We start from the raw sequence: 144,179 nt of genomic DNA, 5'->3' as shown, positions 1-144,179 counted from the left end.
CAAGGTTTTCTGGTATTCTCCTGGTTTTGTTTTTAGGCAGAGTAAGCGTGATGTGGTGTTCTCAACTAACTGATTTGTTCGTGTGATGTTTAGGTTATCATGCTGAAAATCAGTACAGCACTTGGATAAGATGGTACTGTAGTCCAACATGAAATGCAGGAAGTGAACAAATTTTTCAGTCTTCATCTCCTGCATCACCCCCTTAGCCTTGGCTGCATCCTTGGACTTGACATCACTTCGTCCTGCCATGTTCTCCATATGAACAACAGTGGGAGTGTAATTTTTTTTCCACAGCCTTCAGACATCTCAGCCGGCTTGGAAGCCACCGTGTGCTGTTCAGGCCACTGAAATGTGCCAGTTTCTCATTTAGCAGTTCACTTATTTCTGTCAGTTCTGTTCGCTTCTTTGGGGAATAGTAGTACATTTTAAAGATGGTTTTCAGTGTATCTTCAGATTTCACCAGGTACTCACAGCCATTCACGCTATCCAGCACGACTAGCTCTAATTTGTGTGCCACATAGTGGATTGTTATGATGTGGGGTATCCTCTGTTTCAGACTCCCAGCTACTCCTGTTTTCTCACCCATCATCACTGCAGCACCATCAAAATTTGCACACACTCCTTTCTTTTTCCATGTGTCTTCTCTGATACCCATGGTGCTCACTGCTTCATCAATAGCCTCTAAAATACCTGCAGCATTTGCACTCTTGACTGGCTGACATTTGATCATGTATGTGGATATGTCACCATTATCTCTCACATACCTGACATGAACCAACTCCTGTTCTATTATACCAGTGTCTGTACTGCCATCTGCAAGAATGGATAAGAACCTGCCTTCTTGAATTTCCTTTTCGATCTGCTCTCTTGAAGTTTTTGCTATTGCTCCAATAAACTCTCTGCAAGCATGGTCATTGAGGTAAGTGGAACCAAGATCTAGGCCATTTGCTTTTTGAAGTTTGCAAAGACTACTAAATTTTGCCAATGGTAGTTCACTCTTTGCAACATAGTACACTGTTCTAACCAGTTTTTTCAGGACTTCTTGTTGTGCTTGGTTTATTTTTAGTATGTTTTTTGCAATTGGTGTTTGTTCTGGGAAAGATGCTGCAGACTGAGCACCAATGCAGTTCTTGTGATGCAGAGATTTCTCATGGGTTCTGATGGGGTCTTTCCTAAAATTACTGGTCCCAGTAACAATGGCGCTTGTCGAGTCAGAAATCGAGGGAAACTCACGACACACCCGGCAGAACATTGTTATTTAACTTGTCATATTCCAGCCACAGAAATTCTTTTGTCCATGAAACCAAAAAGCTGCACTTTCTTTTTGCCTCATAGTCTGATTTGTCATAACTTTTCCGCTTTGTGGTAGGCTTTTCTTTGGCTGTCCCTTTTTCACCCTGGCCTGTCTTGTTTGGCTCAGCAGAACTAAAATACCGTCGTAAATCCATCTATTTTTACACACGCACACACATAACGGTCAGAGATTTTTTAAATTCTCTGCACAATCAACCTCTATCACATGTTTAAGCTTGCTGCGGGAGATTTCACTTGTCACGTTTGAATAGTATGCTAATGAGTGATTAGACGATGTCAGAGGAATTGGTGCGCAATTAATCCTTCACTGACCAATCAGTACTGCCGCTCTCTATACACAGTTTGCGCGATCGCAAAGTGAAAGTGACAGTAAAAAACAAGCGCAAATTCAAACGCAATTTCAATATTTCAATTTTTCACATTTCACAGTGGCTCATCAATGCCCGAAAATGACATAATTACCCAGCTACATTTGCGAAAGAATGCAAAAGCATGGACATATATTTTTCCTTCCTATGATAGCCTAATGGGCAATACTGAGATAGATTTTGGTAGCCCGACTGGAAGACACAATAGCCCCGGGACGTCGGCTAGCGATTTTGCGAGCCCTGCATTGTGTCGCATATGTATACTTTGCCATGTGAACTTTCAATGTGCTGTTCTTGCAGTGTATGTTTTTTTTTTTAAACTTTGTACACAAGCCCTGTGTGTTTAAACATTAAAGTTGTTTAAATGCTTCTAAAAGTTCCATGTTGAAAGTGAAAATCCCGCTTTTTTTATGAAAATTAAGAAAGATTAGCTTTTTTTCTTTTTATTATTGACCGGAAAGCCTCACACACAGTAAAGAATTTTTTGTCATTTATTCCATCAATACATTTATGATAGCAAACCTTACTTTATCAGTGTTGTGCTAGTTGAAATTGGTAACACTTTATAATTGTTTGCTGTGACGGTGACAGCCAAGTTAGTTTTCTTTCTTTTCAGTTTTCTGTCTTTATTAAATATATGTATATATATATAATATAAAATACACATACATTTATTTACTTAAAGAGCTTCAGTAAAAAGCCAAAGTTCCCTGAGGACAAACAAAGTACTATATGTCTATTGATCTAGCTAGTTTATAGGTTAATTTTGAAGCATTCATCTGAACTTATTTATGAATTAAACTGTAGAAATACACTACAGAACTTTGAGCTCCACAATCTAGACAGTAAAGTAGTAAGTACATAGCGAATGGAACGTTTTTTTTCAGTTCATTCTTATCAAATGGTAAAATAAAGCAACAGTAAAAAGCTATACAAGTGATAAAATAAAGCATGTGGTGAGGATTGTAGTCCCTGCTTCAATCAATGTTGTTAATGCTGTTGCTCGAAGTTGCTGGCTGCTGTTCATGACTTTTACAAAAAGTGAAACCAGGCTGTCAGCGGCTCATTCTACAATACTACAACACTAGTATAAATAATCATGGTTAAGTTATGAATATTTAATCTTGGTGGAAATAGAAACAAAACTCCAGACTGATGTTGCTGCTACATGAGGAGAAATTCCCATGAGTTCAGTCCTTTTATATGATAAATTATTGTAGTAGAATAGTACAGTAGTCACATTCTTTGTCTACCAGCATTGTGTATACAGTCTGTGCACAGATAACATTTTCCAGGCTAGTGTCCTATTTTACATTAAGAACATGAAAGTATCTGTGCAAGGTCAGTTTTGTGGTGATATTGTAGAGCCAATTCTTCTTCTTTAGCAGCACATTCTAAGCTTGTGGAAAAATCACTAAACTGTAGGGTGACAAGCCAAGAATGACAAAGTTTAATAGGAAATCAAAGTAGAGTAGAAAGCAGTACTTGAAATTGTATGTTGAGAAGGTGGACCTGTAAGAGTCCTGAATGTCAAAGCAACAGTATCAATTATGAGAGGAAATGTTTCACATCTTGTGAGCAAGCAAACCTTACTTTTGCATCTGATAAAATGAGGGGCACATGGAGAGATTAGCTTAGAGGAAGTGAGGCACAAAACCATGTAGTCAGCTTATAGGTGAAGAGAACAGGCTTGAAGTGTGTCCTAGCCTCAGTGCGAAACCTAAGGATTTAGTGCAAGTGTAGCGAGGGACTTTATAAATTATAGGAGTACAAAAATTCTGGGTGAATGGGAAAGAAGATTATTACCACCATGAATGTAGAATGACCTTCTAATCGATTGATTGTGATTGGGGTCAAGCTTGTTTCAGCCATGAATAAGCTTTATTTCTATACATTGTATGTGTTTTATCTGGTAGCACTAAGTTTAGAACATTTAAAGTTAATATAACTTTCTTTACACTAGTATATAGTTTTATTATGGCAGTGTTCAGCTAATAGTTCAGAGAATTCACCACTCTCTAATGCACAATGCGCCACTTCAGTATATTTTTGATTATATAGAATATATGTGTGCATTCAGATTTATTTGAACTGAACAAAAATTATTGAAAATCTTTGGGTTTTGCTCAGTAATATAAAGTTCTGACTCTTGTAATAGCACTAAGTCCCTTAATTTGACATGCTTTGCACAATATTATAATTGTTACATTTGAAATGGTAAATAAGAAAATTAACACATTTTTTCAGAGAAATGAGAGTATGCACATTTTTATTGTTGTTCCTTTCTTAAATTAATGGAATTGTGTATTTGTAATGTCTGCTTTTCAGTAGCCTTAAAAGTGAACAAGGTTAATTTTTTAAAATATATCTAGGCTTTTGCACTGTGATTGGAATTGTTTCAGATTGTAAAGGCTTTGTTTTTGTTTATGGTGTAAACATTTTTTGTTTTAAAGAGCATTGCAGTTTTACAATTGTGTGTATTTTAACAAACACTGTACTCGCTAGGCTTTCATATTTGCGGTTTTATTTACTTCAGAATGGCACATTGTCATGCAATAGGAGTAAAAAATTTCACCTTTTTTTTTTTTAAATAAAAAAATAAAATAAATAAAAAAAAATAATGCATTAGAGATCTTCCCAGGTTATGTCATGGTGTTGTCTAACAATTTGGAAATGTTCAATTTTGTTGTTGTTAATATTATTTCACAGTTCTCGTACTGCAATTTCTTTGTATTTGGCTTCATCTGCCTCTTCTTCCTTGGACAGCTCCAGCACAAAGCTGGGAAAGCTGCCCATGGCAGCTTCACGGACATGGCTGGTGGCTGCGTCCTTCAGTGCTGTAGCTTTTGAGCACTGAAGAGCTCCCAGAAGGCAGAGCCGTTTCCAAGGAAACCACTCCACTAGAATTTCAAGTGACCGGGCAAAGCCGGAGCCATTTTCCAGGCAGCCTGCTGATAAAGTTACTAGGAGGCGTTTCTGTAATGTCTGTGTTGCAGTCTAGGTTGCCAGTCAGGCATTGCTTTGGCAATTATTAATCACAAGTTTCTCAAAACATGTCATAAAAGTGCTTTATTATTCACATTTGCCAGTTGATACCTTCTTCAGTTTTAAAAAGGTGAACTGAATCATCTCATGCCTGTCTTTTTTTCATTTATGATCAGTAAATGGGTGACGTCAGTCTTTTTGCACGCTGCGTGAAGCTGTATCACAAGTGTCGACTAGAGGACTGCTTGAAAATGGAAAGACATTGTTGTGGAGAGTGTTAAATAAAATAGTCCTGAATTTTTCTATAAGGTTAATTTAAGCTCTGGTTATCATTTGAAACATTTAAATTTAACTGCTTACTGTGTCATTGTTACATTTTACAGTGCAGAAACCATTGTTCCTACAAGGATTTGATTACACCCTTCCAGGCATGCATCAGCATGGCATTTTACGTTTGTTCATGTTTTTAGTTTAACGTTTTCGTGTTCTCTTTCTACAGAGAGGTACAGTTATAAGTACTGTTATCCCAGAATGCCAATTTTGTAATTCAGCTTTAGCACCTATCCATGAGTAATGCTCAAAACAGTGCTCATTAAATATGCAATAATAAATGAACCATGTTCGAGGCAATTGGTAAATTGCTTTATTAACCCTGTATTAAAAAAACAAAAAAAAACACCTATGCTTTAAATCGGGTGTATTTTAGTTCATAAACACTGTCACAGGGTTATTTCCTTTTTACTCCATTTATTCATTCATTTTAGATTTACAGCATGTACCATCCTTCTTTGTCAAATTTTGTGAAACTTAGTAGTTAACAATTGCAGGTGTACTGTGATATGAGCTTTAACAATATATCAAAAATAATGTAAAAACATCCCAAGACTGAGTGTTTCACTTTATTGGATCACATAGAAGTAAAAAAATCAACTGTATTATATGCTGTGACATTAGTATTACTAGTGCTATATATTTATAGTAAAATAATCTTTTGGTGTATTGGTGATATTAGGTGAATTAATCCTTTTGTACAGTTAACCTTGAACTCTGAGATGGCCTAGCAAGTCAGAAATAAGCCTGTCTTTGGGATGGAAATGTGCTTTCACTTCAGAGCAATGTATTGAATTTCTGTTTGTAATTCTGTTTTTTGTCTGTGTGTTACAGTTTTGTGACACAAATCCCAAGTTCCTGTTTATTTTTGTAGTTCATTTGAGCGTATGTCTTTCTTAATCTAAGAACACGTGTACAGCAGATAAACCTGACTACTCTAGGTACAGGTGATACTTGCAGGCTGGAAGAATGGTTGGCAGTGGTTTTATTTTGACTGCTGTCATTATATTTTACAACATTTAATACAAAAGCCACGATTACTACAGTCATTGTAAATTAGCTGCACAATCGTTGCAAAGGGTAGTTCTTGGGGCAGTGGAGGGTGACTTTTCCAAGACTGAACTGAATTTTGAAGGGCAGTAGGGCAGTGAGTCAGTGTATGAACGAGAAATATACTTGTGTGTTAATCTGTAGCCATGGGTTCTCCAGTGGCATCACTGATGGTTGTTTTAAAAAATCAGTTTTTTCTTTTTCAAAAAAATGTCATTTTATTATTTTACAGCTAGGTGATTGTGGTTAGAATGGTGGTTTCCTTATTGGAAAATGTCTTGCTCATTGTATCAGTCTATACATATGTAGATCATTTTAGAGCTATAACAACTAATGATTGTCTTTGTTGATAAAGAAGAAGTTTGCTAGTTCTGTCATCTGTCCGGTCCCTACATGAAGACATTTAAACAAATAAATATAATGTAAGAGTCGTGTGCGGTACAGATTGTTGTAAGTTTAGCTCAGCAGGAGTGGGGAGGAGATCTCTGTTTAGTAGTTTTCCCAGCTTCCTTCTGTCTGTCTGTCTGTCTCTTTCCTCTCTCTATTATTGAATTAGTGGTTTAAATTTTAGCAGTTGTCCATCGTGCTCTAAATATTTACAATCTGTAACAGGTTTCTCAATGTTGCTAAAAGTGTTTTGCGCCCCACTACCTAGACTCCTATGACTACATTACCCCCTGCATTGATCTGTTTACACTGGATTTCAGTCAGGTGTCAAATTTTCTAGACAGTTCTGAGTTACAAAGCTAATTGTTTAACCACAGCGGCTGTCTACACTGCTTAATCTATATAAATTTGGTTGGCATTTTACCATTTGCCAACCTGGGCTTTGAAGCAGTAATTTAGTTTTTTTTTTGTTTTTTTTTTTCTCTCTGTAGAACTCTATCCTGAAGAATGTTTTGTAAGGTTCCTCGAATTAAGGCCTTCTTCACCTTGGTGTTTTTAATTATTATTCATTGATGTACAAGTTTCCACACTTCTTGTTGTTCAGAAAGGTTGTACTATTGATGCTGCACTGTGTGAATGTTTTTGTGAATCTGACTTAATCAGCTATATTTAAAAGCTGTGCCTGTAATGCATCTTTTTATTCAGTTGTCGATGTATAATGTAAATGTGCCTAATCTTTTTTTCTTAAAGGAAATCCCATCCCTTTATTTCTTGCCATGTTTGTGGTACTGGTGGAATAAAATCTCTTGTTTTCATGGAGAGCTGAAAAATTTCAAGTTATGCATTTCACATAATTGTCATGCCTGTTATCAGGTGGCATGCTGAAAATGTGTAAAATCCATACCTTTATTCCTAATCTATTTCTGAATAAGTACTTCCAGAAAACCAGACTAGAATGAGAAAAGCAGGATAGAGCTTTTGAATTGAGGGTCTGCATCTCCACCTCAGTCACTGGTATTGAGTTCTGTTTTCAAAGTTGGGGTTTTTCCACGTGTGTTAGTATTATGACTACTAATCTTCATATGATTGTTTTACTTACTAAGCAATAACCAATGAACCAACAAACTTACTCCTTTGTCATTCTCTCAGAAAAACTAGAATCTATTTGGTCCGATAATACACCATTGAACTTAAGGTGGAGACCGTCCCTGGTTGGGCTGCTAGTACATTGCTAGGCTCAATCACTAATTTTGCATACTCGCAATATCAGGCAATACTAAAATGTTTTGTGTGTTTGGATTATGTGGAAGGTGTTTGTTCTCATTTTAAACTATTATTTTAAATAGTAAGAAAAATATGTATTCCAGTCTTTTAAAGTTTGACAGTTTTTTTTTTGTTTTTTTTTTTTTAAACCCTGATTTGTCAAAATGTGTTTTGGTCAAGCCAGTGTACCAAATCCACTACCTAAATCTACCCATTTACTATTTAATAAAATGTTAAGATCTGTGTGTGTATACATTTCTAGTCCTTCCGTGCAATTTAATTAGTTAGTTTGGCTTTGTTGATGCGATGGAAAAAAAGAGTGTGTGTGTGTGTGTGTGTGTGTGTGTGTGTGTCTGAGATACACAAGGTGGATTAAAGGCGCTGAAGGTACACATGGGCCAAATGATATCAGAAATGTGAAATGTATTTGAATACATGTTTTCAATAGGGAAAATGGCTATTGCTTTGCATAAAAAAGTAAGCCTGGTAATTATTTCTCTTTTTTCTTTTAGGCACTTGTACAGTATGCAGGTAGTCGCAACACACAGGAACATGGTGCTGCTTTGTTGGAAGTCTATCGGATATCCATCGAGAGATTTGCAGTTGCAAGACCATATCTTACCACGGACTGTGAGAATGTGTTGTTGGTGGTCAAAAGGCTAGCCCTGTAAGTTATTTGAAATATTCACCTTTACTTATTTAGCACTTAGGGATGCTCCAATTGATCAGCCGTCAAGTGGAATAGGTAGTCCTTTTGTTTTTTTGTTTTTTTTTGTGAAAATCTATCAGTGATTTAAAAAAAAAAAAAAAAAAAAAAAGCTGGTCACCAAAACCATATTTTCAGCCCCTTCTTTTCTGTTTTAGATAGATACTTTTTTTAATCCCCAAGGGGAAATTCACATACTCGAGCAGCAGCTGATTAAAAACAATATTAATTAAAAAGTGATAAAAACACAGTGCATGGTGGAGAGTGCGAGGCAGGTATAACAGTCAATAACATTGTATAATGTTACCGTTCAACGCCCCCAAAGGTGGAACTGAAGAGTTGCATAGTGTGGGTGAGGAACGATCTCCTCAGTCTGTCAGTGGAGCAGGGCATGTTCTCAGTCTGTTCAGTGGATGCAGTGGATTCTCCATGATTGACAGGAGCCTTCTCAGTGCCCATCGCTCCACCACAGATGTCAAACTGTCCAGTTCCTTGCCTACAATAGAGCCTGCCTTCCCCACTAGTTTGTCCAGGTGTGAGGCATCCCTCTGACTGCTAAACCCGGGTAGCTCCACTTTAGCATCTGGGATGCTAGTTGTTAGCCATGTTTCACAAAAACACAACAAACTGCATTCTCTGTAGTTCCTGACATTTTTCACCAGCGCAGCCAGTTCATTGATCTTATTTGGTATTGAGTTCACATTTCCCAGGTCACAGAAGGCACCGAAGGCTTGTATCACCACTTCCTCGCTAGCTGCTTAGCCTTTAGCTTAGCACTGGCTCTGCTGCCATGATACTGCCTTCTTGCCTCGTCAGGTAAATAGGGAACCACACCGGCACGGACCTTCGTTCTCAGTGCTTGAAGTTGACTACCTGAATAGACAAGTCTCGGCGTGTAAAAATCCATGTCCAAGTAGTAAAGTGTCCAGGAAATGAGTCCACATAAAAGAAATGTATTTATTTTATACAATTTATATTTATAAAATTATATATATAATATGTATTTAACATTTTATATATATATATATATATATATATATATATATATATATATATATATATATATATATATATATATATATAAATAATATATAAATAATATATAAATAATATATAAATAATATATAATATATTTAAACTTTATTTGCAGTGCTTCCTTATGCAAGGTAATACAGTAGTTGAGCCAGCTCAGATCTTTGTTTTGCAACAAACTTACAGCAGTGAGTGTTTTGTATGTGAATGAGAGGTGACTGGTATATTAGCCTTTTCGTTAAAGAAAGAGGAATAATAAACTGAACATAGTGATCAAAGTTGTCCTGTGCACATTGACAAATGGCAAAAAAAGCTAATTTATGGAATTCAGACCATTATTTTGTCCTTTAAATTAAAATGGGCACTGCTGGAGTTTGGATAGCGAGCTTGTTTAAAATGCAGCTGCTCACACTTTTAAGTGGTAAAAGAAAAGAAAAAAGAAAAATTTGAAATTGCTGCTTAGTAAACAAGCAAGTTTTGTTAAGGAACGAGTACTACATAATTAAAATGCTAATCCATATTTTAGAATTACACCTGAAGAATTATGAATGTCAAACTAATACACTGAAAAAAGCACACCTCTATAAATTTAGTAAATGTGTACATTTTTACAGTAAAAACCAGTAGTGCAATTGATTTAAAATGGTTAGAACCTATAAGTGCATGTACGTTTACATTTATGTAGTGTTTAAATGCCTGTAGCAATTGTGTGAGAATATATGTATGTAACATCTCAATAAATTATAATTGAAATGTTAATTTATTTCAGTAATTCAATTCAAAAAGTGAAACTCGTATATTATATAGATTCATTACACACAGAGTGATATATTTCAAGTGTTTCTTTTCATTTTGCTGATTATTTTTTTTTTTTATAATTAAGCCTTGTTTCAGATAGGTACACTAAAGAAAAAAATAAAACAATATGACAATTTGTAGTTATGAGAAGCCTCTTATTTTCTTCTGTGCCATATGTATTGTGGATAAATATTTTTGTACATATTTTCTTAGTTAAAATGTCCTTAAAATACAAACCTTATTTTAGTATTTTATGGTCACTGAACAATAAGCCTACAGAATTAAATTTTTTAAATAAAACATGAGCAGTTAACACCTATGATCTATAGTGAAATTCTAAAAAATACACTTTAATGTAGGACATAAGGCTTCGATTAGTCTGGTTATTCAGGAGCTTAGTGTAAAAACCTTTTTAAGTGAATGAAGGGAAAAAAAATCGTAATAGGTATCGGAATCAAGATCAAGTAATATGAAAATCGGTGATTGGTATTGGCCTACAAAAAGTTGGAGCATCCTTAGTAGCACTGTATAAATCTTGGAATGCTTAGGTAATGCTATTATTATGTGGATAGAAGTAATATGTAAAATCAGCTTATTCTCTGGAAGTAATGTACTTAATTCATCATTGTTTCATTAAAATATATACCTCTAACTTAAGATAATTATTTTCAGCAGAAAATTAAGTTTTAGTGAGACAGGATGCCAGAAAGCTTCTTTTAAATAGGGAAAGGGCAGATATCGAATTCCTAAATTAGTTTCTAATTTTGAAGTATATCTGATTTTCTGTTATAGGAGCTGTTTTGAGCTGCTACTTTCACTACCTGACACTGAACTTACACGTGAATGTTGGCTGTGCCTTCATCAGTCACTACAGGCAAGAGTTTTATTTTCCATTAGATTAACTTTATATTTTTTGTTTAAAGGTCTAAAAATTTCATATTTCCTCAAAATTGTGTTTGAGGAGGTCTTCATGATTTCCTGTTGAAACTATATTCACACTTATTAAATTCGGTGAATAGTCTTGTATTATGTATTTTTTAGTAAAGCTAAATATGAGAAATGGACGTAATATAAATGTGAGTAGTATAGCATTATCAAATTGGGTTGTAGTTGGGTGTGTTTGTGTGTGTGTGTATATATATATATGTATGCTTACATGTATACTATTTTGTTGGTTCTATCTGTCATTTACTGTTGTTAGTTGTATAAATAAGTATAACTGTTGTGGTTTGTAAATCAAAGAGTCGTTAAATAAATGTTGTGTAAATGACCTGAAGAGGTCATGATTAAGGCATTTTGAGGTTCATTTTCTTATGGGGGCAAGTTCCCTGGCACGTTCCCCTCCTCTTAGACATTCTTATTTGAATGACTATTAATAACTCTTATAAGTGAAAAGTTATAAACAGTAAGTTTATTACTGCTGGTCAGCCAAGAACATTATCAGATTTCAATTCAGTGTCTGCTTGACCGAGTTTAAATCATTTCTATAGTTCCTTAGCACTAAACTATGAAGTCTGAGTCCATATTGAGTTTATGGATTTCTTGCACTTACACAAACTCTTGTGCACCTCCACCTTTGGCAGGAATATTCATAAATTGTTTTGGGGCACACCTAATTGACTCCCTTTTTAATGAAGACAACTGTATAAACTTGCCCTTCCTCCTAGTGCTGGGCGGTATGACCAAAATTCTATATCAAGGTATTTTTCAAAATTATACCGGTTTCACGGTATTGGATGGTATTTTGTTCCCACTGCAATTACTGGCTGACAATAACCTATTCCACTGTCATGTGAATTGTACATTGTACAAAAAACATTTTAAATGTCCACACAAATATTAATACAGGTTTGCATGGTCCCATAAAGTGATACTTTTCAAGGGGATGGCACTAATGAAGAGAAGGAATCACATTGCATGACAGATGCAGTCAAAATATACAGCCTTTTTATTGAACAATATTTGCAAACAACTTAAAGTAAAATTTTGACAACATATTTTCAACCATCCAAAGAGGCATTTAGATTAAAATATCCAGAGGTGCTTGTCAAAAGTTGTATTGCACTGAACAATGTCTTAGAAAAGAAATAAATAGTAAATATTTTTTGTAAACCAACTACACTTTGTTAATGTTAACAATCTCTGTCCACTGACATGTTAGTGACTTTTTAAACAACTTTACCATCATTAAACTGTATAATATTTAAACTAATAAATAATAACAATAAATAATAGTGCAACTTCCAATAATAATGCTATTACTTCCAAGACTTGAAGCCCAGGGGCATTACACAGTATTCACCAAATAAAAATAAAACAAGTGCAACTTGGTGATGACATCTTTACCAACTGACCCATCATTAAGGCAAACTACACTAATATGGACCTTGCTTCAAGCTAAGCTATATACTTAAATAATAAAACTGCAACTTGCATTTATAATGCTATTTGTGGTATAGCCCTATGGAATCGTATTAGGGCCACGGTGAAGAAAACAAAAATACTGACACAGTGAAATAAAAAAAAAAGAAAAACTATATGTCAAGATTAAAATCGACATTTCTACTTTGTTCTCATAGTTTATTTTGTCATTAAAGTAGAATGTCGTAAACTAAACTTCATCCTAATAATGTTTAATTCACTAGATTTTCTCAAACCCCATCATAAGTTATGTAGCACATTAAATGCTTTTAAGTGTTCCCCAACCCAGTTGTTTATCGCTACTGTCTTCTTAAACTGCCTGACTGATCACTGCACAGAATACATTCACTTCATGGTATTCCTGCTCTCTGAAAATGTAGAACGCTAAGATAATTTTTCATGATGAAATGCATTAAAGCAGGTATTAAACATGCACGGTATGCTCGCCACAACTGTCTGATAGAACATCTGCAACATCATATTGCAGATGTTGAAGGACCCAGCCTTCTAAGGAAGTATAGCCGGCTCTGTTCTTTCTTACACAGAGCATCAGTATTGGCAGTCCAGTCTAATTTATCATCCAGCTGCACTCCCAGGTATTTATAGGTCTGCACCCTCTGCACACAGTCATCTCTGATGATCACGGGGTTCATGAGGGGTCTGGGCCACCTAAAATCCACCACCAGCTCCTTGGTTTTGCTGGTGTTCAGGTGCAGGTGGTTTGAGTCGCACCATTTAACAAAGTCCTTGATTAGGTTCCTATACTCCTCCTCCTGTCCACTCCTGATGCAGCCCACGATAGCAGTGTTGTCCGCGAACTTTTGCACGTAGCAGGACAGAGAGTTGTATTGGATGTCTGATGTACAGTGCATCCGGAAAGTATTCACAGCGCATCACTTTTTCCACATTTTGTTACGTTACAGCCTTATTCCAAAATGGATTAAATTCATTTTTTTCCTCAGAATTCTACACACAACTCTGCCTAATGACAATGTGAAAAAAGTTTACTTGAGATTTTTGCAAATTTTATTAAAAATAAAAAAATTGAGAAAGCACATGTACATAAGTATTCACAGCCTTTGCCATGAAGCTCAAAATTAAGCTCAGGTGCATCCTGTTTCCCCTGATCATCCTTCAGATGTTTCTGCAGCTTAATTGGAGTCCACCTGTGGTAAATTCAGTTGCTTGGACAAGATTTGGAAAGGCACACACCTGTCTATATAAGGTCCCACAGTTGACAGTTCATGTCAGAGCACAAACCAAGCATGAAGTCAAAGGAATTGTCTGTAGACCTCTGAGACAGGATTGTCTTAAGGCACAAATCTGGGGAAGGTTACAGAAACATTTCTGCTGCTTTGAAGGTCCCAATGAGCACAGTGGCCTCCATCATCCGTAAGTGGAAGAAGTTCGAAACCACCAGGACTCTTCCTAGAGCTGGCCGGCCATCTAAACTGATCGATCGGGGGAGAAGGGCCTTAGTCAGGGAGGTGACCAAGAACCCGATGGTCACTCTGTCAGAGCTCCAGAGGCCCTCAGTGGTGAGAGGAGAACCTTCCAGAAGGACAACCATCTCTGCAGCAATTCACCAATCAGGCCTGTATGGTAGAGTGGCCAGACGGAAGCCACTCCTTAGTAAAAGGCACATGGCAGCCCGCCTGGAGTTTGCCAAAAGGCACCTGAAGGACTCTCAGACCATGTGAGAGAAAATTCTCTGGTCTGACGAGACAAACATTGAACTCATTGGTGTGAATGCCAGGCGTCACGTTTGGAGGAAACCAGGCACCACTCATCACCAGGCCAATACCATCCCTACAGTGAAGCATGGTGGTGACAGCATCATGCTGTGGGGATGTTTTTCAGCAGCAGGGACTGGGAGACTAGTCAGGATAAAGGGAAAGATGACTGCAGCAATGTACAGGGACATCCTGGATGAAAACCTGCTCTAGAGCTCTCTTGACCTCGGACTGGGGCAACTGTTCATCTTTCATCAGGACAACGACCCTAAGCACACAGTCAGGCTATCAAAGGAGTGGCTTCAGGACAACTCTGTGAATGTCCTTGAGTGGCCCAGCCAGAGCCCAGACTTGAATCCGATTGAGCATCTCTGGAGAGATCTTAAAATGGCTGTGCACCGACGCTTCCCATCCAACCTGTTGGAGCTTGAGAGGTGCTGCAAAGAGGAATGGGCGAAACTGGCCAAGGATAGGTGTGCCACGCTTGTGGCATCATATTCAAAAAGATTTGAGGCTGTAATTGCTGCCAAAGGTGCATCGACAAAGTATTGAGCAAAGGCTGTGAATACTTGTGATTTCTCAGTTTTTTATTTTTAATAAATTTGCAAAAACCACAAGTAAACTTTTTTCACGTTGTCATTATGGGGTGTTGTGTGTAGAATTCCGAGGGGAAAAAATGAATTTAATCCATTTTGGAATAAGGCTGTAACATAATAAAATGTGGAAAAAGTGATGTGCTGTGAATACTTTCAGGATGCACTGTATATAGGCTGAACAGGACCGGAGAAAGTACAGACCCCTGTGGTGCTCCTGTGTTGCTGACCACAATGTCAGACCTGCAGTTCCCAAGACGCATATACTGAGGTCTGTCTAAGTTAGTCCACGATCCATGCTACCAGGTATGAATCTACTCCCATCTCTATCAGCTTGTCCCTAAGGAGCAGAGGTTGGATGGTGTTGAAGGCGCTGGAGAAGTCCAGAAACATAATTCTTGCTGCACCACTGCCTCTGTCCAAGTGGGAGAGGGATTGGATTAGCATGTAGATGATGGCATCCTCCGCTCCCACCTTCTCCTTTTATGCAAACTGCAGAGGGTCAAGGGCGTGACGGACCTGTGGCCTCAGGTGGTGAAGCAGCAGTCACTCCATGGTTTTCATCACATGCGACGTCAGAGCGACAGGCCGGAAGTCCTTCAGCTCACTAGGATGTTTTACCTTTGAGACTGGGGTGATGCAAGATGTTTTCCAAAGCCTCTGGACTCTCTCCTGTTCCAGGCTCAGGTTGAAGATGCACTGTAGAGGACTCCCCAGCTCCAACGCACAGGCCTTCAGCTGTCATGGCGATACTCCATCTGGACCTGCTGCTTTGATGGCACAAAGTCTCCTCTGCTCTCTGCTTACCTGGGCTGCTGTGATTGTGGGTTGGGGTAGACTCTCTCCTATGCTGGTATCAGCAGAAGGATGGGTGGAGGGTGCAGTACTCCGAGGTGAGAGTGGGTTAGCGTGGTCAAACCTGTTAAAAAATTTGTTCATCTGGTTTGCTCTCTCCACGTCTCTCTTGATGGTACTGTAGAATAGAAGACAACAAACCTGAGTGTAAAATACTAAATACAAGTAAAGTACTAGAACAAATTCCTGAACAAATAATGTAATTTGTGATATAACAATCTCAAATTATCTTGAGCATCTGGACAGAGAGGTAAACTGAAAGGTCAGAATATTAGGGTAACTTAAATGCCTTCCTGAACAATTGTGTTTTAAGTAGTTACTTTAAAATAACGAATTGAGTCATCTGGTCCAATTAATTTAAAGAAGTCATTCCAATGTTTCTGTTGCACAATAGGGGCAGGTTAGTGTGTGGCACAACAAGATTGCCAGAGTCAGTGGACCTTAGTGGGTGAACAGGGGCGTAGTGATGGAGAAGGTCAACGATGTAGCCTGGTGCGCGGCCTGAGTTGTAAGACACAGAAAACCAGTGAAGGCGATGCAGGATGCATGTTATATGCTCACTGTTGAGGGCCTGTCTAAGTGCTCTTGCAGCAGAATTTTGAATCGGCTGGAGTTGTGATGGAAGATTGGAAGGGGCTCCTGCCACTAAGGAGTTTCAATAGGTATGCACTGTCTAATGGTATTAGTGTATCTTAAAACTATTTATTTTTTGTGACCATTCTCTCATCTGACCAACTCGCACTGGTTTGCAAAGACTGGAAAGTGAATATTTTTTCCACATGGGCTTTTTTTGAGTTGTGAGCTGAAGATTTATAACATTCCTAAGTGACCTTGGAATGCTGTAGTAAATATTGTAATGGAAGATTTTTTACATGGCCAAGACAGTAATTAAAATAATTTTCACTTGGGTTGATCTATATAAGAATAAAGCAGCAGTAAATATTTCTGAACAGTTTTACCAGTCTTCCTTTTTTTTATATATAATATATATATAAACATCTCCTGAAATTGTCATTCTTTTGCAGTAGTGTTAAGCATTGAATTATGCCAAGTTATAATGACGGTAAATAACACATGATAAATAATACAAGCATTTGAATCTGTTTGATTTTTCTTCTCATAATCCTAGAAAGCACATGCAACATTAACAGAGTATGGCAACAATGACTTGCTGGCACTATTGGAAATTACGGGTGCAGGTGGCTCTTGGAACAATTCTATTCTTGTAAGAATTTTGGCCCAGATGCCTTACGAGCAAGAGGAAGGTAAGAGGGTGTTTGGTTTTTTCATCCTCCTCTCCAATCAATAATCAAAGCACACATTTTATCCTTGCATTCAGACTGAACAATATTCTTTAATGTCTGTGTATATATTTTTTGTAAATTGGTGCTTTTAAAGCTATCCTTTTGTGTGTGCGTATGTATAAATGTATTTTTAAGTCATTTTAATCAATTTAAATTCTGATATCCAGCTCTTAATGATGAACTTTGGGTTTCTAGGAATATACTAAAGTGTAAAGCCAATATTGCAGTTTAATGAGAAAAATGAATGAACACTAGATGGCAAAATTTTATTATACTGGTACGACTATAAAGTACTATTATTATACTTTGAAATGTTCAAATTTACTTGGGTAATTCAATTTGTCTGCCTTACAAGGTGCAAATAATTATTGAAGAAAATTACAATTTAGTATTTAAAGATATGTATTTTATCACAATTTAGAATGTTTATTTCTCTTTTGTTTCTTAGGACTACAAATTATTAAATTTAATTCCTACTTTGGAGCAACTAGTATGTAATGTTTAAGAACCCCAAGTCATTACCTGCTACATCTGAAGTATAATTCTCAACATAATGCACGTTTATTGAAAATCTTAATCTGAAGTGAATTTACTGTACACCTTAATATAAAGATATTTGGTATGAAATAGTAAATGCATTTAAACCAGATGGACTGAATATTTTTTATTACATTATCTCAGTAAATGTACATTTTTAATTTTTATTCTGCTGTATTTTTAAAATAATGGAGGATTTCACATTTTTCAGAATCCTAGTTATCATTCCAGTTTTTAATTTTTTATATGTATTCTGGCAGGTTTCTTTCAATACTGCTAATTTAATGGGTTTATTTGATGCACAGTCAACAAGTTGTTTTTAAGACAGGCCACCATATGCCACAGCTGTCATAGCAAGTGATTATTACACATCTTGTATGTAATTTCATAACATCTGTTTAGTGCTAAACATACAAGTTGATCACTTGTCAGATAGACAGAAACTGATTTGTCCAAAATGGAATTTGGGTTTTTATACAAATTCATTCAGTAAGTAAAATATAACAAACCAATATACACATGAATTCCAAAAAAGGATGAAAAATTATGACTTCGCTAAAGATGAAGAGTATTCACAGTGAACATTATAAAGGCATGTTGCTGTAGGTAAAAAGGATCCTCAGTAGTGTTTCTTGCCACTTCTGCTGAAAAGTGTTTTGGCTGAAAGACCTCAATGCTTGTGTGTCAGAGATGATCTGCAGCATTGTTCAAAATGGCAGTCGGTTTTGTCTTCATTCTCTTCTTTGCTACTACCTCCAAGAGAGGCCCACCAAAGTAATAATTATGGGACCCACTGAAATTATGTTACTAACACCACAACAAAGAAAATCACACTGGCCATCCCAGAGTTGTAAAACATGTAAAGGATCTCACTACCAACATTAAAGGAATGCAGTCTCTGGGGGGGAAAATAGTCTGCCCTGCCTTCTCTCTTACATAGTTCCTTTGTGTTAAGAGACCTGTCCAGCCTGTCATTGATGTGGACCTCCAAGTACTTGTAGTAGTGCAGTATCTCCACATCCACCCCCTGCATAGAGGCCCTTTGGTGTGACGAAAGCCAATAAGCTAGTGTTCTACCCCACAAATCAACATACCCTGTTAGCGCAAAACATCTAAAAATTGAAACCGGTGACATGACCTGGTGTTTATTTTGAGTCCGAGGTATACAGGGTGAAGAGTAGAGGAAACTGCTGCTCACATCCACATCAGGGAGGCGATCCTTGAGCCTCCCATCTACAGTCTATCTGACAAATAGTCTGTTATTCAGGAGAACAAAGGCTCATCGCACCTGTACAGAGCTTACCTCACAGCAGGGATGGCTGGATGGTATTAAAAGAACTGGAGAAATCAAATAACCGTGCTGGCAGTTGTGTACAGCTTTTGTATCCTTAAGTCATATTCTTGAAATGTAAAATGTATGTTTGTTAATTTAGTAACCATTTATCTTACTATAGAGTTGCAGAATATTTTTTTTTTTTTTTTGCAAAAAGGTTTGTAAAGATCCACACTACTGTAAGAATGTAATTTTTTTTTCACTCTCAGGGTTTTCAGGTTTCAAAAACATACAGTACATTTCTTTTGTTAACAGCAGTCACTGATCTTTTGTTTGGTTAATCCATATTTTTATCTCAATTTATGTCGTCTTTAGCAAATGCATGGATTTCTCAAGAAGGTCCTTCATTTCTGGAGCTGAGAGTTAAACACCTGATTAAGATAGGCACCATACCTCAGGCCGTTCTGCTGGCTAAACTCTGTTCAGAAAGTGACTTTATTACACAGAAGAGCATGTTTCGCCAGACTTACATCTCCCTTCTCTGCAGCATGCTGCCCAGTGAAGAAGCTATCAGTGAGGTCAGTTATGTTACAACAGATCTGTGAGCATTATTAATAATGAGATCTTGATCTGTGTAGACAAGTATAAAGTTGACCTGACTCGTGCATAGTTATCATTCTTGTCTTTACAGATACTATAAAATATGAATGTTTCATATTGTCATTGGTTTTAAGTTGCTTTAAAGACGAGGCTTAATTCAAACAAAATGTGTGAACCTTTTTCCTTCCTGATTTTTCTTCTGTTTTTGCTCATTTGTATGTTAAAATAATTTGTTTGCCCCGTGATATCTTGAAAGAGAGCCAGTATTGATCTCTTATGTTTTCAGGAGGATAATTCTAGGGGGTAATGCAAGTGGGTTGCAAAATAAAAATACATACCCACTTTTCATACATTTTCTGTGCTTCCTGTAAAATAAATTATGATGTGGTTCTTTAAATGTAAAATGTTTTGAAAGAGTTGTTATTCCTTTATATAACCCGTCTATAATATAAAAGGTCTATTATATTTTAACAAAACAGGTAGAATTACTGTGGTAACAACCTTTCACAAAACAAGTTCAGGTCAAGTTTCCTAAAAATTGATAAAAACAGTGTATCTATAATAATAAAAGGCAAAGTCCTGACTGACTGACTGACTGACTGACTCACTCACTCACTCACTCACTCACTCACTCACTCACTCACTCACTCACTCACTCACTCACTCATCACTAATTCTCCAACTTCCCGTGTAGGTGGAAGGCTGAAATTTGGCAGGCCCATTCCTTACAGCTTACTTACAAAAGTTAGGCAGGTTTCATTTCGAAATTCAAAGCGTAATGGTCATAACTGGAACATATTTTTTGTCCATACACTGTAATGGAGGAGGCGGAGTCACGTATCGCGTCATCACGCCTCCTACGTAATCACGTGAACTAAAAACAAGGAAGAGATTTACAGCACGAGACACACGCGGGAACGAAGGTAAATGACGTTAATTTTTGACTGTCTTTTAATACTGTGTAAGCATACATATTAACACATGTGCAATTAAACGTGTGCATTTACGGGGTGATTTCTCAGGCTTAAAAGCTCACCTTTTATCAAACGCGGGAACAAAGGTAACTGACGTTGTTCACTGTCTTTTAATACTGTGTAACCATACATATTAACACATGTGCAATTAAACGTGTGCATTTACGGGGTGATTTCTCAGGCTTAAAAGCTCGCCTTTTACTAAAAAGGTAAATGCAAAACTATTTTCAATCAGTTTATTGAAACGCTCCCGTTAAGGATTGCAATAACATATTCGCGAGATAAAAGAACGAAGTAGGGGGAAATGGAGGAAGAGCCGGAAACAGCGAAGAGCAAAAAATTAATTAAACAATTGAGAACGGAGCGAGTGAAGCATACAAGCATGTTCATAAGGGAAACAAAGCACGGTGTAAAACGTAAGTTTAAATTAAGTTTATAGAAACGCTCCCGCTGCGGATTGCAATAACATATTCGCGAGATAAAACTTTAATGAGAAGACACGAGGTATAAACGAACCACACGCCATGGCGCAACGTTAGGGGCAACAGTTTCAACCATTCTATGATCTGCTTCTTGCAACTGAAAGACGGCACATGGCGGATGTTAGCCGACTTGCTGACCGCAACGTTAGGGGCTTCAACTATGGCGATTACGCCACATCTCAGTGCCAACACTTTGCAGATTCTACTTAAAAGACACGCCCTCCTCACTGGACAGTTAAAAAGACCAATCAAACTAACGATGACATCAAGTATTACCCAATCAAAAGTAGGAAAGGAGGCATCTTCATAAAATGCGTGTGGGATGATTTGCATGACACGCTGCTTTAAAAAAAAAATGATAAAAAAAAATACGGGATAAATCCCGTCCAGTATTGATTCAAAACGGGACTCGCAATTTCATTCTCAAACGCGGCACGATTCCGTATTTTAAAGGACGGGTGGCAACCCTACAGTGCCAGGTAAGCACCCATACAATCAGATTGTGATTCAGACTAGGAATGCAATGAATGTAATTTCCCTGATCTACATACAAGGCGAAAGTCTTGCAACATTCAAAGATGAGTACTTATTAAGTACACCATGGCACATAAAAGAGCTTATGAAGCCTTGAACCGAAAAAACCAAGATCTCAGAGATCGTAAAAAAAAAAAGGAGGTAATGTCGTTTTACTCGCTGTACATTTTACTCAAACATTACCAGTTATTCCACGAGGGAGACCAGCAGATGAACTCAACGCGTGTTTAAAATCCATGCTTCTCCCACGCTCGGTTATATGTTGCGTGTTCTCGGGTAGGTACACCAAAAAATGTATACATTTAAGCATGTAATGGGCAAACAAAAAATGAGGTATACCCGAAGGCACTGCAGTAGTACTCAATGTAACTTTACTTCTTAAATGTTAATGTTTTACTGTTTAATAATTTATACGCTTCTTATATGTTGTTCAAATTCTTTTATCAAAATACCAGTGACAGCGCAATGCACGATAACATGGAGTGAATACACCATACGCATCTGCCCACGGCCGCCCTGGTGTGCGCAGATAGGAGTTGATTCTAAAATAAAATAAACATAAAAAGAGTAATACAATCATCACCCATAAAGCGGATAGCAGACGTGACGTATTATATGTGTACCAGATTTCAAGTCAATAGGTGAAACGGTTTGCAAGCTACAGCTGATTTAAAATCCTGGACAGACCAACGAAAAGCCACGGTAGCAAATTATAGAAGAAGATTTTACTGTTTAATAATTTATATTTATATGAAATGTGCTTCTTATATATTACTTCATATTCTCATATGATAATGATGTTAATGTTGTTTATATTGATTTGTATGTTATTGTAAGTGCATCTATGTGTGTGTATGTATGTATGTATGTGTGTATATATATATAATATATCTGTATATGTGTGTATATGTGTGTGTATATGTGTATATGTATATATATATGACAGCAACACTCATAACAATGACAACACAATTACATTGACAATCATGTTACTTTATTTTTAAAATGTTTCCTTTACTTTTTCATAACCTCTTTAACACACTACTTCTCCGCTGCGAAGCGCGGGTATTTTGCTAGTTTATTGAATATAACGGAGACAACAAAATATGAACAAAAAAAGTATATTTAGCATATAATTAAGATTTTTGGCTAAAACTGGCTTGGTGGGGAAGGGGTTAGCTTAGAATGTGACTGGATAGATGTTGTCTTTTACTAGTTTGATAGGCATCAATCTTGCCTTTTTTGATTAAAGATTACACTTGAATCACTAGCAGTAAACAGTCCATTTACTAAGAAGGTCCTTAGTTTAGCTTTCTGCTGGAGGAGCTCAGACCTAACTTTTATTTGACCATTTGCCATCCAGGGTGCAGAGTATAACAAACATTAACAAAAGAAATCTCTTATTTCTGAACTGTGAGTATTTGTAAACATTATCAATGGCCAATAAGATTCTTTCTTTATTAAAGTTACATTCTTAGGCCACTTCTCAGAGAATTCTAGCTTAGACAAGAAGGTTAACTATGTTCTCTCTTTTTATTCTTCTGTTAAACATTTCATTTTAGCTCTTTACTACTTCTGTTTTGAAATATCATGCTTTACACATTTCTTCATGATGTGTCGGTGGCATTTCTCCTAAACCAAGCCCTAGGCCATAGTTGTTTTTTTTTTTTCTTCCACAAAGTCAAAGTAGAGTATTAATATAGAGGAGAGATCTTCAGCGATGGTGACAATCACATGTAATACCGCAGATGCAATCGCACAGTTTGTAGTGGACCATAATTTAACAGACCCATGAAGATTCTTAAATCCAAGATCAAGAAAATATTCTTTTTTTACTCAACTGTTTCATCATGGCTATTAAAGAATAGAGAATTTCTTTATCAATAATAATTTACTACTACCCATTATCAAATTTTGCAAGTACGATGTGATTATCTCCGGTCACCCTCCGTTTATCTTGGAGCTCGATTTATTATGCACTATACGCTGATCTTGTGACTGGCGTCTTAACCATCTGTTGTTACCAGATGTGAAGTTAACAGAATTCATCTCCAATCAAGTCAGTTATTTTTTTAGAGACTAAGGCTTCCTCGAAGGTTTCCATAGGAACACTTTGGGAAATTTTAGGCATTTTCAAGTGGACACATTATTTCATATCTCTTGTAAAAAATTGGAGACCCTATATAGAGCTGTAAATTGGCACAAGTTATTGAATTTACACCACCCTGGTCAGCAAGGGAAATTAAGTCCTGCTATGCTTCATTATATGCCCTGCTTTGTGCCTCAGTGAAATTCTAACTTTTGTCAATATATCGGTCATCCACTAATCACTCAGAATATGCAACCATTGCAGGATGCACTTCAAGGCAGAGGAGCTTTTATTTGTTGCTCCTCTATGTGTTAACTACTGTACCTATTCCAAAGATAAAATACTGAGTAGGGTTGAGAAGGTTGAAAAACACTTGGAATTAAGATAGAGAACTGTATGTAGATATTTTCATGTTATGAAAGTTGACAATTCAAATGTAACTTTCCAGCAACACAATTTTTCCCTTGGTTTTTAAATTAGAAGTTTCTTTAAAAGAAACCTGCCCAATTTTCCACGCCTCCCTCCCATTTCTGTTCTGGAGGCAGTACTGGTCAGTCTTGAAGACTCGGACAGTATCTCAAAATTATATTAAAAAAATAATCCCAAAGAATCTTCAGTGATCATCGACTATGGTGAGAATAGGGCCATTCTAATTAAAATCTGATGTAATTAATTTAAAAAGTAGAGGAAGTTGGCCAAACATGGCTAGAGTGTATTCTGTAGTTGTGCATTGTACAGTAAAATACCCAAACATTTCACATTCCTGCATACTTGTCTTTCTGGCCTATAGTAAAACCTCTTGACAAACTGTTCCTCCACAAAAATGCAAAATCCTTCTGTATAGTATTTATTATTATATCTTTATCAGTTTTTTTTTTTTGTTTGTTTTGTAGTAATTTTAATTTCTTTAAATGTTTTTATATGCTAATACTTGCTGACAGCATTATTTAATTGTGCTGTTTCTACTGCTGTCTGATAATTTATCTTGTATTCTGACCCTAGATATCGAGTATAGATTGTAAAGAGGTACTGGATATTATTTGCAACCTGGAGGCAGAAGGTCAAGAGAATACTGCGTTTGTACTTTGCACCACTTATCTCACTCAACAGTTACAGAAAGAAAGCATTTACTTTTCATGGTAAGTCTTTCTAGTCTATTGATGCACAAAATATGCTTTTTTTTTTTTTTTGTTTTAAAGAGGGGAAAAAAAACCCAAAGGCCCGTTACTTTAAAATATTGTAATAGTTCTTTGAATTGAGAATATTTTAGCGTTGGTGCTGGGACTTGCAAGGGAATGCAAACAGTGTTTATTAAATCATATCAAGTGGATAACTTTGGTTTGGATACACATTGAACTGTGTTCTCCTTACTGTTCAACATTTGATAAACTTAAATTGTGAGGTGATGGAAAGAACAAATTACTGAATGTTTGTTTGTTTTTTTGAATCATTTTCTTATATCCAGTTAGTATAGAACAGTGTTTCACAAAATGCTTTTGACAGCGGACTTCTTGATCAAAGTCAAAGGTATGATAAAAATCCAAGGTGCAAAGAAGAATTGTCACACAGACTCAAATAGTGAATTAGTAGGCCTGAGCAGGGCTGTTTATTTGGAAAGCACCTTCTTAATTTAAAAGCCTCTACCACTTCTGCTGTTACCCCCTATGAAGGTGTCCTAAGAAAGACAACAGAAATCCAGCACCAATAGAACTCCTATCAGACTTGCATCGCTCCTCAGTCTTTCATTGTTAGAAGCTATTTCTTGTACTGTAACTCCTTTTTGTTAGTGTTTACCTGCAGGTCTTGTCTTCACTTGCTGTCTGCCTTTAGCTCTGGGTTGCATACACTGTCCTTATTTTGATTTTTTGCCTACTAGGTATTCAATCCTGTCTACCTGGAAGGAACTTCTGCATTACAAGACTAACATTCAGATATTACTGGGTTTAGGTTTCAAAGTTATAGATATTCATTAATAATCCAAAATGAACTCTTGAAGATTGTGTGATGACACACAAATTTAGAAAATTACATTAGAAACAACATATGTCAGCATCCACATGGAATTAAGGTATTGCTGTTGCCAGTGGTGGGCTCTTAAGGTGGAGTTCCATGTAGTGAAATAGTGAGGTTGGACAGGGGTAGAAATTTTAAGTTTAAAGCTGCATCAAAGGGAAGAAAGAGTCCAATCTCTACAACTATATTAGATCATAGCTGAAGCAGTGGTGTAGAGTTAATATGCCAGAAAGTCATACACAGTCTCCATAGTCTCTGTCTCAACAAAAAATGTTCTAAGAAACATTACTAAGTCAGCCTACAGACCACCATTGGTCCTTGGACCACTGTTTCAGAACAGCTTGTTTGGAAACATGATTTAGAAGGCTAATACAATTGTAGAATGTACAAGTGCTGTCTCGTAGTAAGGAGATCTTGGGTTTGTATCCTGGGTCCTATGTGGAGAGCGCTCTGAGTAGTGAGAAAAGTGCTATATAAATGTAAAGATTATTACTCTTAACCTGGGATCCCAGCTGTTGGTGAAACATAGAATAAGTTACCAAATAATGTGGTAGACAGTAGTACTTTGGGGGCTTTGAAAACTCAACTTAATGATATTTTGGAGAAATTTAGTGAATGGAATTGATGATCCTGTCAGGCTCGATGACCTGTTTTCATCAAAATGATCCTTCTTTCCACACTTGCTTGTATTTAAAAGTAAATGCTTCAGTTTGTGCACTTTTTTTTACTTGACTGTTAACCGCGGTCCAGTCCTAACCTCATGGTTGTTTTTTCATTTGGAGCATGTAAAAGTTTACTTTTACTATGCATATACTTTGTTAATTTCTTATTACAGGGAGCTAACTCTTTTCTGGAGCAAGCTGCAAAGAAGAATAGATTCTTCCTTGGATTCGTTTTTGGAACGCTGTCGTCAGTTTGGTTCCATAGCCAAGACTGCATATCACTTGCTTTTCTTAGTCAAAGTAATCCAGTCTGAGGTTTGTCCTACTTTATTTTCATATGTACGATATATTTTGTTTAACAGTAATAAACTCTTTAAAAATGTTGACTGCTCAGTAGTAAGAATTGCATATAACAATTTTTTTTTAACTTTCAGTGGCAAAGTGTGCATTAAATACACACTATGCAATTTTCAATCAACTAAAATATACTAAACTCAAGAGAATGTTTTGAAGATGTAAGTTATAAAAATATTCTGTTGTCTCACATGCTACTTCATCTGAATATTGTATTGTCTTTCAAATTCTAGGCTGAAGAATTGGGATTAGCAGTATCGATTGAGCTTTGCGTCAGAGCTTTCCAAATCCCTTCCCAGGATGATGCAGAGACTAGAAGCTCTCTTTGTAAAATTGTAGCTTGTCTACTGTCTGAAGATTTGGAAGTTAGTAGGGTTTGCCAGCTAACACAGTTCCTGCTTGGTCCTACACAAGAGGCTTATGACTTACTGCAAGAACTATACCTGAAGCCAGACCAAAAATATGATGAGGAAAATTGCATAATACCCAACTCATTACGTTGCGAGTTACTTCTGGCTCTTAAAGCCCTTTGGCCATTTGACCCTGAATTCTGGGACTGGAAAACTCTGAAGCGGCATTGTCAAAAGCTTCTGGGCGTGGATCCATCAGATGAATCGGAGCCTGAAGAACCAAGTGAAACAGAGCACCATCTGCTCTCTGGTGCAAATACACATGTTGATATAAGCCATTCAGGGGAGAGCTTTCTTTCAGATCAGCAGCAGCAGTTGGATTATTATGAAGAGGAAAGAGTAGAAAAGCAGCAGCAGAAGAAAGATGACTTGACACTGAAGAAGAAGAAACCAGTTGGGACCTCTGAACGCTACCAGAGATGGCTACAGTACAAATTTTTGTGTGTTATTTGCAGTAGAGAAGTTATTGAAGCACGAATATTGCATCATTCCAAGATGCACATGGTGGATGGTATTTTTACATGCCCAGTTTGTCTTCAGAAGTTTGAGGGCAAGCAGGCATTCATGCCACACCTTGCAGAACACATTCGTATGCCATCCAGAAAAAATCACCGGCCTCAGAAGAAAAAGAAGAAAAAGAAGATTGTAAAGAAGCTGGATGATGATGACGATGATGACGATCTGGATTTAGAAGTTGGTAATCTAGAGCCAGGGGATGTAAGACTGGATCCTAACGCACCAGAGAACGGCCAGAATACACTTGGCTTAGATCCTGTACTGCAGACACTTACACCCAGAAAGCTAGACGAGAGTGACCACATTACGTTCAGTTATATTGACGCCAATTTTGAACTGAGGGACAGAGACATTTATCCTTGCCCTGCCACGGACTGTGTTCGCATCTTTAAGCACTTCAAATATTTAAGCATACACATAAAGTCAGAACATTCGGAAACTGATGAGAACATAAAACATTATATGGAAATGAAGGACCGTAGGCAGAAGTGTACATTTTGCCGCAGGCATTTCCTTACACCTTTTCACCACAGACAACATCGGCGCGTGCATTATGGACCTCAGCCATACATGTGTGTGGCAGTTGACTGTAGTGCACGCTTCAGTAGCACAAATGAACTTGTCTCCCATAAACAGTCACATGGCTATCAGCTAAGTTATCAGTGTGAGCTGAAAGGCTGCAGTCTTAAATTTAGTGATCTTGGCCAACTTTACCACCATGAAGCCCAGCACTTTAGAGATGCTGCCTATAACTGCATGCAGCCTGGCTGTAAGAAATTCTATTTTTCCAAAAAGGAGTTTGCAAAGCACTTGTCCACTCATGGCATCAGTTTTACAGATGAAGATTTAGTTGCTGCCAGTAAAAACAAGCCTGCTCTTTTTGGACTAGTTGGTGATTTCCCAGAGGTTGGTGCCGAAGGTAAGTCGGTGGAAATCTCAGCTCCTCAACCTGAATCTGTTAATGGACCAAAATCGATTCTTGAGGAGCTTATAAATGGCATCAAAAAGGAATCCACTGAAATCTCACAGTTGGCTAACAGCCCTGCTTCACAGACTTCCTCAACTGGTAGTAACCTTACAGGAACACTTACAAGTGTGGCAGTTTGCTTTGATGGCAAAACATTTACATGTGGCTTTGAGGGTTGTGGTTTAACATTCGCAGTAGCAAAAGACATTCAAAAGCATTTAAAACTTGCCCATCCTTTGCAGTTCCGAAAGAAAGGGGAGAGTTCAAAGAATTTGTGCAGGGGAAAGATTGCAGCTAGGAGAGTCCAACACATCAAGCCACCAGTTATTAAGCAGCAGAGCCTTGGTGGTCAGTCAAGTTCTTTGCCATCTAATGCATCAGGCCAAGTGACTTCATTCTCCCCTCAGATAAACTCTGTTGATCCCCTGGCTCCCCATCCAAGTACCAGTAATGAGGAATCCTTAATGGAAATACTTATTGCTCTTAGCCGACTTAGCTTGAACACCTCAAATGCTGCTTCCACATCTGTTCTGACATCTCATCCTTTCTCAGGGTCTAATGTACACGTTTCTTCACCTTTCCTTGCTGGTGCTAGTTCCCCTGCCAAAGTAATAGACAGCAAAACACTTTTTAAATCTCATCGTAGCAACAAACCCCAGCAGCTAAGGGTCCCAGCAGTGGACGGAGGCTTAGTGTCACCCTCTTCTTTTCTCTCTCAGTTGCCTGAAGAAGAGCACAAACAACTGTCCCAGTTCTTGGTGCAACCAAACACCAAGCCATACTTCTGTGAACTCAAAGACTGTAAGTTTAGGAGTGTGACTCGGTCCGCCCTCTTGGTGCATTATTTGAAGAAACACAACTTTCCTAAGGAGAAAGTGGTAGGAATGAAAATGTTTCATAGTAAATTCAGGCCTTTCAAATGCCATCTCTGCCCCAGGTGTTTCACCAGGAAGTCTCAACTGAGAGTGCACCTGATGGACAAGCACGATTTAAGCAAGTCGCTGGTTGCACAGATGAGTTGTTCAGAGAAAAGGAGGGCACGGGAAGAAGCTAACATGGTCAGAAAGCCGTCTGGTTGTCTTGACCTTCAGGGGAATGTTACAGAAAAGACTGAGCAGCAACCGCCTGCAGGTGTTCAAAGTCAGGGTTCTGTCTGTCCGCAGAAGTGTTCCAATCATAATCGGTGGCCATGGATAACGAAAAGCGAGTGGGATAATAGTATTCAGGGAGAGGAAGAGGAGGAAGACGAGGATGAGGAAGACGACGAAGATGATGGAGAGGCTGAGGAGGATGAAGACGAGACTGATGGTACTGGAAAACCATCTATTTCTGAAGACAATGGCGAAGAATCTCACGAAGGCAGGGGAAGTCGGCGCCTGGTTGCCAAAGGCAATCTGTGTTACATTTTGACAAAGTACCACAAACCCTTTCATTGCGTACACAAAGACTGTAGTTCTGCCTTTACGAACCAGAATGGACTTGTCAGACACCTCCAGTCAGTGCATCGCTATAACCGAAATCAGCTCTCCTTGGAGGAGGACCTTCAGCAAATTGAAGGAAACAAAAAGGATTTGGCAAAACACAAAGGCAGACCCTGCAAGCATAAGGCATGTGATAAACGTTTTCATACTGATGAATCATTGTCAGCAGAAAATCTGCAGCTGCAGAACCTGGACCAAGATTTACCAGCCCTTAAAGCCCCTGGACTGCAGACCCCTGCCTCTGAGGAACCAATACCTCAGTTTAGTTGCAGCTACACTAACTGCTCTGCCAGTTATCATCTTTACAGTAGTTTAGTTCGCCATATTCGTCTCTTTCACAAAGGCCAGTTCACCAAGCCGAATGACCCTCGTAGCCATCATCGGTGTACTTTTGATGGTTGTGCACGTGTCTTCTCCAATGCGGATAATTTGAAACAGCACATATTTTTCCGACACTGGGAACATTATGATTCCTTTGTATTTGGACTGAAGAATAAGAAGGAGTCAGATGAGAATAATGATGTTCAGAACTTTAAGAAAAAGCCTCCCGAAATTGGTGTCCCAGAAACTAGGACCCCTAAAGGTGAGAGACACTCTGATCGGTCAGTGACACAAACGCGCAAGGTCCGGACTTCCTCACTAGTCATGACATCTAGAAAAATCATACGAAGACGGAAGGAAACCTTAATGTTTAGGACTCCTGAGGAAGCTTTGCAGATGTGCCAGGACAGGTGTTTTTCAGTGGCTTTTCCGTGTATGGTACAAGACTGTGAGTCAGTTGTTACACTGGAGAGCAGCCTTATTCGACACTATAAGCGCTGCCATGATATGGTGCCTAGCTACATTGCAGGGAAATATAAAGATCTTGTCAATAATGCAGAAAAGCTAGAGGAGATAATTCAGACGAAATCGGCTGCGTCTGCTGTTTCCTCTAATGAAGTGTGTACATCAGCACTTGCTGATGGGAAAGATGAGCAGAAAACCCTAGAAATAAGTCCTTTAGGCACAGAATTGCAAATCTGTTTGTCACCCATTAAACCCAAGCCTGACGAAGAGGTGGATCACTTGGATTTTGAAGGGGATGTCCCCAGCAATAAACTTCTCATGGATGCTGATGCCTTGCTCTATGGGGAGGTGGTAAAAAATGGCTGCATGAGTGAACAAGTGAAAAGGAGTGTTCATGAGCCTGATAAGAAATCTAAACCTGACCCGCTCAGCTCAACCCCTACCACACTGTTTTACAAAAAAGATGAAGGCTTTGTGGATTACACCAACACGGGAACAGTTTCTTTCTCCACACCCTCTAGACCTCCATTAAAGAGAAAGAATGAGCAGGAAGACCCACATTTTAGCCCTTCAATAGGAAACCAGCAATGCCATCTTAGTAATAATCGTGGTTCCCAGCCAAAAACCTTTGATTTGAAAGCCTACAAGCCTATGGGCTTTGAGTCCTCATTCCTCAAGTTCATTCAAGAAAGTAATGACAAAGACGATGACTGTGAGGAGACTAGTCAGTGGGATCCATGCCTTTCAGATGCCCAGCTAGTTACGAAACGAAAAGATGCTTACCGCCGCGCCTGTGCTGTCAAAGAGAACAACCAGACAGGCATGGGCCTCGTGCGTGGTAAAACTGCATCTCTAGTGCATGGCAAATTGACAGATTTTCAGCCCATGCTTTCTGCTGAGGAGTCTGCTACAGTGCAGAACCTGAAGTCTATCCTGGACAAAGCACTGACAGACTGTGGAGACCTAGCTCTCAAACAGCTTCATTATTTAAAACCCGTGGTGGTTCTTGAGCGGCCTAAATTCCCCAAATCCTTACTAGATCTGTTACCAACAAAAAAAACCAATGAGTTTTGTGTGGGCAGTTCATGAAGTCAAAAGTATTTGTGTGGTAGGGAATTCTATTTTCTGGACTGGGGGTGGGTGGGGGAGGAGGAGGGCGGACTCGATTTTTGAGGAAGACGGGGATCAGGTTCCAGAAAACAACTGTTTATAAATAAAGACTTGATTCCAGTATTTTTTTTAATAAAACTATGAAAAAATTGCCAAACTGTAAACAAATACCTTAAATAAATAGCAGGTATTGGTTTCTAAAACCTATATTGCTGTGATTTGTAGAAAGTAAAATTTCAGTTTGGTTTTGTAAACCATGGTTTTTTTTTCCTTTTTTTTTTTTTTTTTTGTATTTATATATACAGTATATACATACACAGTATTTATATACAGTATATATCTGTATATATGTGGCTTCAATAAACATCTGATAAATGGTGCTAAATTAAGAAAACCGTAAGATGGAGTCTAGGGCTTCCTTAGGATTTTTTCTTTTGCATGATTGTATTGTGTGCATAAGGCCGTAACAAAATGAGGGAGAATGGTTGTCATCAAGGCCTGAACTCTTAACGATTGGTTCCTGTATTATAATGTATTCTACTCTGAATTTATATTGGCTTTTTTCAGTTAAATACCAAATAAATAACAATTCTGATTTTCCAAATTACTTACAGAGGCAAGAAAATGTTATTGGATTAATTTTCTTAGCAATAAGTGAAATGTCTTGTACGTAATATACACGATTATTAGTTTATCAAGGTCCTTCCTCCCGTGAAAAGAATACTTCACCTCAAATGTTATGTACTACATGTAGTTTGTAGTGAAGGCATCGCAAAATGTTTAATCTCATGTTACATTCAGTTCGGAGAGGATGTTTCTGATACAATAGAAGTCCATTTTGACCAACATTGGACAACAGCAAAATATATCAAAACGGAGAAGAGGAAAAAAGCTCTTGTTACTCAGATCTCATAATCCACATGTGAAGTCATCAGGTCGCTTGCTAGCATTGCCCCATTCATATTTATTTTTATTAAAATATTGCTAAGTCACTTTGGGGGCGGGTAGGTTGGGGGAATGGGGAGAAATCTTGTGAACTAAAATGGAACATGCTGCGATGTTATTAAGCCTTTGAATTGTAGACCTGCCTTCCATCATTACGTTTATACCTACACAGCTGGAGTACCACGGGACTGAAACTGCGTGGCTGAGTTGACCCCCCGCATGTTGAAGCATCTGCAGAAATCCGATGTGGATTCTCTTTCTGATGATGTCTTCACTTGCGTTTCTTTAATTTTTAATCCTTTGTTATGCTTGTCTCTGTGAATTTTTGTACTGTTGATGTCATGTGAAACCCAGTGTTAGCCACTGGGCTGGACTCGTGACTAATGAAGAATGAGGTGCTTCAGTTGAAGTACTTACAACTACTTATTCCAGAAGTGGTTTATTGAGCAATATGTTAATAAAAATGCTGTGTGTGGTGCATTGTGAGTATATAACTGGATACATTCATGTCTGGTTTATGCGGCATATATATTTTATTTATTTATATGGATTGTGTTCGCTGTTGTCCACTGTTGATTACCATTGACTTATGTTGTATCAAACTTTTTTTTTTCCTGTATGAAAAGATGAGGTTAAATTTTTTTTCTTGGCCATCACTACAAACTACATGAGGGTAAGTAACACATTCTTTTAATGTGGAGTATTCCTTTAATAAGGAGTGATCAGAAATTTTGCTACCTGGCCTATTAAGAGAAACCATTAAAACTGTGCACACATTTTTCTGAATAAACCCCTTGAACATTAACCCAGTTCTTATAATATTCATGAGGCTTTTCTGCCACGCATTTAAAACATTCTGTCTTGCTTGCTTCAGCGGTTTTCTGTATTTGACGTGACTTCTTCTTTGGCACAGCATGTACCACAGGCTTAGCTCATCACATTGGGGAATGCATGGTGGTCCAAGCATTCAGACGCGTTTCACAGTGCAGCCTTTGTAATATGAGCAGGCACATTTTGGTGGAGCACAAGAGCATGGCGGGGAGATTTCGTGTCTGCTTTTTCCTGGTTGTTTAAAGTGGCAGAGCAAATCAAGGTGATACTGACTGGTTTTGCCTTTAAGATAAGTCAAGATGTGGAATAGATTCTTGTCATTTAAAAAAACAAAGGCACACGTGATCTTGCGGTCACTGGCTTGAACCTTGAATTTTGTGGTGCTGGATCATCTCCATTGTTTTAATAAGTGTTTGGGACATATTGATAATATTTCAAGCTTCATCTCTGGCTGTGAAATGCTATTGCAAGATCTCCTTTTCTAAACTCGGTAGATTGAGATTCTGCCTGACATGGTGAATGTGGTGTTGCTTCATTTCAGGTGTTAATATTCTGGACACCCAATATGCACAAAATTGGTGCTGAAGAATGAATTCAACTGACCCATAAATTATCCCTGTGGCATCTTCTGTTTTGGGCACCATCACTCTTTTGGTTCTTCATGCATATCAAGTTTAAAGTCTGGGTGGACTTTGGCTCATTGTTCAGGGATGTGCTGCCGTGGGATGGAAATTCTGCAGTACATCTGTTCACTGTGGTGTATGGTGGGGGCTGATCCTGGTACATGATGACTAGGCCAGAGTGAATCCCTGGTTGCATCTTTCTTGTTAGATTTTTCAGGGGCAACCTGATACTTTTATTTTTGTGGATTTTGGTTTCTGTATTGATGTGATTCTGAACCAACAAACATACACTGTATACCACATAAAAGCTAGAAATGTACAGTTCACACTTCATAGTAACACAGGAGCTAATCTGCTGCCACTTGTGAAATCAGCAGCGGTGAACACGCTTTTCATGTTCAGGCTGAACATCCTTTGATCCCCACTATTAAAGCTGTTACTAATGTGGTTAGGCGTTTTGTAGACCCATAGTAATGAGTAGCTCTTATCAATGGCTGCTTGTCCCTTTTCGAGGGCGATTTTTGCAATTTTTACATTTGTGATTATTCTGACAACTCTTTGGCCAACTTGTTTAGCTCATTCTCTCCCAAATTACAAACCTTCTTTTGTAATTCACGATCCGCTTATATTTGCTATTGGATCTATTATTCATAGCACACAGCAGTTTGGAAATGTTTGTTTTTAAATATGGCAATAGACTGGCCAGTTTACTGTAATGTCTCCTGGAGGTAAGATTCTGGGTTGCGTTTTATTGCAATTGTGCACTTCTGCTGGATGTTTAAAGGAATATTTTTTTCTGTCTTGTTAGTTACCTCGTGTGCAGTTAGGATGAGGAAAAATTGTTTGTCTTGTGTTTTATGGATAATGGAGATAACCAAATTCCCTATTTAATAAGTGTGAGTGAGGGCCAGCATCAAACACCCATGCGTAATTCACATGTTGGGTACCCAGTCACGTGCTTGCAATGTTCCAGGCATGTATTTCTACTAAAGTATTGTTAGCAATTTCTGGAAAATTCCTCTTTGAATGAATGTGGATCTAAAATGAGTGCGAGATTTTGAACTCAAGACCCACCACTGCCATTCATTGGTTGGGAGTCCTGCCTAATCACAGCTCACTGATTGGTGAACGTCCACTTTTTGTGGCATCACCACTGCAGTGATGTTGATCTGACACTTGTGTACTACAAGAGATTAAAAGTTAAGGAAAAGGCGCGTGAAAACATTTTCAGGTGAAGAAAAGTCCTCGTCTGTGCTTATCAGAGGCGCTTTAGCAAACAGATAATAGATTCACAAACAGCCAATGGGAAAAGAACGCAGAAGTAGAAAATTTGTGCACAAGTGAATTTTCCAGAAGTGGTTAATAGAACAATGTTGGCTAAAACATTCGTCCATCAATCCATCCATTATCCAACCCACTATATCCTAACTGCAGGGTCACGGGGGTTAGCTGGAGCCAATCCCAGCCAACACAGGACGCAAGGCAGGAAACAAACCCCGGGCAGGGCGCCAGCCCACCGCTGGGCACACACACTAGGGACAATTTAGGATCGCCAATGCACCTAACCTGCATGTCTTTGGACTGTGGGAGGAAACCCACACAGATACGGGGAGAACATGCAAACTCCACGCAGGGAGGACCCGGGAAGCGAACCCAGGTCTCCTAACAGGTTCAAATGGATGCCTGACAGGTGGATTCTGTGACACGGGTAGCTGCAGATTTTTCATTGATGTTTTGATATTTGCTGCTGTCCCTATTGATGCCTACTACTGTACATCTGCAATTCATCTCCATTAATTAATGGATTTTCTCAGTCATACAACACATGGGAAGCACTAAAATGGCAATTTTTGGTTGAGGGAGTATTCCTTTAAAGCGCCTTTCACCAAAGCTTGGAACACAATTTATCCATCTTGGGGAAACCAAACAATACCACTGCAGTGCTGGTGTTCCTGTCGTGCTAAAAGGTGTGATTTCTAATATGAGAAGTACAAAGAGCTCACACACACTCGCTTTGTCTCCTATATAGTTCGAGGTTTGTTCACAGGGAGCAAACCATTTTTTGATGCATCAGTGCCGTAAGTTCATCCACCGGGTAAACGAACCACACGCGCAGCCGCCTCCTGGAGGCTTTTAATCAAAGTTTTACTGCTCTCCTTAGCCGAGATGTCTTTACAGTGCCCGCTGTGTGCTCATAAGGCATTCTGACTTGGTGATCATGACACACGCTTCTAAGATTTAATTTTGTGCTGCTAGTTTCTGAAGACTGGATTGAGGTAAAGTGAGGAGTTGTGGGTGGTGAGGAGGAGCATTGCTGGTGGAATTTGCTTGTTTATCTGTGGCTGCTTGTTTGCAACAGAGGGGATTTTTAAAAAGAAAAATTAGAGGAGACTGTCTTTCACCATAGTGTGTGGTTCCCCCACCCCAGACAAGTGTAGCTCTTTTCAGTTTTCTTGATGCCCTTATTTGTTGAATGAGTAATGAGGGCACACAAATGGAGCCTGCAGAGGGGGTAACCAATGCTGCCCAACTAGTCGTTGCTACAAGTTGTGATGTTTCACCTTCCCAGTTCCTTGTGTTTTCTTGTTTTTTTGATCCGACTTTCTTGAGACGAGTGAGGCTGCTGTCGATCTGTTACTTTGATTACTTTTTTTGTTTTTCTTTAGGAAGACAAACTGCATATTTTGTAGTCGTGAAGAGCTGACGAAATGCGTTAAATGTTTAACTGCAAAATGGCTGACTGGGTTATATTTTTCACCGTTAATATCACAAGAATTTGGAAAGCGTTGTTTTCTCTGATGGGGTGTTCTTATGTAATTTCTGACTTGGAGACTTGTATTTACTGTCAGTCTGATGGCACATACAGTAAATGCTGCATTATTCTGTTATCAGCACCCCCTAGTGTACAGTATTTAAAAACAACATCAAAGAAATGGTGGCAACATTTCAGAGAAAGAAACTGGTCAAACAGTGATTTCAATTAAAGACCAAAATTGGAGTTGCAATGCTGCAAACAAAATACAAATTTAATCATAGTATTGCGCTTTAAAATCGGCATTGAAGGAATCTTCATATGTTCACGAGCTGTGCTACCTGTCTAAGATGGGGCAAAATCGAAGTAAATATCAGCGTTAACGTTTGCAGTGCACTATGCAATGCATATGTCTCTTATGCAAATTGGTAATGGATTCATAAAAGCAGTGATGTTTGCGCCATCTGTTGGAATGTAAAAGTGCAACGCATATGTCAGTGTCATGCCATTTGATATGGGATTCCTAAAATCAGTGGTAATGTTTGTGATGCGATTTCTCTTGTATGCCATTTGGTTTGGGATTCCTAAAATCAGTGATGTTTGTGATACGTCATCTGTTGGAATGTAAAAGTGCAATGCATATGTTTGTTTTGCCATTTGGTATGGGATTCCTAAAATAATAATAATGTCATTACATTTATATAGCGCTTTTCTCAGTACACAAAGCGCTATCCACACAGGTAGGAACTGCGAAGCGAACCCACAATCTTCCAGTCTCCTTACTGCAAAGCAGCAGCAGTAGTAATGTTTGTGATGCGCCATCTGTTAGAATGTAAAAGTGCAATACATATGTCTGTTATATGCCATTTTGGTATGGGATTCCTAAAATCGGTGGTAATGTTTGTGATGCACCATCTGTTAGAATGTAAAAGTGCAACACATATTTCTCTTATGCCATTTGGTATGGGGTTTATAAAAGCAGTGATGTTTGTGGTGCACCATCTGTTGGAATGTAAAAGTGCAATGCATATGTCTCTTACATGACATTTGGTATGGGATTCATAAAAGCAGTGATGTGCCATGTGTTGTAAAGACCAAGACATAGCAACTGGACAGACACACGGACAAACACTTGTCCTTTTATGAAGGTGGATAGGGTCACACGCATTGTAATCAGTGAGTAGAATTTCAATGCCTGTAAAAACGTATTCCAGATGTTTTCCACTCTATTATCCAACATTGACTTACCATGGATTTAATTTGGTGTTTCCGACACCGAAAAAGACTCTGAAGTCAATGTAAAAACAGATCTCTGCAAAGTGGTAGAAATTAATTACAAATATAAAGTGCTAAATAGTTGAATGCATAAGTGTTCAACCCATTCAAGTCAGCATTGAGTAGATGCACTAATGGCAGGCATGAGAGCCTTGAGCTCAGTTTTGGTCTCCTGTGACCATAGACCCTTCTTCCAGCTGCCTGTGTCCTCTCGAGCCTGAGACGTGTTGCCTGTGTGTTGTTTATCTTTGCCGTTCTCTTATGAAGCTGTGTGTGGTGAATACCCCCCGTCACAGCTGTTGTCTTTCCAGCCTCAGCCACTAATGCCTTTAGAGTACTCGGGAGTTCTCGTGATGGCCTCCTTCACTGGTGTTCTTGCAGGGTTTGTGGATGGCCTGCTTTAGCAGATTTACAGCTCTGCTATACTCTTTCCATTACTTCATAACTGACTATAGCTGGCTATTCAGTAACTTGGGGGTTTCTTTTTTTGGTCTCCTTACTCGTGCTTTTCAATCTCCTTTTTCTGGATTTTCTTGGAGTGTCCTCGTGTCTTCATTGTGCAGGTTAGCCCTCCATACTGACTCTTCACAAGTTTGCCCTTCACATACACTCAAGTGAAACTCCAGACAGGTGCTCTCCCTTCAAACTAATTCTGTGACTTCTAAAACCAGTGGGCTGCCCCAGAGATGATTTAGAGGAGCTGTGTTAAAGGGGGTGAAGTCTTGGGTGATCAGTTGTTTTGTGTTTTATAGTTGTAGTCATTCAGCCCCCTTTCCAGAGATCTGTTTTCATGCTGACATTAAGGTGTCTCTTTTTCTGCTGATCAGTGTCAAAAAAGCCAAATGAAACCCTCTGTGATTCAATTTTGTGTAACAAGAAAATGAAGATGCCTTGTATATCCAGCATGGGGGCGCTCACTCCCTGGAATTGTGTTCTTCACTGATGCAGAACAGAGTGATGCCATTCACATCCCTTTAAGTAACCATGGTGGAAATAATCAGGCGCAAGCAATATGGTACAAAAAGAGTTTCACTTGCTTTAAAATGTCATTTCTGCCACGAATAATACAATGTATGATTTATGTTTACATAATCTATGCAGGCCACTGGAACTTATGGGTGTCAGTCAGTCAGCCAGCAGTGTAGGGATGCTGACAGCTATACGAACCTCCAGCCAGGCCGGGGAGCAGCACTTGGTCAGCTTCTGCCTTTGTGATGGAGCCTCGTCATTTTAAACACTCGTATATTTACACACGTGACAGGTTAGGGGTCACAACTTCAGAGCCAAATAACACCTTGCCCTGTTCTCATGGCTTCTACAGGCCGTAGCCACTGGTCACTCTGGCCATATAGTGATTCATCAAATGTCACCATTTTAAAATGGCCTGGCTGCATGGTCTTTCACAGGTTTCTGTCCATCTTCCTGGCCAGTCTATCCCTGTCAGCTGGGGCTTCAATAAAGGAATAATCTTTTATAAAATATTCACGTAATAATTATATATAACAATAATTTATGAAAGCTCACAGTGGCACACTTAGAACCTCTGCCTACATGTCCAAGGGGGTGAATAGACGCGTTGGCGTTTAATTGCAGTACTTCAAGAGAAGTTCATGGTGGCACTGGCGCAATGATCAGCGAGTGTAACTACCTTACTTTGAAACCTGTGGAATCCTAAGTCCCAGAGCACGAGGGACCCATATAATAATGGTGGTGGTGGTGTCTATGCTACTGTTTAAATTCAGGCAGGTTTAGTGATTTGCTGAGGGTCTTGTTGCAAGTCGGAGGTGAGACCTGAACTTTGGTGGTACTTCAGCCTCACAGCCTGAGACGGCCATTGATCGGACTTATTTTTCCAGCACATCCCACAGAGGTTTGATTGCATTGACATCTGAGATATATAGTGGCCAGGTCAACACCTTGGGCGCTTTATGTTCCTCAAACCATTTCTGAACAATGTTTGCAGTGTGACAAGGCATGTTATTCTGCTGAAAGAGTCTACTGCTAGCAGGGACTACTGTTGGCACGAAGGGGGTCTACACGGTCTGCAGCAATGTTTAGGCAGGTGCTACTTGTCAAAGTGAATGCCAAGACCCAAGGCTTTGCAGCAAAAAATTGGCCAGAGCGTCACACTGCCTCTGCCCTGTTTTCAGAGTGTATCCTGCTGCCATCTCTTCCCCAGGTAACCACACACACACCCGGCTAACCACTCGCTTGATCTAAAAGTAAATGTGAATCACCACACAAGGCCACCTTCTTCCACTACTCCAGGATCCACTTCTGTTGCTCATGTGCCCATTGGAGGGGCTTTTGCTGATGGATGGAGGGGGTCAGCATGGGCACTCTGACCAGTATGTGGTAACGCAGTCCCACACGCAGTAAGCTGCAAAGCATTGTGTGTTCCAACACCTTCCTGTCACAGCCTGCAGGAAACCAGAGTAAAGAAATCTGGAGACCATTTCGGGGCCGTCACTTTATGAGGAGAAAAATCTAACCTGAAGAAAATGCTGACGTGCGTGGAGTGTACAAGAAAAGAAGAGCTTTAAAATCAAACCAGTTTCGGGTTAGTATTTATTGAAAATTGAGATAGAATTTTGAAATGGAGTCACATTTATAAAAGAAATTGCTCATCCATGTGCTACAGCAGGTGTGTCTAGACCTTTTTGTGCCTGGTCCGTGTGTAATAACTTGGCCCGCCGTGTTGTCTGGAAAGCTCAGTGGCCATTTTCATTGGGCATTACTGGTCACTTTGTCACTGGTGTGGTATTCATGAGTCCCCGACTCCCAAAGCTATACTGATGTCTTCCACTGTGATGAAACCGACTGGCCTGTCCACTAACACTAGCACACACACACACACACACACACACCCTTATCTATAACTAAATAACTTTCTAGCATTTTCTTGCATGTCACACATTGTCTCGCTTTCCCTGCATTCTGAACTTTGTATTTCTTTCATTTTAGTGTGACATACAATTTGCATTTTCCATGTTGAGTACTTTTGAGAGGTTACATGATTAAGGTTTAAGTCCAAGTAGTGCACGGGCTGTTCTTGGCTGACCAGATCTTGAGAGCTTCTTTTGGCACTAGATGGTCAAGCCAAAAATGCTGACAATGCAGTACATCGTCTTGTTCTCCCATCTTACAGTGCAGCTGCCTGGAAAGAAGGATGAAAACCAGAATGAACTGTGGAAGAGATTGGCACAGAATGTACTACTTACTGCCTGTTTGTAACAGTAAATATGTAACTAAACATGAGAGCCAAGTGTGGGCAGCATGGCAGTTCAGCCCTGAGCTAATTGCAGACCACCAGTGTGCTCCTCATATCTGAAAGGCTGGCAGCGTGGGGGTAGACTCCAGATAGCAACTAAGCACAGAATTTGAACCCAGGACACCAACACCAACCAGCTGCTTTCTCAGTGGTCAAATACAGCATGACCTGTCCATCCACTGTTGTGGTGGGCTGGAGCTTATCACCAGTTCAGTTATTCTTTTATATAAAGTGAACTGAATGCTCGAAATGTGTATAATTAGCACTAATTTGAAACTTCAATTTAAATTAATTATTTAATATATTTCAAGGAATGTGCCCCATTGCACTTTATGTAAAATGTACACTGGTTACTTCTTTAACAGTAGCAGTAACATGCAGCACTTCACCACTCTCCAGCGCCATTGGTAGATATGAAAGGCACTACAGATGGGTACACAGACAGACAGAAAAAGGCATTATATGATATAGTGCCTTTCATCAACTAATTAATACTGTATATAGATTATGAGATACACTACTATGATAAAGAGAAGGTGTAAGGCACTGTATAACTATAAGAACACTAAATAGATATGAAAGGCATTATATACTGATAGACAGAAAAGACACTACATGATTGTGAGAGAAATGATAGGCACAGAGTAACTGTTAGTTATGTATATAGACCAAGCTATTGTATAAGTGATAGAAAAGGCACTATATGATAGAGATATGAATAGAAGTGAAAGGCACTATGTAACTGGTAGACATATGAATATTTAAATGATAGAAAATGCACTACATGATAAGTATGATAGATGTAAAACAGAAAAAGTATTATATGATAGTGAAGAGACATGTGATGGGCACTATGTAATCAGTAGATAGGTAGCCAAATATGAAAGGAATTTTATAACCAATAGAAAAGGCACTATGTGATAAAGCAATGTGAAAGGCACAGTATAACTGGTAGATATAGAATGCCTTTCTTATCCATCTGTATATCTAACTAATGAAAAATACACTATATGATGGAGAGAGATATGAAAGGCACTGGTTAACTGACAATTGAGAATATAGACACGTATGGAAGGCATTACTGTATATAACAGAAAATGCATTATGTGACAGATGTGTAAAAGGCACCGTATAACTGGTAGATGAATATACCCCATACCCCTGATGCGGAAGGATGACAATTGTATTTAGAGCAAGCTGTTACCTAGTCCAATTAAACATCATGTAATAATACATAAGCAGCTACTAGTACAATTCTACTGAAATAACAATAGTAATTATTGGGTAAAACAATAAAATATACAAAACAACTTCAATGTTGTTCAAAAAATGTTATTTTTTCTTCCCTGTGTTAAACTCTAACGGTTCCCTTTACTGCTAACAAGTGACTGAAGCGGTGGTCAGTGGTCGGGGCTGCACTGCTATTATGGTGGGGGGCAGTCTAAAGCACCGCTACCTTATGAACATGTCTCTAAGTTGCTCAGTAAGTAGACGTGCTACTATATTTGTGTTTGCTTTTGTCTGTGGTCGTGTCACGGCTGCAGTATTCGACTTGAAAAGTGCTGTATGAAAACATAATTGGGATTTTAACGCAATTCACTACTAAAAATTTTGTTTATAACTATCGCACTATGTTTAAACCAATGTGGAGCAATTAGAACAATGAATAAAGCTGCTCTGGCAAAATTTAGAGAGGTGAGGAAGGCTTGTTCTATCTATCTATCTATCTCTTCGACTGCGTTTGCTGTGGCTGACTGACGCTGCTGCAGGAGGAGGAGGAGGAGCGGAGTGCGCGCGTCTCAAAGTGCGCCTCAGTGGCACAAGTGCGGCGCTCGCTTACCGTCAACAGTGTTGTCCCAGAAACAGGAGCTCGCGGTGTGCAGGCCCGCTCCGTTCTTCTGTAAGATGACACAAGTCACTGGAATGATAAAAAATAGGGGGGAAGTCATTAGAACGATTTAAAAACCACTAGAACTTCCACCGACCGCGTCAATACAAACCGAAGTTACACATACGCTGTGGTTTTTGAGCTCAAGTCACCCTGCACTCCTCCCTCCCCCAGGCGTTTCTTCTGTCACTGTTGTTGGTTACCAGTCTGTGGGCGTTTTACTTAAGGGAATGAGGGGACACTGTGTATCGGAGAATAAAAAGTAAAGAAAGGAGCTGTTCTACGCGTGATTAACTATTTGTTAAAGTATTATGTTAACCGTCTCAACAAGTGGACCCCTTTGGGCAGGCCTTTTTCCACAGCGGCCCCCTTAAACTAACTTTATTCTGATCTCTTGCTGACGGTACCCCGAATGTGTTCATTTACTTAGTTGTTCCAGAATTGACCACCTACCTATGTATTTGAAGGGTTTCCCAAGTTTAGTGAGCTGGTTCAAGCACGTTTCCACCACACTCGAAGTCCACTGGTTGACCCGGTTGTGCTGGTAGGGACTGGTCCCGATGGTGTTTTCCACAGCCTAAGGACGGGATGATAAGAATGTAAATCTGAATAAATGACGGACGAACTGTCCGGTTGTTAATTCCGCTCCAATGAACCGCGGACATCTGCTGGCAATACTTAACAAACTTACATCTTTTATGATAGTGGTCACATCATCCACAACGAATGCAACCTAGCATTAAGATTAAATAAAAAGTGATTATTATTATTACTATAATTTATTTAGTTTTCGTTCACGTTAACTCGGAAATTTGTATTTTTTAGTTGATTTTTAAGTGACCGGTTACCTCTTCGGCACCTTGTAACTCGTCCATGTAGCCGCCACAATGAAAAGCAGCCGCCACAATGAAAAGCATCCAAAAATCGCGCAAGCGCAGTGGGAACCTTAGCAACGGCTGACAACAAACGCTCCTTGCGGATAAGTCCGGCTCGTAAACTTGTCAAAATAAAAGCCACTCCAAAGCTTTTTTTATCCATCCATCCATCCATCCATTTTCCAACCCGCTGAATCCGAACACAGGGTCACAGGGGTCTGCTAGAGCCAATCCCAGCCAACACAGGGCACAAGGCAGGAACTAATTCCGGGCAGGGTGCCAACCCACCGCAGATTATTCAAAAACCAGAAATTCATGTAAATATTAATTTTCATTTAACAGACTTTAATTGTAAATCCATGTTTTTTCCATACCAGTTCAGGGTTGTGGGAGCCACATCACATTAACAGCAGGTGAAAGGCTGGAAATAACTTGATAGGGTGCCATTCATCACAGGGCACACTAGCGCCAGCCACACCAGTTCTGTTTGGCCATTTAATCAAATTTGAGCATCTTTAGGGTGCAGGATGAAAACTAGGACATATACGAACACAAACAGAGGGAGAACAGACACACTATGCACTGATGGCGGATGGACCCAGTATATGAACCCAGTCTCCTGTTGTCCAAATCAAGGGCTTGGGATACCAGTGGCTATGCTAGCAACACTGACATTAAGGCTGGAATTAGCCGTGTTTGGGTGCGGGCAGAAGAGCAAGGCAGTGACCCGATCCCATTCAAAGCCAATCTGTTAGAGCTGACCACTGTGGCGATCGGTTTTTAAACTTGCTAGTTGAACAGACAGACCTCAAAGGTAATGGAGTGTAGTCCACCATTACAATAATAAACTTACATATGGATTTTGAATACACCGGCATTAATGTCATTGGGGAGTATCAACTGAGGTTGTAATGGATGGCAAAGATAAGGTGTCATTCCAAATAAAATGGAATGGGGAAAAAGCACTTGGAGGTGGTGTAATGTGGAAGTCCTAAATGAAAGAAGTGTTTATTATTGGCAGGGGAGAAAAGAGAATGGAAAATGCAAAGAAGAAGGCATGCAAGAATGAGATGAAATGTTGAACAAAAAGCCTGAGAGCCAGACTTCTATGGTTCTTCAACATCCCAAGAAGAAAGTGTACAAGAAAAGCACAATTTACTTTCTCATCAGCAAAAAGTCAAACAAACTGAGGCTGAACTTATAAATAGTTGGGGTATCGGTGATCAGTCAATCGATCGATTAATAGATAGTACTGTAGCAACCTCATCGATCGATTAATAGATAGTACTGTAGCAACCTCAGGGTCTGGACCTGAAAGGGACATGGCCCTAAGGTACCTGTGGACTGCCCATGGGAGAGAATTAAACATTCAAAGCTACAGCTAAATAGAAATATTTCTTAACTTATAAATGTAAAAATCATATTGCTGTGCTTTTCTGAATGCAGAATAAGAGAACAGAGAAGAACGAGCAACTAATTAAATGAGATCAGTTATTATCACTGACTGGGAATCTGGTTGTAACAAAAACCTGCAGGCCCAGTGGTGACTGGGAACCATTGCTTAAGGCAATTCAGCAATTACTCATAAAATAGGTGTGCACATCGAAACAATTACAGTAATTGGTTTTGACAACTAAAACACTGCTTAAATCTTCTACAACTCTGTGATGGCCGGTGTGATTGTCTACGCTGTGGTGTGCTGGGCTGGTAACATCGCATCAACAGAGGCCTGCCAAATAAACCAGCTCATTAAAATGGCAGGCTCAGTTATGGGGCACACTCTGGATACCATGGAGGTCTTAGCAAAGAAGCGAAATAAAACAAAACTGAGTGCCATCATGAAATATGCTGCACATTCTCTCTCTGACACACCGACACTGAGGACTTTCGGCCAACCAATTATTCAGCAGAAGTGGATCATGAGATGCAACCGGAGGTCCTTTATACCAACAGCAATAAGTCTGCATAATGCAGCACTGGGACTGTGACGGCCAAGTTCAAAGTTTTCTTTCTTTCTAATTTTCTTCTTTGTTCGGACCAAAGTATGTGGGTATATTTATTTACTTACTTATTTATCTACCTATTTATGGATTTATTTATATAAAGAGCTTCTGTACAAAGTTAAATTTCCCCCAGGGGACAAATACAATTCTATCTAGCTATCTATCTGTGAATATAGTGCAATTCCTGTCTCTCTCTCTCTCTATATTCAAATTTATGTACATACATCTGTTTAAAAATCACTGTTTTAACCTTCTATTGTATTACAGCTTTTTTACTGTGAAAACAAATGGTTAATGTAGTGTATTTGCATGTGCTTTTTAAGGTTGAAAATTACTAAAAAGAAAGAAAACCCCTGAGAGTAGAATAAGAGTTGTCACAGTAGGACACTATAAAGGCACAAGTCTGAATGAGTCCCACCTCTTGATGCTGATTGGTCATTTGATTACATTCTGATTCGCCTGATTCATGTGTGGCCTTGAATCGAAGTGCAGTCCACCTGGAGTAGCCGCTAAGCGAACTGCAACACGCCATGTCATTGTTTAACCCACTTAATCCAGACCTGGGTCATAGGGGGCTGAAGTCTATCCCAGCTAGCAAAGGGTTCAAGGCAGGAACAAAGTCACTGGGTGAACAAACACACACACTAGGGTCAGTTTAGTGTCGCCAGTTCACCTAACTTGCATGTCTTTGGCCAGTGGGAGGAAACCCCACACAGACATGAGAAGAACATGCAAACTACACACAGGGAAGACCCAGGACGTGTAACCTGCTGTCCTAACTGTGAGACAGCAGTGCCATCACATGACCCTTGCAATATGTCTGCTTTTCTTTTACTTGTGACATACATTGTATGGACCTGAACTGAAATGCAACATGCCTTTGTATTGCATTTTAAACTATCACAAACTATTTGTATCATAGTGAAAAGCAATCAGTAATTTGGTTGATATGGTTTCAATTCAATTGGCTCCAGCAGACCCCCGTGACCCTGTGTTCGGATTCAGCAGGTTGGAAAATGGATGGATGGATGGATGGTTTCAATTATTACACAACAAACCCATGCTAAAATGAAATGCACTTGTGGATAAGCATTACAGAGCAATGGTGTTAACACATCGGACTTCATGTAATTTGGCACGAGTAATCATCTATAGCTTACATTCTTACTTTTTGTTAATTACATGTATTAAACTTAGTAGGCGCAGACCCCCGTGACCCTGTAGTTAGGATATAGTGGGTTGGATAATGGATGGATGGACTTAGTAGGCTACTTGTGTGTCAGCTGTTTCCATTTGAATATCTGAGCACTTTAAGACTTGGAGATCCTGTATGCTTCATTAATAAGTTGTATGATTTAGTATTAGATTTTGAAAATCCAGGCAGTGCTCAGTGGCATCTTTGATTATTAAAACTATATTTAAATCAGCTGTAGTGTGCAGTCAAATTAGACTTATCTGTACAATGCCTGACAGCAAACCTCAGTGAGTAATAGTTTAGTGTTTTAAATAGAGGCAAATGGCTGCCCCTTTTTTTTAACACATAGTGTCACATTTTGCTGCCCCTTCCCATGGGGGAACACAGGGAAAGGATGAGAAGCAGCGGGTACCTCAAAGTGTATTCTGTGCTCTTTTTCAGGAGAGGCCTGGCTATAGCTGAAGGAGGATATGGCCGTGAAGATCCATGAAGGTAAAAGGGGCTCTATCACACATCTGCACGTTCACAATGAGAGTAAATGAATCCACTTCCACTCACGTTTCTTCAGGAGACTTCCAGCCAACAAGATAGGAAGAACTCTGCCACTGCAGCCTAGAGGGACAAAGACACAGCAGGTGTTAGCCCAAGGAGAGTTAACAAAAGTATTTTTGGTTGTGTGGACTAAGTGAGAGTTTATTCAAGGAGGAGTCATCTTCATTAACTGTTTCTGAAAATATTTGTGAATTGATTTTGGTCAATAAATGCATTCTTTGTAATGGCTTACAGAACAGGGCTGTCATAACAGCATTATAGACCCTCGGGCAAAGCAGTGAGTGCACTGGGGCCCCTACATACACAACCACTCATAGGAATAAAAATCTCAATGGTCGATAAAATTAAACATATATTTATTGTATTGGTGCTTCCAACAAAATCAGAGTTTAAAACATAAAAAAACATGCTGTACAGCAAAGATTAATCAGCTCAAATGTTTGAACAATATAACATGAGCTTTGAAAAAATACAAAAATTTCAACATATAAATGATACTCAATTGGTAACTCATACAGACGGAGATGGCACAGTATGAAATTACTATAAACTATTTATTATTAATCAAGTGTTCAACACAACACAAACATTTGCAGAATTTCTTTGCAGGGAATTGAACTGAAGTGACGTTAACATATATGCTTTTATGTGATATCGTGCATGAGATCTGTACACATACAGGCACGTGAGGTTGTACAGGTGACCGTGATACTAAATCAGAAATCAGAATAACAAATATTTATAGTTTAATATAGTATAGTATTTATTGACAAGTATCAACATACATAGATTAGCATGGGGCCCCCCCGGTCAACTGCCCAGCGTGCCCATGCGTTAAGATGGCCCTGTTACTGAACATCGCTCCCCTGATCACAATTCCTTCATTTAGGGGTGTATTGCAATGCACTGGCACTCTGTCCACTGCTGCTAGGATAGGCTCCAGCTGCCCATGACCCCGAACTGAGCTAACTGCATTTGAGAATGATGACAATGATCAAAATGACAATGACATGCCCAAGGGAGTGTGCTGTGTGATTGGACTGCTTTTCAGATTTTGACCAAATAAAACTTCACAATTGAACATAAACATGGTGACATTGGAGGACTGACTCAGACTAGTGAAGTGATTAAAATTCCTAACAGGTATTTGCGGAGGCCACATATCAGGCATGTAACCACGAATAAACATTCCTCAGAGGGCTCATTTTGTCCAATTTGTCACAAATGAGTGATTGTGTCTGCAAATCCAATCCCTCTTATTTCCATTTTGTGTTTTAATTGTCCATCCAGTAGTCTCTGACTCCTCAGTCCTTACTGTAATGCTGCATTCCATTTGAAGTGGGAAATTTACTGGAACACTGTCAACTCGGGTGTGACATCATTCCCACCTCCAACTTCTGAGGTAAATAGAAAACAGCAAACATTTGGAAAACCCATATGGATTTGTCCAGGAAAACCTTTGTTGTGCTTGATCCATCAGAATAAACAATTGGCAACAGCACATTACATAGTATTTTGTGTATCCAAACACCACAGAAACATGTCCACAGATTGAACTTGGACAGTAGCGTGTGTACGACTGATTTAATGAGACACAAATAGGCTGAAGTGCTAATAAACAGTATAATACTACAGCTTTCACTAAAGTTTGCAGTGTATGTCGCTATTTTGAATTGACATCATAATCTGAAGTAGGACAAACTTGGACTTGACAGACCAAGCCAGAGTTTCTGAGTTGGAAATCCAACATAAGGGAGCAGTCCAGTTGATAATTCTGACTAGGAACTCGGAAATTCCGACTTCCCACTTCAAATGGAACACAGCATTACTGGAATGTGGTCATATCAGGTGTGATGTCATTCCCAGCCCTGACTTCTAAGGTAAATGGAACGTAGCTTATGGATTCTGAGTTCATCCAACTCTCCTTGTGTAGGCTGCATATAAACTGCATAGCAGTGGTTCCCAAACTCGGTCATGGGGTCCCTCTGCAGCTGCAGGTTTTTGGTCCAACCAGATTCTCAGTAAGTGATAATTGATAACGATTGATTTCATTTAATTAGCTAGTCTTATTACTTTCTCATATACGAAGTATAGGGAAAGTATTCTAATTGTCCAAAAATTTGATATCAAGATTTTGATGAATCTCCACGTTTTAGACCTTCCTGACTTTCTCGTATATGAAGTATAGGGAAAGTATTGGAATCCTCCAAAAATTTCATTTTGAGATCTTGACGGATCTCTATGTTTTAGACCTCCCTGAGTCCGAAAATACAATTTTTGGAATTATGTCTGTGTGTCTGTCTGTGTGTGTGTTTATGTAAACACAATAACTTGAGTACCCTTTCACTTAGCTCAACCAAATTTTGCATACAAGTATTAGGTACCAAACATAGATTTCAAGTGGTTTTAAAGTGGTACTTTACCTTTTATTCATGCAGCTGCACAGTCCAATTTATTCAACTTTACTTTTATAATAATTGTTCAATATATTATTTAATTTGATTTGTTGTTGATAATTCTTTAATGTACATAATATAAAAATATAATCATTGTCTTGTGGTTTACTCCTCAAATATCGATCCCCATATCAAAGTATACATTAAAGTCTAGGGGAGACCACTCCTGATTTTATCTCTTCTTTTATTCTGCGTTCAGAAAAGCACAGTTGTATGATTTTTACATTATAAGACATTTAGAATTATTTCTATTTTTTGCTATAGCTTTAAATGCATAACTCTTTTTTTGTTGTTTTCCTATTTCTCCCTCTTTCTATGTAGTCATTCAGTCCTAATAATGACAATTAAATACACGCAAAAGCACTCACCTGGGCGAACAGCACTAAATGATGAAAGACTGCAACTACATCAGTGTCAGTTCCACTAAAATTAGTCAATAATAGAAAGACAAAATGGAAATCAGGATGAAAATAAAAAGTAAAAATAAAAAATCCACATATAACTGCTTACTTTTTATTAAAATGTATTAACATTATGTTTCTAAATTCTTCATTGACCCCAAAACACAGAAACTGGCAAATTAAAGCTCACTTAATTAGGCTAGGAGTCCAATTAAAACAATAGGAACAAAAACCTGTAGCCCCATGGGGTGCCCAGGACTGACTTTGGGAACCACTGCTGTATAGGTTTCATCAGATAGATAGATAGATAGATAGATAGATAGATAGATAGATAGATAGATAGATAGATAGATAGATAGATAGATAGATAGATACTTTATTAATCCCAAGGGGAAATTCACATACTCCAGCAGCAGCATACGGATACAAAAAACAATTTAAAGAGTAATAAAAATGCAGGTAAAAACAGACAATAACTTTGAATAATGTTAACGTTTACCCCCACCCCCCCCAACCCCACCCCCCCAGGGGGAAATGAAGAGACGCATAGTTTGGGGTAGGAACGATCTCCTCAGTCTGTCAGTGGAGCAGGATAGTGACAGCAGTCTGTCGCTGAAGCTGGTCCTCTGTCTGGAGATGACACTGTTTAGTGGATGCAGTGGATTCTCCATGATTGTCAGGAGTCTGCTCAGCGCCCGTCGCTCTGCCACGGATGTCAAACTGTCCAGCTCCATGCCTACAATACAGCCTGCTTTCCTCACCAGTTTGTCCAGGCGTGAGGCGTCCTTCTTCATAATGCTGCCTCCCCGATACACCACCGCGTAGAAGAGGTCGCTCGCCACAACCGTCTGATAGAACATCTGCAGCATCTTATTGCAGATGTTGAAGGATGCATATTTATGGGTGACAGAATGGGAATGTACCATCAGGCAACGCTGGAGATCCCTCTCTAAGATTTTCAGTGAAAAAGTAGGCCTACCTATGCCAGGACGAATAACAGAAGGAAAGGTCCTGGATGGATGAAAAATATGGTAATAATGCGGAGGAGGGGGGTTGAAATTTTGCCCAAAATACCGTACTGTATCCCCCAAAACCACAACCCACCGAAGCCTTTTTACTGTGAATGCCGATCAAAAAAATATATAACCCAGCTGGACGTGAAAGCCGCGAACCTGGCAACGCTGGATCCGAAAGTGCTGTCGAGATGCTATTTTCCCGCGGAGCGCTCCACGTTGTCTGTCCGTCCTACGGAGTAGGAACTGAAGTGAGCGGGCTGCTTGGAAGTGCCGGAGAATAAACGCAGTGACACAGTGGTAGTCTACCGGCAGTGCCGTGAGCTATCGTTTTGAGGAACTGGTGTTCAGTTCTTGCTTTAACTTGGCATTACACAAATAATATAACTTCTAAAAGAAAATTATTTATTTAAGACATACTGGAAGACAAGTCGATGTTTATTTTTCCCTTGTGCCTTGCCACATGTTGAAATTTGCTGCTTACTTTTAATGACCACAAGTACTGGCAAGCTTTTGTGAAATATTCCCCCGAAAATGTTGTCAGCAGTAGCCGAACTTTCTGTTGAAAGTAAGATATTTTACTCGGTGCTAGTATTTTCTTGGACTGTATATCTATGGGAGGCCTACCTCGCGTACAGACAGGTAAGGTGAATTTCAATTTAACAAAGCACCACTTGAACTTCCTTTAGCTGCTGCTTCGCTGATGTGGGTTTTTTTGGCGTTTGGTTTTAGTCGTTAAGCCTTAGAAAATGATTAAGAGAAACTTTTGAAGCGCTGTCGAAGGAAGGAATGATACGTTTAATACAGCAGAATATCACAGGAAGGGCGTTGGGGTGTATTTGATTTTCGGTAAGTTTTCAATAAAATGTGAAAGCAACTACCAAACCAATTTTGGTTTTGAAGTAGCGTGATTCGTGACGGGCTGGTGAGGCCCGATCTTAAAACACCGCTGGCGATGGATGGAAGGCATGTGAAGTCATGCCAGTGCACACTCGCTCACCTCCTGCAAGTTTAGAAACATAATTTATCTTCTTCTTACAGGGAATTGTGAAGTGCTAGTAAACCTGAGAAAATCCACGTGAGTAACGAGAAAACGTGCAGGGCGTGGGACCGAAGCCATTGAAATTGTGAGGTAGTGGCAGGGAAACAATATTTGACCCCAAATTCTACTTGACCCCTGGTTCTCCCACCAAAGTTCTCAAGTCCAAAGTTATATGCGACAACTGACGATTCCGGCAAGTATGTAAGAGATGTATTTAACAAAAGATCTTCCTGGAGTACCGCATGCAAGACGTTATTCTTGCACTATAATCACAGATAAGCTAACAATTCTTTGTTCCGACAAAGCTTTTATAGAAATGAATGTTCAAGAGCATCCTTAGCACATAACTCATAGCATGCAAATTACAGGCAAGACTATTTACTTGAAAAGCTAATAGAGAATAGTCAAAAATAAACTTAAATAATGGAATACTGTATATTCTTGTTGCTGAAGCTCAAGGTAAGAGGTGTCTGCGCACTTTAAAGCAGACAGACAAAATCCAGTATAAAGCGCCATTGTTAGGTTGTTAACCTTGAGACATCCTTTCATGGACAGGTTGATCACAGCTGCATCTCTTAGGGCAATGCTTGCTTATTTAACACTGTTAGAAAAACCTTCAGAGCCCGAGTGTCCAAGATGCTAAAGGATTTTTAAAAGATTTTCTCCAACAATAGCAGTGCTGATCTCCGTGCCGTTCATTAGTTCACAGACAGGCTTAGCCTAATTCAGGGTTACAGGGGACAGCTGAAGCGATAGTTGTACAGGACAGCTCTTCTAAACACAGACAGCTACATATTGTATTGACCCTGTGGGAAAATCAAAGTGCTATGGGAGCCAAACAATTTCTTTTATACATACTGTATCTAGTTATTAATATGGTAAATGTGTAGTGTCTGGTACAGTAATGCTACCTAACAGATTTAGTATTCTGTATTCAAATTGTGGAGTTGGATCGGTTGATCTGGATGGAGAGTGCATGTTTTTTCAAAACCTTATAAAAATCTAAAATTAACCTGCCGTTTTATGTACTGGTGCTTTGTCTCTCCCTTACACTTGGTTTTGTTGGGACCGGCTGTGGCTCACTTCACATCACAGTAAGTTCCCAGGCAATGACTGAATTTGGTTATTATGAAAATGAATGGAGTCATTAGACAAATACATACACACCAAAGAAACTTAATTGCTGGAAAGTCTGTTTAGTTTTCACCAGTGTACTTGGATATTATTTACCTGTGCAGTTTTTTAAATAAATTTTTAAAATATAATAGCTCATTTGAAGATGTACTTTGAAATAACACTGAATAGAAACACCCTGTATTAGCCATGCATGAATTTATCAGTATATTTCTGTTCACATTCATCACCATACTGTGATATTCTCAAATCTTCTAAATCCAATTCAGGATCACGAGAGGCTGGAGCTTATCTGGACAGCTACGGTCCATTACATGGCCTGCCCAAGTGTACAGCAGGCAGTGTGGTGTAGTGGGTAAGGCTTTGAACTTCAAATCCTGAGCTTGTGGGTTCAAATCCCACTACTGCCACTGTGTGACCACAAGCAAGTCACTTGCTCCAATTGGAAAACTGAAAGAAATGTAACCAATTGTATCATAAATGTTGTAAGTCGCCTTGGATAAGGGCGTCGGCCAAATAAGTAAATAATGTAAACATTCAAACTGGAATCAGTTTTGAGTTACTAAGGAGTCTAAACTGCCCGTCCAGTGCACACCAAGGAAAAGTGCAAATTCCACATGGTGAATATAGCATGGGGATCAAACTCATGATGCTGGTTGTGTGAAGAAGCAGTTTTTCCTGTGCAGCCCTTCAGATTCCAAACATCATAATAAAAGAAATGTGACAAACGGGGGGAGACCATTCAGGTGAACAAGCTTGTTTGTTTAGCTGATAGCTGACCTGCCTCACTATCTCATCCAGATTTTTCTTGAAGGTTGTCAAGGTTTCTGCTTCAACTCTTCCAGATTCCTACAACTCCTTCAATAAAGAAGTGCTTCCTGGGTTCACTCCTAATTCACTTTCCTTTAATTTCCACTGATGTCCTCAAGTACGTGATTCATTTTTAAGTTGGGAGAATTCCACTGGATCTGTTTTATCAGTGTCTTTGAAAATTTTGAAGGCCTGAATTAGGTCCCCATGCAGCCTCCTCTGCTTGAGACCAAGTGGGAATAACTCTTGACATTGTCTCAGTAGGAAATGTCCTTTAAGGAATATTTCACCCATAAATCATAATATATATTTTAATGTTACACCATGTACTTTGTTACAACGACCAAGAAATATTTTTTATCTCATATGTTTAATGCAGAATTGAGAAAAAAAGATTTACATATTCAAAGCCATTAGTGACTGATGCTGTACAATGGCAAATGAAAAATGTCTATGGAAGGAAAAAAATGTGTTGCATAATGCACATGTCAGTTATTCAGTCGTATACACAGAACTTGCAAAATGCATGCTCTTTTTTTCAGAAATATTGTTAAATAGTTGTTTCCCTAGTAATCGGCAAACATCATAAACATGAAACTAAAGCCTCTTCAGAGGATTGAAGAGCTGCTCCTGCCTCTGATTCATTAGTCAAGAGTCCTGTCTTCAGTATAAAAATGTCAGTCTCATGAGGCTTTCACTTCATGTTTTTGATGTGCGCTAATTGTTCCAGAACATTTTTTATTTGAATTATTTTATTTTATTTTATTTTATTATTATTATTATTAATATTTTATTTGTCACTTGGCCTTAAACAATACTTTTCTTTCTGTACAATGCACACCAAAGGGTGTCGGGCACTAAAACACTGTGTGCTGAAAGTCAAAGGAATTGTCTGCATAACTTTAAAAAATATGACAGGAATTCAGTCTAGATTATAATTCTTTACACTGCTTCAGAAATATAGAGAGGTTCAGGTATCTGACAATATTGACAAGGTTCTTGCTATTTCTTTAGAGAAAAATCTATCAATCCACCGTTCAAGTACCAACAGAGCTGGGCAAGATAATGGATGCTGAAACTTTTGAGAAGTCGCGACTTTACCAGCTGGACAAAAGTTCCTTTGGTTTTTGGTCGGGTCTGTATTCAGAGGTGGAAGGAACAGTGAGTAGTGCCCTTTTTTTAACTTGTAGTAAAGAAGCTTTTGTTAACCATCTTATCACATATTCATTCACTCATTTTCTTTCTAGATAAGTGTAATGAACAATTCATACATTTTAGTAATTTATTTGTTTAGGATTCATATTCATATTTGGTTTGTTTTAGCACTGTTAACTTCAACCAATTTTGTGTTATCGTACATTTTATGAAAACAACACTAATAATGTCCAGAAAGACAGACTGGAATAGTGAGTAGTGCAGTCTGGGTATGTGGTCTTCAAGAGAAATCTTAATCAGCTTCATTCCAATCCCCTAATGAACATGTACATTTAATGTATTTATTAAATGTACAGCTTGTGAGATCAGTGCACTACCGTAGGTTTATTTACTTTTAAGTTACATTCACCAGTTATTTTTTTTTTATATTTATTTTGTGACTTAGTTCAGAAAGCTGTGATAATGTGCTTATTTTGTAGTTTAGTTACCAACTAACTATTTAAAATTATGAAAATGCTGATCATTGAATTGATCTGCAAAATACCACATGTATTGCAGCATAGTGTGTCTGGAGGATCATAATGCCAAAATTAGTACAGGGTAAAATAGGGCCTTATGGAATCCGTTTTATTTTTCACAAATTCCTTTTTTTTTTCTTTCTTTTTTATAAATGTAAGTTGCAACAGCTACAACAAAATAAACAATAATGAAATGGCACTTTACATTCCTTTTTAATGAAACGGCACACTGGCACAACCGAACCTTATTTTGCAATTCCATTCATCAGATAGGAGCCCAGATCCTCCATGATGCTGTATGCTGAGACTGCAATAGGACAGCGAGTGCCGTTCAGAATTGTAAGAGCTGTTACTAGTTTGATGCATCCTTCTGAGATGAAGGTTAACTTCACTTTAAGGTCTCGGATATTTGTTACAGCCTGAGCTAATGTGTTCTCAGCCTGGAAGAACTTTTTGTAGAGGTGAATATGTTCAGCGCGGTACCCTACTGATTTGAAACAGCTATTCCACCTGGTGTTCCCTGCCTCGGGGGTTTCTGGCAGATTTCTTTAAGAAGGCAGACTTTTCTCCACATCACTAGTGGTGCAGCCTCACTAAAGTATTTACTGTGCTGACCTGGGTCTGTCCTACCAAACTGATGACATGACACAGTACACTGTTAGGCAGAACCCCTTTTAAAAATTCCTGGTATGCTTGCTTTCAGACAGTATGATGCATTGTCTGTAACCACTGCTAAAATGTCATTAAGATTCAGTTGGTTGTTTTGAAGGGATTGAAGTGCTGCCTGTGAAAAGGTGGACAAGTTGCCGCTCTCCATAAAGAGAACATCTGCCAAAAAAGTACTGGTCTTCAGTACCTGTAACTGTATTTATGTAAATTATTTCTGATGATTCTCAAACCTTAAATGTTTACAGATTGAAAATGTGCATCATTGCATCTGTATCTTCATCTACTGCATATACTAAAATAATTACAAAACAAAAGCGAACTAATCTGCAAAATGCTAAATTTGGGAATTAAACAGGAAAAAAAGAAAGCGAGACCTGCTTTTAATGGCTCATTGCATCTGAGGAGAAGCCTGCAGCTCTTCTGCCCAGGTTTAAAGGTGCTGTGTTTATAACGGAAGAGTCAAAGGTGGATCTTGCATGCCTCGTCACCGCGAGACAAAACATTTATTAAATCCAGAAACATCGCTGTTAATTTTTAAAACGTTACTATGGTATGCTGGCAAAACTTGCAGAAAAGTTGTTGTCCAGATTCGTAAAAGTCGCCGGGATATTTGTGCCCTCAATTTTACAGTTAAGGTCATGTTTTTTCGACATAGTTACAGTATCTGATGCTGCTCACTTCGGTATTTCTGTCTCGTGCAGCCAGCTGATTCACATGCCATTAACGAGAAAACAGACAGGAAACACGCAGACTTACAGATAGAGGCACAAATGAGTTTCTACAATAATTGCGTTTGCTTGAAAAACAACAAACTAAAAAACAGTATCTGAATGATAGAACTACAGATTATTCTATCCGTTTTTAAATCTAAAATCCATTTTATGCGTTAATTCTGTGATTGCGGCTGTGTTTTCTGCATCGTGGAAATCACAGGGCCCTAGTAAAACAGCCATGCTTTTACAATTGAATGTCAGCTTTTCCTTCATATAACAGTTTTTTTTTCCACATACATGCAAATGCTATTGGAATACACCTACAGTTCTTTTTTTGTTGTTGTTGTGTTAACAGCCTCTTTTGAAATCTGAACTGGCATGACTCAGCTTTTGTAAATTATCGATTGTGGCCAATCAGGGCCACGCATGGGAAGAGCAGCATACAGTATGTGAATGGTTTGTTTAACAAGTTTAACCATAATTGTATTTGGCCTTTTTAGTTTCATAATCTCAGTGTGAATCTGTACCTCCTCACTGAAATGTTAAGCTTGTTTGTTTATTAATCTACACAGTTTCATTATACAATTAATCATTCTAAGGCACTACTGTAATTCATTCTAGATTAGCTCAAGATCAGTTGTGTTCAATCCTGGTTGGTCAGTTTTGTTTAGATTTCTGTGTCAAATAAAAATTCTGCTATTTCATGTTCCTATACTTTTTTTTTTGTAGGCCATTCACTTTTTATAAAAAAAAAGTGAGCACTGCTAGTCCAGATGATTGTGGTTATTGCTACTGTCTCCAAAGTAAACATGAAAAGATTTTTTTTTAGTTAATTCAAATCAGCTATTTGTTTCATGTCACATTTAACTCCATTGTACAGAATTGTTCAAATAAGAACCAGAGTTGCACATTAGTGTTTCAGCATATACAATACTTTCTGTATTTTCAATTTTTATTTGACTGTATTACATTTATTTTGTATTGTGATTTTTACAGCTTATTCTAGTCCTTGGAGGTATTCCTTTTCTGTGGAAAATCTCAGGCATTTTGATAGGTAATGCAAACTTTGGACCGGAATATGAGGTAAGGACACCAAACTATGAAGAAGCAGTAGGGGTAGTGGAGGGGGCTGAAGCAGAAGATATTGTGTATGAGTATATGGAAATTTAAACTGAGAATACCAAATACAGAAATGCAAAAATATTTAAAATCTAAGACAAACCATGTAATGGAAATATATTTTAAACAATGTTTGAAACAAATGTGTTGCCTTTAAATGTTAATTTGTTTTGAAAACCTTTGTTTAAATGTCATTTATGCCTTGGCCCAGAATCCCCCAAACCCCCAACCCATATTGTACACTAAAAGACATGATTTTATTTATTTCATAGTTTTGTAGTAAGGAGTCTATTGGACATTTAAAATAGTCACTGTTTTATCTGTTTTCCTTTGTGATGCTTTACAAGAGAAGCCAGTTTTTATATTTTTGCAAAACTGTTGGTTTTAGACTTTGATAAGTCTTTACTGATTATGATCTGTAGCATATCATATGCAATACTTTTTAAATTTGTAAAATTAATGTTACAAAAATTATTACCTCATTGGTGTGTGTGTCTGCATTTTTTTCTGTACTTGACCATGGTCATTCATTGATCTATCCTTATCGTCAAACTCTGCATATTGTTTCTTGATCCTTGACATTGTTTTCTTTCCAGATTACACAATCTCTAGTGTTTTTGCTGCTTGCCACTGTCTTCAGTGCCTTGACTGGTTTGCCCTGGAGCATTTACAGTACATTTGTTATTGAGGAGAAGCATGGTTTCAACCAGCAGGTAAAATGAATTGAATAATACATGATGTTCCAATCAAAATGATAACATTGGCACTACCATAGGTAGTCTTAAATCACTTTTAAATATCTATTTATTACAATGTTTTCTGGAGAAAATATTAATTGTACTGAGTGAAATTATGCATTTCAGCACAGGCTTTCTTTATTATTTCACCATTTTAAGTCTACTGCATACATTTTAAAAACATCTGTAGAAGTAGCATATACAGGCAGGTCCATAAGTATTTGGACTATGACACAATGGATCAAATCAATGGATTTAAAATAAAGCAACCATTGTGTGAAGTGTAGACTTTAAGGTGTTTATCAAAAATATTGTATGGGCCATTTCGGAATGACAGACATTTTTCTGCATAGCCGTACCCCACTTTCCAGGGGCTCAAAAGTATTTAGACATTTGACTGACAAGCTGTTCCAAAGCTAGGTGTGAGCATGTCCCTCATTATTTCGTTCCCTATTAATCAGGGAATCAATACCAGACCTTTACAAGTGTGGAGCATGCATTTGGAAGTTCACTGTGAACTCTCAATATGAGGTCCAAAGAGCTGTCCGTGCAAGTAAAAACAGGCTATCATTAGATTGAGAAAACAAAACAAACCTTTTAGCGAGATAGCAGAAACACCAGTAGAGTGGTCAAATCAACCATTTGGCACATTTTTAAAAAGGAGAAAGACACTGGTGAACTCGGCAACAAAACGTCTGGAAAACCACAGAAGACAAGTGTTCTGGGTGATTGCAGAGTTCTGTCCTTGGTGAAAAAGAACCCCTTCACAACATTTAGCCAAACCAAGAACACCCTCTGTGAGGTAGACCTATCATTGCCAAAGTCTACAATCAAGAGAAGACTTCATGAAAGTAAAGACAGAGGGTTTACCACAAGTTGCAAACACTGGTAAAGCTCAGGCATAGGAAGGACACATTAGACTTTTGTCAGAAAACATTTTTTAAAACCCTGTCCAATTCTGGAGCAGTTTTCTTCAGACAAAGGAAACTAAGATCAGTATATACAAGAATGTTGGAAAAAGAAGAGCATGGACAAGAGAAAAAAATGTCTCTTGATCCGACGAATACCACATCATTTGTGAAATGTGGTGGAGGCAGTGTTATGCTATGATCAAGCATGGCTACGAATGGAAGTCAGTCACTGGTGTTTATTAATAATATGACTACTGGCAGAAGCAGCAGGATAAATAAAACTATACTGTCTGCTGCAAAACTTGATAGGACGACACTTCACAGTTCAGATGGGCAATGAGTCAGTTTCACTTGCTGAAGACAAAACTGATGTCAGAATGTCCAATGAACAAGCAGCAACTGAAAACCGCTGCAGTAAAGGCCTGGCAAAGTATCACTTGGGTGCAAAACCAGCACTTGGAGATGGCTTTGGGTTCCAGACTTCAGGCAGTCATTGGCTTTAAATGTTTTTCAACCAAATATTGAAAAATGATCATTGCATTTATGATTGTTAGTTTGTTCACATACTTTTGAGCCCATGAAAATAGGGTGACAATGTATTAAAATCTCTTTTCTAAACTGCTCATACAATATTTTTGTTAAACCCCTTGAATTAAAAATGAAAGTCTATACTTCAGTCTCATCTTTATTGCTTTGTTTCAAAGCTATTGTGGTGGTGTACAAGGCCAAAATTATGACAATGGTGTCCAAATACTTATGGACCTGACAATAGCTCATTTTACTTTGTGTGACTTTTCTTATCACCTTTCTAGCAACTGTTTTCTCACTCATATTTTTGCAATGGCAAGATACTTTTCTTAAGTACTGTAGATCCCAGAAACTATTCACTTGTAACACTAACCAGAACAGGTAAGAGACACTTCATCACCGCTGTTTTTTTTTTTAAAAAAGAAAAAAAGGAATTTGCGTATATGATAGTATTCTGCCTTTACTCAGAATGGGCTGCTGGTTAATTCATAATACCAGGCAGATTGTGTACTCGGGGAATTTTCAGAAGGTTTTCATCACAATCTGAACTAATCAAAGCCTCTTTGTTTCACAGTTAGGGCTGAATATCTTGGGCCACTGACAAAACTAAAACACTCTGTGTATTCTGTGGGTTAGAGGTGTTGATCCCATCTACATGTACCTTTGCATTTTCCTGGACCCATGAACACCTATCTTGAACTGAGCCTTTGTCAGGATTCTAAATGCAAATAAAACATGTCCAGTTTCAGCCCTCACCCCCACCAGTAATGTATTTACTGCTTGTATACATAGCATTTCCAAGACTGACACTACAGGTATCTGTTTCCAATTGCAAATGTTCACTTATTCTTTTAACTGAAGTAGCACTATTTTGTTATGAGTTTTTTTTTATTTATTTACTACCCTCCTGGTGAACAACAACAACAACATTTAATTGTATGGCACGTTTTCATAGAAATTATGTAGCTTATAGTGCTTTACAAGATAAAGAAAAAAATATAAAAATTTGGCAATGCTAATTAACAAAGAATAAAGTAAGGTCCTATGGCCAGGGTTGGACAGAAAAAAAAAAAAAAAAACACCAGATGGCTGGAGATAAAAAAAAAACAATCTGCAGGGGTAACAAAGGCGGTGAGACTGCCCAGACCCCACTAGGCATTCTACCCAACATTAATGATCTCAATCAGTCCTCATGGCTTTCAGGCTTCACATGGAAGAATTAGATGATGATGGTCATGTGGATATCTGGCCTTCAATCCATCAATGTAGGGACTGCACAGTGCTTTGATCGAGTGGTAGTGATGATCTCAGAAAGAGAGCAGCAGAGAAAGGAGGGGTTAGTACTGATTTTGGAGACTTAAAAAATGATAATTAAATCCATATACAGAATATCAGCATTACACTAAAATGAAGCTATGAGAAAGCCATGTTAAAGTAATGGGTTTTTAGCCATTTTTTTTAAAGTGCTCCACCATATTAGCCTGGCAAATTTCTGTCGGTAAGCTATGCCAGATTTTAGGTGCATAACAGCAGAAGGCCGTCTCACCACTTCTTATAAGTTTAGCTCTTGGAATTCTAAGCAGTCACTCATTTGAAGATCTAAGGTTACGATTTGGAGTGTAAGGTGAAAGCATTCCGAAATACAGGATAGAGTGAGATTATTTAAGGCTTTGTAAACCATAAGCAGTATTTTAAAGTCAATTCTAAATGACATGGGTAACCAATGTAGTGACATCAAAACTGGACAGATGTGCTCGGATTTTCCTTTTTTTCTAGTTAAGATTTTGGCAGCTGCATTCTGCACTCGTTGCAGTCGATTGATGTCTTTTTTGGGTAGTCTTGAGAGAAGTGCGTTGCAGTAATCTAGTCGACTAAAAACAAAAACTCATTTTTTAGCATCTTGCAATGTTATAAGGTGTCTAATTTTTGCTATATTAAGTGAAAAAATGCTGTCCTAGTATTCTGATTTAATGTTATTTAAAATTTAGGTCAAAGTCAATAATTACCCCTACATTCTTCACCTCTGTCTTAACTTTCAAGCCTAATGAATCAAGTTTATTTCTAATACCTTCATTATATCCATTTTTGCTAATTACTAAGATTTCTGTTTTCTCCTTATTTATTTATCCATCCATTCATTATCCAACCCGCTACAGTACACCCCCAAAATTTGTGGGGGTTACTTTCCTAGAGCACCCGCGAATTTTGAATGTGGTTAAAAAAAATGCCTATTTTAATAGTTTAAACCCTAAATATGCCCCCAAAACACTTTAATTTCAAACTCCGCTTAATACATTACCTAAAAAAAAGAATGTAAAGGTAAACCCATATACTGCATAGTACTGTACTGCTATGTCTCCTGCAGTGCTAGAATGTAAAATACCGATGTTACCGCTACATGTACTGTAATTCATGCAAGCGCGTTTTCATTGCCAGAAGCTTTAGAAAGGTGCAGGGCCTTTCGGCGGCATCTTGGGGCTTTAACTCTTAAACTGACGCATACTTGGGGTTTAATGCATTCCCTGGACGCCAAATACTGTTGCTGCACTTCAAGTAAACGTCACAATTCACAAAGAAAAAGATAAATTTTAATGGAACACTTTTTTCATGCAAAGATCATCACAATTACTGCAACACTGATCATTTTACACACTGCTAATAAACTGTAAAAACTTAAAAAAAAAAAAAAAAAAAAAAAAAAAAAAAAAAACCTACTGGAACAAGGTGTAACTGACGTGAGCTAACTGCGCTTGAACTGGCTGCATGCAAGCACACTGAGGTAAGCGCTGATGCTGGCAGGCTTTAGTGCAGTGGCTCAATCCCAGAGACAGTGAGGCTGCAGGGTGTCACGCTTGGGTCACAGAATTGCACAGAATCGCAGGAGATTGTAAAGACAGGGACTTCATTCAAACACTTCAAACAAACATGTCTCTTTTAGAAGTAAAACGAGCTCAGTATACTGTCAGTTTTTTGATTAAAAGAATAGGCAAACATCATAGGGGAGCATAACGAGAGTGGGACCCGCAACAGAAGCAGAGGATGCCTGGGTGGAGGAGAGAGAAACAAAGCAATCGGCCAAAAAGGACACATGCTGTTCAGGTTTTTAAGTATGCGTAGCGCGAGAAGCATATCACGCGACACAGCAGCCGCAAGTAAGCCCAGCAAGTAAGGGAGCAATGTGAAGGTAGTCTATCAGCGTTTTTAAGAGGGTTTTTTGAAGAACACTCAGCTGGGGATGCATCATAGTCAATTACCGGCAAGGAAAAATGAATAACGTTGAAGCGGTCTGGTGCCACTAAGATTCACACCATCAAGAAGACGCCGATTTATTTATTTTTATGGTGGAGATTCCAGGGACACACCCAACCTTGGCTGGACCCGCACGCATTCACAAGCAGAGACAAAAACAAAACAAACCGGTAATCAAACAGCAAATTAAGAATGTAATTGAAATAAATGAAAACAACAATACTACCCCAGTTCCCCTTACGGTGATTACACATTAAATACAACAAAACACAAACACACTCAGTAAATCATGAAAAACAACAACGGATGAAATGTAATGATGAAAACAGATAATCCAGAGATCCGCATGTTGAATGGGAATGTAAAGATAGTCCTACTGCTAGTTCCTGAAATGGTGAAGACGGGTGGACGGGTTCAGGAGCGTTCCTTTCTTTGCAGGATGGCCATGAATCCACTTACAGTCCTCATGTACACAGGCAGACAATTCAGACGCACAAAACGATCCAGGACAAAACAAATAAGTACAGGTAACCCAACAGAAGGCAGGAAGACAGGAACACAAATTACAAAACTTTTTTTTTTTTTTGCTTTTGGTCACCGGCCCCCTTTTAAAAGCTGCGCTGAGTTAGTTTCAAATTCTATTGGCTATTTTCACCATCCCAAGACGCGTTTTCCAATACAGTTGCTTCCTGGTGTCTGTACAGTGCAGTATTGCCACGATAAAAGCCATAAAAATTGCGGAGGATATTTGCAGTTTCCGCTAACAATTATTAGATAGGTTCTAAGGAAAAATCCGCGAATGGCTGAGGCCACAAACTCTGAACTGCTGTACAGGGGTCTACTGTATATCTTAACACAGGGTCACGGGGGTCAGCTGGAGCCAATCCCAGTCAACACAGGGTGCAAGGCAAGAAGCAAACCCCAGGCAGGGTGCCAGCCCAATGCAGTTCTTCTTTAGTTTGAGGAAATTACTACTCATCCATTCAGAAACACAAATAAGACATTGTGTCGGTGAACCAAGAGAGTCGGGATCATCAGGTGCTATTGATAAATACAGTTGATAATTGATAACTGAAAGTATACGGGGTTGGCTGTACAGCAAATAGATTATTATTTGAATTTGATGATAATCTTAAATACCTCAAAACTAAGTATTAAGTGGCTTAGAGAATGTTGTTATAATCTTAAATAACATTTTTTTGCAGCTTTATATAATGAGCCCATGACTGACTGGAATCCTTTTTTGTTAAGCTCTACCTTAGAGATGTTTCTGACAGAATTGACTTTTATAATTTATCATAATCAAAGTGAAAAAAGAGGTAAACATATTAACATAGATGTATGTAAGATAGTCCTCACAGGTGGCGCGATGGTAGTGCTGCTGCTTTGCAGTAAGGAGACTGTGGAAGATTGTGGGTTCGCTTCCCGGTTCCTCCCTGTGTGGATAGCGCTTTGAGTACTGAGAAAAGCGCTATATAAATGTAATGAATTATTACAGTACCCTTGAAAAATGTTCTGATTTTAAACTTTATCAAGTGAATAAAAACTAGAGGCATCAAGTAATTCATGCAACTTACAGACCATGCAAAGGAAGGACTTGTATTAGGCAAGTCAGTATTCTGACGTTATCTTTATTTCTTTGCAAATTTTTCAGCTGTAAGCCATATAACCTTGAATGCTTATTGGATGTCATCATTTACAGGTGATATGTAATCATTTAATGTGAGAACATGTGGCTTAAAGTGATTAACTCCTTATATTAAGGTGTGAATTATTATTAGGGAACTTCAATACTTAAGGTGAAATGGACTGAAAAAGTGATTTAACAGACGCTGAAAAATAAAATATTGCAAAATGCCTTTAAGACAGAAGCAACATTCTGGAAATTGCTAAACAAATTAAGCATGGCTACTGGCCAGTTAAATATTTTGCTGTGAATAATCAGCAGGATTTAAAAAAAAAAAAAAACATGCGGAGAAGAAAAGGTGTAAAATAACTGAGACTTCAGAAGAATAAAACATGAAGCTACCAGGAACCCATTTGTGTCCAGTGCCACTCTATCCCAGAACTGCAACTTACCTGGAGTATCCAGAAGTACTGAGTGTCATGTGATCAGAGACACGGTGAAAGTAAAGAAGGCTGAAACACAACCACCACTAAATAAGATTCTAAAGTTGAAGTGTCAAGCCTGGGCCGATAAATACCTGAAGACTTATTTTTCAAAAGTTCTTTGGACAGAGAAAATGAGAGTGACTTTTGATGGACCATACGGTTGGCCACTTGGCTGGATCACTAATGTACACAGGGCACCAGTTTGAGTCAGGTGCCACTGGTATAGGGGGAGGGTACTGGTATGGGCTGTTATTATTAAGAATGAGCTAGTTTGACATTTTTAGGTTGAAGATCGATTGAAAATAACCCGCCAAACTTATTGCCTGTTTCTGGAAGGTACTTTCTTTTTGCAGTGGTACAGGCAGAAATCTACAGCATTAAAGAAGGCCTTGATCTTTATAATACACAGTTCTCCATCACATGCATCCTAGTACTCCACTGCTTTGCTAGCCAGCAAAGGACTCAAAAGATTACCAAATAATGACTCGACCCCTTTCCTCACTTAGCTTAAATCCTGTTGAGAACTTGTGGGCCCTTCTCAAACATGAGATTTACATTGAGAAAAGACAATTAATCTCTTAGAACAGCATTTGGGAGGTTGTGGCTGCAACTTCAGCAAAAGATTGCTATGAACAGATCAATAAGCTGACACACTATGTGGATGCCCCCCATCATGGCAGTTATTGAAAAGAAGGGAGACTATATTGGTCACTGAATATTTTTGATAGGCCAAAAATTTTATTTGATAATTATGTAATTTTGTGTTGCTTATTTGTTACGCTAACTGTAAAACCTGAAAATAAATCAGTGGGGGAATAGGGAATAAATGATTTCTAATTTATTTGCCTAATAACTGAGCACATGTATTTTCTCCTAAGAAAACTTTTCCTTTCACTTTTCCTTTGTTAATCATTCAGGTTTTATGTAAAGTAACATTTTGGATTAACTGAAAGCATTATGTTTGTCCAACAATAAAATGAATTGTGAGGAATACCATTTGCCTAATAATTGTGAACTTAACACCGTAATCTCCATAGGATTACTATGCTACATGAATAGATGTTCGATTAAATACTATGTTTTTTTTTTAAAAGTGTGAAGTATCATAACTGATACTGTGTGTCATTTCAGAGCTGCACTCCTAAATTTGTTTTTTTTTCTTAGACCCTGGGATTCTTTCTGAAGGATGCCATTAAGAAATTTATGGTTACACAGTGTATCCTCCTTCCAGTCACTTCTCTGCTGCTGTATATTATCAAGATTGGTGGAGACTATTTCTTTATTTATGCCTGGCTATTTACTCTTGCTGTGTCATTGGTAAGTGTATGATGATAGAAATTATTCACATTGTTATGGTTAAGTTGGTGTCCCATTGCACAACTTCTAGTTTGGGATGTTGTTGTCAAATTTGATGACTGCATCTGGTGATTTTGTGGAATGCGAGTCTGTGTTGAAATCATCAGAGAGTCCCATTCTCGACATTTCCTATCAAGGTGATGCAATGCGACAACTGTAGTTGTTTAGTTTGACATCCCCTCTGGACTAGAAGTTAATAATATCTTGCTGGCTTAAATGTGCACTGTACTAAACTCTGTTCTCAAAATTGTGCTATTAAAACTAATTGTACTTGTGTATAATTCTGTGTATAGACTTATTTATTTATTTGTATTTTGTATGTTTGCCTATTTCTGACAGTGTTACCAGATCTTCATCCAGATCCTTGCAATAATTGGAGCAAGTAATACAATTTGAAAGTATTGTACTTTCACTTATTACATCTAACAGTCATGTGTTTAAAAAGTCTAACTTGATTACAGTACCTTTAGATGCACAGTCTCTTAAACACTTACTAAAATTGCTGCTCTATATCTTGTTGTGCTGTGAGGGTGCATTTGCATATTCCTCTAAGGCAACATGTAACATCTAATGTTGGGGGTTTTTTTTAACATGAGATATCCTTTCAGGTCTAACATTTCCGTCTGATTTTGGTCTAGACTTTGGATTTGTCATTCTAAAACGGTTAATTATTTTTTTAATCCATACTGTTGGAGACTTGCTGATATGTTACATTTCAATGTATTCTTATTAAGCACACTTACTTATGAACCCAGTGCACACTATACTGTATGTAGAGATGTACTGTGGAGGATGAAACACTCACAAACACAGTGTTGAACATGAACAGAGGAATATCCTGTAATATGTACAATATTATATGTGTGTGTGTAGGGTGGTTTTTAAATCCAGATTATAAACGTACTATATCAACTAAATCTGAAAGGCAATTCCATAGTTGCATATGACAATTTCATTCAAATAGAAGACATTTGGAAAAGGCAGGCGAAGTATCACTTCAGAGTTTGAACAAAAAAGGAAAACCCAAAAGATAAATTATAAGAGATTACTGTGATTAATTTAAAATTAACAGAAGGGGGGCAGTTTGGAAAAACCTAATTCGTTCCTGCTTAAGTAATGCTTTGCTAAAATAATTAGCTTAAAGCCTTAATTTAAATTCTGAAACCCATGAGGCTTCTGTATTGATTGTTCGAGTTTCGTGCCCTAAAGCTGGCATTGCCTCCCATACTAGTTTTGTTTATCCTCTGAATGTTAACCTTAAGTTTGCAATGTATGTAATATAGGCACTAATAAATTATGTAAGGTAAGTGGGGGAACTTGATGTTTAGGGTCTTTTTCTTGCTGTATTGTTTACCTGACAAACAGGTGTAGCAGTATTTTTCTGTGGAATTCTTTTGTTTAAAGCATGTTTCCTTCAATATTGACAAATAACCCAGGCCTTGGGTAGTCCCTGGACGATATTGCCACCGAGCTTGACATATGTATTGTTGGACTGTATAACCCATCTATAGGCATAAATGACCACCTGCTTATGTTCATTAGCAGATAAAAAGAGGATAAGCAGGAAATTCAAATGAAGGGTACGTTGTGCATTTAAAGCAAATGATTAGACAAGGGAATGTAATTAGAAAGCATCTGTATTCATCAAATAATAAACACTAATCAAAAATTGAACTAAAAGAAAAAAATATAGATTGTAACAAAATAGTCAAAAATACAAACATTTAAGCCAAAGTAAATAACTAAAACAGAATCAATGTGGCCTATACAGTGGTGTGAAAAACTATTTGCCCCCTTCCTGATTTCTTATTCTTTTGCATGTTTGTCACACAAAATGTTTCTGATCATCAAACACATTTAACCATTAGTCAAATATAACACAAGTAAACACAAAATGCAGTTTGTAAATGGTGGTTTTTATTATTTAGGGAGAAAAAAAAATCCAAACCTACATGGCCCTGTGTGAAAAAGTAATTGCCCCCTGACCTAATAACTGGTTGGGCCACCCTTAGCAGCAATAACTGCAATCAAGCGTTTGCGATAACTTGCAATGAGTCTTTTACAGCGCTCTGGAGGAATTTTTGGCTCACTCATCTTTGCAAAATTGTTGTAATACAGCTTTATTTGAGGGTTTTCTAGCATGAACCGCCTTTTTAAGTCATGCCATAGCATCTCAATTGGATTCAGGTCAGGACTTTGACTAGGCCACTCCAAAGTCTTCATTTTGTTTTTCTTCAGCCATTCAGAGGGGGATTTGCTGGTGTGTTTTGGGTCATTGTCCTGTTGCAGCACCCAAGATCGCTTCAGCTTGAGTTGACGAACAGATGGCCGTACATTCTCCTTCAGGATTTTTTGGTATACAGTAGAATTCATGGTTCCATCTATCAAATCAAGCCTTCCAGGTCCTGAAGCAGCAAAACAACCCAGACCATCACACTACTACCACCATATTTTACTGTTTGGTATGATGTTCTTTTTCTGAAAATGCTGTGTTCCTTTTATGCCAGATGTAACGGGACATTTGCCTTCCAAAAAGGTCAACTTTTGTCTCATCAGTCCACAAGGTATTTTCCCCAAAAGTCTTGGCAATCATAGAGATGTTTCTTAGCAAAATTGAGACGAGCCCTAATGTTCTTTTTGCTTAACAGTGGTTTGCGTCTTGGACATCTGCCATGCAGGCCGTTTTTGCCCAGTCTCTTTCTTATGGTGGAGTCGTGAACACTGACCTTATTGAGGCAAGTGAGGCCTGCAGTTCTTTAGACGTTGTCCTGGGGTCTTTTGTGACCTCTCGGATGAGTCGTCTCTGCGCTCTTGGGGTAATTTTGGTCGGCCGGCCACTCCTGGGAAGGTTCACCACTGTTCCATGTTTTTGCCATTTGTGGATAATGGCTCTCACTGTGGTTCGCTGGAGTCCCAAAGCTTTAGAAATGGCTTTATAACCTTTACCAGACTGATAGATCTCAATTACTTCTGTTCTCATTTGTTCCTGAATTTCTTTGGATCTTGGCATGATGTCTAGCTTTTGAGGTGCTTTTGGCCTACTTCTCTGTGTCAGGCAGCTCCTATTTAAGTGATTTCTGGATTGAAACAGGTGTGGCAGTAATCAGGCCTGGGGGTGGCTACGGAAATTGAACTCAGGTGTGATACACCACAGTTAGGTTATTTTTTAACAAGGGGGCAATTACTTTTTCACACAGGGCCATGTAGGTTTGGATTTTTTTTCTCCCTAAATAATAAAAACCATCATTTAAAAACTGCATTTTGTGTTTACTTGTGTTATATTTGACTAATGGTTAAATGTGTTTGATGATCAGAAACATTTTGTGTGACAAACATGCAAAAGAATAAGAAATCAGGAAGGGGGCAAATAGTTTTTCACACCACTGTATATGTTGACTATTAGGTTGCAAATATAATTATCCAGGGAAAACAAAAATAAAAACAAAATGGTGTAAACAAAGGTATAAAGATGAAATATGTAAGCAAATACAGATTTACATTTTAATTACTTACTTTGGAGTATACGGTTGTATTTTTGACTTTTGTTTCAGTCTATATATATATTTTTTTTAATTTATTGTAATTTAAACAATGATTCATTCTGAATAAAAGTATGATTTCATCTAAGTTTGATTTTGTACCATAAATGTGCCTGTTGTTGCCACTTGCCCTGTGACTTTTGTTTACAGTAGTTACAGTGGTTAAAAAGCAATGAGCTAAACTTAAAAATATATATATATATTTTGCACTACATATCTCTGCAAAATGCTACAGTTTGAAATTTAAATTCTTATCTTCCCATTAGCTTTTCCTGATGAGTGTCATGTTGGCAGAGAAGTTCAGATCTGGTTTCTGTAATTCATTTATGGTTAATGGTTGCAAAACTGTTCTTCCATGAATAGTAATGTTATGGGTGCATAGGTGTTAAAGCTTCTTCAATGTAAACTGAATAAAATCTTAAACTGAATTGATCATTCTGTGTAATATCATTGTCAAATGTTACATTGCTGAGGAATTAACTATTTAGACAGTTGTTTTGCCACAATTTACTGTGTGTTTCATTTGGATTGCTTCAGTTAACAATGAAATCTGGTTATCTTTAATGTAAGCCAGGTGTTGCCTTAAACAATATTTACAGGGATGCTTAAATTATTAGAATGAGCTGATGTCTCCTTTGCAAAGACAACAGGAATGTAGGCATTTCACTTATTATTGACACTTTTTTTTGGTGTATTGTAACTTGGAGTGATTTGAAGAATTTATATTCTGTAGTAATACTTTCATTGTAGTCTCTTACAATGGGAATGAATGACTTATTTACTGACACCTTGATACATTGCAGACTTTCTACCTCTCTACTTTTTTTTATAGAGTCATCGCCATTGTGAGTTGTATTGAATTGTGTAATCTTGGCCTTTGCCTGCATATCATATTTTTTTTTTTTGCTTCTGTTTTTGTCATCTAGGTGCTGGTAACCATTTATGCAGATTTTATTGCTCCACTATTTGATAAATTTACTCCATTACCAGAGAGTGAACTAAAAGAAGATATTGAATCAATGGCAAAGGATATTAGTTTTCCCCTTACTAAAATATATGTTGTAGAAGGTAAGTTTCATTCATTTTAAATTTGACCGGTTTTTGTCATTTCATAGTACAATACATACTTTTTTAACATATTAATTTTACAAATGTTTACAGGTAGAATCTTGCTTACTGTGCATTTATTTGCACAGGACAGAAAAAAATATGTATTAGATATTTTATAGGGTAGATTTGTCTTTTCCCCTTTGGTTTTTGTTTTTTTTGTATTTAAACAATAACATAACTGATCAATTTCAGCTGAAATCTCAGGACCCCGAGTTTTCCTTTTCACTTGCCTTATTTGAGATTTCCATCCTGCTGTTAGTATAAGGTCATGACTCGCCATAAACAGACATTCAGGGTTCACTGATGTAAAAACTCACCCTCCTTTATTTTCAAATGTATATTTCTTGCATATGTCTATTCGTGGCAAAAGTTTTTAGAATGACACAAATATTAATTTTCACAAAGTTTGCTGCCTCAGTTTTTATAATGGCAAATTGCATAAACTCCAGAATGTTATGAGGAGCGATCAGATAAATTGCAATTAAGTCCCTCTTTGCCATGAAAATGAACTTAATCCCAAAAATCCCATTTACACTGCTGTTGTGAAGAAGACTTAAGGGCACCTGAGAAAGTCCAGCAAGCGCCAGGACCGTCTCCTAAAGTTGGTTCAGCTGCGGGACCGGGACACCAGCAGTGCAGAGCTTGCTCAGGAATGGCAGCAAGCAGGTGGGAGTGCATCTGCACGCACAGTGAGGGAGGTGAAGACTTTTGGAGGATGGCCTGGTGGGTGTCAAGAAGGGTAGCAAAGAAGCCAAGAAAAAACATCAGGGACAGACTGATATTCTGGGATTGGACTGCTGGGGGAAAGTAATCTCTGGTGAATCCCATTTGCAATTGTTTGGGGCATCCAGAAAAAAGATTGAAAAGGTGCGCGGTACCATCAGTCTTGTGTCATGCCAACAGTAAAGTATCTGGAGACCATTCATGTGGGGGGGTGCTTCTCAGCCAAGGGAGTGGGCTCACACACAATTTTGCCTAAGAACACAGCCATGAATAAAGAATGGGACCAAAACATTCTCTTTGCATAAACTTAATGTAAATGTCAAAAAAAGCCTTTGAAAATTGTGAAATGCTTGTAATTCTACTTCAGTCGACCATAGAAACATCTGACAAAACAGATCTAAAAACCCTGAAGCAGAAAACTTTGTAAAACCAATACTTGTGACATTCCCAAAACTGTTGGCCATGACTCTACAGGATAGCTATACCCTTATTTTGATTTTTGCTTTTTTTGAATCATTTTCTGTCAGGATCAAAACGCTCATCACATAGCAATGCCTATTTTTATGGCTTCTTTAAAAACAAAAGGATAGTTCTTTTTGATACACTGCTTGAGGACTATTCTCCAATCAACAAAACAACAGAATCAGAATCTGAACCAGACGCTGCTTCTAAGAGTGGTGGAGAAAATGAAAATGAAGACAAATCCAAATCCAAGGTATTTGGTGCCTAGAACATGATTAATTCGTGTTGGATCTAGACAAAGTCTCAAGACTAAATAATTGATTCATAGATGTATTTATATGCAAGCATTGTGCAGTGGTGAAACTGCAATACCTTGTATTTTACTTTAATGTATGAATATGCTATAATTTTATTTTGATTTCCATCCATCCATGGATTTGCATTTTAAATAAGTGAAATATAAATGTATTTAATCCCAATCAATATACATGTACAGTGCTTTCCAGATAAGGCATGCATACGTGGAGAATGACTGACTTGTGTTGACTTTGTCATTTTAGGTGTGTGTTGGTGCATCTCTCGTGTTTTTACATACTGACTGATTCCAGCCACTGTTAGTTCTTGTGTTTATTTGACTTTTTTGCAAAATAGCATACTGAAAGTTAAATCTAAATATTTTTAGTTTAATCAAATAGAACTGTTTAAATGTATACACCAATGTTACTCTTTCAGAACAGGAAACAAGGCTGTAACAATACTGAAGTTCTGGCAATTTTGGGGCATGAACTGGGGCACTGGAAATTGGGTCACACAGTGAAGAACATTGTCATTAGTCAGGTAAAAAAAATACAACATGCTGCAGCTTTATTTTTTATACTGGAAAATCTACATTTGCAATTATGCAGCATCGTTTTCAAGTTCTAATCCTCATTACCTTTTTAGTGTTTTATTTTTTGTTTCATGTTGTACTTATATAACTTAAATCAACCCAAAGTTATAAGAATATATTTGATGTTTTTCATACCTTAAGCTGTTACTGATGCTTTGAGGCTCACTGTTTTTGAGCATAGGCAGTTTCCACTTGTGCATTTACTGACTTTGCTGAACTTGTGCACTGGCTATGGTGAAGCCATTAGTAAATGCCTGGATACAGATGTTAGGAGGTGTTTCTTTGTGCAGAAAACCATAGGATATAATTTGACATAAGTATTGCCGTACAAAGTACTAGTTTTACAGACTAATTAAACCAAGTGATTAGGGATTAACAAAAAATGTTGGACAAAATGGTCTGACTTATCAAAAAAAGTGTGTTCTTTTTCTATTTATCTCTGTCACAAAATATATAGTGCCTTGCAAAAGCATGTAATCCCCTTGAAAGTCTTCACCATACTCTATATTTCAAAAGATACTTAAACATATTCCTCCAGCATTTATTGACAGCCCAAGTGTCCTAATAGTTTACTTTTAAAGTCAATATTGACAATTTGGCAAAAGTATATTTCTAAAAAATAAAAGCTGCAAAAACAGTACTTGCAGTAAATATTCAAACACCACACATCAGTATTTAATAGGGCCTCCTTTTGCTGCAGTGACAGCTTTAAGTCTTTTAGGGCAAGTCTGAACCAGCTTTACACACTGCGCAGAAATCATTTTAATCCATTCTTCCTGGCAGATTTTCTGCAAATCATTCAGTTTGGTTGGTTGGTTGGCACCTCTGGACTGCATTTTTTAAAGAGTGCCAGATTCTCAGTGGGATTATGGTCAGCACTTTGCCTAGACTATTCTAGGATGTGTTTTCCATTTTTTGAGCCACTCCAGTGTTTTCTTGGCTTGTGCCTGAGCTCATTGTCTTGTTGGTAAGCCTTGTCCCAAACCTCAGTTGTCATAGTCAACAGATTCTTTTCCAGTATTTCACTGTATTTAATTCAATCAATTTCTCCATCACTCTTAACAAGATTCTCAGTCCATGGAGATCAAAAGCATCTCCCAAACCCCACCCCCCCCACACACACAGTGTTTTGTTGCCACCAATATACTTCACTGTGAAGATGGTGTTTGTTGAAGCATGGGCAGTGTTGGATTGGCACCATACATAGTGCTTTGATTTTAGCGGTCTTGGTTTTATCTGACCGCTAAACCTTTTCTCACATCCTAGCTGTGTCCCTGTCCTGCATTATGGTGAACACCAGCCTTAACTTTTGTATGGATATTCCTGAGTCGTGAAACTTTAAGCATTTGGAGCTTGAAGGGTTTAAATATTTATACAACCAGTGTTTTTCCAGTTTTTATTTTTTAGAAATATACATTTGATAAATTAATTACTTTGGCTTTAAAAATAAGCCGTTAAAACACTTAAGTTGCCAAAAAACAAAAACCTTATTGAAGGAGGAGTATGTGTATCCAGAGAATGGTAATGACTATCAAGGGCATTAAATACTTTTGCAAAGCACAGTACAGGTGCTGGTCATAAAATTAGAATATCATGACAAAATTGATTTATTTCAGTAATTTCATTCAAAAAGTGAAACTTGTATATTCGATTCATTCATTACACACAGACTGATGTATTTCAAATGTTTATTTCTTTTAATGTTGATGATTATAACTGACAACTAATGAAAGTCCCAAATTCAGTATCTCGGAAAATTAGAATATCAATTAAGACCAATGCAAAAAAAGGATTTTTAGAAATGTTGGCCAACTGAAAGGTATGAACATGAAAAGTATGAGCATGTACAGCACTCAATATTTAGTTGGGGCTCCTTTGGCCTGGATTACTGCAGCAATGCGGCGTGGCATGGAGTCGATCAGTCTGTGGCACTGCTCAGGTGTTATGAGAGCCCATGTTGCTCTGATAGTGGCCTTCAGCTCTTCTGAATTGTTGGGTCTGGCGTATTGCATCTTCCTCTTCACAATACCCCATAGATTTTCTATGGGGTTAAGGTCAGGCGAGTTTGCTGGCCAATCAAGAACAGGGATACCATGGTCCTTAAACCAGGTACTGGTAGCTTTGGCACTGTGTGCAGGTGCCAAGTCCTGTTGGAAAATGAAATCTGCATCTCCATAATGTTCGTCAGCAGCAGGAAGCATGAAGTGCTCTAAAACGTCTTGGTAGACGTCTGCATTGAACTTGGACCTCAGAAAACACAATGAACCAACACCAGCAGATGACATGGCACCCCAAACTATCACTGACTGTGGAAACTTTACACTGGACCTCACGCAACGTGGATTCTGTGCCTCTCCTCTCTTCCTCCAGACTCTGGAACCTTGATTTCCAAAGGAAATGCAAAATTTACTTTCATCAGAGAACATAACTTTGGACCACTCAACAGCAGCCCAAAGGCGAGACGCTTCTGACGCTGTCTCTTGTTCAAGAGTGGCTTGACACAAGGAATGCGACAGCTGAAACCCATGTCTTGCATACGTCTGTGCGTGGTGGTTCTTGAAGCCCTGACTCCAGCTGCAGTCCACTCTTTGTGAATCTCATTTTTGAATGGGTTTTGTTTCACAATCCTCTCCAGGGTGCGGTTATCCCTATTGCTTGTACACTTTTTTCTACCACATCTTGTCCTTCCCTTCGCCTCTCTATTAATGTGCTTGGACACAGAGCTCTGTGAACAGCCAGCCTCTTTAGCAATGACCTTTTGTGTCTTGCCCTCCTTGTGCAAGGTGTCAATGGTCGTCTTTTGGACAACTGTCAAGTCAGCAGTCTTCCCCATGATTGTGTAGCCTACAAAACTAGACTGAGAGACCATTTAAAGGCTTTTGCAGGTGTTTTGAGTTAATTAGCTGATTAGAGTGTGGCACCAGGTGTCTTCAATATTGAACCTTTTCACAATATTCTAATTTTCCGAGATACTGAATTTGGGACTTTCATTAGTTGTCAGTTATAATCATCAACATTAAAAGACATAAACATTTGAAATACATCAGTCTGTGTGTAATGAATGAATCTAATATACAAGTTTCACTTTTTGAATGGAATTACTGAAATAAATCAACTTTGTCATGATATTCTAATTTTATGACCAGCACCTGTATATAATCTTTGTTTTATTATGATTCACTAGACAAAGAGCCCGTTTTCGACAACGTAAGATGAAACGGGCACGAGTGGAATAGTAATAAGTAAAAGCACCACAAACCTGATATAGGTGTATTGAATGAATGCGTAATTGAATCAGAATGCGTAATTAGGCCTCGAGCTGTAGTCGAAATCGCCTTTCAGGCCTCTAGAGCTTTAATCGAAGTCGCCTTTCTCTTTGAATTTTTGCGGCCGTAAATCCGCCACCTGCCGCGATGTTGGTCCCGTAAGGTTTTTCGGGCAGCTGTGCAGAAGGCGACTGCACATTCCGCTTCGGACAGATGTGAGTGAGTGAGGAGGCTGGCAAATTGTGTATTAAGATGTTTTCACTGTTATTGCACTGTACATTTTCTCTAACTGCATTGTCCAATTCAAGTTTCCTTCTGTTTTAACTGTTGTTTGTTTCACCTTTTAGATGAATTCCTTTCTGTGCTTCTTTTTGTTTGCTGTTCTTATTGGTCGAAAAGAACTCTTCAGTGCCTTTGGCTTTTATGACAGCCAGCCCACTCTTATTGGCTTGATGATCATCTTCCAGTTTATTTTCTCTCCATATAATGAGGTATGTATTGTTGACACCATCCCTGTAATTGTCATTGTTTGCAATTTACCCATTACCTGATGAATTAAAATTAAATACATCTCGAAAGATCTATTAAAATGTTCATTTGTTCAATTGATTTTACAGTCCTGGCCAAAAGTTTTGAGAATGACACAAGTCTTGGTTTTCACAAACTTTGCTGCTTCAGTGTTTTTAGATCTTTTTGTCAGATGTTTCTATGGTAGACAGAAGTAGAATTACAAGCATTTCATAAGTTTGAAAATCTTTTATTGACAATGACATTACGTTTATACAAAGAGTCCACATTTGCAGTGTCAGCCCTTCTTTCTTTTTCAAGACTTTGCAATTTGCCCTGGTGTGCTGTTAATAAACTTCTAGGCCAAATCCTGATTGATGGCCCCCCATTCTTGCATAATCAATGCTTGTAGTTTGTCAGAATTTGTGGGTTTTTGTTTGTCCACCCACCCCTTGAACATTGACCACAAGTTCTCAATGGCATTAAGGTCTGGGAAGTTTCCTGGCCATGGACCCCAAATTTTGATGTTTTATTCCCCAAGCCACTTAGTTCTCACTTTTGCCTTATGGCCCAGTGCTCCATCATGCTGGAAAAGGCATTGTTGGTCACCAAACTGTTCATGGATGGTTGGGAGAAGTTGCTCTTGGAGGATGTTTTGGTCCCATTCGTTATCTTGATTGACAGCATGCCAGGGCGAATTGCAGAGGTCTTGAAAAAGAAAGGGGGGCCAACACAGCAAATACTGACTCTGCACATAAACTTAATGCAATTGTCAATAAAAGCCTTTGAAACTTATGAAATGCTTGTAATTCTACTCCGTCTACTATAGAAACATCTGACAAAAAGATCTAAAAACACTGAAGCAGCAAACTTTGTGAAAACCAACGCCTGGGTCATTCTCAAAACGTTTGGCCACGACTGTATGTCTGGTGTTTATCATGTATACTACTATTTATTTTTTACCATTAGAGTAAATATGTAAAGTGCTCACCTTAAACATTGTTGATGTTCAAAGACTCACATTGTTCATGGTTCAATTTAGCAGTATAGGTTGTGACATGAGAACTGCAGTTCTGCAGGGCACATTTTTTGGCGTAGTAGGTTAAGGGTTTGGAACTTCAAAGCCTGAGGCTGTGGGTTCAAATCCCGCTATTGGGTGACGGTGAGGAAGTAATTTCACTTGTGTGTGCTCCAAACCGAAGGGATCAAATGTAACCAGTACTATCTCAGATGCTGTAAGTTGCTGTGGATGAAGGTGTCCGCCAAATAATTAACAACACTTGCTCAGCTCTTTGCTGGACTAGTAAATAACCTTTTTTTTTTTTTTTCCTAATTTAAATAGTCCCAAAATAATTTTCTGTTCTTGTTTCTTTTTGTCATTTTCAGCTGCTGTCGTTTGGCCTGACTGTGCTAAGCAGAAGGTTTGAGTTCCAAGCTGATGCCTTTGCTCGCAGCTTAGGGAAGGCGTCCGAGTTGTATTCTGCCCTTATAAAGCTAAACAAAGACAACTTGGGTTTCCCAGTAGCAGACTGGCTCTTCTCCATGTGGCATTACTCCCACCCTCCTCTGCTGGAGCGACTGCGAGCTCTTAAAGGACTTAAAGAAGACTGATATTACAAGACAGCGTAACTGAAAAGGAGGGACCTCCATCTCCTCCTCTGGAGATACGCATTCCATTATCTTACTGATTTTTATCAGTGTAAATACAGTAAAAAAAAAAAAAAAACAATTCAGCAGTATGTTCACACGTAATAATTGACATTTAAAAAATGGGTAACACAACAGAAACATATCATCTAATGCATTCAGCATGAATTTAATTATAGCTCCTCACTTAAACTTGTATTAGGTCCCCTTGTATTGGACTTTGAATAAAGTGGCTGTAATTTGAATAATTTGACGCAGAGGACATGCTGTTTGATCTGTAAGGTGAATTTGATCTCGACTATTATTGGTGTAACTTGTGTTTTTAATGATTGGTTATTAATTTGTCCCAAAATGCAGCCTACATCTTTTTTTTTTTATACATTTTTAATAGACTGTTTCTTAAAGTTGCTTAATGTTATCAGTTTTATTTAATTTGAGGAAAAAAATAATTAAAAACAGGAACAAAATTAACTGGAATAAGATTATTTTTGTGCCTGTTTTGGCTGCTTGTTTTGTGTTGTGTGAATTTATTTTGACTTAATGTGAAGAGGGTGTGATAAAATACGTGTACAGTATATACAGAAGAGGCCTTTTCACCATGGCATGTATGTTTTTTGTTTGTTTTTTTTTGAAGTTGATGTATTTTTTGAGACAGTGTCAATTAAAGTGAGTGTATTGACAGAGATGGGTTTGTTTTCCCCACAGTTACAATTTTTTTCACAACCAAGGTTTCTGTAGCTCAAGACATTTTCTGTACACATATTCACTCTTTTGTAGTTAGTCTTTTAAAAAAATTTTTTTTTTTTTTTTTTTGCATTTTAATTGCTTAGACAGCCTGAGTATTTCTTGGTTTTCTTTGCAAGAAGCCAGAGCCAGGTCTAGAGACAAAGAATGGAAGTCAGGGTTCCACACAGACGTGGCATATACGGTGGAGTCAGAAAGTATTTGGACCCCCTGCAATTGCTGCACACATTGTTCTCTTGTTGATTTCATCTCTAGAATGGTCCGGTAGAAATCGTATACAGTACTTGATTTGCTTTCAAAGTTTAAACTTAGTATATCCTTTTGGTATTGGATGATACAAACCTTATGCTACAGACATTGCATCAATATTTAAACTTGAATATTGAATAAAAGTAGTACAGCCACTTGAAATTGTGTCAGGGTTCAAGATGATGTAGACCAGTCTGGAATATTAAAGCAACTTGCCTGCGGCTGCTGTAAAACCAGTAAGCTGTCTTACTAAAAGATTGACTGGCAAAGGCTGGGCACGTGGAGACAAAGTACAGGAAATGGGATTGTGCTATCTGAACATTCCCATTATGTTGCATGATGGTTAAACATTCAAGTAAGGAGTTCACTGTACACACAACAGACTACTACAACTGATGACACTAAACAGTGGGTGAGGGTGTCTAATGTTAAATCAGGTCCAGGCTGACAGCATGAACGCCTATGACAGAGAAGGAATTTATCAAAGAGCCTCGCTGTTTTATCTAGCTCTCAAACACAAGGGTAAGCACTCCTTGTACAATTGTGTTAATTAGCTGGAGCTGCAGTACTGGGGCCTTCATAAGGACAGACCACTGTTGCAGGACTTGAGTGGACATTGGTTAGTAGCAGACTGTGGCTTGTTTATTTAATAAGCTTTGTGCCCATCTAAATAGGCAGATTGAGACAGTATTCTTGTGCCCATCTAAATAGGCAGATTATGACATGGTGGTGTTCTGTCCATCTACAGTAAATAGCCAGATTATGAGACAGTGTTCTTTCACATACAATGTCTATTTTATTCTACTAAATTTTATCTGATGTGCCTTGTTTTACCTTTTTGTTACACATTTTTTTTCTATTTGTTCTCTTCCAGTGTGGTGCAGAGGTGTCACCCACTGCACCCTGGTCCCAATCCAGGTGGCTCATTGTGTGGTGGGTCCGGTAATGCACTTATCAGCGCCTGCTCCCATCCTCTCTCTTATGCTGACTCAATATTTCTGGGTTTCTGCCAGGAGAAAAGCTGAGAAAGTTGTTTCCAAAGGTTTATAGCAAGAGTAGGTAAATCTCCTGATTAAATACAGATTGGTTTATTGTACTTAAACAAGTCAGCAAAAGTGTCACCACCACTGAACCATCTGGGGCACAACAGCCGCTGCTTTGGTCAACCCTGGGACTTTTGAATTTATGGACTTCTCCAACCTTCCTCCATTCAAACTTGTAAGGACCTCGGGTAACAGAGTGACAAGAGAATGAGTGTGAGGGTGAGAGGCAGAGTGAGCACTCCAACCCATTTTGCAGTACTCTTGTCATTCAGTGGGGGTCTCCCAGCAGAGCCTGTTCTGACTGTACAATTAAAAGATTATTTAGTACTACTGAAGTATACAATGGGTTGGGTTCTGCTGTTATTTTGCCAGGGTTGTGTCTCTGTGTTGGTATAGTCAGCATAGCCATTTTTCTCCCTTGCCTTTCCCACTTCTGAACCAGGTCCATTTGTGGGCACGGCCGTTTGGAAACCTTCAATTGAAGACGGTAGTCTATATTTTAAAACATCTTGGGTAAATTTGTCTACATTTTATTATGTTGGAATACAACACTGATCTTTATTCTTGTAATGCCATCTTACTTTGTCACAAAATTTTAATCATTACTTTTAAACGTGGGGGTACGGTTATCACCGCTGTCTCACCTATGGCTCTGGTCATTGTTCCTGGCTAGTCACATCAATCGCCTAACCCAGGGGTAGGCAACGTCGGTCCTGGTGAGCTGCAGTATGTGCAGGTTTTTGTTCCAACCCAGTTCCTTAATGAGAACTCAATTATTGCTGATGAGGCACATATTGCTAAAGTGACATTTTGATGCTTCATTTTAGTGGTCTCGCTTGTTAACGTTCTCCAACCTTAATTGCTTATTTCAATCTTAAACTGCTGCATTCAGTGTTTTAATTGCTCCTTATTAGCAATAAGATGTAAAAGACAAAGCAGCCAGCAGTTCTCCAGCTAGCTTTTTTCCAATTACATCTGTGTGTGTTCATCATGCACTGTTTGATTTAATAAAACACTTAATAGAAAAATGTGACAGACTGAAAATGATCTGTTTTAGGCTTCATATCATTTGGATGATCTCCTTGGAAAGGAAAAAAATCTACGATATAAGAGCCTTACATTGCACAGACTAACAAGCCATAAAATTAAATAAGGTCTGAGATTGGCAATGATTGGTTTCTAATTAAGCAATTGGGTTGGAATGAAAACCTGTAGCCACTGCGGCTCACCAGGACCGACGTTGCCTACCCCTGGCCTAACCCTAACCCTCTCACGTATACAGGTCAGTCAGGTTCATTGGAGATGTAACTTGGATGATGGGTATGCTCTGTGATGGTCTGGAACCTTATTCTCAGTTGTTACTGGTCTTGAGATCAAGGTCATGTGTACAATAAAAATCTTAAGTGCATGTCTTCCACAGACTAATAACTAATGCAATACAAAAGTAAAAGACAATGACATCTCACACTGAATATTACACATGCACATATACAATATATTGTAGTGTTAAGCAATGCTTGTTAGCAGCATAAGTTTTTGTCCATTTCATTATTCTGTTAGGTTGCTTGCCTTGCCATCCACAGAAGGATGGCTCACTTATCCACACTACCTGGAGATCATGACTGTGCCAGGTGTACTTTTTTTTTTTTTTTATAGGCATCCTTTCAGCTGGTGCTGAAGCTACTCGTTTTCAAGTTTGCACGCCCGTTCATACTGCAGCCAGCTCAGCACTGATGTCCCCAGGATGACACGATAAGTCTACCTAAAACTCTTACCTAATGCTCAATACGAGTAACCTTACAACTCAGACAAAACCTTTCTGAATCTCATGGCAGGAGTGCCAGTAGCCCTGCCATTGACTACAATGGATTCAGAAAGTCTTCAGACCCCTTCACTATCTGTATATTTTATTGAAATCTTCATTTTTTCATGAAAAGTTCGATTTCAAACAGTCTTAGATAGGCAGCACATACAGTACCAATGGAAATGATTTCACTTTTTTATTTGTAATCATTTGCAAACCTTTCTGAAAACGGTTTTACTTTGCCATGGGTTATTGAGCGTAGATTGATGCGCAAAAATGGCATATTTATTCATTAAAATTAAATATACAAAACAAAAAAAATGTTAAAGTAAAGGGCTCTGAATACTCTATGAATCTACTATATGCAGGATGGCTAAGATATTTAAAAACACCAGCTGCCTTCCTATTTGCGCCCGTGATATTCGGAGTCCACTCTTCCCAGCCTCCGTCCAGTTTGCGCTGAGCGGTTTTATTCCCGGTTAGGCCGTAATTCACCGTACACCTGTTAAAGTATGAGAGGGAAAGAAACAACGAGACATCATGGACTTAATAACTTAAATAACTGCATTACAGTAGACTCGAAGGCGTCAAACATTAGAAAAAGCTCCGACTCTAACATCAACGCCACACGCACAATAACTCTCCTATCGGCGGCGTATCGCTTTTCCTTCCATAAAATGGCGGAATACCGACAACCTTTGCGGCCAAATTTATGGAAAGTGGCCGACTATAACGTTCGTTTGGTTTCATTGAAACGTAACAGGTGATATGACGGTCTTTTCAGTTCAATTGTCCAGCGCCACCACTTCATTATTTTAATAATGTTTTTAGAGGAGAATCATTTAGCTGTGTGTCACACTTTTAACAATACGCAATCATTTAAGCAGAACACATGTTGTCGGTGTAAAACACTTTCCTATTATCATTATCGTTATTATTTTTTTCCTCCAAGGATGGTAGAGTGTACAGCTTTACTGATTGATTTGAGGAAACGCAAAGCATAATTCTAAAAGAATTTATATACTTTCGTCCTGCACCGTAACCACTGTTCGTCGCCTTTTTCAACTCCGGGTTGGCTTATGACTGTTCAGCCAGTCCATATAAACAAGCAAGGGCAGGTTGACTTTTCGAGCTGAATTCAGTTGGCAGGAGGTAGTTGGGCATGGCAAGGCTGCTAAGTTCAAACTTGAGACGCGTCTTGGTCGCTCAGATCAGGATGGCATCTGACTCCAGCCAGGTAACTGAGCCGCAGTGTGTACCTCTGTCTGGACTCCCTCGTGAATTTTGATTGTTAGCCATGCTCTGTAAAAGACGACGACGGCAGCACCGGTTGTGACAGCTGATTTAACAGGGCCGCCTGCGGGAAGCTGCAAAGGAAAATATGCCTCTGTAATGTTTATGATTATTATTCATAAATTGTTAAGTGCGTAACATTTACATATACGAGAGCTGTCTATTAACACAAGTTGATAACGATGATGTAACAATTCCGCGATTAGAGGTAGACATGTTTTAATCTTTACAAACAGAAGTTGTCGCAGTGAATCGTCTGACTTCTCCACCCGATCCCATGGGCCGTGCCTCCTGTTGTATCATTTTATTTCAAAATACTAATAGGTGAGCCTTTCTGAAGTGACAGGCCACCCAAGTCAACAAGTGCCATTGCATTAGAAGCATCGTTTGCGTACTTTTTTTTAAATAAATGAAGCGCCTTGGGGGTAAAACATTCGCCATTTGCAGCCAGCGTCTTAACTGGCAGGACACACACATCTATTTCTAAAAGACTTTCATTTCCTTGCCCGCGTAATCTTATCGGGGATTGGCTCTAGGAGACTACCGCAAGGTAAGCGGGGGTGTCCGCTCCACAGCAGGGCGCATTTCGCCGCACATTTAACATGTCCGATACAGTTGATCATGAAGTTCGGCAACTGGTGCACTGCGACACACTCAGGGTCACACCAAGCCACAGAAACAGTAGTCCAGTCTCTAAAGTTCTGGAGGAAATGTTCAACTAAGCTGTCTTAGTTGACTTAGTTGACTTGGACTGCCTTCAGTTGTTTCGTGTACTTTTTGGTTTCATCTTTTCTGTGTCCTGCTGAAAGTTGCCTAATTAACTCAACATTATGTCAGGCTAGAGAAGTCATGGAATCTGTGCCAAAGAAGGCTGGGAAAGTACATCTTGGTCATGAAGAAATTTGCCTTACAGTATATATATTTTGTTTCAGCAAGAAGTTTTCAAAATTAGTAAAAATGAATTTTCTGGGATCGGCTTTGGCATCACACGATCCCTGCAGGGCCGTCCTAAAGTGTGGGCACTGGCTAGGGATCTCAGGAGCACAGGGGCCTATGATGTTTCCAATGCCAATGTATGTTTCTGTTTTGCTATCAAAACGGGGGCCCCAGCGCATTACTTTGCCCCGGGGGCCTGTGATGCCGTTAAGGTGACCCTGCAACCCTGTTCTGGATATGTGGGTTTAGAAAATGGTGGATAGATGGAAAGAACTACCGAGTTTGACATCTAAGAGAGTAGAGTAGTGTGTAGTCTAGCACCTTAGCCATTAGGAGGCCACACTGCACGGTGGTCCGCTCTTTTAAACAGAGCATTTTCAGCTGCCGTTCCTGATAAAACGTTTACTGTCCATATGTCCACCCCCATTGAAATTACAGGATCTTGCGATTACCCTTGACCGATTTCTTACTGTTAGTGAATAGCAAATACTGTATTTAAGTTTTGTTCTCTGTGACTATTTTTACGTCAAAGCTCTGATGTGCAGAAAATAGTTTTTGTGTACCCATCAGCAGAGCCCGGTTTCACGTTGAAATTGTGATGTACAAAACTGAGCCTTGACCGTCTCATAAATAAGCAGCAATGGCTGCTACACTCAAGTATGTTCATGGCAATCCAGTGACCAGTCAAGCAACATGACACCTTTTATTGGCTAACTAAAAGTGATTACAATATGCAAGCTTTCGAGGCAACTCGGGCCCCTTCTTCAGGCAAGTTAGCAATAAAAGGTGTCATTTTTGCTTGACTTGTACCATTTTAGCCATTATGAATGTAGTGACAACACCCTAGTACTACATAGCAATCCAGAAATTGGCCAAATGTCTTTTTCACTCTGCTTTTTAAAATTCAGCTTGGCGAACTGGGAAAGGGCGCAGGAAAAGGAGGAGGAGGTGGAGGATCAATCCGTGAAGCTGGAGGGGCTTTCGGGAAGAGAGAGGCTGGTGAAGAGGAGAGATATTTCAAGTAAGTCGTCTTACTTCTGGGTTTGGCCCGTCTGGTTTTTTTAATATATTTTGTTTTCATTGTGGCAGTCGTGACGTTTAACTGATTGGTGTGTTTTTAAAGATTTTTTTTTTTTTTTTTTTAATCTATCAGAATTTTCCACTTCATGGCTTCAGTCTTGGCTTGTCTTGGAATGCTGAGGGCAGGGCGACTCTCTTCTTTTTTGCCAGTGTTCTGATGTAATGAGCATTAATGGGCTCAGCATATTTATATATTGAAGTATAAAGTTCACCTGCTTTGTGTTGCTTTTGTTTGTTTTATGTGTTCTCTCCAGTAGTAAGCTCATTTGTGAACTTGGGCCTGGTGTATCCTAAGGTGTAAAGAAAACTCTTTTTCTAAAACTATTTCAATTAAAATGTCCTCGCATTCACTTAGTTAGATATTCACCATAACTGTTCTCAAGTCTTTGTAATAGTAAGAACATAACGGCAGTACCTTGTTATGGACACAGCTATTGTGAGTAAAGCACTTCTTGATGAAATGTCTTGTTTTAGTTTTGGCAAAATCTTAAACTTGATATTTGATAAAAGTATAAATAGCATAAAAATATTATTTTTACTGTGCCTGTGTGTCAGAATATATTTATCTTGATTCCAAAGCATTCATAGTTATTGTGGTTCCATTTCACTTTGAAACTGCATTGTTGTATTCTCGTGCACCCTCGTCTCATTTTAACCCCGGAGGTATAAACCTGTTCACCCAAACTCGTTCTTATGCCCATCTTTCCAACATGGCCATTTAGGTCTTTTTTTTTTTTTTTTTTCTTCCCACTTAATCTTCCAACGTAGTCTTGAATTATTTCTTTCTCCTTGCAGTGGGGTGTATGCCGATACAGTGTTCACGGTCCTGTCCCCCCAACTATCTGTTGTGCCATCACAAGCCTGTCATTAACTCCATTAAGGCCTCTTCTCCTTATTTATGACTAGCTGTGCCCTGCAGCCTCGCCCGCGTAGGAGTGAAACAGGACAGCAAGGCGGCTCCCTACCCCTGACGTCACGCTTCCTCCTCCCCTCAGCCCAGAGCCTCTGTCTTGCATTAGCGTGAATATATGGCTCCTGCAAACGAACTGTGATACTTACTGAGATGAGAGAAGTCGCAAAATCAACTGGAATGTTCAAGGAAATTCTAGAAAAAAAGCCTGATCTAAATCCGTTAAGTAGCTCTTTCGTTCGCTAGCTAAGTGGATGTAAGATACGCCCTGAGGCCTGCGCGTGAGTGAGGAGGGTCCCCCCCACCCCATCCCCTCGGTGTCTCTCTCAGATTCACGCAAATACAGTATCTCACAAAAGTGAGTACACCCCTCACATTGTTGTAAATCTTTTATTCTATCTTTTCATGGGACAACACTGAAGATATGACACTTTGATACAATGTAAAGTAGTCCGTGTACAGCTTGTATAACAGTGTAAATTTGCTGTCCCCTCAAAATAACTCAACACACAGCCATTAATGTCTAAACCACTGGCAACAAAAGTGAGTACAGTAATCCCTCCTCCATCGCGGGGGTTGCGTTCCAGAGCCACCCGCGAAATAAGAAAATCCGCAAAGTAGAAACCATATGTTCATGTGGTTATTTTAATATATTTTAAGCCCTTATAAACTCTCCCACACTATTATAAACATTTCACGCACAATTATACAGCATAAACCCTTTGTATTCTCTTAGATATTAGGTAAGATTCGTTGAAATTATGTATGTAAACACAGTAAAACCTAAATATTATTTTAAAGATATCGAGCGTCTCAGATATCACATATGTTACAGCCATTACGACAGACAGGCCACCAGCAATAAATACGTACAATGCAAGAAAAATTGTATACAGTAAAATGTGTGTACAGTGACACTAAATTATGTACATGTAATAAGTACTGTACGTAGATAATTAATTATGGTTACTCACCAACAATGACACGACGACTTGTCCGATAATGATGAGTTTAATTTTACTGCACAACAAAGGATAGCGTTACAGCTCTTCTAAAGGAGCCTCTTCAGGCGACTGTTTAGCACCGCCGTTGTTCTTCTTCCATCACTCTTCAATCCAAATCCCTAAAGCAGATTCCATCCAGACTACTGCCTTACAACGTCCACTTGCAACTCATTTTGCGCCCTGGTTAAAAGACATTGCGGCCGTAGATCTTATATGCTTTTCCTCCTTTTTAAATAAAAAGAATCGTGGACTCATTTATGCTGTAATGGTGTCCTGCAGCGGTGTAGCTGTTTCCTTCCTTCAACATATCCAAAACTTTTACCTTTTCTGCAATCATTTGCATCTTCTGTTGGCGCTTGTGCACGTTAATGCTGAATGAGTGAGATTAGTACTTCCTGGTTAATGCAGCACTCCGTCGCTGAGCCAATCAGCAGCACACAGGAACTTAACCGCATGCTCTGATTGGGTAGCTTCTCAGCCATCCGCCAGTAGCGTCCCTTGTTTCAATTCAAATGCGTCCCTTGTTTCAATTCAAATGGCCAAATCAACTGAGGAAGCACACGTACTGTAGACCGCAGACATCCGCGAAGCAGTGAAAAATCCGCGATATATATTCACATATGCTTATATTTAAAATCCGCGATGGAGTGAAGCCGCGAAAGACGAAGCGCGATATAGCGAGGGATCACTGTACACCCCTAAGTGAAAAGTGCCCAAAGTGTCAATATTTTGTGTGGCCACCATTAAGTCTCTTGAGCATGGAGTTCACATGAGCTTCACAGGTTGCCACTCACTACGTCACATTGTTCAGCAATGGTGCAATCCCACAGAGGAGCATCCATGTTCACTTGACTTTGGCTTCAACTAGACTAATGGCAGAGTGCTGTGCCCATTCCAATTACCCATAAGCCATCATGAACGTGTTGTATTGCATCAGCTTCTATGTGTTGCAGTTCCCATATCACTTTCAAATTGCCTTTACTTTTTGATTTCCCCTCATAATTTTGGGTAACAAACTCTTTGTTTATTCATCCTCTTCAGACAGAAAGAGCGGGAGCAGTTGCAGGCGCTGAGGAAGCACCATGAAGAGGAAATTGACCATCACAAAAAGGAGATTGAACGCTTACAAAAAGAAATCGATCGTCACAAGGGCAAGATAAAGAAGCTCAAAGATGACGACTAAAGGTTGCAATGGGCGGGAGACCAAATCTCATAACTGCATAAATTAGTTGTTACTGTATGCTTGTCTTCATTTCCTCACTCTTATTGTACATGCATAACTAAAAATAAATCTGGATATGCCTCATTTTCCATGAAATGTTGTCTGGGATTTATTTCAAGGTACTGTGTATACTTCCACAACTTTTAAAGCCTGAATGAAATGACACTTCTTGTACTTTGATTTGTTTCTCATCTTTTTTTTTTTTTTTAAATCTCTTGTAAACTTTATCCCACTCTGTGTACATGTAAAGCTATCAATAATATGGTTCTGTAAAAATGCAAAGGAAAACAATGCTACAAAATATTCTGCTGTGTCTGTTTTAAAAGTAAAGCCTGCATTTATTCTGCTTGCTTTTACAAAATCTCATGTGTTGTGTGCTGAATCTCAATGACGAACCACAAAGTTTCACGTAGTTTAATTAAATATACAACAATATGAGGGACATGTGTGCACCCTGGTTTACCTTTTCACTGTTTTCGTTTTTTCCTGATGCCTCATGAGCCACTCCCTCAGACGCCATAGCTATCCATGCTGCAAGTGTGTTTGTTTTTGGGGTGCTGCTCTGGGTGTCGGTCTAAAATGATGAGAGGGTAGGTTAGGGGCCTACCAATAGACAGATGGTGGCTCTGGGACAAATGACCAATTAATACCGATGTTGGGATTCTGTTATTTACGTATATGCATTTAGGTGACAAGCTTCTAAACATTTTCTAGATGCAAATTTTGAGGCTTTCGCAATTGCAGTTTTATAGAAGACTGTACAATCACTCTTTATAATTCCCTCCTCCATATCGGCTTGCACCAAATTCAATGGCACCCCACTCTTTTTTGCCTTGCTCTTTGCCATCTGGACACTTGTCCTCCCATCAGTAGAGTTCTCATTTCTCCCGACTCCACACTCCGTCTATCAGGTGGGCAGCTACAAATTTTTTTTTTTTTTTTTCTGGTCCCCTTTCTTCTCCTGCTCCTCTTGTTGAGTGTCACCCTCCTTTTTAAGCAGGACCCGGGAATGCTTACGGTGCCACAATGTTGTCACTTGGTAACACTTCCAGGTCCAAAGCCCTTTGAGCTACATTATTTGTATGAAAATGTGCTGTATAAATAAATGTTGTCATATGGAAACCAGGGAGGTCCTCCCCTGACAGTGGCTTCTAATGGCACTTGGGGACCCTGACAAGGCTGCATTTCCAGACTCCAATTCCCATGTAGGCTTGCAGGTGTGCAAACTGGGATGCCTTGAGAGGACTACTGCCACCTTTTGTGTGGAGGACGGAGCTGCGCCTAGCCTTCCACTGGCCCATCCATTATATGCCTCTGTCTGGACAAGAAGCCATTCCCTCAAACAGGCAGCCTAGAGCTCCCTCTAATGGGCCCTGGTGTTCCTGCATCAAAAAGCAGGTCTTGACCCCTAAAACATCCGATGCAAAGGGCAACTCTCGGCCTGCTCATTCTGTATAAAGTATGGAATGATCCCATCCTAGCATTTGGTTGCTGTTGTCCTCGTTGTGTCTGTAGTCTGTACAGAGAAAGTCAGTCATTTTCCAACCTGATATATCCTAACACAGGACCCGCTCACCATGATCCATTCACCTGGTCTGGGCCATTTTAAAACTGACCACTAATATAGTCGGCATATCATACAGGAGTAGCAGGAAAAGGGAGTCCCCATGAGAAAACACTTGGAGAATGTGCACAGTCTACTGATCGGAGTTAAACCAATAACCATCCATCCATCCATTATCCAACCCACTATATCCTAACTACAGGGTCACAGGGGTCTGCTGGAGCCAATCCCAGCCAACACAGGGCACAAGGCAGGAACAAATCCCGGGCAGGGCGCCAGCCAACTGCAGTACAGAGAAAGTGTTTGTCTCATTTGCCATTTCTGCTTTTATTTGTGGATATCCCTGCCTGATATTCCTCCAAGCCACCCATTACACCTGGGACTAATGTGCTTGTTTGTGCCTACGCTGTCCGTCTGTCTCTCCCTCTGTTCACCCATGTGCTCTTTGCAATGTATAAACTCAAAAAGACAACCCTTGGTAACCCTAGACCTCTATGTTTATGTTCAGTAAATTGCCGTACTTTTATATAAGTAGATGTAGGTGTGCTGAAACTGGAATTTCTCCACCACTAACCATTTCTGTGAAAAAACAGTTTTGAAAAAAAAAATTGTCACTTAAAAAGAAAAAAAAAGGTTCCATTTTATGGCGTAAGTAAATTTCATGTTCAGAATATCATTTGAAGGATATTTTGAGCTCAAAAGTGGCACTCTTTCTCATTCTCAACAACCCAAAATGAAATATGTGGTAGTGAGTGAGGATTTGCTTTCACTCTGTATTTTTTTCCACCTCTTCTTCTTCCTTCATAACAGCCAGGAGTTTATATTTAGAAGCTTAGAAAAATGCCTTTGTATCGTCCAGAAGAGAGAAGGTTACAGCTGAAATGGCATTCACAGAAATATTCCACTTTGGGTTGATCCATCCATTGTCTTGAGCAGGTAACAGGTAAGCAAACGGTAGAAGAAGACACGGCCTTCCTGGTGTGTGTCCTACAATTTCCTTGGGAATACAAAGGCAGAAAAAAAACTACAAGAAAATAATTAAAGAGCCGCCGCCGCCACCCTCCTCTTACCTAGCACTTTGGTGCCCCATATCTTTAAAAATCCATTCCCTACACCGAAGGCTGCCTTAGGGGTGTGCGGGGCCTAGGGCTGACCAACCCCACGTGGGCCGGTTACATCAAACGCTGTTACCGGTATGTGTGGACTGTATAAACTTGTGCGGGAATTTAATAAAAATAATGTTAACATACACTGGCTTTTTTCATTAAAATATTCAGCTATTTTTTTGCAAGATAACACACTGACTTTATCAAAATATAACTGGAAAAATATAACTTGACAAATCCGCTCGAACGGGACATGCGGACCTCAAAAGCGGGGCCCCCTTTGGCATAGGGCCTGGGGCGGTCTGTCATTTGGGTGAGAACACGAGGAGAGAGTTGTGAAAAATGGAGTGAGAGCATACTAGCAAGCATCTGTTTGTCATTCCACCATGAGACACTTTCTGGGGACCATAAGAGGAAAAAACATGCTTTTTGTGTATAATAGTTATAATAATTATATGTGTGGTTTATCTTTTTTCATGTCTAAATAATTAATTTTAAAACTTTATTACTTTTTTCTCATATAGTATAGGTTTCGCCCCCTACTCGCTTCGCTCGCCAACCTCCCTGGCCTGCGCTATATGCCAGCCACTTTGCAAGTCTGCTGCTTGTGTTGTGAAGAGGGGGGCTGAACGCACCCCAAGGAGACGCAGTCGCTTCTCCGAAACCCCCTCTTAAATGGTGATATAATGGGAAACAAATACAGTTTGTTTTTTATACCTCCTCTTTGCTCGATCAGCTGCTGGCTTGCTGCTGCTGCTGGGCCACGTGATCTGCATCTCGCTCAGCACTTTGAACATTTAAAAGCCTGTACAGCAGCTGTGCTACTCTTTGTCTTTTATTTCCGGCGCCTGGGCCTGGTTACATCTCTTGGCACAAAGTCTCGTCCCTTGGGATGTGAGTTCTTCATATTTTTTAGTTTATAATTTGAAAACTGAATAAGAATTATAATCTGAAAATCTAACAACATCACATTAAAGTTTGATAAATTCTGAAAAGAATGATACCAAACATATATATGTACGTTTTAAAATAAGCCCAATATAAAGCATGCCCAAAAGTGTGACATAAAACATCACATAAAATCGTTGCACTTGTAGGCTTTATATATATATACAGTGGTGTGAAAAACTATTTGCCCCCTTCCTGATTTCTTATTCTTTTGCATGTTTGTCACACAAAATGTTTCTGATCATCAAACACATTTAACCATTAGTCAAATATAACACAAGTAAACACAAAATGCAGTTTGTAAATGGTGGTTTTTATTATTTAGGGAGAAAAAAAAATCCAAACCTACATGGCCCTGTGTGAAAAAGTAATTGCCCCCTGAAACTAATAACTGGTTGGGCCACCCTTAGCAGCAATAACTGCAATCAAGCGTTTGCGATAACTTGCAATGAGTCTTGTACAGCGCTCTGGAGGAATTTTGGCCCACTCATCTTTGCAAAATTGTTGTAATTCAGCTTTATTTGAGGGTTTTCTATGCATGGACCGCCTTTTTAAGGTCATGCCATAGCATCTCAATTGGATTCAGGTCAGGACTTTGACTAGGCCACTCCAAAGTCTTCATTTTGTTTTTCTTCAGCCATTCAGAGGTGGATTTGCTGGTGTGTTTTGGGTCATTGTCCTGTTGCAGCACCCAAGATCGCTTCAGCTTGAGTTGACGAACAGATGGCCGGACATTCTCCTTCAGGATTTTTTGGTAGACAGTAGAATTCATGGTTCCATCTATCACAGCAAGCCTTCCAGGTCCTGAAGCAGCAAAACAACCCCAGACCATCACACTACCACCACCATATTTTACTGTTGGTATGATGTTCTTTTTCTGAAATGCTGTGTTCCTTTTACGCCAGATGTAACGGGACATTTGCCTTCCAAAAAGTTCAACTTTTGACTCATCAGTCCACAAGGTATTTTCCCAAAAGTCTTGGCAATCATTGAGATGTTTCTTAGCAAAATTGAGACGAGCCCTAATGTTCTTTTTGCTTAACAGTGGTTTGCGTCTTGGACATCTGCCATGCAGGCCGTTTATGCCCAGTCTCTTTCTTATGGTGGAGTCGTGAACACTGACCTTAATTGAGGCAAGTGAGGCCTGCAGTTCTTTAGACGTTGTCCTGGGGTCTTTTGTGACCTCTCGGATGAGTCGTCTCTGCGCTCTTGGGGTAATTTTGGTCGGCCGGCCACTCCTGGGAAGGTTCACCACTGTTCCATGTTTTTGCCATTTGTGGATAATGGCTCTGACTGTGGTTCGCTGGAGTCCCAAAGCTTTAGAAATGGCTTTATAACCTTTACCAGACTGATAGATCTCAATTACTTCTGTTCTCATTTGTTCCTGAATTTCTTTGGATCTTGGCATGATGTCTAGCTTTTGAGGTGCTTTTGGTCTACTTCTCTGTGTCAGGCAGCTCCTATTTAAGTGATTTCTTGATTGAAACAGGTGTGGCAATAATCAGGCCTGGGGGTGGCTACGGAAATTGAACTCAGGTGTGATACACCACAGTTAGGTTATTTTTTAACAAGGGGGCAATTACTTTTTCACACAGGGCCATGTAGGTTTGGATTTTTTTTCTCCCTAAATAATAAAAACCATCATTTAAAAACTGCATTTTGTGTTTACTTGTGTTATATTTGACTAATGGTTAAATGCGTTTGATGATCAGAAACATTTTGTGTGACAAACATGCAAAAGAATAAGAAATCAGGAAGGGGGCAAATAGTTTTTCACACCACTGTATATATGTGTGTGTGTGTGCGTGCGTGTGCGTGTGCGTGTATGTGTTGTAACATATGTATAATTTTAAACCTTTATCTCTCCAAAGCGAAATATGATAGCACAATTTCATTTGCCACATTTGGAGTCAGCACCCTCAAGTCCATGCAGAACACCTCCACGTTTTAATGAAAGCGATAACATTTTTTTTACAGACCACTGTATTCAGCCCGCAGTGACCGTTTGCTTCTGATTCCCTGGAACTCGAAGACTCTCTTTTGTGTATATCTTGTCTCTGGCCCCCCATTCTTGATGTGATGTTGGTCAAAGCTAATCGAGTTTGAATCCCTTAATGATGGGGGTTGGAAAGGTAATGGAGTTAAAAGAGCGAGCCTGGCTCGCGCTTCAGCGTAGCGCCTTGCTCCATTGCTGAAGCCTCTGGCAGCATTGCTGTCTTAAACTCGACACATGCACGGTTTCCGATTACTGGGACACACACAGGTTGGGGATGTGACAGAAAACATGCAAACTTCACAAAGACAGTACCCAGGCATGCCATTCTGACATCCATTGTTGCATTTACCGGGGTGGCATGGTGGCGCAGCAGTCCTGACGCCTCGCAGTAGGAGACTGGACTCACCCGGATGCTTTGGTTTCCACCCAGTACCATAGACAAGTAGGCTAAACTGACTCGAGAGTGTGTGTGTGTTCACCGTACGACGGACTGGTGTCCTGCCAAGGTGGTGTCCCTGCCTCCAGCTGCAGCTGCCCTGCGACTCAACCCTGGATAAACATGTTAGGAAAATGGATGGAGGTTCTATGATGTTCTGAAACCCGCATAAGCACAATTTATAGAGTTAGAGTGTAATAACAAAACGGGGCAGAATGTGGGTACAATTAAATAAAAACTAAATGCCCGCTTAAGCACAATTAGCTGTTGTTACAGTGTAATAACAAAACGGGATTGAATGTAATTACAATTAATAAGTACATGTTTATACAGTATACACGTACTGTACATACAAATATCCCATACTTACTTAATTGCGTGTGCACACCGAAAAAATAAAATAAGCACGTATTGCCTCTAGAATTCATGTATTATTTCGATTTTAAATAAACAACCATGAAAAAAATAAAGCGCTATAAAGTTATTTAAACAATTTCAACAATTATTCAAGGAAAACTGAAATAAGTGAAAAAAACATATTGACCCCGACGTGATTTGAACACGCAGCCTTCTGATCTGGAGTCAGACGCGCTACCGTTGCGCCACGAGGTCCTTCAATAAAACTTCCTATTTAGGTGGTAAAGGAATAGCTCATCTGTTTTTTTTTTTAAAGTTTTTTTCTTTCCTGACGTCGACGTTTACGTTAGTCATACGCAGACGTATGGCCGTCGCCCCGCCCCTGCCCCTGATTTTTAGCTGGCGATTCCCCGTATCTCGTTCTCTTTTTCGCATCATGGCGGACCGCTTCAATAAGGTGCGTGCTGGCGCTTCACAAAACTTTAAAAAAAAAGCCGGTATCACAGTTGGAATAGATAGATTATGAATTTACATAATGCAGACGAATACTCTTCTGTTAAACATGTTTTATTTTGCGTTCTTCAGTCCTTTCTTAGATATAAAGTTTTACATTTTCCCCTTGCTTCAATAACGTGAAGTGGCCTGGGCATTACGAGTAGGTTCTTTGCATTGTACACGTGTAGTTCCGAGTGTTTAGCAGTATATTATAAATGGTTTATCTGGAGCTAATGTGTTATGAGGAATAAAGCATATACGGTCCGTGTTGAAATGACCTGAGCGAGACCGATTAGTAAGACCGTGAGCATTTGAAAGTAGAGGGCTTGATGCAGGCCTCATCCGCAGATGGTAAACCCCGGTATATCAGCGAGTTCCATTTTTTAAGTAACACTTGTCAGCCGAGTGGACATCATGTATTGTTATTTGTTTACACTTATTGATTTGTTTTGATGCGACATATTTTGTAATAATTGTATTGTTATAATTACTGAAACCTTGACCAGTAAAGCAAATTTGAAAAGTGAAATCTTTCCATTAATGACAAGCGGAAAACGATGTATCTTGCTATATATTTAAGAAAAAGAAGTCATTGGCGATGTGTTTGACTAGAAATTCTGTTACATTAAGGGAGTTTAACGACTATCTTGAAAGTCATTTATCCAGGTGGCAAGAACTGTATTAAGAATACACACTAATGTTAAGAAGTCACTATGTCAAGTGGTATTTTATTAACTTCCATTGTACTACCGGCAGATAAACGTACGAGTTTTATAAATCTTTATACACACATGCACACGTTGCGTTTTATATTGGAGAGTAGTTCATGCTTTTTTTTTTTTTTTTTTTTTTTCCTCCCCTTCATTCATTTTAGGTTCTGCTCATAGACGGCAGGGGGCATCTCCTTGGACGTTTGGCCGCCCTTGTTGCCAAACAAGTTTTGCTTGGTAAGTTTGTCACTTTTTTTCTTTTAGAAGTTTGTTGTTGTATGACATGCCTGGCATTATATTCGGTATGAAGCAGTGATGGGCACTGTCTTTGGTTTCCCAGATCTGGGCAATTATCTAAAGATAGCATTTCAGCCTTGCCATGGCATAAGGCAACACCTTGCTATGAAAACAGGTGTCTGTTGTGTTTGCAAAATTACAGAATAAATGTTATAAATTGCAGTGACCTATCTGATGTGTTGGAATGCTAAATGACAATTCAGTTAGGCCAAAGGAGTTGTACTCCACCTCCTCTCTTCTTGAGATGTTCATGATGATGCTTTCAAGCTTGTTTCGAGTTTTACAACTTTGAGAAAAGAAAACATAACATGCACTACCATCTGAAACAAAGTAATTGTAAAATATAATTGAAATTGAATTATGTATGCTTCTAATGAAAGATACTCTCTTGCAGGTCACAAAGTAGTGGTAGTAAGATGCGAGGGAATAAATATTTCCGGAAACTTCTATCGTAACAAATGTAAGTAAACGTAGACCCCTTTTTTTTTTTTTAGGTCCTTTTCTATATTTTATCTGTGAATTAGGCTTCAGTAGTAAAATGTGGTTTTAGGATGGGCTTCACAATGGTGCACTGGTTAGGACTGACATGTCAGGGTGTATAAAGACCCCATGAAAATTCTGACTCTGTGAGGTAGTTTTCCTTACATATCATTGAGAATGTTGTAGGTTAACTGCCAACTCTGTTCTGTCCTGGTGCCAGTATAGTTGTGAAGGAGTGTGCCTTGTAAAGAATGGACTGGAGTGTACTCTCAAGGAACCAAAACAGAATCCTTCCCTGGAAAGTGAAATCAACAGGTTCATTAGATGTAATGTGAATTGCGTGCGTGCCAGTCAAAGCAGATTTGCTCGCTGAATGTAAAGAATGAATATGTGCATCAAGTATGTTCATAACTGAGTCATGAATTCAATGCATTGCTCCGTATGTGTCGTTTGCATAATTTTGGTAATTTTTCATTGCCAAGAAGAGATCAGGGAGTCTGGTACCATGAACCGGAGGAGAGAAAAACTTAGTTTCCAGTGTGAGTATATTCCATTATGGACTATAATGTGAATTTCCCCTTGGGATTAATAAAGGATCTATCCATCGTACTGTCCATGGCTAGTTCCAGCAGTACATACTGTGTTGGAAGAAAGGGCTCCTGCCCCTTGCAGCATTGAAATGCACAGATCTGACCATGGGTGAGTGATTCTTGAAGATATGTGAATGGTAGTTTTAGGTTTAATGTATAAAGTTTGAATGTGAAACATAAGAGTCTGCAGCTTTGTAGGTGGAAGATTATGTTGCCAGTGTCACTTCAAAGACTGCTGTCCTTAATTTTTATGTTCAATTATTCAAGATAATTCTGTAGGTTGCATCACTTGAACAAGCCTGTTCTTGCTGTTGGTGTTCCACATGTTCATAGCTGAGTGGATTTACGATGTGTAACATGCATAATATAAGCTTCTCCAAGCTGCCTGATTGAATGTTGCGTTGGTGTCAGAAATGAGTTTTCGTTGTAGGCAGAGCTGAGACACCCTTCCAGAAATGTTGAGGAACGCAGACATTCAGCAGGAGCTAAAACCACTGCTCCTCTGTAGTGAAAGGAGGTGGTTGAGGAGTATGATTAAAATGTCTCCTGCATGCCTGTCTGTGAAGGTGTTTCAGGTATGGCCAACAGGGAGGAGACCTCAGGACAGACCCAGGATATGCTGGAGACCTGTCTTGGCTGGCCTGGGAACACTTCAGTATCCAAACCAAGAGGTGGTGGGGGAAAAGGGATGTCTGGGCATTATTGCTTAGACTACTGACCCCAGGATCAGGACGAGTGGCAGAAAATGGATAAATGCATTTTAGTAGATTATTTTGGTGGCCTGCTTTTCCTGTTAGTGATTATATAATGTGTTATGGAAATAATATGGGTTGTGAACGCTTCTGTGTAATTTGAAAATGCAACCAGTTTTCTTGGAGGCATGACTATTGAAATACGTAATATGCCAGAATGATTTGCAGCTGTGAGCTCACCCATGATTACTAGAGTATTTCCCCATCTGCTGTTGGAGTACCTTGCATATGGAGGTTACTGTTACTTAAAGCAGTGCACATTGAGATGAATTTCACAAATTAAGTGCATATGTCAATTCAATTTAAAATGTTAGGTTACCAGTTAAATGATTATTTGTAATTCATAGGTTTAGTGAACATTATTTTAAAAAATTATAAGCACTGAAATGTTATTGTATGGAAGATTTCTGAGTATCACTTAATGTAAAAAAAAAAAAAAAATGTAGTTTGTATATAACTTAGAAAAGTGTGTAACTTGAGAAATTAGACAAAAAATGCTGCTTACTGCATACAACAGTGATGTTTATTGTTCAATATTTCAGTGAAGTACCTTGCCTTTCTCCGTAAAAGGATGAACACCAATCCATCTCGTGGACCATACCATTTCAGAGCTCCTAGCAAGATTTTCTGGAGGACAGTGAGAGGTCAGAGTTCCATTTCATCCATGCTTTAGCTGATATCACTGCTGAACTGTGATGAGTCTATCCCGAACCTGACATGGTTGATGAAACAAACAACGGATCTGGCTGCTGAGTTCAGACTTGTGATGAAATAGTCCATTCTAGGACCTCAGATTTATTTTTTGCATTTTCTTGAATGCCCAGTTAAGTAAAATAATGGCACAAAATCTAATGTAGTTTTATAATTGAGAACATTTATGTAGTCTTGTGCTTCAAGTAATTTAATAGCATTCAATTATGATTTGTATTGTGAATATCTTTAGCATTGCAGTTTAAAAATATGACTGCTTGTGAAAAGATGGAACCCTTTGGATCCGATGTTAAATACATTATGGTGTGTTTGCATCCCTTCTTCCCACAGGTATGCTTCCACACAAAACAAAGAGAGGGCAGGCTGCACTTGACAGACTAAAAGTCTTTGATGGGATCCCACCACCCTATGATAAGGTAAACAAGGGCAGATGTTATTCTTGTACTTTAGTTTTTATGTCGGTGATGCTGCTATTATACCTACATTGTTTGAATGCAAGTGAGAAAACATTAAATATCTGAGACATATTTTTTGTCCCTCTTTCCCTGCTTTGTTCTTGTGTTCGTTCTTAATTTACCCCTTTTTTTTTTTTTTTTTTGCTCGTCTATAGAGGAAGCGCATGGTTGTTCCAGCTGCTTTGAAGATTGTTCGCTTAAAACCTTCTCGTAAGGTATGGTGGCCGAACCTTTGCTATTTTAAAGAATTTTTTTCCTTTATTTGACTTGTCGATAAAACTAAAAATGTCAATGTTTGGTGCTGTGAATGTCAGTGATGATTTTTCTATAAAATTATTTGAGTTTTACTGCAATGAGAATACTTTTACATGCACTACCATCTGAGACAACAGCCCAGCAAAAGCCTACATTTTTACACATAGCATGAGTATGTGGAAGGGATGAAAATTCGTTTTTCTTGTTTAGAGTAGAATTGTAGCTACAAAAAAAAGACAGCTTTGTAGTTTGTGAAATGCCAGTTAACAAATGACATGCCATTTTTGCAACAGAATGCCAATAGTTTATATCATTTTTTTTCTCCACCCTCTCCCAGTTTGCCGTTCTTGGTCGCCTTGCCCATGAAGTTGGGTGGAAATACCAGGCCATCACAGCCACGCTTGAAGAGAAAAGAAAGCAGAAAAGCAACCTCTTTTATAAGAAAAAGAAGCGAGAAATGAAGTTAAAGAAAGTGGCCGAAAAGAATGTTGAGAGCAAAATTGCTAAATATACAGATGTTCTGAAACAATATGGTGTGCTCGTTTAAGATTTCGGTCTTCGGAGGCAAATAAATGTTAATAGCCAACTGTTCTGTGTGGTGTGCTTTTACTTCATTTATTCCCTGCACTGTTTTATCTGTTTGTAAAATGTGTGGTAAATACGTGCAAGAGGAATGTACACTAAAAAGGAAGGAAATGACAGCAGTTAAGAAAATGACCAGGTAGTTCAACTCCACTGTATGCCTTGTAGTGAAAAAGACACTTTTACTTCACTCCTTGTTCATGGAACATGAGAAAGTGCGCTGACACATTTATAACTGGGTTAGAAAGGTGCATTAAAGATTCAAGTATTAATGTGTATTTTTTACATTTTCCAACTTGTTAAACGGCAAGATCGAGGAATACAAGACCTTTGGCAAAGGAGAAAACACAGTCCATCAAGCTCGGATGTTTTAGCTAATAGTCGCCGTAGCACAGCTTAGCTATCTGAAGGATATAATACTAAAGCTTGTAAGCTTTGACATTTTGAGATTTATATATGCCTGTTGTAACTCGGTATTAATGCATAGCAGTCCTCCTAGTTACAGTCCCATCGCCCTGTCAATCGAAAAATCCGCTTTCCGTAAGACGCACTTCCTTTTCATTGAGTGTTCTGATTGGATTGTGCATTCAGCATACGAGTCGCTAATTGGCTCGTTTTTTTCGTTATCCGGCCCTTGTGGAGCTGTTGAGGAAACCCCGCCGCCAAGCGACCGGACACGCGCGTTTAGGGTCGTGTTGACCGGGAGGAAAGTCGCGTGCATGTGAATCCCGGCTGCGTGTATTCCATACCTGTGTGGAGGCCAGAAAGGGGTCTTAACACACGTACAAAACGCAGCTTAAACGAAGTAACCTCCTTCTGTCTGATCGACTTTTGTCTTGCGGCATTCCTACATTACACGACATAAAACACGCCCCTCCGTGGTTACGCGGAATAAATAAAAAAAACATTCTGGACATAAAGTGTGCGACGGGGCGACAGCAGAGTTGTAAAGAACCGGTGAGTGTCAGCTAGCTTACGGGTTGGAATTACTTAGGTGGTGGGGGACAAGTTTAGGCCTGGGGTTGTTAACTTCGACGAAATATCGCCATTACTGGTATTTTAAAATGGGAAGATGTGTCTGGCATGTGCAAGATTTGCTCCCCGCCTCCTTTGTCATTCTGTTAAGCAGATTTATTGCCGGCTGTCGGGTGTGGTGGTGCTGGAGTGTTTGATCAGCTGTGCGGCCTGCCTGTTCTCTCTTCGCTTCTGTCAGTGCACGAATCGTTAAAAGCGCAGGACCGGCTGGAAAGCTTTCATTTTAGAGCTCGTAATTCAGTCCTTGGTGGACCACCGAGGACTTTTCTCTGATCTGTACAATTCCAAGATGCACGATTTGCAACCCGTTAAACACGTTTGCATTCATTTGAGCGTCGGTTGCTGGTCTTATACAGTGCTTTTGACAGTTTGTTTTTCCCCTTGTTAAAATGTGACATTGGTGAAGCAGTTAATTTAAAAAAGGTGACTCCATTGTAATTTCGAAACTGTTTTTCGTTAATTATTTTTCTAAGCTTGCGTTTTGGCTTTCATATTTGAATTCCTGCACAGTCTCAACTTGAGGTTATGCTCGTGACAAGACAAATTTAGTTCATCCTTGGATTTAGGGAATTTCTGTCTGCTATCAAATGTTACACACATCATTTTTATTACAACGTGTGTGAAATAACTTTGCAAAGTTTTTATTCGGAATGGCTTGTGAGTTCCAAAGTAGCTATCCAAAGGTAAAGTGTCCGTTTTTTTATATCTAATCATGTTCCATTCTAAGGAAAGTCGCTTGGTTTTTGTTTGCTCATCTAGTAAAACAGTGGTTTGTATAGTGCTGTTATCATTATGTATCCCTGTAAGGCATATAACGCATGATGGTTTTAAACATCAAATTTGATGTAAAAATAAAATTCTTCCAGAAGTAGAAAAAATAATTCTGTATTGACAAAGTCAAGACAAATGACACCTTTTATTGGCTCACTAAAAAGATTACAATATGCAAGATTTCGAGGCAACTCAGGCCCTTCTTGATTACATCTTGCCTGAAAGGGCCTGAGTTGCCTCCAAAGCTTGCATATTGTAATCTTTTTAGTGAGCCAATAAAAGGTGTTATTTTGCTTAACTTCTCTCTGAATTGACAAAAAAGACATGCTAGTAAAAATGAAATTGTACCCTGAATGCAACACACATTTACTAATCCACATGTGACACATTATGGTATAGTCAAATGTTTTAGCTTTATTATTCCCATTTTATTAAGTCAGTCATAGGTCTATATAGTGCCATTGTTATGCACTTCATGGTACAAACACATAAGTTTTAAACCTAAAACCTCAAAAATAAATCTGCAGAAGTCCATCCATCGATCCATGTTCCAACCCACTGAATCCGAAGACAGGGTCACGGGGGTCTGCTGGAGCCAATCCCAGCCAACACAGGGCACAAGGCAGGAACCAATCCCGGGCAGGGTGCCAACCCACCGCAGGACACACACAAACACACCCACACACCAAGCACACACTAGGGCCAATTTAGAATCACCAGTCCACCTAACCTGCATGTCTTTGGACTGTGGGAGGAAACCGGAGCGCCCGGAAGAAACCCACGCAGACACGGGGAGAACATGCAAACTCCACGCAGGGAGGTCCCGGGAAGCGAACCCGGGTCCCCAGGTCATCTGCAGAAGTAGAACTAAGAATTTTGTATTGACATAAAAGACGTACTAGTAAAAGTTGAATGGTATTTTAGATACATCACAACTTACGGATCAAATCAAATTTATTTCACATTCAGTTATACGCAGTACAGCAGGTCTCCCCAGCTCCAGTCCTGGAGGGCTGCAGTGGCTGCAGGTTTTCATTCGAACCCTTTTCTTAATTAGTGACCTGTTGTTACTGCTAATTCACTTCTTTTGAATTCATTTTCATTGACTTGCTCTTGAAGACTCGGACCCAAAAATTGTTTCTTTTTCCTTAACAATAATGAGATACAAAATGAGCCATAAACATGACTAGCAAACTATGTCCATCATACAATATTTGAAAATAAAGAAAGATGAAGGGTCTCCGGAATACTGGTCTGCTCAGGCCCCCAAAACATTTTAATGCTGCTCTTAGAAAAGTAAAGGAGAAAATCAACAATTTTGAAAATATTTGCTATCACACAGTGAGAGCAGCAACAAGCCATGGAATTAAAGAACAGGTTTAATTAACGACAAGACTCACCGCCTGATGAAGCAACTGGTTGGAGTGAAATTAGTTGGAGTTTGAGGTCCTGACTTAAGTGGTCTTCTGTTGGCTCACTCACTTCACATTTCATTTCTGTTTAGGGAAAGAAATGAAGCAATTCTGGGTAAGAAATCTTCAAAAACAAGTCAATGAAAATGAATTCAAAAGAAGTGAATTAGCAGCAAAAACAGGTCACTAATTAAGAAAATGGTTCGAATGAAAACCTGCAGCCAGTATGGCCCTCCAGGACTGGAATTTGAGGTCAGTGCAGTACAGTACAGTATATTAGTGAAATGCTTAGTTGCTGAGCTCCAGTACTGTGCATCAGAAGAATATAAAATATATATACAGTATATATATACTATATATATATATGTGTGTGTGTGTAATTATTGTTTTTTCCGTAGCTGTCCCCATTTTTATATGTAGTCACTATTTTCAGTGAGAGTATGATATTAATGTTATAATGTTATATGATGAGTAAATAATATGGAAGAATTAACAGTAGACCGTCATGTAACTCTAGGATGTGGATGGACTGTGGAAAGAAGCCCCTGCTCAGTCTTACTGAAGTGGTTGTCAGGCAGTGATGGCGTCCCCTTGAAGAGGCCATGTTTGTCGGGATGGCTGGTGTCGCTGATGATTTTCTTTGGCCTGGTCTGACATCTCTCGGTATTGACTGGGGTGGCCAACTCGGATTCTGGTGGGCCGCAGTGGCTGCAGGTTTTGTTCCAACCCAGTTGCTTAATTAGAGACCAGTCCTCACAAATGACAGCTCATATTTAACTTCATGGCGTGTTAGCGTTATAACTCTACCATGTCAGTTCATTCTTAAATCATAGATTTTGTTTTTGCTCTGTAATGATACGTGCATCATTCAAGCGATTTGAAGCCTAAAACGGAGGAGTTGTTTACAGTTCTTCACTTTTTCTTCAGTTTACTTTTAAACCAAATAGTGAATGATGAATACACACGGGTGGAAATGGAGACAAGCTAGATGGAGAACTGCTGGTTCCTTTGTCATTTGCATTTCATTGATAATAAGGAGCAGATAAAACTGACTACAGCTGTCTGAGACTAAAGTAAGCAATTAAGGGTACAAAATCTCAACAAGCGAGACCACTAAAATGAAGCAGAAAAATGTCACTTGAGCAATAAGTGCTTCATCAGCAATGAATGATTTCTCATGAAGCAATTGGTTTGGAACAAACCCAGCAAAACGTTGCTCAGTCCTGATTTAAAGCGTCTGAGTCTTAAACAGCAAATAAATGAAATTATTAATAGGTAGCAAATCTAGTCACTAAGACAATAGTTAGGATTGAAGCCAGTAGCCACTGTGGCTCTCCTTGATTGGAGCTGACCACCCGGTATAGACGTCCTGAAAGTCTGAGAGTGTACACCCAGTGTGCTGACTGTATCACTGTTTCAAAACCAGGCAGTCGTACTTTTCAGGATATTTTCAATGGTGGATTTATAGAATTTTCTTTACTATCTGGCAGGGCAGCCTAAAATCCACCTGTAGCATATTATGGTATAGTCTGTGTTTTAGGTAAAAAGTGTTCCGCCCCCAGTTGGCAGCATGTAGCAGTAGGCCACATCTAAAGGTGATGAGAGTAAGCACACCTGTCAGGTGGTTGTTGCTGCATTGTGTTTAAATTAAGGAATTCTAATAAAATAAAACAATTGTTAGGATTACTTCTTCAAATTAATAGTATTAATACTTCTGAATTTTAAATGATGGTCAAGTAAATTCGGAGAGAACAAATATTTTGAAATTCTATTAAAGATTATTTTTGCTTTGCAAATAGCCTGTTGTCTATGGCAGAGGAGCGAAAGCTTTAGATTCGTCAAAAAGTTCGATCTCCGGTTTTTGACGGATCTCGATGTTTTAGGGTCCCTTGATACCGAAAACATGTGTGTGTGTCTGTCTGTCACAGTTTCTAGAGTTAAAATGGCTGGACCTGAAAATACCAAACTCGAAACTTAAGCCTGTTAAGTGACGATGTGCTGATTACTTTTATGAGCCAAATCATGCGAGAGAAAGAGACACTAGAGAAACCCTCAAATCCCATAATTCTGCAAGTAATTATGAATTCTTCTCATCGATTGCTGTCATAATGAGCTGTTTTATGATCAGAAAGATCAACATTGAGTGGTAAATAATTCCTGAAATGTGGGGTGCAAAGTCTACTGACGCTCATGGCCGAATTTATTTCTTTATAAAAAGCAGATTGTGCAATGTGGATAGGATTGTCATTTTTTTCCTTTGTTGTCTACAAGGATCTTTAGAATTGTTAGTCTACCAGCTGTGCCTGTGTATTTTTTCTTTCTTGAATTTTAAATAGAAAATGTCATGTTATTTTGTAAACCACAGCTAAATACAAACCCCAAACCCTGGAGTGTCTTTATGCTGTTAAACATGTACTAGTTCTGCTACCTATCGGTTTGAAATCTAAGTAATCAACATAGACCCATTTGCAATTCACCATTGCACCATGCAATGCCTATGTCGCTGTTATATGCCATTAGGTATGGGATTCATAAAAACAGTGTTAGTGTTTGTGGTATGCCAACTGTTGGAATGACAAATACAATGTCGGTTTGCAATCTAAGTAATCAACATAGACCCATTTGCAATTCACCATTGCACCATGCAATGCCTATGTCTCTGTTATATGCCATTAGGTATGGGATTCATAAAAACAGTGTTAGTGTTTGTGGTGTGCCAACTGTTGGAATGACAAATACAATGTCGGTTTGAAATCTAAGTAATCAACATAGACCCATTTGCAATTCACCATTGCACCATGCAATGCCTATGTCTCTGTTATATGCCATTAGGTATGGGATTCATAAAAACAGTGTTAGTGTTTGTGGTGTGCCAACTGTTGGAATGACAAATACAATGTCGGTTTGAAATCTAAGTAATCAACATAGACCCATTTGCAATTCACCATTGCACCATGCAATGCCTATGTCTCTGTTATATGCCATTAGGTATGGGATTCATAAAAACAGTGTTAGTGTTTGTGGTGTGCCAACTGTTGGAATGACAAATACAATGCATTTTATTGCTAAAAATGTCTGTGATGTGCCATCTTTTGGAATAAGAGAGACATGGCAACTGGATAGACACCCAGACAGACACTTCTCCTTTTACTAAGGTGGATATGAGCCCCTTTAAAAACCAGCACTCAGGGTTGTGAAAAAGTATTTGCCCTCTGTCTTTTCTGTATTATGGCATAGCCCAGGGGTAGGCAACGTTGGTCCTGGAGTGCCACAGTATGTGCAGGTTTTTGTTCCAACCCAGTTCCTTAACGAGAACTCAATTATTGCTGATGAAGCACATATTGCTTAAGTGACATTTTAATGCTTCATTTTAGTGGTCTCGCTTGTTAAGGTTCTCCAACCTTAATTGCTTATTTCAATCTTAAACTGCTGCATTCAGTGTTTTAATTGCTCCTTATTAGCAATAAGATGTAAAACAGGGGTAGGCAATGTCGGTCCTGGTGAGCCGCAGTGGCTACAGGTTTTCATTCCAACCCAATTGCTTAATTAGAAACCAATCATTGCCAATCTCAGACCTTATTTAATTTTATGGCTTGTTAGTCTGTGCAATGTAAGGCTCTTATATCGTAGATTTTTTTCCTTTCCAAGGATATCATCCAAATGATTTGAAGCCTAAAACAGATCATTTTCGGTCTGTCACATTTTTCTATTAAGTGTTTTATTAAATCAAACCGTGCATGATGAACACACACAGGTGTAATTGGAAAAAAGCTAGCTGGAGAACTGCTGGCTGCTTTGTCTTTTACATCTTATTGCTAATAAGGAGCAATTAAAACACTGAATGCAGCAGTTTAAGATTGAAATAAGCAATTAAGGTTGGAGAACCTTAACAAGCGAGACCACTAAAATGAAGCATTAAAATGTCACTTAAGCAATATGTGCTTCATCAGCAATAATTGAGTTCTCGTTAAGGAACTGGGTTGGAACAAAAACCTGCACATACTGTGGCACTCCAGGACCGACGTTGCCTACCCCTGGCATAGCCTGTGTGTGTGTTTTTGTGTGTTTGTGTGTGTGTATTCAGATTAGTCCTAGGTTGCAGAAGTATACAAAGAGGAGTCGAACAGAGAGCAGATGTGCATATGCAAATCAACATTAAATAGTCAAAGAAGAGGAATTTGGTAGGGCAGGCTTGGATATGAACAGTTATGCTTGAGTATTGATAAGCTCCAGTTAGTAAGTTGAAGCAGTTACATGAAGAAGACGGGACAGCATTACTTCTTAGGGCTTTGAGGAGCACCTTTACAACTACAAGAAATCTGTGGTTAATTTAAACTGCTGCTAAAGATGGCTGCAGCCAGTTATTATGTCTTAAGGATGGCTTTTTCACACCGGCTACTGGATAGTACAGTTGTGTGTTGCGTTTGTGGCAGTTAGTGTGTTTTTTAGTGCATTTGCTGACTGTCAGTGTGTTTGTGACAACCATTCCACTTTTTCTCCAAAATGTTGGCAAGAGAGTCAATGCCACAACCCTTTAATCAGTTTCTCACAAAATCCCACCCCTTTTCCCAAGTTGGCCTTTTATTATTTTTACACTGCTTGATGGGTTTTGATAAAGCGAATTGTCATATAGGGTGTAGTGCAGATGGATCAGGTGGGGTCTCTTGCCTGTATCACAAATGCTAAGCTGCGTATTGCTGTGTGTGATACTTCAGCAGGAGTGGATTGTTCACAGGTGACAGTTCAGAAACTGAAAACACTGTCCAGCTTCTGTCAGTGTCCAGTCAACTGATGCAATGCTATCTATTTTAGAGATGCATAATAATAATTAATTATATATATATATATATAGAGAGAGAGAGAGAGAGAGCGAGAGAGAGCTTTTCAAGGTACTGAAAGTGTTTTTCACAGTGAGCGGGGAACCACTTCAGCCACCACTAATGTGCAGCATCCACCTGGATGATGCAACGGCACTCATTTTGCGCCAGTACCCTCACCGCACATGAGCTATGAGGTGGTGAAGGGGTGAGAGATTGTTTGTCAATGAGAGACAGGGGAACCACTGGTGGGCAGTTTAGCCTGGACATTGGGATACACCCTACGCTTTGCAATGGTTGCCAAGGGATCTTTAATGACCACAGAGAGTCAGGACCTTGGTTTTTACGTCTCATCTGAATGACAGTGCCATTTTTACAGCACAGTGTCCCCATCACTGCACTGGGGCAGGGTAGGCACCCTCTGCTGGTCTCACCAGTACCTTTTCCAGCAGCAGCCTAAGCTTTTCCTCATTGCTGTCCCATCCAAGTACTGGCCGGACCTAAATATGATTAACTTCAGGAGGATGACTTCTTCTGAAGTGCTGGTGGCAAGGCTGCTGGCTCTTTAACAAGGGTAATATTTAAATTGAGTGGTTCACACTGCTGCACAATTTCTCCAGAATCCTGAAATTATATCCTGGCCTGGACCCTGTGTTTATGCAGTTTGCATGTTCTCCTTGTCATTGTGTGGTTGTTTTCTAGGTACTTTGGATTTAAACAATAAAGTGTAGTTTGATTAGCTTTAATGAGAAGATTACTACTACCACTCAACCGAGTAATCTCATTATTATATGACTAATTTTGTTTTGGGAAATTCCATTGGATTGCTGCATTATAATGTCTGATAAAGACTTCCTGTAAGACTCCACATTCGTTTAAATAGACTCGTGAGTGGAGCATTTAAACTAAGTGTCAGATTGTTTTTACATCAAGACGCAGAACAGATGCCTTAAGCAAAAATGTAGTTGGCTAAATGTAACTTGGTTTTGGAGCCTTTTGTGTGAAAGTATGGCAACGTTTACTGTACAGAAATACAAAAGCAGCGCATCTAAAAATGCATTACCACATGCTAAACAAACATGCCATTTGTGATGCTGAACTGCAGCAGTCTACTGCATCGTCAGCACTAAAAAAGAAAAAATGCACTGTAATGATCTGTGTCTCTAAACAATTTTCAGCCACAAAGACACGCAGGCTTGCTGGTGAGGTGGTTGCATGTTGTTCTTGATGGTACATCAGATATTATGGCAGCTGATTCACCCATCTCTGTGTACCAGACCCCTGTAGCATGTTTATTTTTTACATTGCTACGTGCAGTTTTTGACAGATTTATTCTGTACTTTCTAGCATACATAAAATCCCGTGGCTGTCGGAGTGTGTGTTCTCGGATGACAGACCATGCCTGTTTCTAACTCCTGGGCACATTAATATGCTCCTAAACATGGACAAAAATGGCTAAATTACTTGTCAGTAATGTGAAGAGACAGTTTATGAAATGTTTTCACTAAGCAGTAAAATAAGTTCATAGATGCATAATGCAGAAATAAAAAGTTTTTTGGGAAATGTATTTTTGCAGTTATGTTCTGTGTTGCTTAACTGTTTGCCCCTTTCAGTTGTAGATGGTGGTTATAATTAATCAAGGGGAGTCCTCTACCAGGTATGGAATACAATCAAAATTTGCATTCCTGGTAGGGACTTCCAATTCCTCCCACATCACAAAGAAATGCACTTTCATTCATAAAACATGATCTTGTTTTATGAATTAATGTGGATGTGTGTGTACCCTTTAATGGAATGGCTTCTCAACCAGATTAATTTATTGCTTGAAATGTTGATTGAATAGGTTTGAATTTTAAGTACATAATTGAATAATTAGCTACACACTTCCATGGTGAACGTCTTAGCTTTCAACTCTCTGCCCCAAAGTTTTGAAGAGGGAATTGTAAAATGCAGTTGTAATTGGTCCTATGTTTCATTCTCATAAGAGGGTTGCCTTTTGAGCACTCCATTAGGCCGATAGCGTGTGTTGTTAAGGCGCTGTTCACCTGTCACATTACATTTTTATGACCATATACTGTATACATTTTACAGCAACAGCGGAGATTTATTGACCGTGGAAAGTGTTTATGATTCTATTTTTAAAAACCTACTTCCTAGTTTGTATTTAATCCTTTGAATTACTTAAACTGCTGAATTTACTTACTGGAAAATGTTTTATACGTCTTACGTACAAAAATTGCAGTATATGTGTATGCATGACTGCATAAAATGTAAAATGATGTAAATAACACACTTTTAATACTGTTAAATAATTTACAACTGATGTCTTTTAATAGTTGATTGCTCATTGCTTAGTTTTATTGGCATTTGAGGTCACAAAGTGGTTTATTTCCAGTGCTGCCATGATTTTTACACGTGATCTTAATTGTGTCCTTGTTATTTTTCCTCTTTGTTTTTAATTATTATTTTACAACCCTTTGGAAATTAGGGGTTACGGAAGGTACTTTTAAAAAATGAAATGCAGGCAGTTTGATTTAATTAAGACTAAGGGGCTTTGCCCACTGCTCGCTTCACTTGCCAACCCCCCCTCCCAGCCTGCGCTACACACAAGCCACTTTGCGTCTCTGCCGCTCCCGTATGTGGATTTCACTTTCACCAAACAACACACCTTTTAATTCTCGTGGATACGCCTCTTCATTGGGAAGAAACACTACTTTTCCCTGATGGCATCATGAATTAGACGATCTACAAGTCTCCGACTTAAAGTTTAAATCCGAACAATATATTCAATCTCTTTTCGCTGTTCCGTTATTTCACCGAGTAATAATTTCCATTTGTTTGCGCTAATGCGATCTTAACTATCATTTTTTTGAGACATTTAAATTTTAGCAGTTTCATTATCTCTAACCGGCTCTGCATGTGTATCACGCCAACGTTTTTGAAATTCTTTACGACGTTCTACTTTGTCATCTACTCTTTGTCTTTTATTTCCGGCCCCGGGTGTGGTTAAATCTCTTGGCACAAAGTCTCGTCTCGCAGGACGTGAAAGTATCTCTCTGAGAAAGTCTCATCTCATCCCAGGATTTTTTTATTATAATAGAGAGATTTCATCCAATATGGTAAAAAAAAAAATGCAAACAATGTTTGAATTGCTTTCTTCAAATTCTTGTATCAAGCTTTGAAAGTCTGCAGACTGGAGAGTTTTACTATCGATGAGGGTGTTGACAATTATTAATTAATCAATAAGTTGTCTACATCCCTGGTATATATGGAGACACAGAGATAGTTTCATTTCAAAGCTAACTTGAGAATTAACTGGAGAGGGGCATTAACACCATGAACCTTATAGGAGTTTGAAAAAAAGAATTTGCCAATATTATATTGCAGGCAAGTGTTTGAGTAAAAGGGCAGAATTATTAATCGTGTGAAACAATTTAACTAAAAATCATAAAGCTTTCTAGCATTTTACAGGGCTGATAGCTGAGGCAAGTAACATTCTGTTTGACATAGCCTTTCCACAGAGTTGGGAGAACTGATTTCTCTCTCCATTCTGTGTAATTAGTGAGCATTTTACTGTAAGCAGTGTAGACATCTGGATTTTTGTTACTTACGTTTATATTAATTAATTTATTTTTTCCAAAGTGACATCCAAAAGATGTCAACATAATAAAAAGTTTGCCTGCTTAATTTTACTTCATTATTTGCTTAGTATGTTTTTCTGCGTTGTTTTTAAATAATATTTAATATGTCATACAGATGCAGGGGTAACTCATAATCAACTCTGTTGTGTTTTTCTTGTGGCTTCATTACAAAATGCAAAATTCAAAGCCATTAGAATCAAATTGAAAAATTCATCTTTAATCTTTTTTCCAAGATGACAGGATTTTGGCAGGTAACATTAAAATGGTTTACCATTACCGTCCCTTGTAGCACCTGTCTAGTTGGGGGCTCATATGGACATATGAGAATAATCTGTTTGAGTGATGGTAAGCGCACACTGTATAAATTTCATATGCAAAAAGTAGACAAAATAAACTTTAAATGGGAGTTGTTTTGCTTTTATTTAGCAAAAAAAATCTGCCAATGCGGCAAGCAAAAGTTACTTGACAAGATTTTGATAAGTCAATAAATATCACAATAAGGAAAGCAAGATTTAATAAAATGATATAAGTACTTTTCACTTGCTTAGGTTTCATTTTTTGCACTGCAGTCATTTGGCTTTTCCCTCTCCACTTTCTATTTTTTGCAGTTTATTTTTGTTTCTGAGTCATGACTGAGTGAAGAGTGCATAAAAAATGAATGAGAAGTAATGACCCCATCATCCCGCATAGAGGCACAAGCCAGGAGTTTGATTGCCAGTTGTTAAAGTATTTCAGGGCATTTTAAAAAGCATGCCTTTTGAAGAGAGCAGTGTAAAATAAATGATGAAATTTGGTTCCCATGTATTTCAAGGTGGGGGGTGAATAACCTGCAGATTTTTGTTTTATTGTACATTTTTATTTAGCTTTGTAAAATGTCTTTCAACGGTATTCTTCCTTTTATTCTTATAAGGTTCTGTGTTTGGTACAGTTTGATTGTAACAGCATTTAAAAATTTTCAAGATGGCTAGTAATCCAAAGAATGACAGTGCAGCAGTTGATCACAATAATTTAATGTCTAAATAATTAAACAAATGTTAAGACAGGTAGATAGAAACTTTATTAATTCTGAAGAATAGGACAAAATGTTGCAGCAGCAATCCTTGCAAGAAAAAATAAAAGAAACGTCAGAGTGTTCAACACCACACTGACAGTAACGGAACTCATTATATAGAAATAATGTCATATAGCACAGTCTTCAGCAGAGCACTTGGATTAGTCAGTGGATTAAGAAGCTCCTCTGTTCAGACCAGAGTGTCATTGTGCATCATGGCCAGTATTTTGTTAAGTGTCTTTCTCTGAACTACATTCTTCTATAGAGTTCAAACTGACTCCCAGGACAGAGTCAGCCTTCTTTATTAGTTTGTCCTATAGTTTGCTGGTATCTCCTGTAGTGATAATGTTGTCCAGAAACTGGCTGTGGTAGACTAGTTAAGCGTATGTGACAGAGGCCTGGCAAAAAAAAATCTACTACTACTGCTGCAAAAATAGGACAAGATTGAAAGAGAGGTCAATGTGGTTTTAAAATTCTACAGTATGTAAGGCAAAAATATTTTGTATTGTAAAACAGTAGGAATTCACCAGGGCTCAGACTGAAACGTGATGTACTGGGAAAATGATGCTAGTATTTTGAAGTAGGAGAACACCAAGCTAGTCGTTAGTAATAACACACCCACTTCTGAATAACCTGATCAACATGATGATGCCGCTGCAGGACTGTAAGAGTCTAAGAAGACAATGGAAGAGGTCCAGTCAAATAAACCGTTATCAACTACAGTTACCAAAAAGTAACAGGAACAACCTCAACAGAGGCTATAACAATAATATTCTGTGCTAAAGTAGTCAGTCGTTAAACGCAAAGGTTCATATGAACCCTAACACTTTGATAGCATGTATAATATATCTTAAAGCTCTGTTTTATGCTGTAGCATTTTTATTAATCTTGGAGATCTTTAAGTAGAGACCTGCATGTTGTGACTGTAGTGTGCACTCTTTACTATAGATATTAATAAGTTGTGTAAGGTTAAGGGGTGGGGGTACTGAACCATTTATTCTCTTTATATGTTAAAAGGATGATTTTCAAATTGGCTCCAGAGTTACCTAGAATATACATTATTGATTAAGACCAGGAGTAATGAATTCTGTTTTATTAGATTTTTGTCTTGTTTTGTTCCTGCTTTCTTTTTTTTTAACATTCTGATGTTTTTTTCTTTTATAATTTGACTATAAAGTTGTTTGTTCTATAAGGTTGACTTGACAGTATGCAATGTTATTTTCTTCAAAAAAACAAACACAACAACTGGAGTAAAATAATTATACTTTATACTTGTCTTAGTGACATGTTTTGAATTCACTGTGGGTTAGTATCCGCAGCCAAAAACATAAAGGATTGCCCAATACAGGGACTGGTGTATCCTACATATTAAACAAACCTGTACATGTTTTCTAAGCTGTTGCTTTGGTTCTTGAAGGTGGGAAAAGTAATAACTAAAAAGTCAACATAAAAGATAATTCTTTGAGAATTAGCCCAAGATAAAGTTCATACCCTTCAGAAAACAGATGTTGATACTGCTATTATCGCTGTTTTTCTCTTGTAAACACTGTTATGGAAAAGAATACCAAGATCATAAATCTTTTAGCCACCCATCCATCCATTTCTTGTATCTGCTATAATTGTCTTAGTTGGGAAGATAAAAATGTTTTGCAGTGTTTAAATTTTTTTGTTAGTTTTGAGAAAACCATACTTTAGGAATGTTTAGGAAGTGTTTCTAATTGATCTGTACGTTGCAAAGGGAATTTTACAATTGATTATTTTGCTTTATTAATTTTTTAATGTTAATGCTCCAAAAACTAATAATCTTACCATTCAGAAATATTCTTGCAAATATTCAGATGTTATTGGTTACTGTTTAACATTCTAAGTTTAAACTAATCAGGGTTTACCTCTGCATTTATTTACTTTTTGTGAACCCTAAAACAAAAATTGTTTTTTTAAATTAAGCGTAATTTTTGTTTTAGACTTTAACTGAAACATGGCGGAAGTCAATGGTAGTGCTGCTCAGGTGAAAGAGGAAGAGGAACCTATGGATACTTCAAACACAACTCATTCAGAGTATTACCAGATACTTACCATTGCAGGGCTACCCCAGAAAGTAGCAGAAAGGCTTGATGAGATTTTTCAGACAGGTATGTAAACATTTTGTTTCCTTAAACTTCAAAATGATAAAGGCTCTACAGAGATGTGGGTTGTTGTAAAGTGTTGTACTTAAATATTAAGATTTTTTTAAATAGTTTTTTAGTTTTAAAATATTTTTTTAGTCCTTAAAATATTTACACAAGCATATTGCATATTATATTTATTACTATGTTATCTGCTATTTATGGCATGTTGTTTAACCTAACTTGATATCTTGTTTTATGAGTGTTTAGAGCAAATAGTTAGTGTCTCCCTACATTAAGGTTGGAAAAGTGTGGTCCTTGGGGGCATCCGTAGCTACACTCTAAATCAGGGAGCAGTTGATCTCTTAAGAAGGAGCTCATTGCTTTGCTACTGCTCTGTTTCATATATTTGTTCATTTAGAGTGGATTAAAAGTTTCCTCTTTTATAATGTCATAGCTAATCTACCTGGGTTTGCCCAGAAGAGTGATGAAGTGTGTGTTAAATGCGTAAAACCAGATCTGACACTTCGACCTCCTCATCATGACAGAAAGACGGGGTTTTTTTTTTGTATTATTTAGCATGTAGTGCCTTTTTTTCTGAGAGATCAACATTGTGAAATTATTCTTTCAATTTAAGTGTAAGATTTAGAGAGATAGAATAAATTTTGCAGCAATGAACAGTTTGTAGATCAGTAATAATATTTATCTCAGTAGTTCAGTAATATTACTGAAATGTTACAGAGCATGTTGAATGCATCACAGTCATAATGTACAACTCAGTCGCTGAGAGACAAATGAAAGTCGAGTGGCACACAGCCCACCTCTTCCCTGAGGAGCACTCTTGGTGCATCCCCACAAGGGGTCCACTCCCTTTTTCTCCTACCATCTCAAAAGACTTGATTTCAAGTATGGATATCATCACAAATGGACATTTGCTTGTTTATAATTTGCCCTGGAGAAAATGGAATTGGACATTTTTTTCTCATAAAATGAGCATTTAGAAAAGAAGGAACAGATATTTGATTCAGTGAACCGTTAAAAGGGTTATTGAGCAGCAAAGGTAAAAATGTTGCTATTTTTCAACACACTTAAATATTAAAAAAAAATCTAAATAGTCATTGCAGTTGAGTTGGTTTGTTACGCAATCAGTTGTAATTTTTTGGAAGTAAAAATCACATTGATATCTTGTTAGAAATAACTGCAAAGCTTTGTTAAAATCACTGTGTTGCTTTTTGAGTAATGCTTGAATGGACAGAGAGCAATTAAATATACAAGAAGTGATCACAAATTAAACATAATTATCATTTTTTCACATTTTCTGTTTTGAATTTTTAGTAGCAAATGTAACTTTAAAGAAAAATAAAAATCATCCATCCATCCATCCATTATCCAACCCGCTATTTCCTAACTACAGGGTCACGGGGGTCTGCTGGAGCCAATCCCAGCCAACACAGGGCGCAAGGCAGGAAACAAACCCTGGGCAGGGCGCCAGCCCACCGCAGAATAAAAATGATTTGTTTGGTTAAATGACCTACTGATATCTGCATTAACCTACAATGTGTCTTAGAAAATAGTGTACTCTACATACTCATATAATGAATAAGTGGCACCTATTGCATAATTCAGAAGCAGTTTGTCTTTGATGTGTGCAGAAGCAGTGGCTTGTAGCATCTGATAATTCCACTTAGTATTTGTAGAGATTTGTCCTTTTTTAAATGTGTATGTACAGGGTATAGAAAATCTGTGACTTGTTACCCATGAACAATATTAATGTTTCATTTAAGTTTAAATTGCATTATATTAAAAACTAAAATGTCTCTGCTCAGCATTTTAATTGATAATATAATTTTTAATAAAGATAATTTAATGATTTTCAAGAATAAAATTTCAATTGTTATTTTTTTTTATAATACAGAGGAAAATACTAATGAAGAATTTAATCATTTATTGTTGATTATTGGCATTTTTAAATAATTGTGCTGTGTTTGGTGTGTGGTGCCTATGCCAGCTATGATGCCTGTTTAGATTCTTACAACATCTACTTATTATTTTAAAAATTACTTTAAGACCTCCTGTAATGCAGTAAAAAACAAAACCTGTTCATGTGATATGGATCTTAATTTTTTTTCTCAATGTGTATCGAAAGATAGATATCTAGTAAAGCAGTATTTCATTTTAATTTTGAATAATAATCGAGTGAAATTAATGTGAATTTTCTTTTTTCACATAAATTTACAGCTAGCTTTTTTGTTCAGCTTTAGTTTTCAATAATCCAAATGAAATACTTTTCAGTTATTTTTATGCCATAGGCTATATTTTCACTTTTTCCTGGGAGAGCAAAAAAAATATGAAAATGATCAGGGACGAGATGCCCCAGTTTACAGGGTAGTAGCCTCTGAGCTAGCAGCAGCTCCGGGCTTAGCATGGTGTGTAGAGTATAGGTGCGGCATTAAGGCTATTGTGATTGCTTTTCTCTGTTGAAGCCATGATGCCTCAGTGAAAGCATACTTGCATCAAATTCTGATTGTAGAACACTTCCTAAACAAGAAAGAGTATGGTTTCTGGATCACTTTAATGCTGCCTCAGACCTTAATAACTTTGGACAATTTATGTCTGTGTTTTTGCTCAAACAATGATTCAGCCATTATTTTTTCCTGTATCTTAACTATTGGTTTCATGGCTTTTATTGACCCTGTGCTTGCTCTTCATCTGAGTTATTTGGGAAAAATGATCAGAAAAAAGGAGACAGGTAAACATTAAATATCATATTTTTATTCCATAATGGACATCAAAGTAGTTCTTTACAGATATGGGACAGAAAGCAGTTTGTCTGATATGTCAGGTCAGCATTGCAGCGTTCTAGAAGAATAACATTAGCTTTACTTTTTCAAGCAAACATTTCAATCTGTTAGATTGGGAAAAGGAAATTGTGAATAGAACATGACATATTGTCAACATATTTTCACCAATCTGCCTTCCATTTGAGAACCTGTATAGAAGACAAGTTATGTGTTGACTCATAAAATTGTCAATTATGGCAGGTTTTATGCAAAAGGGGTGATTTTAAAGATGGTTAAGTGAACACTGCTAATATAGTAGTAGCAGTATTAGTAGTAGTATTGTCACATGTACTGAGTACAGTGAAGTTTTTGCTTGCATGTCCATCTAATATACCTGTAATGTACCCAAGCTAGTAAAACCCAAGTGGAGTGCATTCACTTCTCATGTCACTCCATCCACTAGGTGAGTGGAGGTCACAGTGGTGGAGTTGATCAATGAATCATCAATGAATCAAAAACAGACTTGTTCACTTATTTTGTAGTTGTTCTGGATGAGAACTGAGACATTTTGTGTTTGTATTTAGCATGTAGAATGTCACTCCTTATTAAGTAATATGTTGTTTTGTGTTTATTTTTAACATATAGATATGTGGCTCTTGACATGATTTTTTTTTGTGTGTTCATTAAGATGACTATTTTGCCCAGCCATTACCATGGAACCACTACCTGGTGGCTAGTGAAACAGGCTAGATATTATTACTGAGCTGTTTCAATTATATAGCATGATGCATTTTTGTTAAATTTGTTTTTAATTATTAAATGTAAAAATTCCTGGAGTTTGAAACAAAGTTTTTGTATATAAATATTTTTGATGCTTCACATTTTGATGTAATGCCTTTTTGTAATTAATTAATACACAAATGGCTTATTCATTCCATTAGTTTATTATAAGTTTTGCCAGCCACATTTTCTTTTTCTTTTTTTGATATCGTACCATTTTAGTTGGTTCCTTAACATTTTGGTTTTGGAGTTCCAGGTTCTTTCTTTCTTTCTTTCTTTCTTTCTTTCTTTCTTTCTTTCTTTCTTTCTTTCTTTCTTTCTTTCTTTCTTTCTTTCTTTCTTTCTGAGTCCTACTTAGCTCATAGCTAAGGAGAATCATGAGGTAAACAAACGTATGTATTGCTTGATTTGACTCCCATATAGGCTTTTGGTTTAGATGGCCAATGACTCATTGGATAAATATTGAAAACTTTGAAAACTAACAATAATTCATATTTACTAACCTTGAAAAAAATCACTATGAAGTGTTAGTCTTACAAACAAATTATGTTTAATATATTTTTATTTTAACACAGTTCAAGAATGACCTAATGCATACATTGGATTTGAAAAAACAAAAGAAAAATGGCTTATAATGGAACACTATATTGCACTAATCAGCAGCAAAAAAAAATAAAATTAAATGTAGCTATTTCAGTAAGTGTTACAAATTAAAAGTGGCATAAAAGCTATGCACAAAAGCAGTTTCAAAAACATCAGAACATTGTGGAATATGAGTGTCTTTCACAAAATAAACTAATATTAATATTATTTCCTCAGTTTCTAAGTTAGAAATTATGACTTGGAAGTACGTTGAGCAAATGTGAACATTTAAGGCACAACCTTACTGTCAGTGGCAATACTTGCTGTTCCTTTTCAGGATTCAGTAATGCTTGTCTTAATAACTCTATCACTAATTACGTGGGCTACATTGTTTGAAACCAAATCCTATAGCTCTGTATATTGCTGTATTATATAAAGCTATCTGCTTGGGGTAGGAAACTTCTTCTTTATCTCAGCAGACTAGGTCAGTTACGTGCAGCTGTCAATGTGGGGTTTAGCACATAAAGACTGTTCAGTCTCGGGTATTGGACAACCTGTTGCGCACCAAGAGCAAACCTGATTCAGTTCCAAAATGTTCATGAAACAAGTGCTAATAAGATACATGAACAAAAATAGATTCAACTTCTGTGCATACTGTGATAAGATTTGAGTAAAATAAATGCCTTCATGTGTCACATGTGTGTATATGTAGTTCATTTCAATAAAGTGTGTGCCTGAGAAACAAGCACATTTATCTGACAGATATGCATGACAACTCTAAATGCACGCAAGTCATTACATTTATGCCTGTGTATTTCTGTAATGCATAATGCCACTTCTTCAGTGAGTTTTTGTTTTTGTCACTTTCCATACCACTCATATCAGTGTTGAATTTGGTTAGAGCTCTTGGACTGTGTTTTTCAAGTCAGACCACAGGCTTTCAATCAGACTTGAGTCAATAAACTGAGATGGTCAGTGCAGAAATGCTCCTTTTATTTTCAGGCATCCATTTCTCTGTAGTTTTTGAGCTGCGTTTGGAGCCATTTATATGCAGGAAAGACCTACTACAAATCAACAATCAATCAAAATCAACAATTGTTGAGTGCATAAACTTATTAATAGCTGAGTAAAAAGCAAACAGAAAATGCTATATTTTAAGCAATGCTATCAAGAAAATGGTGCATGCTGGCATGTTATAATTACTGTGGTATTCACTGAGGATTATGTTTTTTATACCCTGGTAAGTAAGGACATCCCAAAAACATTCCTTGGAACTGAAGAGCCTGTTTAACTAGAATTACATTGTAGATTTCACTCTTTATTTAATTAAAAAATATGGTGTTCCATCTTAGATTTTGCTTGTTTATTTTATAGGTTTGGTGACATATGATGACCTGGATGAAAGGGCAATTGATGCTCTGATTGAGTTTAATGAAGAAGGGGCTCTGTCTGTGCTTCAGCAGTTTAAAGAGAGCGATCTTTCACATGTACAGGTAAAATGACATTATCACACACTGATAGTGTATACAGGTACATCTCAATAAATTAGAATATAATTGAAAGTTAATTTATTTCAGTAATTTAATTCAAAAAGTGAAACTCATATAGCTTCATTACATGCAGAGTGATAGATTTCAAATGTTTATTTCTTTTCATTTTGCTGATTATGGCTTATAGCTAATGAAAACCCAAAATTCAGTATCTAAGAAAATTAGAATATTGTGAAATAATTCAATATTGTAGACTCATGGTGTCACATTCCACTCAGCTAATTAACCCAAAACACCTGCAAAGGTGTCCTGAGCCTTTAAATGGTCTCAGTCTGGTTCAGTAGGCCACACAATCATGGGGAAGACTGCTGACCTGACAGTTGTCCAGAAGACAATAATTGACACCCTCCACAAGGAGGGGAAGCCACAAAAGGTCATTGCTAAAGAAGCTGACTGTTCACAGAGTGCTGTATCCAAGCATATTAATGGAAAGTTGAGTGGAAGGAAAAAATGTGACAGCAGAAAAAGGTGCACAAGCAACAGTGATAACCACAGCCTTGAGAGGATTGTGAAGCAATGTGAAGCAAAAGTATCTGGGATATGGGCTACAACTGTTGCATTCCATGTGTCAAGCCACTCCTGAACCAGAGACAACGTCAGAAGCATTTTACCTGGGCTGTTGCTCAGTGGTCCAAAGTCCTCTTTTCATATGAAAGTAAATTTTCATTTTCATTTGGAAATCAAGGTCCCAGAATCTGGAGGAAAAGTGGAGAGGCACAGAATCCAAGTTGCTTGAGGTCCATTGTGAAGTTTTCATAGTCAGTGATAATTTGGGGAGCCATGTCATCTGCTGGTGTTGGTCTACTGTGTTTTATCAAGTCCAAAGTCAGCGCAGCCGTCTACCAGGAGATTTTAGAGCACTTCATGCTTCCCTCTGTTGACAAGCTTTATGGAGATGCTGATTTCATTTTCCAGCAGGACTTGGCACCTGCCCATACTGCCAAAAGTACCAGTAACTGGTTTAATGACCATGGGATCACTGTGCTTGATTGGCCAGCAAACTCGTCTGACCTAAACCAATGAGAGACACCAGAGCCAACAGTGCAGACGATCTGAAGGCCGTGATCAAAGCATCCTGGGCTTCCATAACACATCAGCAGTGCCACCGGCTGCTCGCCTCCATGCCACTCTGCATTGATGCAGTAATTCATGCAAAAGGAGCCCTGACCAAGTATTGAGTGCATACATGGACATACTTTTCAGTAGGCCAACATTTTGTATTAAAAAGTAAGTAATAATTTTCCTGATTTCTTAGTCATTATTAATTTCTAATTTTGTAAATCATGACATAAATTCTCATCTAATCTAATCTAATATAGTAAACTGGGATTGTAGGTACTAGGGACTAAAGATATGAACTAGAGTTGTGCATTGGGACTAGGCACCTGTTGACTCTCTGTAAACGTTGCGGTTATGGGACCATTTCACTCTCATGAATGTAAGAATTGGTGGTGTGTACTGAGAAATGCTTGATGAAAAATTGCCTGTAATGTGTAATAAAGCTTCCAGTAAAAATGTTATTGCCTTGAGTATGAACAATAAATATTTTATTATACAAAAGTCTTGTTGATGTACTTAAACTCCAATCACAATGCCATTTATTGTATCTTGTTTTTTCCTTGCACCTGATATTCAAGTCATATTGAGAAAATAGAGCAAGCAAATATACAACGAACAACCAAAACCGACCACTACGGTGCAGTACAAATATACGGGGAAGACAGAGATTTGAAGCAGGCTTTCACTGGTTTTAGATTCAGATGGAAAGTAGGTGAACTATATGAGCTGTGTGTAATGCTTCCTGATCAAACAAAACTGCATTTCAAAGAGAAGAAAAATGTGCCCCTTTCTAGCATAACGCAAGAAAAAAATTAATTGTTTTGAACTTGTGTATGAAGACATTTGTCCAGCGTGATTTTGTTGCTGGTTAATGGCATTATGCGTCTTGCTCAATATTTTGTAGGCCTGGCTGTGAAATAATAATAGTTTTAAATTCAATGCACACCAAATTATAACTAGACACATTTTGCATTTGTTTTTTTTTCCTTTTTGCATTTGTATTATTCTATAAGTGACACTATGATATCTGTTTGATGCATTATTATTAATACTTATTTTCTGACTAACACTTTCTCTCTATCACTAGAATAAAAGTGCATTTTTGTGTGGTGTAATGAAAACCTACAGACAAAGGGAGAAACAAGGAAACAAAGTTCAGGAATCAACCAAAGGACCAGATGAGTCAAAGATTAAGGTAATATTTGGATAATTACATTGTGTTTGACTTTAAGTTTGTAACTTCTATTTTATCAGTGGGATTAGAGGCCTATTTTTTATTTATACCATGTATGCAGTGTTCTTTCTAGCACATTTGAGGATTTGTGTAGGAAGTGTCAGTAATAGAAGAAGAAATCTATTGTGCATCCTGTAACAGTACTCTTTAAAGTAAATGTTATCGCAGCACACACAAGCAGAATATGAATAGAAGCAAACTTAAATACGAGTATATGGTCTTTATCAATTTCAAAATGTATCTTTTAAATCATTGAAGATTTTAATTTAATTTTTAAAATATTTTTTGAGAGTCACTATTTTGAGGCCAGTTTACAGATTATTGATTTTCAGATATACATTTTGTGTTACAGTGAATATTTACTTCAAAATGAATGTAATCTTTTTTATTATTAGGATTTTATGTACAGTACTTTATATTGTGAAACATGCTCAACATGCAAGTTTTTTCATTTAGAACTATTCTTTAATGTTGCCGTAGAAATGACAGCAGCTTTTGCATTTGCAAGTATTTTTCTTGTACCTTTTAAACTTTTTGTTTAGTAAATGTGGTTTCTTTGTTAAAATAAAGGTCTTCTTATTTACAGAAATTTATTTACAAAACAGAATACGTAGGTTCAGAAAATAAATAATTTATTTTAGATAAATAATGTTTTTATATTAGTAAACTAGACAAAAAGCCAGTTTCGACAACGTAAGATGAAACGGGCACGAGTTTGTGTCAGTAGTGTATGAAGAACAAATGATAAGTAAGAAATAAATAAGAAAGTGATGTAAGTAATGATAATTAACTAAGCGGCTTGGGATATGTATGACTTTATCACGGCAAAAAATACTGTACACTTAAAAAAGACATGCTATCTATGACAATGTTTTTTGTTTGTATACTGGAGGCCTGTCAGTATGCAACTAAAGTTGTAAAATCTCTCTGTAGACTACATTTTTTGTGAAGACACTCTCACTGTTTGGTTGTAATTTCCCTTGATGTGGCCCATCTTTAACTTGCACCTTCACAACACTCGCCCGCTGAAAGTACTTAATAATAATATGTTCTTACGTATTATTTTGAGTGTGAGGGTTGGCTGTGATCGGGGCTAATATCCTACACTTGGGCGGAAGGATTTTGGATTTCAGAATAATATTCCCGAAATGCGTAGGCTAAATTCGCCGCCTGCCGCAATGAAGCAAATTTTCTCTTTAGAGGCATTTGTATAAGTTGGAATTGAGACGAACTTTGAAATGTTTAAGTCATGAATGTACCTGTTGAAGACAGTTGTATAATGTGTAGGCTAAATCCGCCGCCTGCCGCGATGTTGGGGTTGGATTTCGATCTCGTAAGGTTTTTCAGGCAGCGGCGCAGAAGGCAACTGCGCATTCGGTTTCGGACTGACGTCAGTGAGTGCGCAGAAGGCGACTGCGCATTTGGCTTTGGACGGATGTGAGTGAGTGAGTGAGTGAGTGGGTGAGTGAGGAGGCAGGCGAATTATGTATTAAGGTGGTGGTGCAGTGGTAGCGCTGCTGCCTCGCAGTAAGAAGAACAGAGTTCACTTCCCAGTTCCTTCCTGCGTGGAGTTTGCATGTTCTTGCTGTGGCTGCGTGGTTTCTCTCCCACTGTCCAAAGACATGCAGGTTAGACCAACTGGAATGGCTAAGTTGGCCCTAGTGTGTGTTTGGTGTGTATATATGTGTGTGTAGGTCTTCACCGTGCAATGGACTTGCACCTTGTCCAGGGTTTGTTTCTGCAAGCATTTAAAATTAACATCCATGTGTTTACATGCATTTGTGTCCTGCTTACAAACTTTTGATATGTACATTATGCATATTGTAGTAGCAATAACATTAGTCAAATCATGCACATTGCACAGAAGTCTGTGGATATAGACAGGTTCAGATATTAGGAGTGTTACAAAGTTTAACTATTGTGCATACTCGGCTGAAGTGTGTGACTACAGCCAAGAGATTCTAACATAGAAGTAACTCTGTGGTGGTTCACATTTGGCTCGCAGTACATAAGAACAGATATTTGATTAGAAATTAACAAGGCGTCGGTATTCTTATTTTTATTCTAAGTGTTCCTTGCTTTGTTGTTTTCCATGAGTATCACCCAGAAGTAGAACCAGCACTTTAGTCAGGATGGAAAGCAGTTGCTCTCTCAGTACATTAATTATAACTAGTAAATAGTGGGAGTGATGGGTGAAAACCAGTGAGATTTTGAGCACACTAGAAATGGTATTGTGACCTTTTCTCTGGACCTCGGAGAGCAGCTAAGCACAATGCGGGTGCAAACCCCAAGAAGTCAACACTTGATCAGAGGTGCGAAGGCAAACATTTTCTTTTCATATATGGTGTCTGCAGTTTTCTCCATTATAAAAAAAGACCAGCTATGCATGTTGCATTGCAAGTCACAATGAAGTATGCATTATAAATTAATCATTGGCCTTTAGAATATGTTGTGGACATGCGGTTAAACCTGTTTGATGTTTAATGCCACACTCCGCATAATGTCATAGAAGGTTTTTGTCCTGGCCAGCTTCCAAAGGATTGATTCTGCCTGTTTTTTACTCTGCATAATATCACCAGTCGGTTAATGTCAACAAGTCTATCTGACCCTTTTAGAAATTTCCCTAGTTAAGTTCATAACGTTACTGCTTATGCTACTTACTTTATTAGCATTGTTCATTAGAAGATGTCATACAGCCAATATTGCTCTTCATGGCACCTGCTATAAATAGTACTGTCTGAGGTGTGGTGTCAGGGATACAGCAGGACTCGATATTTAATTTGATGCTTACATAATAGGCTCTGGCACAGCTAGATGGAAGGTGAGGTGCATGGGTTTCAAAGCAAGTACTGAAATACTAAAATGAAACTTATTAAAGATATTTGATTATCAGTGTAAGAGAAAAGACATCATAGACAGGTATTATAATCATATCTGAATTGTGTTTGAACCACCCAGCAAGCTTGGCAAAATGAAAAATGAAAATCCTTCGCTATTGGCAGCAGTAAGCTGCTGGCACATACAGTATGAGGGAGCCTGTACATGGACATTGAAGAACCACTTTAGTAACACTTGCATTACACAACTTCCAATAAGTCTAGCTAAAAACATGTGGCATATCAATATTCATATTGGTTCAACATATTACATGTAATTTTGTAAAAATGTTCATGTAGATCTATAATACCCATGTTTGAGTTTAAATATCATTTCCTGTATTTAATGGAGGTGCAATTATAGCATAATGGACATGGCCCATATCAGCATATTGTCAGCTGTTGGTGAAGTTGCCTAACTTTATCTACCATATTATACCCATTAGAGAGTCAACTATGTAAAATGTGACGGTATTTGTTCCTGTCATGAATTGCGTGTGTTTTGATGAATTGCATAAATAGTGTGTTTTAATGATAACTCTGAAGTGAGGAAATTGTTTTTTTAATTTCTTAACTTTAACGTCCCCTTCCCAATCCTTATGTTTTTAAGATTTTTTTGATTGGCTTAGCTCCTGATAGTAGTTTCTTATTAGTCTACATCATGACCTGAATAGTAGAATATAAATATAAAAAAAAATTCTAAAAATATATAAAAAACATTTTGATACAAAACTGGATTTTTAGGACATGTTCTCAACATACCTTGCTCATTCAGTCTCCATTGTTCAAAAAGTCTAACTTCATCATCAGAGATGTAAGTTTTCATCCTGTTAGGGATTTTATAAGGGGAATTAATGGGTGAAAGACCCCTCTAGCACTTTAAGCATCCTGTCACAGTTGTGTCCAGCCCATTTTCTGTATATTTGTTGTCACTACATACTGTAGGTGCCATTATGTGCAGTGAACTGTATTAATAGAGACAATCAATTCTGATTCATTATCTTTTGAACAGTCTTTAGTTAAGATTGAAAACACTTTTAAATAAGCTGTACTATTGGTTCATTTTTGGATCCATAAGCATGTTTCAAGCTCTACTTCTAGTCTGTTCTGAGTCTTGATGGGTTTTATGTTTTAATTTGTTAGAAATTCAATAATAACGCTCAGCACCCAGTATGAATGGGTATTATGTGGCTGTTCCTTATAACATGTAATATATACCCACATTACAAATAAAAGATTTGAAATAGGTGGACTATGGTAGTCAGAGACCTGGGTTCAGATCAAGTTTAGTTTGCATCTTATGTCAGTGTCTATTGTTCTTCATGTACTGTTTTTACTCCCAGATCACAAAAAGGTGCATGTTAGGTTAATTGGTAACTTTAAAGTGGCCTGGCATGGGTTAATGCCCCCTTGGTGCCCCATCCATGGCCATTTACTACTTCACACCCAGTGCTACTTGGATAGGACCTCATTCCTTCGACCCTGAAGTGATTCATTATCATGTGTATGGAGTACAGTGAAATTCTTACTTGCTTGTGCTAACCAGCATGCAACACGTCACTACTCGGAACTATGATAGTGAGTATAATTAGTTTACCTTGAAATGCCTGCCTTCTGTACCTGAAAGTCTCCAAACATATTATGGCAGAATATGTTTATATGCATGAAAGTGATGATTGGGAAATGAATGAATTCATACATGGGTCAGAGAACAATATAGTTTGTTTGGGACGCACTCATATAACTAAAGATTATAGATGAAGATCTATCATTTATCATATTACAGGTATTAAAAATATATTCAAAAATGCAATCTTTTACATTACATTTTCTGCTTGCGTGAGCTAAGCTTAATGTGAATTATTGCTACTTTTATCAAAATAGTCAACCAGCATAATAGTGATTGATAGGATAGCCCTTTGTCTAGAAATGAATTATGTTCTGAAGAAAATGTTGTTGAGCAGCCATTGCCAATTCATTATCGTGCTGTGTGAGAATTTGTATGGTTTAGACCACGTAAGGACATTATGGGAGGGAGGGCGGGATAGTGATTTTTATCTGTCTAACTTATTTTAAATATTTGAAATATATAGGCATTATTGGAGCGTACAGGGTACACTTTGGATGTAACTACAGGACAAAGAAAATATGGTGGCCCACCCCCTGAGCGAGTATATTCAGGGCAACAACCAGGAGTGGGAACTGAGGTTAGTGCCAAGTTATTTAGTTTAAAATCTTACTTTAAAATAAGTGCCAAACTTCTGCAGTAATAATTATGTTTATTAGTTTATGGAAAATACTATCTGCAAACATGTAGTATGCAATGCTGACCCCAGTCCTATAAAAAGGTTTACTGTTGGAAATTTTCTGTGTAAATTTCAGCAGTTTCAGCTGGTTTGTTTCCCTTAACATTGTGAAGGGTTTATTTTTTAATATGTGAAGAGTTGTTTCTGCTTGCACATTGACTTAAGTTGGAATTTTGACAGGTTTTTGTAGGTAAAATTCCAAGAGATCTATATGAAGATGAGCTGATCCCACTGTTTGAAAAAGCTGGTCCTATTTGGGATCTGCGCCTTATGATGGATCCTCTTTCGGGACAAAACAGAGGCTATGCTTTCATTACTTTCTGCAGCAAGGATGCAGCGCAGGAGGCAGTTAAACTTGTAAGGGTTTGCAGTTACTTGTGTGTTAATAATGTAAGGAATATTTGGGGTTTATTATATATGAGTGTTTAAAAATGTATAGGCAATTTGGATATTAGTAATGCACACAGAAATGTGGAGAGGATAACATTCTGCAATCACATATGGGAATGTCATCTAGTTTTAACAGCATTTACCTGTTGGCTGTTCTGGAAAGCACCATGTATACTAAAAAACTAAGAACACCATGGGACTTTGAACACAGATTTGAAAGGTCCTATACTGCTATTTCGTGTATTGGTCTCAACAATGCATTGGCTTTGTTAGTGAACATTTTGAACATTATTCAGTTTCTGTTTCCTTTTGTATTATTAAAATCCAAAGTGTGTATACGTTTAGGAGTGCTTTGCATATACAGTACTTTTTAAAGTAAACTTAAGAGCCTGCTTTTAATTACATTTAAAACCAAATTTTAGTATTTATACATTTAACCAATAAGAGCATTTTCCTTGAACTTTGCTTTTAGTGTGATAACTGTGAAATACGATCTGGAAAGTATCTTGGTGTTTGCATCTCTGTTGCAAATAATCGACTATTTGTTGGGTCTATTCCAAAGAACAAGACCAAAGAAAGTATCTTTGAGGATTTCAGCAAAGTTACAGGTTAGAAAAAAAAATCCTTTTGTATAAAGGTTAACCGGTTTGTGTAAAATTACTAAGTTGTGTCCTTTTTTTAAGTAAGATTCAAATTTTGTCTTAAAATGTTAAAAAATAATGTAGAAAATGATAGCAATATTTGTTGATAAGGTGCCAATTTATATCTTTATTGTCACATTGACAACAGTATAGTTTATGATTTCAAATGATGTCTTTGTGTGCATAAAAGAGGGCCTTGTAGATGTCATACTGTACCATCAGCCTGATGATAAGAAGAAAAACAGAGGCTTCTGTTTCCTTGAGTATGAAGATCATAAATCTGCTGCTCAGGCAAGGCGTAGGTTAATGAGTGGAAAAGTTAAAGTGTGGGGCAACCCGGTCACTGTTGAATGGGCAGACCCTGTAGAAGAACCAGATCCAGAGGTGATGGCAAAGGTATGTAATATAAACAGTTAAAAGGTATACAGTATATGTTTCTTTCACATGTGGTCTGAAATGTGCTCTGTTTGGGTGCATTATATAATAGCTTCAGCTTATAACTCACAGATTCTGTCATAAGATTATATAAGCACTACACCAATGTATTTAGTTTTGAAACTAAAATAAAAGGTTTGTTGTTTTAAGAACAAAACTAAATCACAGCTAAATGAAGCAAGCAAATTAGCATTACTTCCATTCAAGTTAGTAAAGTGTCAGCTATGTTTTAAATATTCACTTTGCTTAACTTGCATGTTCTTCATTTTTTAAAATTTGCATGTTAGGAAGGTGCTCATTGTTGAATGATCCAATAACATAAAGGTGGGTTGTTTGACATTGTGCGGTTTTTGAATGGTTCTGGTGATCAAAGGACATTGTGGGCAGCATTTCCTGTAATTTCCATGAAAACACCATTACAGCTTATGTGCAAATTACCATTACACTCGATATGTATAAGTTTAAGTAACCTGGTGTGTGAGAAGGCCAAAGAGGTGAGCACCTCCTTCAGTATTATAAATAATGCACGTCTGGCAGATTATGTTGTTACTACCATAATGCAGCTAGATCTTTTAGTTACACTGAAATGTACATTTGCAGACCAAAATCTTTGATTAAATACTATTCAGTAGAACTGTCTGAAAAGAGACTAGATTGGTGTTTTATTCCTTTAAGGTGAAAGTTCTATTTGTGAGAAATCTTGCTACTTCTGTGACTGAGGAACTCTTAGAAAGGACTTTTTCAGAGTTTGGAAAGTTGGAGCGAGTCAAGAAACTTAAAGATTATGCATTTGTTCATTTTGAGGACCGAGATGCTGCTGTTAAAGTAGGTGTTTTTAATTATTCTGTATTTCAGAATCTCACAGTGTTTAGGCGTCACAAGCAGTTTTCTTGCTAAGGGTGACACAAATTAATCTTGTAATAAATCTTTATGTTATAATATTATTTGTTACTTATTTTTATGTCCATTTAGAAGAGAAAAGAATGCCTAGATAAATTTATTACTGGATGGGATGACATGTTTGTTTGGCCTGATAGTGCACATGTCTTCTGTTCTGATTTTGAAAGACAAGATGCTCTTTTTTATAATTAGGTCTCTCTGTTATACTTGATTATTATACTATTATTATATTCTATTTATGCTTTATTCTAGTACTGTACAAGTAAAAATCCAAGTGATCTCTGGACCAGGATTCCAAATACCATTTGTTTGTGTGTCTGTTATATAAAAGCATGATTAAAATAAAAAAGGGCTTTGTATGTTGAGGCCTTTATTTTTCAGTTATAATGTTTTGAATTAAGACTAAATTAATCAACCAGAATTTTATATTCTACTAATTTGTTAAATACTCAAATACCATTTAGGCAATGCAGGAAATGAATGGAAAGGAATTAGAGGGAGAGGAGATTGAAATAGTTCTTGCAAAACCCCCAGATAAGAAGAGAAAAGAACGGCAAGCTGCTAGACAGACCACCAGAAGCACAGGGTAAGGCTGATCATTAATGAATGATTTAAAAATCTTTCTGTGTGTTTGATTGGCTCCTAGTTTGCATTGGGCTTGGGTTAAGTAGTTTTTAAAATGAATATGTACTTGGATTCTTACAAATATAACTGTTTTCAGCAAGTGATATTTTAAACTTTTCTTTTCCTAGGTATGAAGATTATTACTATTACCCACCACCGCGTATGCCACCTCCTGTTAGGGGCAGAGGTAGGGGAGGGAGAGGTGGATATTTGTACCCTCCAGATTACTACAGCTATGAAGAGTACTACGATGATTACTATGGGTATGATTACCATGACTATCGTGGTGGCTATGAAGATCCATATTATGGTTATGATGATGGCTATACAGTGAGAGGAAGAGGCAGCCGAGTCAGTAGAGGTGCTCCCCCTCCTCCTCCTAGAGGCCGTGGTGCTCCTCTCCCAAGAGGTCGAATTGGGTATTCCCAGCGAGGGGCACCTATGGGTGTCCCACGTGGTGCCCGTGGTGGTAGAGGTGGTCCATCCCAACAGCAGAGGGGCCGTGGTGCTCGTGGTGCCAGAGGGAATCGTGGTGGTAATGTAGGTGGAAAGCGGAAAGCAGATGGGTATAATCAACCGGATTCCAAGCGCCGCCAGACCAACAACCAGCAGAATTGGGGCTCCCAACCCATCGCTCAACAGCCTCTTCACCAAGGAGGCGACTATTCTGGTAACTATGGTTACAATAATGACAACCAAGAGTTTTATCAGGATTCTTATGGGCAACAGTGGAAATAGACAGAATGAGGGCACTGGAATTAAAAGGAGATTGGCAACAACTTGATTGGCTTAAAATACTTCATCCTTCAAACAAAAGTAAAAACATACAAAAAAAGAATTGGCTTTAACTCTTCATTGCTCAAATATCGATTGGCTGTACTCTGTATTGGGCTGAAGATGAGAATTTCTTTGTGTTCATACACACTTTTCATTATTGCTTATATCTTTCCTTTCATAGTGGTACATGGGACATTTTTGGCTCTGAGAACATGGCAGTAAATTGATTTTCATTTTTATTTCATTTTTGGTTTCTACTTTTGAATCTAAATTTTACCATCTTAAAGTGGATACTCATTTTGAAAACCTTGCGGAAGCCAGTTTAATCATGATTATCCTGCAGGAATCAAATGTGTGTTTTTCCCGGACTTTTTCCCATAAGATTGTGATAGACTGCCATAGTAATCTGCTTGTACATAACGGCTTAAAGCTGGAGCTTCATGCTCAAATGTTTTAAAAAGCTTAAAGAAAAATCCACAGGAAAAAGTATACAGATTTCTTGTACTGGGAATTAACATATACTTGTATGTTAAACATTTGTAGCAGTAGGTTTATTGTGTTTTTAAACTGTTATAATTTGAAAACGTTTTTGCAAAATTGCCCTAGAAAATTTGGTTTGGCTAAACCATAAGAGCTGTGGCAATCTGTTCTTTATTGTGATTGTATTTATAACTTGTTCTTGTTACATTTCAATAAAACTCTAAAATATACCATTCAATTATAAGCTATTTCAAAGTCCGTTGTGTCACTAAATATTCCACAATTTGTGATTGATCATTTGAATGAAAAATATGCAAAATGTGAGTGCGCCAGCGATCCAATCAAATTAACCAAAACAAGAAACAAAATGTTTAAATAAAGGAAAAACACCAATTTTATTCTAACAGAAATAACAATTGACATCTCAAAAGTTATTTATTGCAAAAACGATTTAATGTGTGAAAAAAAGAATTCAAAAGAAAATATAAGACCCAATACTATAGTTCAGTTCTGTTAAAATTTGAGTGAAGTAAACACAATGAAATCTCCAAGTATTTCAAAGTTTAGCCCTTTGATTTTCAACATGTGGTGAAGTGGTTATGTATCCATCATGTTCAACCAAAAAGTACAAAACTTTACTATTGCATCAATTGGTAAAGCTTGATTAAATTTGTCTGTGGTGCTTCTAGAGCTATGTATTAAACAAAACATGTATGGAATATGTATTTAATATGATTTTTAAATTTTAGGTAACAGTAAAATGTTGTTTTCTGCAGTTGCATTGCCATTCATAACATGAGCATTGCAGTTACATGATATTGTTCCTGATTAAGTGCTGGAAAATATGATCATTCAGGTGTAGAAGAGAAGGTTTAAAATTATATATAAATTGTATGCAATCTATAATTTACTAAAAAAAAAAAACTTTACTGGAAAAGCAAAGGGTTAAATTTCAGTGGACAAAACTTGACTGAAAATTCAGCCTAATTGTACACAAATTAAAGAGTATAAACTTTTAATGTTTGTTTCATTATCTTTCTCCTGGTGGATTTTTGTTTTATTTATTTATTTTTTATTTTTATTGTTTTTTTATTTTTTTTTTTGTTTTTTTTGTTGTTAAGTTTCTCCTTTTATTCTAAATTGCCCAGGTGAAGAAGCAGCTGCTGCACCAGCGATAGAGTGAGGAACACATCACAGCTGTGTTCTTCATGAAGGGTGAGCTTGGTTTCAACTCTTCACAACTTGCTGAAGTTATTTCTTCTTCTGGGGTTAACGACACTGGTTTAAATTTCTGGATGTTTTGCTCAGTACAAGGGTAGAGATAATTCAAGGTAATTGCAGAATAATCAGGTTTATAAACTTTTATGAGCTTGTGTAGTTTAGTCTAATTCATTTGTGCCAGAACAAGCCAGGATTTGCTAATAGTCACAAATACTTACATGGTTTAGGTTGTTAGATATTGTATGTGTATAGTTGTGAATGTGTCAAGGAAATAACACCATGTTAAATCACTTACTTTGTTTCAGTTATTCCAGGATGTTTTACTGGGCAAAACATCAAGAACAGATCAGTCCTCAGATGAAGTCTTCAGTTATGAAACTTCCAAAGTTCATTAAATATTTTGTAGTCTGTTTGACAAATATAACAAACAGAAAAGAATTGGACCGTAACAGCTGCATAACTCTTGTCAGCTGGTTATTATAATGCGTGGTTTAATATTTTAGCAGTTATCGACGGATGTCTTTGTCCAAAATCTTGAAATGAATGACAGGCTGGAACAAATTATATGAAGTTTTTTTCATTGTAATACTAATTTGTACTTTTCTATGTGGTTTTCCCCCTAAGCTGCTAAAATAATGTGGCTCATGACAGTTATTGTATGCCTATTGGATTTCTGGAAAAAAAATATAAAAATGCTCAGAAACCTTTTTTTAAAGTCCTGCATTCAGGACCATCAAGCATGAAGCCCAAAGGAGATAAACAGCAAGGTTGATCTACAAGCATCATTTGAATTTCATCCTGTAGAAGCACTCCTCTGTGCTTTATCACTACTGCTATGATGTGGCTTTCCAGCCTGAGAAGACTGACAAGTCTGTATAATGAGCTTGTAGGCTCCTCATTTTATAATATGCGAATCTGAGGACTATTCAGTTCCATGTATTTGCTTTTAAATATGGTGTAAACTTTATGAATGCAAGATACACTCAGTGGCCACTTAACTGGACTTACATTTCTAGTGCTTGGTGCAACTCCCTCTTGCCTCCCTCCAGCACATCCTGAGTTCCTCAAAGCATTCAGAAAAGTGCTGGAAATACAGTATTTCTTAGGGATTTTGGTCTTTTCTGAATTGATAGTATCACATGGTTTCTGCAGATTTTGTGGCCATGCATGTATTGGTGTGAACCTCTGTTTCACTATCTCACAAGCATGGTCTATTGAATTGAGGTCTGGGAATTGTGCTAAAGTCATTGTCATGTTTGTAGGACCAGTTGATGATGATGTGTGTTTTGTGACTATGAGGAGTATCCTTTCTTAAAAGTATTTATTTGAAAAAGGGTGAACTGTGGCCATAATGGGGGATGCACATGGTCAAAACAATGCTTGAAAATCGTTTGGTATTAGGAGTCCTGACTTGTGTCTAGAAAGTATTCCCTGCACCATTTCCCTACTACCAAGTCAGAATGGATGCTTGGATTCATGCTGCTTATGTCAAATTCTTGCTGTACTATTTGCATGTTGCAACAGAAATTGAAATTTGTCAGATATTATTTCCCCCTGCAGTTACCCAGTTTTAGTGATCGTGCAGCCGCTGTAGTCTAGTCTGTAGTCGTGGTCTTTTGATGCTGTAGCTCATCCACTTACAGTACAAGGTCAAATGCACTGTGCATTCAGGGTGCCGTCCTGCACCCCACTGTTCTAAAAAGCTGTTGTTTGGGAGTCTTTGTGGGCTTTTTGTTAGCTTGAATGAGTCTGGCCATTGTCCGCTCTCTTTCATCAGCAAGTTGTATTTACCTGCAAAACTGCTGTTCCCTGAATGTTTTTTTTTGTTTCTAATACCACTCTCTGTTAACTCTATTATATGGATATCACACAGGATCAGCAGCTTTAACAATCATAATAGTCAAAGTTGCTTTCATCAACTAGATGTCTTGACCATGTTTGCATGCTGTTACAGCCTCGCCATTGGAGGAGCAGGCTGTTTGCTTTAATGAGCTGTTGTATTTAATAAAATGGCCACAGAGTATATTTGTGGATGCACCACTCATTTGAACTTCTAGTGTACTGAGCCCATAATTCTGATAACCGTAATATGGATATACTGCTTATATGGTAGTTTTGTGGTCGGCTTACTGATAATGATACCAGAATGTTCAGTGGGGTTGCTCAGGATTAGAAGCAAAAATTATTTTTTCATTGCTCAGATATTTTATACTGGTATTTTGGACAATTTTAAAGTGTAGTCTGTAAATCATCTTGGATTTTTTGCTTTCGACAGTTAAGAGTACAGGAAAGAATTTTCACAACATCACTGAGTATACGTATGCAATTGTTATTATGAATTATTGAGGATGATATGGTTCTATTTGCCTCTTTGAGACAAATTTCATTTTAAAAACACTACAGACTTTGACAGGGCAGTACTGTAAATGAATTATATCGAGAGTCTACATTGGATGCTATAAATATAGCACAATCCAGTATTGAGACTTTTCATGCTTGTCTGCGGAATAGTAGAAAATTAATTTTGTTCACTTTACAGGAAATCCAAATAAATGTTAAGTTAAAGGTTGTTTTTTGTGTTTGAAGGAAAGATCACTAATTGAATCGCCTTCATCTGCTGCTAAAAGAATAAAGAATTATCTACAGGTGAAGTGCTGAGTATGTAAAGTTCCATCTTTTTTTGGTGCTTTCTGCCCTAGGTGTTGTGACTTGTCATTATTGCTGTTCTTGCTGTATGCAATACAACAGTTTGTTTTTGAGATTGAAAGATGAATGTGAGACACAATTACTCAATGTAACCTTTGTTTGCTGAATTTTTCTGCAATTACATTATTGTATAATATAATACATAATACAAAATCATATTGTGTTCCAGCCACCTTGTTAGGTCAGTATGCTTGATTAACCAACTCACTATCAACTTTATGACCCACATTATCCACTTCAATGTTTCAGAGAGAGTAAGTCTGCCCCAGTAGCAGTGGGTGCAAGACAGCAACTGGCTGGCACCACTCAATTGTAGGGCACACTCATGTATACCAGGCCAGTTTAGAATAACCAGTGAGCCTTACCTGTACACCAGGGCAAACCAGAAACATGCAGTGAAAATTCTAACCTGACATTTTCCACATCGATAACAGGACCATTTAAAGCTGAATAAAAATGTATATTAGATTACATAATTTTTACATGCAGTGACTGCATCTAATATGCGATCCATTGACATCACTAAAGCTTTAAGTATAATCTTTTGAATTTTTGCCAGGACTTGGCTGTAGCCATTTTCTTACTCAGTTTGTTTTGGAAGTTGCTGACTTCAGATTTTTTTTCACACATCTTCCTGAGTTTCAAAATGAGGTAAAAGTCATAATGTTTATTTCTGAGATAGAGATCTGAGTTCAGCTATCTGATTAAATGACAAGTTCAGCTAATAAAGAAGATTGATGTCAAATTAAAAAAAAAAAACTAGCTGGAGCTAAAGCCTGTGGTCACTGTGGTCCTCAGTCCTGGGATTAAACTATTAGCTGTATAGACTGTAGGGAGTTCAGTCCTAACTCCGGAGGGCTGCAGTGGCCACAGGCTTTCAGTCCAGCCAATTTATTAATTATAAATGAATTATTGTGATTACAAAATATTTTTAAACAGCTTCTGAAAAGTGAACAAAAACACAGATGAGAAAATGGTACTAACTAAGGCCTATTGCATAATATTAATAAAAAAGATACAAATTCATATTATTGACAAGTAACTTAATTAAGATGACAGAAAAAGAGTAGAAATTGTAGAAAGTCCTGTAGACTAAATGTCATAAAAACATTAAGGCATGTTTTGAATTTTGACAGAAGTAAGAGTCACGCTATTAACCTCTGATGCAGCAGAAGTGACTGAGGTGTTTAACTAAATAAGGAGACCAGTTAGCAGTAAGCGTGCCAGTGAAGTAAGGAGGTGGTTAGCAGAAAAGCATGAAGCCACTGTGCCTGGATTGCCCACCTCTGCCATCTGCAGTCATGAAAGGGAAGAACACATTCATAGCTGTTTCACATATACACAATAGCAAACACCTGAAGCAGGCTAGTTATCCCAGTTCCGAGTTGGTTACAGAATATAAAAGGTGATTTTTCTCAAAAACATAAAACATATGTGAATGAAAATACCAGAAATAAATTGTGACATTCTGTGCTTTTGTGTCATACATGGATGACAAATATGCCAGTTTTGATTTCATTGTTCTTGTACTTTAGAAGCATCTTTATTTTTATGCTTACTAAAACCAATTAGACCCATTGTACTCTTCTATTTTATATCAGCTAGGCAGTGACTGCTGCAAGTCTGAAGTTTTACCTAAGCCCTGGTTAGAGATGGCTGTAGAATACCATTTGAATGCAGCCTGATCTGCTTGGTAAATGCAACTACAGAAGCTCATCTTATAAACTCATATTCTTCTGTAATGACAAGCCAAAGCTAAACTACAATGAAAACAAAAACAAACATGCTTTGAAAAAATGGTTTGCTACAGATAGAAGTGCTCCATAATATTTTGCAGACCATCAATATAGTGTATACAGTAGTTGGTTAAGCTGCTATGTGAAAAGATGTCAGTAAAGTCCCCTGTAAATAAAATTATTTTTTATGTATTTTTTATACGTCTTTTTCTTTATCTTATACATATGTATGCTACTATTTATTGACATCATAGAATTAAAGATTTTCTTTAGCCTAACCTAAAATGTGGCATAGGTTGAATCATGTGATATGTTGTGATGTGTAACTTTCCACAGTCTACAGGATGATTTACTACTTTTTAGCTGTCTTTCATATCTTTGTCTGTATAGGCTTAGAAATGTATTTCTCTTGTCAGAGTGGCTTAAGTAGCATGGAGTGTTCACTTTCCTATCACCTATAGATCTTCTACTTCATATCTTCTCAATTCTCTTTGGGGTTGATGTGCCTAATTGACCCTCTTTATACAGCTTTTTCCTTCAACTCCTCCCAGGTCAGATACTTTTCCTTCATATCATCTTTTAGTTTATCCGTGCACCTCTGCTTTGGCCTCCCCCACTTTTTCTTTCCATGTACTTCCACTCCAGTCACTCTTTTACCCACATATCACATGTCCATATGTCTTCAGCTAACTTTCCTGTACTTTCTTAGATAACTTTCTTGCTTTTGTTGTACCTCTGATCATCTCATTTCTTATTCTGACCTTGTTTGTTCCTCTACACATCCATCTCAACATTTGAGATTATGTCACATCCAGCTTCTTCTCCTGCGTCTCCATTTACATCCCGTGTCTTAGCTCCATCCATCATTGCTAGTCTTATCACTGTCATGAACAAATTACCTTTAACCTTCGCCATAATTCTTCGATCACACAATATTCCTGATGTCTTCTTCCAGTTGTTCCTTCCACACTGCACTCTGTGGGGTTTCTCTTCATGCAGGCTGCCACTGGTCCTAGGAATAGCATAGTTAGACAGCTTATCCATTAGCTAAACAAATGAGCTTGATGGACTGAATGGTCTCCTCTCATTTGTCATATTTCCTACGTTCTATCTATCTAAACTTACCTACTCATTTCAATAGCTCTTCCTACAGACTAACTTATGAATCCTGATCATCATTAAATCTCAATATTCTGTCTTCTTCCTATTTATCTCCAATCCTCTATCATCCAAAGCTTTTCTCTATTCTTCCATCTTCCTCTCCACTTCCACCTTTCTGGACGGAATGGATGAACACAACATGTCATCAGAAAAAAGTATACATCACGGGGACTGATTTTTTTTTAGATTGGTTGAATATATACTGTATGTACAGTGTATGTATTGAACCCTTTGCAGAGTGACTTCAGAATATTTATTTAAGAGAAACATAAGTATGTACAGAACTTCAGTATAGCAGTAAGCTGAGTTGTAGCATAGAATATGCCCTGGCACATCACTGCTTTTCAGTTATGTTTCAGCAGTGAACCTACAAGCATGCAGCCACAGTTTGATTGTGAAAGTGATTAACAAATTAGATTGTACCATCCTAATTAGGCAACCTGAATTGGAAAAATTTTAGGTTAGCCCGCTTTTAAAATGTTAGTACAAATGAGAAAACATATGTAAACAGTTTCCTGTCCTGTACAGTGAAATGAAATATTACAGTACGTGAAACAGTGATAAAAATGCAGAAAGAGTTTTTTTTTTTTTTTAGTTTCAGATTTATCATTGAATGTTCTTGTACCAGTAACAAAATGCCTACAGTAAATGGTAAGTGTCCATTTTTGAAAGGTTTACATGCATAATATTAGCATGTTAATCTAGTTGCACTGTAATGTAAAGAATAATATTTTGGATTAGTTGGTTTTGATATCAGGTAGAAAGGTGCATTTGTTTTTTAGCAGTCCTGTCCTCTCCAGATGCATATGGTTTATAGTATACAAAAACAGAAAGCTCTGTAACATACTGTAGCTGCTGGAAAATTGTAGTTGAACAGCGCATACATTAGATAAACCACAATCATTTCTCTCACTTTTTGACTGTATCATCAAAAAAGAATGAAAGTACTTTCCATTTTACAATCTACATGCTGCACATTATTCATCAGCATTCCAAGTCATTAATTTACAATCCTGTTTATGCATTAGGACTTGTGTATTTTATTAAATATTATTTTGATATTTATATATGGATATTTTTAATTGCTTACATGTTTACACTGTCCACTTACTGTACATTTAAGTCTGTTCAGCTGCTTGTGTAAATGAAAAGATCCACATCAGATCTAAAGTGTTAAATGGGGTTAAGCTTTGAAAATTGCTTTATAATTTTGCTTAACATTTGAAAGACAGTTAGCGATTGCAAAGGTTCACCGTTAGTTGCAGCTCACTTGAAGGTATCTGCATAATGTAAAATGATAAACACGCTAAAATACAAATATAAAGAAGAGGGGAAATTCATTTTTGAATTTTCATGTGTGCTTTTTGTTAGTGTGTTAGCTCCCACAATTAGTGTGCATCTTGCTGACATAAGGTTTGCTTGACTAGCTTAGCACTTGTTAAAAATGTGGAGATGAACATATCCTGTAGCTAAGTTTCATTTTCATAAAGGTTTACTTAAGTGAGTGAATTGAGTATGGGTACTGTTTGTTTGTTTAATCAGTAAAAACATGTCTTTGTCATCTGCTTTTTTTAAGTTTTCTGGGCCCCTATCTTGCTTACATTTTTATTCATATATCCTTATCTAAGTCATGGTGGATTTTTTGGGACTCATACTATTTCAGAATCACATTATTTAGAAGGTCAGTATGTAATTCAATCTGATATGTGTTGATGTGTTGTTACGAAGTAAAGATTAAGTTAATTTAGTCATGCTTGACTTGTTTTGTGATGAACACACAAATACAAATTTTGGTTGTAATTAAACTTTTTTCTTTTTTTGCAGGTTTTAGTCAAACAGAGTTTACATCTGAAATCTGTTAGTTGGTGACGTCTTGATTCCTTTGTTGTTTGTGTGGTCAGTCTGTCATATACATCTGGCATAGTCTATAATTCTCAGAATATTGTGGTTATTTGACTAATACTTAAAGGAATACTTTATCTAAAAATGATCATTTTTGAAATGTTACTTGTCCCATGTAGCTTGTAGTGGTGGCCCAAAAAACGTCTTAGTACATGGTTTTTGTTAAGAAATTACATTTTGAATATTCACACTCAACAAGGCCCGGGGGTGATGGAATTCTGGACATTGACAAACAAAATGAAAACGGTCCATAGAAAAAAGAGAACAATTCTCATTTAACTCTTATTGCTTAATATTATTAAGAGTTAACTTCCTGGAAAGGCAACATTAATAGTAAACAGGAAAGATGTCATTGAATTAAAGACAAATTCTTGACTAGTGAATGATGAGGAGAAGCATATCTTTAATTCTTTCACACAGCATTGTGGGAATGACATGTTTCCTTTCCAGTTTCCTATGAATGCCACCTTTCCAGTGAGTAACTGTTAATAATATTTTAGCAAGAAATGCACACAAAAAATACGAATTTATATTAGACATGTGCATTATGCAATACGTGTAACATGAGAATTGCTTTTCTTTTCTTCCATGGACATTTTTCACATTGTTTGCCATTGTCCAGAACTGATTAGTACAGGGCCCTGTTGAGTGTAAATATTCAACATTCTCCACAAAAACATGAAATGAAATTTTTTTCTCAGCCACCACTACAGATTACATATGGAGTAAGTAATATTAAAAAAAAAACATTTTTTGGTGGCTTGTTTTTCATGTTTTTTCCACTGTTAAGTTTTAGAGGAGCATATATAACACTAATTGTAGTATCCCTGTCACCTTGTGAGTTTTCCGTGTACTTCCTCAAAGATGTGCAGATTAGGTTAATTGGCGATTCTGGTGATGTGGAAGTACTTACTCATTTGGAAGCTGTAGAGGAAGAAGTGCTGCTACTTAGTGATTTGGAAGTCATAGAGGGTAAAGGGTTGCT

At 38.0% G+C, this 144,179-nt stretch overlaps 6 protein-coding genes, 1 long non-coding RNA gene and 5 other non-coding genes across 12 annotated transcripts in view; 10 read left to right on the top strand and 2 right to left on the bottom strand.

Annotated features, from left to right (window-relative positions):
* Window positions 1–32,534, top strand: part of rlf (RLF zinc finger) — a 59,311-nt gene extending 26,777 nt beyond the window's left edge. Inside the window, exons 2-8 of the mRNA XM_028818397.2 lie at window positions 8,210–8,364; window positions 11,026–11,107; window positions 16,965–17,100; window positions 19,325–19,527; window positions 24,631–24,767; window positions 26,477–26,618; window positions 26,891–32,534. Of these exons, the coding sequence (XP_028674230.2) occupies window positions 8,210–8,364; window positions 11,026–11,107; window positions 16,965–17,100; window positions 19,325–19,527; window positions 24,631–24,767; window positions 26,477–26,618; window positions 26,891–31,906 (5,871 nt within the window). The 3' untranslated portion in view covers window positions 31,907–32,534. The remainder of the gene's footprint in view (window positions 1–8,209; window positions 8,365–11,025; window positions 11,108–16,964; window positions 17,101–19,324; window positions 19,528–24,630; window positions 24,768–26,476; window positions 26,619–26,890) is intronic.
* An 8,370-nt stretch (window positions 32,535–40,904) lies between these two features.
* On the bottom strand, window positions 40,905–44,414 carry LOC114664657 (dynein light chain Tctex-type 1-like). The gene is made up of 5 exons (XM_028818847.2): window positions 44,361–44,414; window positions 44,204–44,245; window positions 43,966–44,089; window positions 43,465–43,542; window positions 40,905–41,510 (listed from the first exon to the last, which is right to left on the bottom strand). Exons 1-5 carry the CDS (start codon window positions 44,385–44,387, stop codon window positions 41,440–41,442), a joined length of 342 nt encoding a protein of 113 aa, XP_028674680.1. The 5' UTR covers window positions 44,388–44,414; the 3' UTR covers window positions 40,905–41,439.
* A 7,854-nt stretch (window positions 44,415–52,268) lies between these two features.
* zmpste24 (zinc metallopeptidase, STE24 homolog) lies at window positions 52,269–80,884 on the top strand. Its single transcript, XM_028818710.2, has 10 exons — window positions 52,269–52,649; window positions 56,008–56,154; window positions 59,045–59,131; window positions 59,764–59,880; window positions 67,869–68,021; window positions 72,526–72,667; window positions 73,960–74,147; window positions 74,627–74,731; window positions 78,397–78,540; window positions 79,943–80,884. The coding sequence occupies exons 1-10, from the start codon at window positions 52,542–52,544 to the stop codon at window positions 80,165–80,167; spliced, it is 1,416 nt and encodes a 471-aa protein (XP_028674543.1). The 5' UTR covers window positions 52,269–52,541; the 3' UTR covers window positions 80,168–80,884.
* Window positions 80,885–85,113: 4,229 nt separating this feature from the next.
* On the top strand, window positions 85,114–90,584 carry atp5if1b (ATP synthase inhibitory factor subunit 1b). The gene is made up of 3 exons (XM_028819389.2): window positions 85,114–85,280; window positions 87,181–87,293; window positions 90,308–90,584. The coding sequence occupies exons 1-3, from the start codon at window positions 85,206–85,208 to the stop codon at window positions 90,447–90,449; spliced, it is 330 nt and encodes a 109-aa protein (XP_028675222.1). The 5' UTR covers window positions 85,114–85,205; the 3' UTR covers window positions 90,450–90,584.
* Window positions 90,585–97,078: 6,494 nt separating this feature from the next.
* trnaw-cca (transfer RNA tryptophan (anticodon CCA)) lies at window positions 97,079–97,150 on the bottom strand. The gene has a single exon. It is a non-coding gene; the product is annotated as a tRNA-Trp (tRNA).
* A 118-nt stretch (window positions 97,151–97,268) lies between these two features.
* On the top strand, window positions 97,269–102,226 carry rpl13a (ribosomal protein L13a). The gene is made up of 7 exons (XM_028820049.2): window positions 97,269–97,352; window positions 98,265–98,337; window positions 98,792–98,857; window positions 100,762–100,863; window positions 101,261–101,346; window positions 101,541–101,600; window positions 101,978–102,226. Exons 1-7 carry the CDS (start codon window positions 97,332–97,334, stop codon window positions 102,185–102,187), a joined length of 618 nt encoding a protein of 205 aa, XP_028675882.1. The 5' UTR covers window positions 97,269–97,331; the 3' UTR covers window positions 102,188–102,226.
* On the top strand, window positions 98,641–98,727 carry LOC114665486 (small nucleolar RNA Z195/SNORD33/SNORD32 family). The gene has a single exon (XR_003718412.1). It is a non-coding gene; the product is annotated as a small nucleolar RNA Z195/SNORD33/SNORD32 family (small nucleolar RNA).
* Window positions 100,907–100,975, top strand: LOC114665493 (small nucleolar RNA SNORD50). The gene has a single exon (XR_003718419.1). It is a non-coding gene; the product is annotated as a small nucleolar RNA SNORD50 (small nucleolar RNA).
* Window positions 101,384–101,458, top strand: LOC114665487 (small nucleolar RNA SNORD34). Its single transcript, XR_003718413.1, has one exon. It is a non-coding gene; the product is annotated as a small nucleolar RNA SNORD34 (small nucleolar RNA).
* On the top strand, window positions 101,692–101,775 carry LOC114665485 (small nucleolar RNA Z195/SNORD33/SNORD32 family). The gene has a single exon (XR_003718411.1). It is a non-coding gene; the product is annotated as a small nucleolar RNA Z195/SNORD33/SNORD32 family (small nucleolar RNA).
* A 653-nt stretch (window positions 102,227–102,879) lies between the features above and the next one.
* Window positions 102,880–134,712, top strand: LOC114665457 (heterogeneous nuclear ribonucleoprotein R). Its single transcript, XM_028820048.2, has 11 exons — window positions 102,880–103,179; window positions 116,914–117,081; window positions 122,571–122,689; window positions 124,893–125,000; window positions 130,009–130,122; window positions 130,402–130,578; window positions 131,084–131,219; window positions 131,443–131,648; window positions 132,363–132,512; window positions 133,052–133,173; window positions 133,340–134,712. The coding sequence occupies exons 2-11, from the start codon at window positions 116,928–116,930 to the stop codon at window positions 133,947–133,949; spliced, it is 1,896 nt and encodes a 631-aa protein (XP_028675881.1). The 5' UTR covers window positions 102,880–103,179; window positions 116,914–116,927; the 3' UTR covers window positions 133,950–134,712.
* Window positions 134,713–139,329: 4,617 nt separating this feature from the next.
* Window positions 139,330–144,179, top strand: part of LOC127525862 (uncharacterized) — a 14,487-nt gene continuing 9,637 nt past the window's right edge. Inside the window, exon 1 of the long non-coding RNA XR_007933439.1 lies at window positions 139,330–144,179. This exon is cut by the window's right edge and continues 5,355 nt beyond it. This is a non-coding gene — a long non-coding RNA (uncharacterized LOC127525862).

Source organism: Erpetoichthys calabaricus, chromosome 14, assembly GCF_900747795.2.
Source record: "Erpetoichthys calabaricus chromosome 14, fErpCal1.3, whole genome shotgun sequence".
Classification (NCBI taxonomy): domain Eukaryota; kingdom Metazoa; phylum Chordata; class Cladistia; order Polypteriformes; family Polypteridae; genus Erpetoichthys; species Erpetoichthys calabaricus.
Note: the sequence above shows the minus strand (reverse complement) of the source record. Positions and strands in the feature narration are given on the sequence as shown.

Coding starts and splice junctions, on each gene's coding strand:
- rpl13a (XM_028820049.2), top strand. CDS start 97,332: ATGGCGGACCGCTTCAATAAG. Junction 97,353..98,264: donor TGGCGGACCGCTTCAATAAG/GTGCGTGCTGGC, acceptor CATTCATTTTAG/GTTCTGCTCATAGACGGCAG. Junction 101,347..101,540: donor TCCCACCACCCTATGATAAG/GTAAACAAGGGC, acceptor GCTCGTCTATAG/AGGAAGCGCATGGTTGTTCC.
- zmpste24 (XM_028818710.2), top strand. CDS start 52,542: ATGTTGTCAGCAGTAGCCGAACTTTCTGTTGAAAGTAAGATATTTTAC. Junction 52,650..56,007: donor CCTACCTCGCGTACAGACAG/GTAAGGTGAATT, acceptor CTATTTCTTTAG/AGAAAAATCTATCAATCCAC. Junction 78,541..79,942: donor TTTTCTCTCCATATAATGAG/GTATGTATTGTT, acceptor TGTCATTTTCAG/CTGCTGTCGTTTGGCCTGAC.
- LOC114664657 (XM_028818847.2), bottom strand. CDS start 44,387: ATGGACGAGTTACAAGGTGCCGAAGAG. Junction 43,543..43,965: donor GAAACCCTTCAAATACATAG/GTAGGTGGTCAA, acceptor TTATCATTCCAG/TGACTTGTGTCATCTTACAG. Junction 41,511..43,464: donor CTGGGACAACACTGTTGACG/GTAAGCGAGCGC, acceptor CCTTCTTTCCAG/GCAGCTGCACTGTAAGATGG.
- LOC114665457 (XM_028820048.2), top strand. CDS start 116,928: ATGGCGGAAGTCAATGGTAGTGCTGCTCAGGTGAAAGAGGAAGAGGAA. Junction 117,082..122,570: donor TGATGAGATTTTTCAGACAG/GTATGTAAACAT, acceptor TTTATTTTATAG/GTTTGGTGACATATGATGAC. Junction 125,001..130,008: donor CAGATGAGTCAAAGATTAAG/GTAATATTTGGA, acceptor TGAAATATATAG/GCATTATTGGAGCGTACAGG.
- atp5if1b (XM_028819389.2), top strand. CDS start 85,206: ATGGCAAGGCTGCTAAGTTCAAACTTGAGACGCGTCTTGGTCGCTCAG. Junction 85,281..87,180: donor TGGCATCTGACTCCAGCCAG/GTAACTGAGCCG, acceptor TTTAAAATTCAG/CTTGGCGAACTGGGAAAGGG. Junction 87,294..90,307: donor GAAGAGGAGAGATATTTCAA/GTAAGTCGTCTT, acceptor CATCCTCTTCAG/ACAGAAAGAGCGGGAGCAGT.